Genomic DNA, 144,179 nt, shown 5'->3' with positions numbered 1-144,179 from the left:
GCACCGTGTTGATCTGAAGCCAGGAGCCAGGTACTTATCCTGGTCTCCCATGGGGTGCAGGGCCCAAGCACTTGGGCCATCCTCCACTGAACTCCCGGGCCATAGCAGAGAGCTGGCCTGGAAGAGGAGCAACTGGGACAGAATCTGGTGCCCCAACCAGGACTAGAACCTGGTGTGCCAGCGCTGCAGGCGGAGGATTAGCCTATTGAGCCGCAGCACCAGCCAAACAATGTAATTTTATGTCAAAGCAATTTAGGCCTAAGTCTGATCTGAATTATGTTCTATGTCTTAGATTTAATACAATTGCGTTTTTAACCACTCAAATTTGAAAGTTGTTCATTCACACTTCCTATTTAACCTGTGTCTGCCATTCCACTTTTTCATGTCAGGACTATTCTTCCATCAAGTTATACACACAGGAGTAAAATTCCTGTTATCAAGATCGTATACAATTTTTTCCATAAAGAAATTTCAATCTTGTTAGTAGACAAATGTTAACGTTTTAACTGGAGAAGTATTCGTTTTGTTTTAAGATTTATTTGTGCACTTGAAAGTCAGAGTTACAGAGATAAGGAGAAAGAGAGAGAGAGAGAGAAAACTTCCATTCACTGGTTCATTCCCCAAGTGACCTCAATGGCCGGGGCTGGGCTAGGCTGAAACCAGGAGCCTGGAACTCCATCTAGGTCTCCCACATGAGTACCAGGGGCTATCTTCTGCTGATTTCCTAGGCACATTAACAGGGAGCTGGATTGGAAGTGGAACAGCCAGGACTCTAACCGGTGCTCATATGGGATGCTAGCAGTGCAGGTGGCAGCTTAACCTACTGTGCCACAATGCTGGCCCCTGGATAAATCTTAATTTGTTAATATAAAGCTACTTCTAATAATCACCCTATTAAATAATGTGTTTATATAGTCGTTTCAAAGGAAATTGGAATGGTAAAAGGAACTGCCTTCTCTAGGATAGGAACATAGGCAAATATATGCATTTTAACATCAGAGTGTTAAAATGTTGCATTACTAATAATACTTAGAATTTAGAAAGCAACTTAATAATTTTTAGTAAGCATTACATTTTTCAATTTTCATGTACAATATATAATGCTGTAACTACTACCTGAATTATTTTCTGTATTGTTACTCCTTTCTACAAGCACTTACAAGATAGTTTTGTTCATATATTATTTATAGGAAATTCAACTAAAGTATTATAAGTGATTTTCCTAGTATTCTATAGTTTGATATGGGCACAGTGAATATCAAGTTTCATAATGGATTGAGTACTTCATTCTGCTTAGAAAATATCATAGTTATTTAGTTTCAGTAGTATTTTGTAATGCTCATTATTAAATCATACACTTTTAAAAAAATTTTTTTAAATGCAGTCTTACCTTTTTAATTCATTTATTTGCAAGGAAGAGTTACAGAGAAGTAGAGGCAGAGAGAGGATGTCTTCCAACCACTGGTTCACTCCCCAAATGGCTGCAACAGCCAGAGCTGAGCCTATCAGAAGCCAGGAGTCTGGAGATTCTTCCAGGTCCTCGATGAAGGTGCAGGGGCCCAAGCACTTGGGCCATCGTCTGCTGCTTTCCCAGGCCATAGCAGAGAGCTGGATGGGAAGTGGAGCAGCCAGGACTCGAACTGGCACCTATATGGGATGCCGGCACTGCAGGTGGTAGCTTTATGCCACAACAGCAGCCCCATAAACCACAATCATTATTAAGATATAGCTATATTTCATTTCACATTTCTAATTACTCTAGCCTCTACCAATCTGTAGAATGACATTCTCCATTTATTGCAAAGTCAGCCATCCCACTAACTCATTCTTCAGCAAATATCAAACTATTTTTAACTTCCCATAATATCATAGCTACTTTTAATATTTGAGTTGCTTTTATAAACCATATACACTTTTGTGATCTTGCTAGAGTGACTGGCTGTAAATACAAGTATTAATAATGAGAGTGGAAATGACAAAATTTCACTAAAATATTTGCCATTCACCTGTAGCCTCAACTTCACCAGACACATTTCCTTTTTAAAAACAACATTTTTGAGGATAATTAACAAATCAAAAGTTGTATATATTTGAATGTGCAACATGGTGTTCTGATGTAAGTATATCTTATGTAATGATTCCAACAACCAAGATCATTAATATCCATCACCTCACGTTGTGTTATTAGTTAGCCTTCTTTGCCTATAACAAATACTTAAGATGAGCTACTTTAAAAAAATGGATTTATTTTACCTCACAGTTGTGAAGGTTCACAGTCCAATATTAAGTGACCCCATTGTCCTGGCATCTAATGAACATGGAAGCTGGCAATGTAGAGTGTGTGCGAAGGCACAATCACATAGTGAATCAGGAAGCAGAGAGAGGTGGGAGACCAACTCTGCCTTTATAACCAAACTTCACCAGAACTACCTCCTGAAGGGCATGCCCCGAATTATCTAGAGACTTTCCAACCTCCCATTGGACCCATCTCCTTGACACCAGATTTAGATCAAGTCTCCACCCTTACTCCATTAACCATTAATATTAATCCATTAATCATTAACATAAATCAGTCTTTGGGGTTTATATGTTTGCAGTGGTTGGGGAGCTAAATTTTATTCAAACATAACACATTGTTACTATTTTTTGTAGTTGGAACACTTAAAATCTACTCAGCAATATAGTATACATTATATATACTATATAATACATCTATCTATATATATATTATGTAATGCATCCATATATATTTTGTAATACATCTTCCATTCACTGTTTCTTTTTTTCTTTTCTTAATTTAAGGTAAACAAATTCCATGTGTTTCATATACATGGATTTAGGAACATAGTGATACTTCCCACCTTACCTTCCCTCCAACCCTTCCTTCTCCTTCCTTTCTAATTCCCTCTTTTAATTTTTACAATGATCTACTTTCAGTTTACTTTATACTCATAAGATTAACCCTACACTAAGTAAAGAGTTCAACATATAGTAAGAAGGGGAAAAAAAAAAAAAAAACAACACTGTTCACTGTTTCACTCCCACAATGGCAGCAAATCCAGGGCTGGACCAGACTGAGGTCAGGATCCAGGAGCTCCATCCTGGTCTACCATTTGAGTGACAGGCTCCCAAGAACTTAGGCCGTCTGCTGCTGCTTCCCATGTGCATTAGCAGGAAGTTGGATCAGAAGTGGAGTAGCCAGAATTCAAACTCTACCTGGGATGCTGTAAGCAGTGGTTTCACATGCTGTGCCACAATGTTGGCCCCAGTCTGACTATTTTAGATCCACATATAAGTGATAACATATAATACTAATCTTTCTGTGTCTGATTATTTCATTTAGCATGAAGTCCTACAGATTTATTCATGTTGTCAGAAAAGATGAGATTTTCTTCATTTCTAAGACAGTATTTATCTATATAATATCTATAATCAATGAATTGTATATAAATATATAAGAATTTTATATATATATATAATTTCCTTATCCATTACTCTATCAATGGACATTTAGATTGTTTACATATCTTGGCTATCGTGAATAAAGCTGAAATGAAAATAAGAATGTAGACACATCTTAGACTGCTGATTTCATTTCCTTCAGCTATAGACTCTTGAGTGACATTGCTAAACATATTTTCTTAAAGAGGTTAGCTCATCATTAAAACTCTCAATTATACCTCTCTTCTCAAAACCAAAGTAGTTGCCAGAAATTTCCCATTTTTTGATGTATGAAACACCTAAGACTACAGTTTCCTTTGGGCAGAAAATAGTCATATAGACATTGTCTATGCTGTATGCATAAAAGTGGCTTTATTAAAGATTTAAATAGTATATTTTTTTTCTTTTTAAGTTTATTCATTTGAGAGAGAGAGAAAGAGAGAGAGAGAGAAAAGGAAGAATCTCCCTACCTGATGGTTCACTCTCCAAATACCCAGAGTAGCCATGTCTGGGCCAGGCCAAATCCAGGAGTCAGGAACTCTCTCTGAGTCTCCCACTGGGGTGGCAGGAAATCAAGTACATGGACCATCTTTTACTGCTTCCCAAGTGCATTGGCAGGAAGCTAAATCAGAAGTGGAGCAGGACTTGATCCCAGGCTCTCCAATATGAGATGCAGGTGTCTCCAGCAGCAATTTCACCTGCTGCAGCACAACACCACTCCTCAGTATTACTTGTTTCTTTTTATAGCAAAAATTCTTTCTCTGTGTGTGTGTGAATTCATCTTTCAGTCTTTAGTTCTTTCTTATTTAAGGTGCACTTTAACTTTCATCATTAGTCAAATGTCCTAACAAAGCCATATGTATGTATGTTCATGATCTTCATATTCTATGACATAAATGTGTTTTGATATTTAAATAGATGTAGTGGTTGAGAACAAAGCTAGTTATTTTTAAGTAGTTTTCAAAAGTTGAGATTATGAAGTTTTACAGGGTTACAATGATATTGACCCATGTATTATTGTTCCAGTTTGGTTAATTTCAATTTTAATTATTTCCTTCTATTCTTATTTTTACTGTCTCAAAGAGCTAAGAGATTGTGATTGAAAACTAAAATATCGGGGCCAGTGCTGTGGCACAATAGGTTAATCCTCTGCCCGTGGCGCTGGCATCCTATATGGGCGCCAGTTCTAGTCCCTGCTGCTCCTCTTCCAATCCAGCTCTCTGCTATGGCCTGGGAAAACAGTAGAAGATGGCCCAAGTCCTTGGGCCCCTGCAGCCATGTGGGAGACCCAGAGGAGGATCTTGGCTCCTGGCTTTGGATCGGCTCAGCTCTGGCCATTGCAGCTATTTGGGGAGTGAACCAGCAGATGGAAGAACTTTCTATCCCTCTCACTGTCTGTAACTCTGCCTCTCAAATAAGTAAATAAAATATTTTAAAAATAACTGAAATATCAACACCTATGAGCATGTTCTAACATTAATTCCAAATAGCCAGAATCCTTATAGATTGAAGCCTGCTGAGAGACAAATAAAAGCAAAAATAAAATTGGAGTATCTCATTATGCTACTGCTCATATCAATTTATAACATTTGAATAATCTGAAGTCTACTTTGCTCTTGATTTGCCAATGCATATCTAATGTTCTAAGCAATTTCTTCATGACACAGGCCATTATGGGCAAAAAAATGTCCCAGACTACAATTTCACACCATGGTTACATTTTTATCTGCAGATTGGTAATGCAATTTTTTGGGATTTATATCAATAATAATCACAAACTGCAATGCTACAGGAAACTTGAAGCTTTAATATTCTTTTAATGGCTGTTTCAAATTTAGACTGATCATCAGCACCACCAGTGTATAGACTGTTACCAAAACTTGTAAGATAGGGTTAATTTTGATTTCAGTTAATATTAGCTGTTAGTTTTGAGTCCTAAATGTCAGTGGAAGAATTTATTAGTAAACCAAGATCATATCAAAAGCTTCATGAGATATTTACAAGCAAAGTACATGCAGGGTGCCTGTGAACCTAGAGATGAGATTTGCTCTTTCTAATGAGCATTATGGTTTATGGACAGTTTACTGAGGCATATGCTTTAACCTAATCAACATGGATTTTGCACACTGTTATATGACCTAAAAATTGGAGGAAAAGGTAAGACTCTACACTGCTTGTATTAGCTTTATACTTCAAAACTTCAATTTAATAGGCTTTAAATTGCCTGGATTTCTGTCCAGGCAAGTAAGAACTTCAGAAGTTCCTACTGTAGCCTAAGAGCAAGTGAAAAGCTGGATAAACTGAAAAATCAACAATGCTTCTTAGAGAGAACTGTGGGTACAGAAAAAAACCACTGCACCAAAAACTGGAAAGACAGGCAGGCAAATAAAAAGCATCCCAATTTGCTAGAGCAGAAACCCACCAGTGGAAACATCCTGGGTAATTAGTGCCCAGATATAAAATCTGAACTGTAATTGATGAATTTCCAGGGACTCAATCTGGATAAGTCTGAGAGTTGAAAATTCCAAGAGGACCCGTTATTGGGAGATTCCCATGATTTTGCTGTTGTTGCTTTTAAAGACTAATATATAATGTTATAAATATAGAGGGAGAGACACAGAGAGATCTTCTGTCTGCTGCTTCACTCCCTAAATGGCCTTAATGGCCTGGGCTGAGCCAGGCCAAAGCCAGGAGCCTGGAATTCTGTCTGGTCTCCCACATGAGTGGCAGGCACTTGAGACAACTGCTGCTACTTCTCCAGGTGTATTTTCAGGAAGCAGGATTGGAAGTGGAGCAGCCAGGACTTAAAACAGTATTTATAAGGGATGCTGGCATCGTAAGTGGCAGCTTAACCCATTGCACCACAGTGCTAGCCCCCATTTTGTTGGTTTTACCTCCAAGAGCTCTACCACATCCTCATGGTGAATATCAAGAAAAAAAATCCTTCATGCTTCCAACAGGGAGAAGGGAAAAGGAATCATTAAAAAAAAAAAAAAAAACCAGAAAATTAGGCCAGCGCTGCAGCTCAATAGGCTAATCCTCCTCCTGCAGCGCCAGCACCCTGGGTTCTAGTCCCATTTGGGGTGCCAAATTCTGTCCCTGTTGCCCCTCTTCCAATCCAGCTCTCTGCTGTGGCCCAGGAGTGCAGTGGAGGATGGCCCAAGTCCTTGGGCCCTGCACCCACATGGGAGACTGGGGGAAGAACCTGGCTCTTGGCTTCGGATCAGCGCGGTGCACTGGCCTCAGCGCGCTGGCCGCAGTGGCCACTGGAGGGTGAACCACCAGAAAAGGAAGACCTTTCTCTCTGTCTCTCTGTCTCTTTCTCTCACTGTCCACTCTGCCTGTCAAAAAAAAAAAAAAAAGAAAAAAAGAAAATTATATCTTTCTTAATAAAACCTTCCATCCAGAGAACTTTTTTTCCAATCTATTTTGGTGGGATAATCAAGGCCTAATCTATTTAGAGGAAGGGAAATATCCAACCACAGCCCACTCTATTCTTCCGCAGGGAGAGGGGTAACCTAACTCCAGCCTCCTTTAGCTGCCCTGAAGGATTGAGAAGCACTGGCAAACTTTGTTGCCCAAGAACAGAGGCTTACCAAAAGGCTGAGACCTAATCACAGCACTCAAGGGATGCTTATCCTTCCCTGCACATCTTGCCGCTGGGTCATCAAAGTCCTTTCTACTGCAGTTCCTCTTACTCAGTACCTCATTTCTAGCGTTCAACAGAAAGTTACACTCATCCCAACAGACAAACAACACTTTGAAGTGTCTTACCAAACATCAGAATGAATCAGATATGGCAAAAACATCAGGATTTTTTAAAACTATGATTAATATGCTAAGTGTTATAATGGAAAAGATGAAGAAAATGCAAGACTAGGTGAATAGTAGAAGCAAAGAATTTCCAATTCTAAGAAAGAAATCAAGAAGTGACAGAGATTTAAAAAAATAACAAAAATAGGTAACACTTTTGAGAGTTTCATTAGACATGGCTGAAGAAAGGATCTCTGAGATGAGGATATGACAATAGAAATTTCCAAAACTGAAAAGCAAGACTACAAATATTGAAAAAAAGAAAATAGAATATCTAATAACTGTAGGCAACCACAAATGTTGTAAGCATATGTGTAAAGAGAATGTAAGAGGGAGAAAAAGAGACAGAAAGGAATAGAAGCACTATTTGAAGAAATAATTATGAATAATTTCTCATGAATTAATTTTAGAAGCCAATTCACTTATTCAAGAAGTTCAAGGGATACCAAGTAGGATAAATTTCAAAAAACTACGCTTAGGCATATACTCAAACTGCACAAGTCAAAAATAAAGAAAAAACATCCTGAAAAAAGCCAGAAGATAAAAATATTTTATCCACAGGGAAAAAAAGATAAGAATGATATCTAAGAGGGTTTGTTCTACTTAATACTTTTGGTTGAATACTGTAATCAATACACAATTCTTCTTAAGTGCTGAAATTTAACTGAAAAGTGATTGCTGTTAAATATAAGAGTGGGAACAAGAGAGGGAAGAGATGTGCAATTCGGGACATGCTCAAGCTGACTTACCTCAAACAGTAGTTAGAAACATACCAGGGGATTCGAATTCAATCCCATCGAGGTGGCATGCACCAATCCCATCTCACTAGTCCCAGTGATCAATTTCTGTTCACAATTGATTGTAATGATAGGACTAAGAACCAAAGGGATCACATAAACAAGAATAGTGTCTGCAAATATTAGCTGATAGAATCAAAAAGGGAGAGAACAATCCAACATGGGAAGTGAGATACACAGCAGACCCATAGAATGGCAGATGTCCTAAACAGCACTCTGGCCTCATAATCAGCCCTTAAGGCATGCGGATCCGGCTGAAATGCCCATGAGAGTATTTCAGGCATGGAAAGCAAAGACACTCTGGGGAAGAAAAAAAAAAAACCTAAATGAAAGATCTCTGTGAGTGAGATCCCACTGGAAAGAATGGGTCATCAAAGAAGGAGGTACCTTTCTCTGAAGGGAGGAGAGAACTTCCACTTTGACTATGGCCTTGTCTAAATATGATCAGAGTCAGTGAACTCAGGGGGCTTCCATAGCCTTGGCAGCACAGGACAAGAGCCTAGGGTGATTACTGATGCCATAAACAAGAGTGTCAATTTGTTAAGTCAACAACAGAAGTCACTGTGCACTTACTCCTCATGTAGGATCTCTTTCCTTAGTGTGCTGTACATTGAGATTTAATGCTATAACTAGTACTCAAACAGTATTTTTCACTTTCTGTTTCTGTGTGGGAGCAAACTGTTGAAATCTTTACTTAATGTATGCTAAACTGATCTTCTGTATATAAAGAGAACCGAAAATGAATCTTGATGTGAATGGAAGGGGAGAGGGAGCGGATAAGGGGAGGGTTGCGGGTTGGAGGGACGTTATTGGGGGGAAGTCATTGTAATAAATATTCTGTACTTTGGAAATTTATATTCATTAAATAAAAGTTAAAAAAGAAGAATCTGAAAAAAAAAAGGAATGATATCTAAATAATCTTTTTTTTTTTTTTTTGACAGGCAGAGTGGACAGTGAGAGAGAGAGAGAGACAGAGTGAAAGGTCTTCCTTTTTCCGTTGGTTCACCCTCCAATGGCCGCTGTGGCTGGTGCGCTGCGGCCAGCGCACCGCGCTGATCCGAAGCCAGGAGCCAGGTGCTTCCTCCTGGTCTCTCATGCAGGTGCAGGGACCAAGGACCTGGGCCATCCTCCACTGCACTCCTGGGCCACAGCAGAGAGCTGGAATGGAAGAGGGGCAACCGGGACAGAATCCAGTGCCCCGACTGGGACTAGAACCCGGGGTGCCAGTGCTGCAGGTGGAGGATTAGCCTATTGAGCTGAGGCAACAGCCCTAAATAATCTTTAGAAATTATGCAAGAAAAAAGTAGACCAAAATATTTAAGTATTGAGAGAAAACTTTCATGAAACTAAAATTCTGTACCCTATGAAATTATCCTGTAAAAGCAGAAGATAAATAAAGAATTTCTTGCTCAAACCAAAACTGAGGCAACTTACCGGCATTTAAAATTGCTTTGCATGAACTGTTAAAAGTTCTTCAGGGAGTGGGCATCTAGTCTAGCAGTTAAGATACCCAGAGTGTATGTGTGTGTTTATCTCTGCCTCTCTGCCTCTCAAATAAACTTTCAAATGAAAGATTCTTCATGAAACCTATACAGATTGGAAACTTAGAAATACCCAAAGAATTGGAGAATGAGTAAGAGAAAATTAAATAATTTATTTTTTCCTCATGTTTAATTGATTTGTCTATTCAAACTAATAATAGTAGCAATGTATTTGATTTTGTATGAATATATGGGCATATGTGTTTGTACATAACTGCAATGAATCAGATCAATAATACAAGGAATGGGAGAAGGGAATTAAGAATACTTGAACATATATGGTACTTAAACTATCTGTGAAATGATACAGTGTTAGTTGACAGTGGACTTGAAATAGTTGTGAATGTTTGTTGCAAACACCAGGGTAACCACTAAAAAGTGTGATTGATATGCTAAAAGAGGAGAGGAAATGGAATTATATAAAATGTTCAACTTAAAATACAAGCAGAAAACTAGAGAAAGACAAAAATAGAAACAACAAATAAAGCTAATGAATAAAAAATAGCAATAAATATGATACATATTATTCCAGCTATACTTTAACACCAGTGTTCTGAATATAAAAATGAAAAGACAAAGGTTGTCAGAGAAGATCCACACACAAGACCCGGAGGCAAGTGTTTGTTGCAGCAGTTAAGATGCTACTTGAAGGCCGGCGCCGTGGCTCAATAGGCTAATCCTCCACCTTGCGGCGCCGGCACACCGGGTTCTAGTCCCGGTCAGGACGCCGGATTCTGTCCCGGTTGCCCCTCTTCCAGGCCAGCTCTCTGCTATGGCCAGGGAGTGCAGTGGAGGATGGCCCAGGTGCTTGGGCCCTGCACCCCATGGGAGACCAGGAAAAGCACCTGGATCCTGGCTCCTGCCATCGGATCAGCGCGGTGCGCCGGCTGCAGCGGCGGCCATTGGAGGGTGAACCAACGGCAAAGGAAGACCTTTCTCTCTCTGTCTCTCTCTCACTGTCCACTCTGCCTGTCAAAAAAAAAAAAAAAAAAAAAAGATGCTGCTTGAAATACCCATATCCCATGTCAGATTAACTGGGTTCCAGTCCTGGCTTTGGTTCTGGATTCCAGCTTTCTGTTAATACATACCCTAGGAGGCAACCAATGATAGCTTATGTAGTCGTGTCCCTGCCACCTATGTGGAAGACCTGGATTGAAATCTGAGATCCTGGCTTGGATCTCATCCAGCCCTGGCTGTTGCAGGCATTTGGGGAGTGAACTAATGGATAGGATCCTCCCTCCTTGATAAAGGAGTCAATAGTCCAAGAAGAAATAACAACTTTTAATTTTTATGTGCCCACAACAAAGCATAAAAGTGCGTGAGTCAAAAGCTGATCACATTTCAAAGAGAAATGAGTAAATACAGTTCTGTGATTGGAGATTCTTAATACCCCTATATCAGAAGGGAACAGATCAAGCAGGCAGAAAATCAGTAAAGACATAGTTGAACCCAACAACATTATCAATTAATTGGATAATGGACATTTGTAGATTACTTTATTAGCATATCACACAGTCTTCTCAAGCTAACTTGGAACATTTATGTCCCAGATACTTATTGGGACATAAAACATACTGAAACAAATTTAAAAGAAGAGAAATTCTATCATGTTTACTCTTAGAACACAGTGAAATTAAATTAGAAATCAGTAACAGAAATGTAACTGGAAAATCCTAGAATTCATGAATATTGAGTAACAAACTTCTAAATAACACATGGATCAAAGAAGAAAGCCTTGGGGAAATAAAATATTATATTGAATTAAATAAAAATGATCTATATTTGTCTATTTTTGTCAGTCTGCCCTTGAGAGTATCTTTGTTTTGTTTGCATCTATATCTTTAGCACAGAAAGTATGCCTGATACATGGTAATCATTCAATAAATATTTGGTGAATGAATAAATGAATGGATGAGGATGATTTATGCTGTGGGTCCTCTTAAATGCATGGGAATAGAATAATATGGATTTTTTTTTCTTATTTGAATCATATTCGAGGTTGAGTCAATGAAAGACATTAGGTAAAAACAGTGACATGGTTATTAAATTGCCTCTGGTTAGAAAGATAACTTGTGTGTCATTTTTAATATAAAAATATTAAAAATCTAACCAAAATGACTCTGAAATAAGTTTTAATATTGTATGTTAAAGGCTAAGATTTAAAGGATTAAAAAGAAAGCATGATTTTGGAGAGGGAAAATAAAGGTTTACTAAATGAAGACATTGATGTAATTCTTAAAAAAGTTGATAAATGAAAATATTCACAAAGGAACAAAAAAACACATCTCAAGCTAATGAACAAGAAGCATATAAATGTATCCTTGATCTAGCAGTACTCCAAAAATCATTTCTTGTTAAACTGCAAAGAAATATTCACTTCAACAATTTATTGTTTTTCCCTTTTGTCTGGAAGGACTTTGAATTCACATGTATGTTTGGTACTATGAAAACTGCAAATATCAAGAGACCAATGTTCTTAAGAGGTTGTCAGTTAAACAAAATTGCTACTGAAGTTATGCTTTTTTCATCATGTCTAAATAATATTTTTCCAGTTTGTCCTCCATCTTCATATATGGAAGTGCATTAAAGCAAAATCAGGAACATTATGTAGGAAGGCAGAAATCTGGTGGGTTTCTAGGAAACAGAGCCTAATGTAGATTCCTCCCTTAGTATCCACAGATGCTCATTATATAAAATTTTGTAATGTACCCTCTTGAATAGTTTAAATCATCTCTAGATTCCTTAATTCAATATAAATACTATGTAAACTGCTGTTATATGGCATTGTTTAGAGAATAATGAGAAAGAAAATCTTATCAACTTAAAGCAATAATAATCCAACTAGAAAAATCAAAAATAAACACATGAAAAGTGTTTAAATAACAATAAAGATGATGCAAGATTCTATTAGTATAGTTGTTGGAAGTGTGATTATTCAAACATCTTTCAGGTCAGGCATTGTTGGCAGGCAACTTGCTCATCAAATACACAGAGTCATTACAGCTTTTATTCTGCCATTGCTTAGAATGTTATTGCCACATTCTAGAAGAAGAGAAAATATGCAGAAGTGACACTTCTGCTTCTTAAATGCCTTGATTTGGGGGTCGACATTGTGGTGTAAGGGGTTAAACCGCTGCCAGTAATGCCAGCATCCCATATGGGCACTGGTTTGAGTCTAAGCTACTCCACTTCCAATCCAGCTCCCAGCTAATGTGTTTAAATTTTAACTGAAAAGTGTTCCCTGTTAGGAATTTGGAAAACATTATGCTGAGTGAAATAAGCCAATCCCAAAGGGACAAATACCACTTGTTCTCCCTGATCGGTGACAACTAACTGAGCACCAAAAAGGAAACCTGTTGAAGTGAAATGAACACTCTGAGAAACGGTGACTTGATCAGCCCTCACCCTGACTGTTGATGAACAACTTAATATGTTATCCCTCTTAGTATTTTTTTTGTTTGTTCTACTTAATACTTTTGGTTGAATACTGTAATCAATACACAATTCTTCTTAAGTGCTGAAACTTAACTGAAAAGTGATCACTGTTAAATATAAGAGTGGGAATAAGAGAGGGAAGAGATGTGCAATTCGGGACATGCTCAAGCTGACTTACCTCAAACGGTAGAGTTAGAAACATACCAGGGGATTCCAATTGAATCCCATCAAGGTGCCATGTACCAATGCCATCCCACTAGTCCCAGTGATCAATTTCTGTTCACAATTGATCATAATGATAGGACTAAGAACCAAAGGGATCGCATAAACAAGAATAGTGTCTGCAAATACTAGCTGATAGAATCAAAAAGGGAGAGAATGATCCAACATGGGAAGTGAGATACACAGCAGACCCATAGAATGGCAGATGTCCTAAACAGCACTCTGGCCTCAGAATCAGCCCTTAAGGCATGCGGATCTGGCTGAAAAGCCCATGAGAGTATTTCAGGCATGGAAAGCCAAGACACTCTGGGGAAGAAAAAAAAAAACCTAAATGAAAGATCTCCACGAGTGAAATCCCAGTGGAAAGAACGGGTCATCAAAGAAGGAGGTACCTTTCTCTGAAGGGAGGAGAGAACTTCCACTTTGACCATGGCCTTGTCTAAATATGATCAGAGTCGGTGAACTCAGGGGGCTTCCATAGCCTTGGCAGCTCATGACAAGAGCCTAGGGTGATTACTGATGCCATAAACAAGAGTGTCAATTTGTTAAGTCAACAACAGGAGTCACTGTGCACTTACTCCTCATGTAGGATCTTTGTCCTTAGTGTGCTGTACATTGAGATTTAATGCTATAACTAGTACTCACACAGTAGTTTTCACTTTATGTTTCTGTGTGGGAGCAAACTGTTGAAATCTTTACTTAATGTATGCTAAACTGATCTTCTGTATATAAAGAGAATCGAAAATGAATCTTGATGTGAATGGAAGGGGAGAAGGATTGGGAAAGGGGAGGGTTGTGGGTGGGAGGGACGTTATTGGGGGGAAGCCATTGTAATCCATAAGCCGGACTTTGGAAATTTATATTCATTAAATAAAAGTTAAAACAAACAAACAAACAAAAAAAAGTATTGAGATTCCTCAGAAAACTAATAGATCTGCCATATGACCCAGCTGTCCTGCTCCTGGGCCTACATCTAAAGGAAATGAAAGGAGCACATGAAAGAGTTCCCAGCATTCCCATGTTTATTGCAGTTCAATTAACCATAGCTAAAATATGGAACCAACCTAGATATCCATCAACTGATGACTAGATTAAAAAAATACGGCACATACACACAATGAAATATTATTCAGTCATAAAAATGAATGAAATCATGACATTTGCAACAAAATGAATGCAACTGAAGATCATTATGGTAAGCGATACAAGGCAGTTCCAAAAAGAAATATATAACATATGTTTTCTTATTTGTGGTAGTGACTATATATAAATATGGTGCTATAGTTTTAGTAATATGTGATTATTTAAATTTATTGTATATGAAGGAAATAGACATCTTCCCATTTGATTTTTGTTTACAACCCTTGCCCACATGTCTGCTAAACTTGATCTTTTTACTTGTTACTTGTTGTACTCTTTATTTTGTGGAGTATTAAACTTTTGACTATAATATAAATTAAAACTGTTATCTCAAAAATTAAAAAAGAGAAGAAAGAGAAGGAGGGAGGGAAGAGAAGAAGGAGAAGGGAAATGTAATATTCTTAGAGTTGTATCTGTGAACTACACTGAGTCTGTTCTCTTTGTGCTAATATCACATTAACATGACAATTGATGAAAAAAAGAACAATGTAAGCAGTAGGAGCAATATTCATTAATTAAAGAAATATGTACTGAGCAGGCACATTAACTTCCAGACAATGAGACAGATACTAAGTAAACAGTAGTGAAAAAAAAAACAACAACAACAAAATCCTTGTCTTCTTCAGTGGAGTTAATAAATATTAAACAATCCCTAAAGTAAATATCTAATGGTTGACAAACAGTGTTAAATACTAAGAAAGAGAAGACAAAAGAGCTGTGAGAAGGAATATTGGAAGGCTAATTTACATTAAAAATGACAGGAAATGCCTCTCTTCTGAAGAAGTGTCATATAAATTGGTTCCTAAGAATGAATATGACTTAACTAAGTGAAGGGTAAAGGAAAGAATATTGCAGTCAGAAGGAACAGTATGTGCAAAAGTTTCAAAAGTAGAAAAGAGCTTAGCATGATTGAGGATTGAAAGTCAATGTGAGTGGTCCTTGGTGGTCTAGAGAAATGATGGTATCAGATAAAATTAGATAGGAAACCTGGCATCTAATTATGTCTGGGCCTATGAGTAGGTAGATGTACATGAACTTATTCAGTAACTCTTGATTTGTGCCCATTGTACCACCAGAGTTACTAATAACACATGCCCAAGGGATCCTGATTTATGGAATAATTTATATGATCACCCAATTTATAATCAATTTAACAATGTTATTAATGCAAAGGGTAATAGGATGTAGAGGGAATGTTTGAACTGATAATCACTTGCACCCACATTATGGTCTATATAACTCCCAAAAAGAAATCTGGGTTCCTTTGAGTAAAGGCTGGTTCCAAGTGTTGGGCAGGAAATTAAAGTATAAAAGAGCCTGGAATATCTTGTCATATCAGAAAGAAGAATATTATTCAAGACTTAATGATGAGTTAAAAGAAATCAAGAACCAACACAAAGCAAATTCCACTTGTAGAAGATGAAACAGCTTGAGCACTAATAAGACTAAAAACTGTAGTAGAGTAGAAATCATCATTTTAATTTAAATCCATTTGTTCATAATGATAGCAAAAACAAAATGCATCATGGCTAACATACAGAGTATACTAAAGAATAAACTCATTTTTAAAAACACAAGTTATAAAATTGAACAGAAAGAAGGAATTCAAGCATTTAATGTCTTACTTAAATGAACTGTACTTCAGGTAAATAAATTGTAAACGAAGAGCAGTGTCTCTTTATAGAAGTATTCAAACTAATAGATGAAGAATGAGCGAATTAGCTGGTAAACATTGTACACTTAATGAGTTAATGGATTAAGCAATGAAAAACAGTAGTTAGTAATACACACACACACACACATACACACACACTATAATATATAGTGTGTCAGATGTATGTCTCCTGGATACTATGAAGTATTCTTACCCAAAAGACAAAACTAAAAGCAATCAAACCTCTAGACCTAATTACTAAAATCTCAAGAATGATGTCAGCTGAAACCACAGAAATGAACTCAGAAAATCCAGAGTGTTAAACATGCCACAATAAAAAACTTTCTAGTTACTTCAGAAACTACATTGCAAGAATAAATAGAAACCCATAGACACAGGAGAAAATCTATGTATTAAAATAATTCTATAAGATATATAATTAAGCACAGTGCATGGGACTTATTTGGATAAAGATGTGTACAAGCTACAAAAAGTACTAAATAATCAAAGAATTTTATATATTAACCAAATAGAGATTTCATGAAATTACTGTTTGAAAACAGATTGGATATGTAAATATGTGAAGACATTAAAGTTTATTATGTGTGATCATGATATTTTGGTTATGGTTACAAATAAAATAATGTCATCATTCTGGTGTATGTGCAGAAAACATCATATAGTGGAAGAAACTAGCAGTAGGACTCTTGTTAGATTGGGACAAGAGATCATAGTAGCCTAGACAACAGTGATAACAGATATTGTGGCAAGTAAATATCTTCAAGATAATATTTTGAAGATAGAATCACTACAACTTGGTGATAAAATGAGGGTAGAAAATGAGAATAGTGTCAAAGATGACATCGATTATGGTTTGGGCAACTGTATAGATATAGGTCCCATTTCCTGAGACAGCAAAAAAGAAGGAAAAACAGATTTGGGGAATCAGAGCACTTGTTGCTGAAACAGCTCCATTGTGTAAAACATGTGAGTGGAAATGTCAAGGAGACATATGCTCTGAATGTCAAGAAAGAGTTTTTAGCTGGAGCTACAAATATAGGAGTAATGTTTATATAAATTGTATCTAAAGTGTTGAGTCTAGGGGATATCACCTTGGATGTGAGTGTCAACAAAAAATTGATGTAGAACCAAAAGAGCCCAGATGAATTCAAATACAAACATTTGGAGGTCAGAACAAGGATGATAAATTCAACTGAGAAGAAGTAGCCAGAGGGGAGGAGAAAATTATGAATGTGAATCATAAAAATCAATACAGCATTTCAAGAGAGCAAGGTTGATTAATTATGTTTAAAACAAAATTTGTGCTATATTGATGTATTGTTGTATAGAAAATTATCCAAAATTATTATTTCACACAGTTGCTGAAGGTCAAGTATCTGGGAGCAGCTTAGCTGGATCTTTCTGGCTCAGATCACAGTCAACTGTCCATTAGGCTATAATCATCTGAAGGCTTCACATGCTGGAGGATCTACTTCCCAGACTGCTTACTCACTCACATCGCTTGTCATCAGGAAGCCTCCGTTCTTTGGGCATTGTTGGCAGGAGGCCTCAGCTCCTCTCAAAGTGAATTTCCTCTTCAAACATGGAAGCTAAATAATTTGAGTGTGAAAGAAACTGTAATGCCTGTTGTCTGAAGACACATGCCATCACTTTTTTTTTTAAGAATTTACTTTATTTTTATTTTTTTAATTTTATATTTCTATTTAAGGAATACAGACTTCATGCCTTTGATATATACAAATTTAGGAACAGTGAGTCTTCCCACCCTACCTCTCTCCTTATTCTTTAGAAGGGAGTTACCAAGTCTAGAGCATATGTAAGGGAGGGGAATAGGAGTGTACCTCCTGAAGAAAGGCATATTAACATATTTTTGACATATTTTAGAACTACTAGAGTCTACCTCCTTCTTAAAAAACTATTGTTTCCTACATATGAAATATACTCACCACCTCTAAAGGCACTTACAAATTTCATAAGGGAGTAAGCTTCTAGTCCAGAATACTACTATCCAAATGATGTTTTATTGGAGATGAGGATTTTTAGGTATAGTTCTTTAAGTACTAAACCTCAAGTATATTTCCTCTCCATTTGAAGACATAGGAAAGAAAAAGATGTTATTTATCCACCATATTATGATGGGGCAGATATAATATAGGTGTTCTTAAAGACATTCCTGTTCTTAAAGACAAAAATTGGAGGCCCAATATTCATGGCAATTCTGAAATCCAGCCAGACAAATGATTAAAGCTGATTGATTAGGACTTGGTCCTACTCCTGCTCAGTAATAATTATCTGTGCTTCTTTGGGCTCCTGGCTCTACTTTTTAAAAAAGATTTATTTTATTTATTTGAAGGGCAAAGTTACACAGAGGGAGGGAGACACAGAGAAACAGACAAAGAGCGAGCCTCCATCCACTGGTTTGCTCCCCAAATGACTGCAATGGCTAGGGCTAGGCCAGACCAAAACCAGGAGTTTCTTCCAGGTCTTCAATGTGAGTGCAGGGGCTCAAGCAGCCAGTCATCTTTTACTGCTTTCCCAGGCACATTAGCAGGGAGGTGGTTTGGAAATGGAGCAGCAGGGACTCGAACCTGTGCCAATATGGGATGTAGGCATACAGGAAGCAGCTTTACCTGTTATGCCACAACATTGGCCCTTTGGGTCTACTATCTAAATCACCCTTCTTTCTCCATGAACGATATTATATGTTTGCAGCTCAGTAGCTTTCTCAGTGTACTTACCAGTAGAATTTAAGTTTTTTTTCCACTTTCTACCCATTTAAGTTAAAATTGGCAGTGTTTTTGCGACTATACTGCTTTTACAAATTTTGTGAGTCACTGTAAATCTTATTGGGGTTCACTCCTTTAGATTAAAGCCATACCAATACATTTTTTCAAGAAAAACCTTTATGTACTTTGGGCTTCTATGACTGAAGGACATACCATTGAGCCTATCCTAAACCCTATTACAGAGAATCTAAAGAGTGCCCTGTAAAACTCTTTTTATAAAAAAAAAAAAGATTTTATTTATTCATTCAATGGCAGAATTACAGACACAGAGAGGGAGAGACGGAAATGTCTTCCATCCACTGGTTCACTTCCCAAATGACCACAACAGCCAGAGCTGAGCAGATCCGAAGCCAGGAGCCAGGTCTCCCACGTGGGTGCAGGGGCCCAAGGACTTGGGCCATCTTCTTCCTACTGCTTTCCCAGGCCATAGCAGAGAGCTGGATTAGAAACAGAGCAGCCGGGACACAAACTGGTGCCTATATGGGATATTGGCACCGCAGGCAGAGGACTAGCATATGGTGCCATGGCGCAGGCCCCTGTTAAACTTTTTAGAGGGCGTTTTCTTCTAACTAAAATACATTCTGTAGTCTTACCTAACATTTTCTTTTAGGTCTTAACAACGAATTTTTCAGGCTTCCCCTTTGCTTCATCTTTTGATCATGTTTTCCTGATATTTTCTGGAATATATCCATTAGATTTGGCAACACAAAGGTAATTACTGATCTTAGGAAAATAAGTGCTGATGCAGCATTCAGAGAAGAGAAATTAAATTAAAATGCATATATGGGAGGTGAACTAGTATAGTAAATGTGTGTGTGTATTTAAAAAGAAAAAAAATCTTAGCTGTGATGAGGAACAGAGAAAAAGGGAAGTGATTGGAAGAGAATTTGGGATCCAGAAAGCCAAGCAAACGTGTAAAGACACAAATAAGTAAATCATTTCAAGGGACATTAAGATTTTCCTGGTTACAGTGACCAGAAAAATAGCGAGTGACTAGAGTCAGGAAGATGCCTGCCAAATGTGAAAGCTGTCACTGTAGCTCAGAGCTCCAGACCCACAGTGACAGTGCCACAATCAGGAAGCAGCCCTGATCAGGACACCACTGCAACGGGAAGTCTGCACAGGCATGAAGCCACTGCAAATTTTGTAAGCTCTTAAAATAGTACATGCATGCCGTAATACACAACTAGATAATGAAAGCCACAGACCCTGCTTGTCTCTGATAACCCAGAAGCAGGTAACTTGATACTTGAATCTATGCTAATGTTGCTGCTGAGACACAAAATAGTTTTGTCTTCACAAGTAAGTGCATCTGATGAACCAAATACCATCACTTCCTAAGCTCAAACAGCAAGCTAGTCTGAAAATTGCAATTTCATATTTATTACAGCAGTAAAATCAGCATCCCTTTATGAATAAGAAGCTACAGCTTATTCGAAAAAGAAGATGGTGTTGACTGAAATTGAATTCAGTAGAAGTAAAACAAGTAAACTTAAACATAGCATCTTGTTGAAAGTTATTTTTCCAAAACGGAAATCAGTTACGTTTTTTATCTTTTGGATTTAGAATTCTTAGTTTATCTTAATCTTCAAGATAAAATACATACAAAACCTTTTGAAGACACATTTCTCCAAGAAATCCTATTTAACAAACACTGCAATGCCTGGAAAAAACTGTTCTCAGAGTTTCCTACGTTCAGTAGATGGCAGCATTAGATAAACAATAGGTAACTAAAAAGTTTCAGATCACGTTGAGCAAAGTGAAGTAGCATTATTAATGGAAATTCCTTCCAGGTACATTTCAAAGCTGTTTTCTGTAACACATATATGAGATCCTTTGATTTTTCTCTTTATAAAATTATTTATTTGTTTGATTCATTTGCAAGAGGGAAAAAAAGAGAGGGAGGAAGGGGGGGAGAGAATGAATGAATATTCCAAGGTGCAGAAGGGAACTCAATTGAGCCATCACCTTCTGTCTCCTAGGGTGCACATTAGCAAAAAGTTGGAATTGGGATCAGAGCCATGACTTGAACCAATGCACTCTGAATGTGAACTTCTCAAGCAGCAACCTAACCATTTTGCCAAAGGCCTACTCCTGATTTTTCTTATTTCATCTAATTGGTCTCATTCTTTTCACTGAAATAGTTATTTTAATTTTTTTAAATGTATGTATTGTGAAGCAGTGGGTTAAGCTGCTGCTTATGATGCTGACATCCCATATGAGTGCCAGTTTGAATCCTGGGTGTTGCACATACGTTCCAGCTCTCTGCTAATACACCTGGGAAAGCAGCCAAAGATGTCCCAAGTGCTTGGACCCCTGCCATCTACGTAGGAGACTCAGATGGAATGCCCAGACTCGTGGCTTCTGCCCTGTCAGCCCTGGCCATTGTGGCTATCTGGGGAATGAATCACCAGATAGAAGATATCCTTGGCTGGCACTGTGGCATAGTAGGTTAAGCCTCCACTTGTAGCATCAGCATCCCATATGGGTGCCAGTTTGTGTCCTGGTTACTCCTTTTTTGATCCAGCTCCCTGCATAAGGTCTGGGAAAGCAGTGGAAGATGGCCCACGGGCTTGGGCCCCTGCATCCATGTGGGAGATCCAGAGGAAAATCCTGGCTCCTGACCTCAGATCGGCTCAGCTCCAGTTGTCGTGGTCATTTGGGGAGTAAACCAGTGGATAGAAGACCTCTCCCTCTGCCTCTCCCTTTCTGTCCATAACTGCCTCTCAAATAAATGCATAAATCTTAAAAAAGATCTCTCTCTCTCTCTCTCTCTCTCTCTCTGTTTTTCTCTCTGTCACTCTGCCTTTCAAGTAAATACCAAAAATTAAATGTATTTAATTTTATTTTATTTATTTTAAAAGTAGGGAGACAGAAAATGAAAGCTATCTCATCCACTGGTTCACTCCCCAAATGCCTAAAACAGCTGGGACTGGGCCAAACCAAAGCAAGGAGCCAGGACTCAATGCATGTCTTCTTCTTGGGCGTCAGAGAACCAATTACTTGAGCCATCCCCTGCTGCCTACCAGAATGTACATTAGCAGTAAGCTGGTTTGGAATTGGAGGAGCTGGAATTCAAACTCAATCACTTCAGTATGGGATGCAAGTGTACCACATGGCATCTTGACCACTATGCCAAATGCCAGTCCCTATTTTTAACTTTTTCAAGAGGGAATAAGTTTCAATATTTTATTTAAGAATATTTATTGAAATTTATCTCTCATAGTGCTTAGAATAGAACTTTTTATTCTACTGAAGGCTTAATGAAGAGTGAATCCATATCTTTTATTTAAATGTCAGAGAACAAACTCTTGGGAGGGCAAATGGCAGTGAGCTCAATATGTACTCAACATAGTACAACTAGTGAATATGGTCTGGATATATGTATCAGATTTTACTACTAGTTAGTTAATTTCTTTGAATCTTTGACATGACTTCCACTGGAGTACACATGAATATGAGTTGTTAAATAGTGCCAGTTTGTCCAAAATCGAAGTTGTTAATGTGATAAAAATATAAATATCTTGATGTTCCTAAGCCATGAGGGACTAAGTTGAACATACTCAAGTTAATATGCAAATTAAATTTTAAAATCTATTACAATATTATTAATAATCTGATATCAATTTGGTGTTGCAAGTCTAGAAGATAACTCTTGTAACAGTGATGTTAACTCCTGTTTTCACCTGAAAGTTATAAATGAAAAGACATATCCATAGCAGGTTGAAATTCTAACCCCTAGTACCTACCAAAGCGCCCTTATTTGGAAATAGGATTGTTGCAGATGTAATTAGTTATGATGAAACCACAAAGACTTAGGGTAAAAAGGAATAATAATAATTTTTTAAAAAAAGGAGTGGGCAACTTGACTCTCACTGGGATTAAACATGACAATAGGTCTGATCTGATTTCATCATCATTTTAATTTTATTTATTTATTTATTTATTTATTTTTATTTTTTGACAGGCAGAGTGGACAGTGAGAGAGAGACAGAGAGAGAAAGGTCTTCCTTTGCCGTTGGTTCACCCTCCAATGGCTGCCGCGGCTGGCGCGCTGCGGCCGGCGCACCGCGCTGATCCGATGGCAGGAGCCAGGAGCCAGGTGCTTTTTCCTGGTCTCCCATGGGGTGCAGGGCCCAAGCACCTGGGCCATCCTCCACTGCACTCCCTGGCCACAGCAGAGGGCTGGCCTGGAAGAGGGGCAACCGGGACAGAATCCGGCACCCCAACCGGGACTAGAACCCGGTGTGCCGGCGCCGCTAGGCGGAGGATTAGCCTAGTGAGCCGCGGCGCCGGCCTTCATCATCATTTTAAAAAAATCATCTATTATTTTTCACTTTATGTTTCTGTGTGGGAGCAAACTGTTGAAATCCTTACTTAATGTATACTAAGCTGATCTTCTGTATATTAAGATAATCGAAAATGAATCTAGATGTGAATGGAAGGGGAGAGGGAGTGGGAAAGGGGAGGGTCGCGGGTGGGAGGGACGGTATGGGGGGAAAGCCATTGTAATCCATAAATCGTACTTTGGAAATTTATATTCATTAAATAAAAGTTTAAAAAAAAAAAGGAGTGGGCTCCTATACAATATGACTGGTGTCCTAAATTGGACAAGTTGTAGGGGTAAGATAATGTGAAGAAACAAAGGGGTTGATGGCCGTCTATAAGCCAGAGAGAGAGAGATGTAACAGATTCTTCCTTCACAACTCTCAGAGGGAACCAATCATACCTATACTTTTTTTTTTTTTTTGGACTTCAAAACTCCAGTATTCTACAATAATAAATTTCTGTTGGATAAGCCACTCAATTTATGATATTTTGTTATAGAATCCCTATCAAACTAAAACAGAGTAATCAATAGCAATAATGTAGATCATATATATATATATGGCATAATTTGGTATTTTGACATCAAATTAAAATGAGAAATTGAAAAAAATTTAGATAACTAAATACTACAAATATTGAAAATGTAAAAAAGTTTATAGTTCAGTAGAAATATGCCAAATTATTCAATAGCAAGCTTAGGAATAATTTAATCAGAGTCCTCCACATGACATGAACCACCACCACATTTAGATTCACAAGATTCACTAGCTAAAGAGCTGAAACAAATGATGTCAAAGGAAGAATTACTATCTATCAGAATAACACAGAGACATCCAATTTGCAGGTATTTCATGAAGGATGAGTCCTAAAATGCAATCCGAAGGTAGGGTTGCATAAAGAAGCATGCTATGAACGAGAATATGCTTTACTCAAAATGCTTTTTGAGAGTTCATTTACCAGCAAACAGCACCAGGTGGAGTAACTAAGAAGTCCTCACAGCTCAAAGTGAATGAGCGCTTCACTTTTGCTTCCGGGGGAACAAAGGAACGTAGTGTAAAATCTCTAGACATATAGGCAGAATGAAGAGCTCTAAAAGTGAGAATGACTGAGTTGGATAGACTAGAGGCAAGTGGCAGCATGTAAGATAACTTTCATCCAAGTATATCTCTACCATAATCTATAATCAATGGATCAATTCCTAAGCCTGGACCTACATTCTGAATTATTTAATGCTCCACAGGTTTTCAAAACACTTAAGATTACATAATGTTCCTTCTTTGATTTTTACAGAAATCCTGAAAGGCAAGCAGATGTCATCATTTTATTTTACAGGTGAAATTTTAAAGAGATTAATAAATTACCCAAAGTCACTAAGATTTTGGTTTGGTCAGCAAACCAAATCTCAAAATTTTTAGATTTCAGTCCTTTTTAGTCACTACATTAACATTAAGTTACCTGAGTAGAAGACTGCACTAAGAATGTGAAAAAATTAAAGGATTTGTTAGTCTAAAATTTTTTAGAAGATTTATTTATTTATTTGAAAGTCAGAGTTAGAGAAAGAGAGAGGGAGAGACACAGAGAAAGACAGAGAGATCTTCCAACCTCTGGTTCACTCCCCAGGTGATTGCAGCAATTGGAGGGCCAGGCTGAAGCCAGGACCTTCTTTCATGTGGGTGCAGGGACCCAAGAACTTGGGTCATCTTCCACTGCTTTCCCAAGCATATTAGCAGGGAACTGGATTGGAAGTGGAGCAGCTAGGACATGAACCAGTGCCCATATGGGATACCTGCATTGCATGCATGCAGCAGCTATACCTGCTATGCCACAGCACCAGCCCCAAGCCTAAATTTTTACAAACACGTCCTGTGATCATTATAATCCTCCCTTCCACACATTTGAAGTGAACAAAGAGCAGTGGACACCTTAAGAAGTAGAGATACTGATTTTTTTTCCCTCTCTTCAACAGCAGGAGCAGAAAATCAAAATTCTTTAACCATCTATATTACCAGTAATTTTCACAGTGAGGTTTACTAGAGTGTAGTTTGCCTGATGGCAAGGTGCCAGTCATAATGCTTAGATATACCAACAGGCAGATACATAAATTCTGATTTGTAAAATGCCAGACAACATGGGTTTTACTCCAAAGTAAAAGAAGACACTGTATTATCTTAAAGAAGGAAATTACAAGGAAGAAATTCCTAATGGCTGGCCCTGTATAGAAATGAATGAAATAAGTAAAGATAGAATTTTCTTAAGAAGTATTTTAGTGCTTATTTTCACAGTAGTGAAAAGAAGATCAACTAAAAAAACGTGATTAATAAAGTTAATGAAGTGAAAAGTCAATCTTTTTATTTTTAATTTTTAATTGACATATAATATTTGTACATATTTATGATAGTATGATAATTTATTTTTTTATTTTCAATTATCTTTATATACAGAAGATCGATTTAGTATATATTACGTAAAGATTTCATCAGTTTGCACCCACACTGAAACACAAAGTGTAAAATACTGTTTCAGTACTAGGTATAGCATTACTTCACATTGGACAACACACTAAGGACAGATCCCACATGAGAAGTAAGTACACAGTGACTCCTGTTGTTGACTTAACAATTTGACACTCTTGTTTATGGCGTCAGTAATCTCCCTAGGCTCTAGTCATGAGTTGCCAAGGCTATGGAAGCCTTTTGAGTTCGCCAACTTCGATCTTATTCCGTCAGGGTCATAGTCAAAGTGGATAGTATGATAATTTAATACATGTATAACAGTAGCTCAGATTTTTTTACTGATTTGACTGGTTGCTTTTATTCTTGACCCATAAGATTATCCAACTGACTTGCACATATGGACTGCCTTAGTCCATTTTGTGATGCTGTACTAGATTATGTGAGACTAGGTAATTATTACAAATAAAATTTTGTTGGGGCTGGCTCTGTGGCGTAGCGGGTGAGGCCACTGCCTGCAGTGCCAGCATCCCATATGGGTACTGGTTTGAGTTCCAGCTGCTCCACTTCCGATCCAGCTCTCTGTTATGGTATGGGAGGGCAGTGGAAGATGGCCCAAGTCCTTGGGCCCCTGCACCCGTGTGGGAGACCCAGAGGAGGCTCCTGGCTCCTGGCATTGGATCAGCACAGCTCCAGCCGTTGTGGACAATTGGGGAGTGAATCAGCAGATGGAAGATCTCTTTCTTTCTCTCTGACTCTCCTTCTATCTCTGTGTAATTATGACTTTCAAACGAATGTATAAATCTTTTTTTTTTTTTGAGGTTTTTTTTTCTTTTTTTTTTTTTAACTTTTATTTAATGAATATACGTTTCCAAAGTACGAATAATGGATTACTATGGCTTCCCCCCCATACCGTCCCTCCCACCCACAACCCTCCCCTTTCCCACTCCCTCTCCCCTTCCATTCACATCAAGATTCATTTTCGATTATCTTAATATACAGAAGATCAGCTTAGTATACATTAAGTAAGGATTTCAACAGTTTGCTCCCACACAGAAACATAAAGTGAAAAATAATAGATGATTTTTTTTAATGATGATGAAATCAGATCAGACCTATTGTCATGTTTAATCCCAGTGAGAGTCAAGTTGGGAGTTGATAGTTTCTTTTCTTTTCTTTTCTTTTTTTTTTTTTTTTTTTTTTTTTTTACAGAGGATCAGTTTAGTATGCATTAAGTAAAGATTTCAACAGTTTGCACCCCCATAGAAACACAAAGTGAAATATATTATTTGAGTACTCGTTATAGCATTAAATCTCAATGCACAGCACATTAAGGACAGAGATCCTACATGAGGAGTAAGTGCACAGTGACTCCTGTTGTTGACTTTACCAATTGACACTCCTGTCTATGGCATCAGTAATCTCCCTATGCTCCAGTCATGAGTTTCCAAGGCTATGGAAGCCCCTTGAGTTCTCCGACTCTTATCTTGTTTAGACAAGGTCATAGTCAAAGTGGAGGTTCTCTCCTCCCTTCAGAGAAAGGTACCTCCTTCTTTGAAGACCTGTTCTTTCCACTGAGATCTCACTCACAGAGATCTTTTGCCAGAGTGTCTTGGCTTTCCATGCCTGAAATACTCTCATGGGCTTTTCAGCCAGATCTGAATGCCTTTAGGGCTGATTCTGAGGCCAGAGTGCTATTTAGGGCATCTGCCATTCTATGAGTCTGCTGAGTATCTCACTTCCCATGTTGGATCACTCTCCCCTTTATTTATTCTATCGGTTAGTGTTAGCAGGTACTAGACTTGCTTATGTGCTCCCTTTGACTCTTAGTCCTTTCATTATGATCAATTGCGAACTGAAATTGATCACTTGGACTAGTGAGATGGCATTGGTACATGCCACCTTGATGGGATTAAATTGGAGTCCCCTGGTATGTTTCTAACTCTACCATTTGGGGCAAGTCAGCTTGAGCATGTCCCAAATTATATATCTCTTCCCTCTCCTATTCCTACTCCTATGTTTAACAGGGATCACATTTCAGTTAAATTTCAACACTTAAGAATAACTGTGTATTAATTAATGTATAAATCTTTAAAATAAAATTTGTTGGTTCACAGCTCTGGAGATTGGGAAGCCCAATATCAAGGTGTCAGAATAAGGCAAGGGACTTCTTGCTGTGTCATTACATGGCAGAAGGTGAGAAGGTAAGAAAACAAAAGAGCAAGAGGGTGGCAAACTCTCCCTTTTATCTCTTTTATCTTTTTTTAAATGAATTTATTTTATTTATTTGAAATGCACAGTTACAGAGAGAGAGAGAGAGAGAGAGAGAGAGAGAATCTTCTGCTTGCTGGTTCACTCCCTATATGGCTGCAACCACCAGAACTTGGCCAGGCCAAAGCCAGCAGCCAGGAATGTCATCCATATCTCCCACCTGGGTGCAGGGATTAAAGAATATGGGGCATCCTCCATTGATTTCCCAAGTTCATTAGCAGGGAGCTGGATCAGAAATGGAGCATCTGGAACTTGAACCAGTGCCCATATTGGATGCCAGCATTGCAGGTGGCAGCTTAACCCATTACACAACCAGCTTAATCCATTGCATCACAACACTGGCCCCTAAATTCTCCACCCCCCCTTTTTAAAATTTAAAACATTTATCTTAAGCACCAACAATAAGAAAAACATAAAAACACATCTGTAGAAAACTTACATCTTTCAGGAGCTTGGTCAATGTGTTCTGGACAAAGAAGGAAGAAAAGATTGAAATCCTGAGAGGTGCCAGCTCCTGTAGCACGTGGATAATGGTACATCTGGGTGCATTCCTCTTCACAGCATTTGATAGTGGCTCCAAGATGCTTGCAAATGCACGTCGTTCTGTGCTCCCTGAGACAACAGCTTTGTCCACATTCACTAATGCTTTCTCCATCTGGCATACTCCCAGTGACCACTCCACACAAGAACCATGAGCCCAACAAGTGCCTGTAGGATCCAATGAGACTTGGATATCAATGGTGTCTGGAAGGCCAACCAGACTGAGTTCAGCTCATAAGTTACCAGCCTGGTCTTCTGAAGCTGTTTGGGTGCTTACACTTACACACGATTCTGTATTCTGTGGAAGAGATCGTTCTTTTCGCTGTCCTCTTTGATTTCGTGGTGCTGAGTTTGGTATTTTCTCACAGGCTCCATTGCTGTTGTCATCAATGTCCTTCTTGTTAGAAGGTTGGTTTTTCCACGGCAAGATAAATCCAGGTGTTACTTTGGTATTTTGCTTTTGAAAGATATTTTTTATTTATTCTATTTGAGAGTTGAGTTACAGACAATGAGAGGGAGAGAGAGAGAAAGGTCTTCCTTCTGTTGGTTCACTCCGCAAATGGCCGCAACAGCTGGAGCTGCGCCGATCTGAAGCCAGGAGCCAGGTGCTTCTTCCAGGTCTCCCACGTGGGTTCAGGGGCCCAGGGACTTGGGGACTTGGGCCATCTTCTACTGCTTTCCCAGGCCATAGCAGAGAGCTGGACTGGAAGAGGGGCAGCTGGGACTAGAACTGGCGCCCATATGGAATCTATATGGAATGCTGGCTCCGCAGACAGAGGAATAACCTACTGCACCACGGCACCAGCCCCCAGGTGTTACTTTGAATTGTTGTAAGTCTCCTTGTCCTAAGGAACTTTTTCTCCCACAAATAATAAAAAGAGCAGAGCTGTTCACTGATTTTGGCTTCTACACCAGCAGAGACCATGGAGTTTGCAGAAGCCTCGGACACAGTTTGCTGGAGAGCTGAGACTAGTTGTTCGCTGTTATCCATTCTGCTTCAGCATCCTCTTCTGTGGACTGTTCTTTGATTTCTGCTGTTTCCACAATATTTTATGTTTCTGTTGTCTCCAGCCCATCTGCACTGTCCTCATCTTCCACTGCAGTTTTTCCTCTTCTTCGAGGCTTCTTTCTGGCTTTCTGGAAAGGGGAAATGTCATCTTTTTGAGGCGGGCCCCGAGGTCTTTTGTCTGCGGGGCTCTGGGTTCCTCCTGGGGGTTGGGAGGGGTGGTGGGGTGGTAGTGGAGGCTGCAGTTGCTCCATGCTCTTGTCCTCCTCTGATGACTTTGGCGTTCACACTCCATATTCTTTCGTTTTAGTAAATTCTCCCTTTTATGAAGGCATTAACCCCACCCATGAAGGTAGTATCTTGGTGGCCTAATCACCGCTTAAATATCCCACTGCATAGTATCGTTACAATGGCAATTAAATTTCAAACTACCTTTTAGTGAAAACAAACATTCAAACCACAGTATAATACCAAAGGCACCCCAAATCTCATGTCCTTCTCACATATAAAATGCTAAAAATTCTGTCCTAATAGCCTCGAAAGCTTTACCTCACTCCAGGAGCAAGTAAGGGTGTGAAGTGAGTCTCCCCTAAATCAGACTGGGTAAGCCTCAAAGCATAATTCCCCTCCAGCTTCAAAACAAGTTATGTGCTTGTGAAATAAAATGGTAGGACAAGCACAGGAGAGACCTTCTCATTGCAAAATGGAGAGATGAGCAAGGTGACTGATCCCAAGTAAGCACAAAATCCAGCACACTGGACAACATTAGAATTTCAGAATCAAGAATACTCATCGCTGACTCTGTATCACATCTAGGCACAATCTGGTGGGGGAGTTAGGTCCCTAAGGCCTCAGAAAGCCCCACCTCTATGGCTTTGCTAGGCACAGTCCCCACTGCAGCTCTCACAGTCTGTTCTGGCACCTGCATTTTTCAACAAGCTGAAATTGAATTCTGGTGGCTTAATACTTCTAATGACTCAGGAGTGCCACTGCTTTGCTTGCCCCCTTCAGTGGTTCTGCCCTTGCAGCAAATCCCTATCTTGGCCTCTAGGCTATCTGTGATATCCTTTGAAATCTAGGCTGTAGACAAATGACTCCATAGATTTTGAGTTCTGTGGACTCTTGAATTAGCACCACACAGAGGCTGCAGAGACATATCTCTTGTGCATTCCAGAGTGGCAGATCTAGCTGCACAGCTAGGATAGCCAAAGAGCATGGCACTGGAATACAGACAGCGGAAACTTAGGGTGACATTCATTCAGTCAAACCATAGCACACACACAATGCTAGTGTAAAGAGGCACAGATGGTTGGGGCTGACATGGTGACATCGCAAGTGAAACCATTGCTTGTGCCACCAGCATCCTATATCTGAGTGCCAATTCGAGTTCTCGCTACTCCAGTTCTGACCCAGGTTCTGCTGATGTGTGTGGGAAGGTAGTCAATGATGGCCCAACTGCTTGGGTCCCTGTCACCCTTGTGGGAGATCCTGGTGGAGTTCATGGCTCCTGGCTTCAGCTTGCCCAGCCCTGGTTATTGCCCCCATTTGGGGAATGAACCAGTTGATGGAAGTTCTCTCTCTCTCTCTCTCTGCCTATTTACTGTAAGATTTTTGAGAACCTTAATATTATCAGAATTTTTAACATGCTCTTTGCATTGAAATTTCCCTTTTTTAAAAGATTTATTTAATAGGCCGGCCCATGGCTCACTAGGCTAATCCTCCGCCTGCAGCGCCGGCATCCCGGGTTCTAGTCCCGGTTGGGGCGCCTGATTCTGTCCCGGTTGCTCCTCTTCCAGTCCAGCTCTGTGCTGTGACCCGGGAAGGCAGTGGAGGATGGCCTGGGAAGGCAGTGGAGGATGGCCCAAGTGCTTGGGCCCTGCACCCGCGTGGGAGACCAATAGGAAACATCTGGCTCCTGGCTTCGGATCAGCGCAGCACGCTGGCCATAGTGGCCATTTGCGGAGTGAACCAATGGAAGGAAGACCTTTCTCTCTCTCTCTCTCTCTCTCACTGTCTAACTCTACCTGTCAAGAAAAAAAAGACACTAGCATGAAAAGATTTATTTATTTATTCAGAAGGCAGAGTTTTACACACACACACACACACACACAGAGAGAGAGAGAGAGAGAGAGAGAGATCTTCCATCTGCTCGTTCACTCCCCAAATGGTGGTAATAACCGGGACTGGGTCAGGCCAAAGCTAGAAGCCTGGAACTCAATCTAGGTTACCCACATGGATAGCAGGGGCTTAAGTACTTGGGCCATATTTTGCTTCCTTCAAAAACACATTAACAGGGTGGTGGATCAGAAGTGGAATAGTGGGGACTCAAATGTGTTGAAGCAGACCCTGGAGGGCAATAGTGATAACTCAAAGTATGGGTTCCTGAACTGAGTTTTTTTTTTTTTTAAAGATGCATTTATTTGAAAGTCAAGTTACACACAGAGAGAAGGAGAGGCAGAGAGAGAGAGAGAGAGAGAGAGAGAGAGATATCTTCCATCCTGCTGGTTCACTCTCCAACTGGTCACAACGGCTGGAGCTATGCCGATCCGAAGCCAGGAGCCAGGAGCTTCTTCTGGGTCTCCCACACGGGTGCAGGGACTCAAGGACTTGGGCGATCTTGTACTGCTTTCCCAGGCCATAGCAGAGAGCTGGATCGGAAGTGGAGCAGCCAGGACTCGAACCGGCGCCCATGTGAGATGTCAGCACCGCAGACATCAGCTTTACCTGCTATGTCACAGCGCTGGCCCCCTGAGTTTCTTTCTTTAAAAAGATTTATTTATTTATTTGAAAGGCAGAGTGACACACAGAGAAAGAACCTTTCATCCGCTGTTTTACTCCCCAAATGGACACAACAGTTAGAGCTGGGTCAGGCCGAAGCCTGGAACCAGGAGCTTCATTTGGTTCACATGGATGCAGGAGCCCAAGTATTTGCACATCCTTCGTTGTCTTTCCCAGATGCATTAGCAGGGAGCTGGTTTGGAAAATGAAGCAGCAGGACTGTAACCGGCACCCATATGGGATGCCAGCATTGCAGGTAGCAGTTTAACCTGCTATGCCACAATGCCAACTCCTGAACTTCATTGTCTCGATTGCCTATTATGTGTTATGAATGCGAAATCACAGGATCTAGGAAATAGTCAGAATTCAGGGAGAATATTACAAAATAAACTTAATGGAATTTAGTTTAATTCCAAATTCTCTCTCTGAATTCAACTCTATTTTCAGTAATTTATCACACTTCAGATTAACTGTAAAGTGTGCTCATTTCACTACTTGTTAGCAAATGCAATAAAGTATGAAAAGGAAAAAAAGAGAAACATACTAGACTTTTTTTCTATAATAAGTACATGCAAATTGGGATGGGGACTTAAATTTAGAATGCTTTAGGTTAGTTAAGATTTCATTTTTAATTTTTCTCTATTGTTGAAACTTATGAAATTATTTATTGGCCTAAATAACTGTAAGGAATAATTTGTTACTTAAGGACTAAACAAATAATTAGTAAGTAACTACTTTGTGTTGAAGTATTTCATGTCATTTAGTGAGGGATTTGATAAGGTGACAGAGATGTTGAAAATAAGAGGAAAATCATGTGTTATTCGACAAAGTTTATGTCTGTCATCAAAAGTATTGTGGTTGAAGTTAACAATGATAAAAAGGGAAAATATTTAAAAATCAAACCAAAGCCATCTTTAATTTTAAAGCTCAGACAACATGATTATGATTAACAGTGAGTTCTAAAAATGTAGGTGATGTTTATTTCTTATAATAATATGAGCTATTTTGTTTTTAAATTTGAGATACAAAGACACAGATAAAGAGCTCCAATCCTCTGGCTCACTACTCAAATGCCAGCAATGGACAGGGCTGAGCCAGAAGCTGGAAACTCAATCCAGGTCTTCCAAGTGGGTGGCAGAAACCCAATTACTTGAGCCTTCACTGCCTCTCAAGCTCTGCAAGTGGCAAGAAGTTCGAAAAGGGAGCCAGATCCACAAATTGAAACGAAGTGCCCATACTATTTTTTAAAATTTTTAAATAAATAAGATAATTAAGACCATTCTAAGTAAGACTAACAGTCTTATACACAAATACTACAGTTTACCACTTTATCTTGTGTAAATAATTGAAAACAAATCTTTGCTATTAAACGTTGCTACTTTCTGAGTTTCAGGTGCAATTACCACAATTACTATCTTGAATATATTCCCCACTACATTGCTACATTGCTCTTCTCACTTAGAAGAACCACAACCCTGATTTAATATAACACATAGTGCACACAATGCCTGTATGCAAGCAGCTGAATGAGGATGGAGAAAACAATAATACTAGTGGTCTCACTTTAAATTGATGACTATGGACTTCAAGTAGGCAGTAAATACTCATCAGCAATCACCTTGTACTCATATTTCCAAAGTCCTTCCACTCTCCCACTCTACTAGATAACTATTTCACACTTTTCCTGATCTCTGCAAACCTCCAACACCTCCTCTGCATCCTCATTGTCTTCCATTAAACTTGTTCTCTATTTCACAGAGAAAATTGAAACAATTAGAAAGAGAACTCCATAGGTTCTAAACCATCTACCAAACTACTACATCTGTGCCCATAGGACCCTCCAAGAACTTATCCTAGATGCCTCTTAATGTGACTACTCATGAATTGTGTCATATCTCTCTGTGTGTGTGTGTGTGTGTGTGTATGTATACATACATAGCTGTGATTTTATGCATAGCACTTGTCTCTTTTTTTGTGAGTTGTTCTGGCAAATTATCAAACCTGCAGATGGTGTGGGACCCCCAATTTCTAGCCAGTTGGGTCAGAGGACCCCTGAACTATGCAGTTATCTGAAGTGAGGACAGTTTTTTTAGGGATTGTGCCCTTAATTTGTGTGTCTCATGATTACTCCAGGTGGTTAGTGCTGGAACTGAATTGCAATATTTCCCCATCAATATACTGACAAGTCCCAAATTTATAATTCCATCTTAGACCTCACCTTTAAGACCACTTCATATGCTGAATAATGCACTAGAAATCTCACTATCTTATATGCAACTCAATTTTAAAATATTTATTTTATTAATTTGAAAGGCAGGCAGGGAGAGAGATTGAGAGAGAGAAGAGAGAGAGAGATCTTCTATCTGCTAGTTCCTCCAAATAACTGCAATGGTCAGGGCTGGACCAGGCTGAAGCCAGGAGCCAGGAGCTTCTTCTGGGTTCCCCATGTGGGTGGAGGGACCCAAGCACTTGGGCTACCTTCCACTGCTTTCCCAGGAATATTAGCAGGGAACTGGATCAGAAGTGGAGCAGTGGGGATTCGAACTGGCACTCATATGGGAGGCCGGTATCTTAGGTGGCAGCTTAACCTGTTATGCTACAATGCCAGTCCCTCAACTCAAATTTATTGAGTTTAAAACTGCATCACTTATCTATCTCCCAAAATTTGATCCACTGAAATTCTTCCCTATTTAATTTATTGGTGATTCCATTTATTTAGCTGTTCAGAATCAATACAAAACAAAACTTTGTAGTCATCTCTGAATTCCTTTTCATATTCCACATTTAATCCACCAACAATTTTTGACATTCTCATTGAAAGATATTCATAATCTGACTACATTTCACCACCTCCATTACTACAACTTCAATGTGTTCTACTATCATCTTTCACTTTAGATTGTTTCAATAGCTTTCTCGGTAGGATCTCTGCTTCTGCCTTTGCTCACCTATTTTCAATGCAAGGGACAGAGTAACTCTTTTAAAATCTCCTCAATATCATTTTAAAAGAACAACTCTCTCTGCTATGTTGAAAACAGACTCAAGAGAGACAAAGACAAATAGAAAGGCCATGTCATTAACTAATAAGATAGTGAGAACAAGTTAATGATAATGAGAACAAGTTAATTATTTTGCTCAAAGCCATGTAAAACTTTGTTGATTTGTACAAGTCTTAATTCTTGGAATCACCTTTTATGGGCCTCATTGATTGGTTCACATGCTGCCTCTGACCTCACATCCTGCTAATCTCACATTTTTGCTCAGATCATTCCAGAACTTGGACTTTCTTTCTATATCTTGAAAACCATGGTCATCATAGTATTTATGGGATATCTTTTCTCTCTAATCTTATTTCATATCCACATGATTTGTTCCTTTAATATCCTTCAAGACTTTACTTAAATATCATCAGTAGAGTTTCCTTGACTAGGAACTTGAAAACTTCACAACCAAAACTCTTGGTTACTCTTCCTTGCTTTATTTTTTCATGTCAAGTATCACATTCTAATTAATATTCTACATGTTTATTTTATTTTATTATTTCATATCTCTCTCTATTTGAATATAAGCTCCATCTTGATAGATATTTTTGTCTGTTTTGTCTGGAAAAGTAGTCAGAGCAGTATAGATATTTAATAAATATTAAACATATTTAAAAAGTATGTTTTGGATGAATGATTGAATCCTTAGAGTTTCTTGTTCCAAATAGATGAGGTAGTATTTGACAAACATGGTGGAGAATTTACTTAGTATAAAAAAGTAGCTTAAGTTGAATCTTAAAAATTTAAGTAGGATCTACAGGCTTGAAAAGTCAATCATGGTGATGCACTGTTTTTAATTATACTTAGATTAAGAGATATGTGGCAATGGCCTATTTTCTACTTAAAAAGTAATGTTCCTTTAACATCAAATATGAGGAATGGAGTAATTATGTCTGTATCTCTATATGACCAGATTCAAGTAAATTTTTTTATAATATAATAACAAATTATCATAGAATCATCCATAATGCTAAATGGCTAATGCTAATTGGTGATTAGAAATTCTAAATAACTTCATACTTAATAGCTAAGTACACTGATACACTTTGTCTTTTAGCAATAATCAGATGTTTTAGTGACACAGTACTAATAAAATTCTCTTAACATATTTCTATCCTTTTGTCACACTGTCAACTGGTATCCATTTTTGTGATAATGTGCTTTATAAATTATACTTAGAAACAATTAATATGTCTACTTATTATATATGGAAGCATGTATGTGTATGCATAATAAAGTTATTATAGTCTAATAATACAGTCTAAAAAGTCTTAAGAGTTTAAATTTATGAGAAATTATTTTCTAGCTTAATAACTATTTTGGTCACTCTAAATTCTATGATGGCCTCCTAAATTTAGAAGGAATACAAACAGTAACATGGAACTAAATTTAAGTTTCTTTCTCTTTCAATTGTGTATTTCTTCAATGTGGCATTTTCACATCTCAGTCAACAGGATTGTGACTGACATTAGTGGCAAGATTTGGGAAGAATTATAAAGCCAAATTAATGGAAGAGATGCATTTCACAATGTCCCTGTGCCAAATATCAATGAGTAAAGTGAATCTTTACTTGGCCAGCTACGCTTGGCTTATTATAATGTATATTTTGTGACTAAACTACAGAAATCCCAAAATGAAAATTTCTTAGAATTTTCAAGAAATTTGAACCAGGTAAGCTTCCTGCAGGATTTGACAAGTAGGGCTAAAACAAATGCTGAATACATCTTTTAGATTTCCAGTCTATCAGCCGTGAGCTGAAAATGAGTGTTCTACTTCTTCTTCAGGTAATTTGAAGTTACCAATTTGAATATGATTTGCACCCCTGAATGGACCTTTTATCTTATCCTAAGATAGCCATTGTCCTTTGTTTCTAGACTCTGCTTTTCATCATTTTATTGACAGGTCTTCTTTTTCCTTGATATATACATACAACACTCATTAGTCTTCCAATTATGGACATGCCTCTTTTTCTCATAATATGTTACAAGGACTACCAATGATGATCACTTGAATTATAGCCTTGTGGTACATTCCACTTTTCATTCATGAGCAACTAATATGATTCCTGTACTTTTAAATAGTTTTTAGTTACTTATTACCTTATATTCTATTTTGCTCTAATTAACTAACTGGTTCATTCAACTTAACTAATTGGAAACTTCTGATTTTTCAGGTACTATGAAAAATTGGATTTATGTATTGATAAATTCAAACACCTGTATCAGCAATATTTTCAATCCCTGCCAATCCTGAATGAAGTTGAATTTTCAGAAATGACTTATCACAGACTTTGAATTTTTTTTTACAGGCAGAGTGGACAGTGAGAGAGAGAGAGACAGAGAGAAAGGTCTTCCTTTTGCCATTGGTTCACCCTCCAATGGCCGCCGCAGCCAGTGCGCTGCGGCCAGCGCACCGCGCTGATCCGATGGCAGGAGCCAGGTGCTTCTCCTGGTCTCCCATGGGGTGCAGGGCCCAAGCACTTGGGCCATCCTCCACTGCACTCCCGGGCCATAGCAGAGAGCTGACCTGGAAGAGGGGCAACCGGGAAAGAATCCGGCGCCCCGACCGGGACTAGAACCTGGTGTGCTGGCGCTGCAGGCGGAGGATTAGCCTAGTGAGCTGCGGTGCCGGCCCAGACTTTGAATTTTTATCAGTAAAACTGGAATTATAAAATACTTCAAAAATTATCCTGAGGATTAATGTCATTTATTACATCAAAATGACTGGAACATTTATAAATGCTATCCACATGAAAGATTTTATTACTGAACTGCAAATAAAGGAGAATGACTTTTAATCACAAATGAATTTTTGTAGTCAAGTAAAGAAATAGCTGATTTTCCTAAAATAATATGTCATATCTGCTATTTGAGAGAAAGATGGATATTTCTGGTTTGTTCATTCACCAGTGTTTATATAGCAAGGCCCAAAGATGAATAGTTTCTGCAGAAATCCACATTATTCTTTAATAATGTCAATTCAAGTGTAATGGTCTTGTTATTCATTAATTAGACAAACATTTATAGAATATCATGTGTATAACACTTTTCTAGGAATTATAGAAGACTAAAAAATGATTGGTTGATTGAGTGACCATATTGACACAATTCTTACACAGGTTACGTATTATCATCTACTTGTCAAATCCAATTCACTATTTCAGTCTCTGTTTTCCTTGACCTCTCTCTTTGATATTTTTCACTATTGAGGTCCTACAGCTTCCTGAAATTTTCCCTTCCTTTGGCTTCTGAAAATAAATTTTCTCTTGATTATTATTCTCAGTGACTTTTGCCTCCTCTTATGAATATAAATGTTTCCTAGACTACGACATTGACCTCCAGTTCTATGTACCAGGTCTATGATCTTATTTATTCCCATGCCTTTGTTAATTCTATATTGATAACACTCCATTTTATAGCTATAGTTAGAATCTTCTAAATTTGAGTCTTTCATTTCTAATTGCTTAGTAGACATATCTTCCTCATTTTTTCATATAAACCTCAAATTCACCATAAACTTTCTCTATCCCTAAAATCTGCTTCTAATTCTCTATTCCTTATGCCAGTTTATGGCATCACTCTCAGTCCAGTCATGCTTGTCAGAAATGTCCTGCTTTCTTAATACTGTATACTGAGTACCAAGCACAGTGCCTGAGGTAGGATGAGCTTGACAAATATCTAATGAAAGAAAGAAAGAATGAATGAATGAATATTTGGATGAGTGAAATAAAGAAAGGATCATTAACTCTTCACTTTCTCTTTCAATATGTTCAAATGTTTACCAAGTCATATTTATCACATATTTGTAACAACTCTCGGGACCATCCTTACTTCTATATTTCCCCTGTAACTACTTCAGTTTATATGACCCAATAGTTTTAATTCAAATCCAAACTCAAATATATAGTAACTAGATATTGGACTATTTGTTCCTTATCTTTTTTTTTATTTTTATTTATTTATTTATTTTTTTTTTTTGACAGGCAGAGTGGACAGTGAGAGAGAGAGAGAGACAGAGAGAAAGGTTTTCCTTTAGCCGTTGGTTCACCCTCCAATGGCCGGCGCACCGCGCTGATCCGATGGCAGGAGCCAGGTGCTTCTCCTGGTCTCCTATGGGGTGCAGGGCCCAAGCACTTGGGCCATCCTCAACTGCACTCCCGGGCCACAGCAGAGAGCTGGCCTGGAAGAGGGGCAACCGGGACAGAATCCGGCACCCCGACCGGGACTAGAAGCCCGTGTGCCGGCGCTGCAAGGTGGAGGATTAGCCTAGTGAGCCGCGGCGCCGGCCTGTTCCTTATCTTTTGAACTAAGTTAACCCATCTATAAAATGTAAAGGTTGTCAACCTATTACAATAGTTTTAATGGAAAAATAGAAAGTACATAGTGGACATATACTAAATGTTATGACCTGGGACGGGCACTGTGGCATGAGTAAATCTGCCGCCTGCAGTGCCGGCATCCCATATGGGCGCTGGTTCTAGTCCTGGCTGCTTTACTTCCGATCCAGCTCTCTGCTATGGCCTGTGAAAGCAGCAGACGATGGCCCAAGTCCTTGGACCCCTGTGCCTGCGTGGGAGACCCAGAAGAAGCTTCTGGCTCCTGGCTCCTGGTTTCGGATCAGTGCAGCTCTGGCTATTGTCGCCATCTGGGGAATGAACCAGAGGATGGAAGACTTATCTCTGCCTCTGCCTCTCTGTGACTCTGCCTTAAAAATAAATAAATCCTTAAAAAAATAAGTAGATGTTATGACCTATTAACAAATATATCTTATCACCTTATCTCCTTTAATACATTCATCAGATTCTCTCACAGAAGAGAGAATCTTCTATTCAATCTCTCCCATTCAATCTGCACTCTCACAAACAATATGTTTGATCTAATTCCTTTCTTATGTAAAACTTCTCAATTGTTCTTTTTAACTATAGGATATAACTTTTTCTTTTCTTTCTTTTTTTTTTTTTTTTTTTGACAGGCAGAGTGGACAGTGAGAGAGAGAGAGAGACAGACAGAGAGAAAGGTCTTCCTTTTGCCGTTGGTTCACCCTCCAATGGCCACTGCGGCCGGCCTGCTACGGCCGGCGCACCGCGCTGATCCGAAGCCAGGAGCCAGGTGCTTCTCCTGGTCTCCCATGCAGGTGCAGGGCCCAAGCACTTGGGCCATCCTCCACTGCACTCGCTGGCCACAGCAGAGAGCTGGCCTGGAAGAGGGGCAACCGGGACAGAATCCGGTGCCCCGACTGGAGCTAGAACCCGGTGTGCCGGCGCCACAAGGCGGAGGATTAGCCTAGTGAGCCGCGGTGTCGGCCAGGATATAACTTTTTTTAAAAGGTACTTATTTATTTATTTATTTGAAAGGCAGAGTGACAGCGAGCCAGCAGAGAAAGAGAGAGCCAGACAGAGAAAGAGAGAGAGAGAGAGAGCCTTCTATCTGCTGGTTCATTTCCCAAATGGTGCCAATAGTCAGATCTGGGCCAGGTTGAAGCCAGGAGCAAGAAACTCCATCTTGGTCTCCCATATGGGTGGCAGGGACCCAAGCACTTGGGCCATCCTCTTCTGCCTTCCCAGGTACATTAGCAGGAAGCTGAATCAGAAGCAGAGAAGCTGGAACTCCAATTGGCTCTCCCACATGGGGATGCTGTCTTGCAAGCAGAAGCTTGACCCTCTGTGCTGCAACACAGACCCCTTATAGGATACATATAAATTTGACATATAAGGCTTTTCATAGTCTGACACTAATATATTTTTCCTAACTCTTCTTAAGTCATTCATTCCCATTCAATATGCACCCTAGCATCATTGTAATATTCAATATGCTTCATCTTCTGTTTAGGAAAATCCTCATTAGTCCTTCATGAACTGGTACAAATGCAAATGTTTGGGTACCTGGCACTCATCTGGGGACTTGGATTGACTTCCTGGCCCCCAGCTTTGTTCTGGGCTACCCTCCTCCCCATTCCTATTGTGAGCATTTGGGGAGTGAATGGATAGATGGGAACTCTGTCTATCTCTGTCTTTCAAATAAATGAGTAAATAAAATTCAAAATAGTTCTTATGTAGTGATATTAAGTAAGGCAAAATGCAATGTAAAGTGAAGCCTAACAGAAACTGAATATTAGAAATGGAACAAACCATTGAAATAAAATGTATATAACTGGAATATAGCCTCAAGATTTGTAAATAAAAATCTAAAGTAAAAGGAAGAACTGACTCACTCTAAATGAAAGTTGACTGAGCATAACTTAAGAAACATACTACATTGTTTCCATATCTTGGTTATTGCAATAATGCTGCAATGAACATTGATGTGTGATTTTTTAGAAGATGGTGATTTCATCTCTTTTGGGTACATAATTTGTTATGAATTTTGAGTATTAATATCTTAAATGTGGTTTGCAATCATTTTTTATAATTTTTTATATTTTATATAAGTTGTCTTTTCATTTTATTGTTTCCTTTTCTGTGCAGAAGTTTTTGGTGTGACATAGTCCCATTTTTTTATTTTTGCTTTTGTAATCTGAGCTTTTGGTGTGATATCCAAAAACCTGTTGCAAAAGCCAATGTCAAGGAGCATTTTCCCTAAGTGCTCTTCTAGAAGTTTTATGATTTTAAGTCTTTCTTTATTCCTTTTGAATTGATTCATGTATGATATAAGTAAGATTCTGATCTGACTACATGTTTAGTCATAGTCAATGTATGCGAAAATTCCCAACAGTTACTATAATTTTTCTGTTACTCTGACAATAAGAAAATCAAAAGAGAAATTCACTAAAAATAAAGCATGTCACAATTCCACATTATTTGGAAATTATAGGAACTCAACTCATGAGTTAAAAAAATGACAATGCACAAAATGAAATATCTAAAGCACAATGACAATATTTAAAATGGAGAAATGACACTGATACATTAAAACATGTGAAGTATTCTTAAAGTGATATTTACAAGACACTTATAGCCTTAATTACATTTATATATACAAGGAGTCTTCAAAAAAGTTCATGGAAATGTGTATTATAAAAATACTACATCTAGATTTCAAAATTGTTTGACATCAAAATAAACATCTTTAATTCCATTTTTTAAAAATCTTTTAAAGTACCATTGTATAAGGAGATCTTTTTTGTAAGGAATGACTTGGGTAATTATTTATGACTGTTGATAAGTCCAAAATATACAGATTCAATGATTTATTTTGAATCCACAAGTTGGTGTTCTACTGTAGAACAAGGAAGAGTCAATATCTTGTTCAGAGGCTATCAGGCAGGAGAATACTCTCTTAGTAGGTAGCAGTCAGCCTTTTGTTATATTCAGGTCTTCAAGTTATTGAAAGAGGCTAACCAACATAAATGGAAGTGATCTGATTTACTCACTCTACCGATGTTAATGTTAATCTTTTTCAAAAATGCTTTTGCAGAAATATCCAAAATAATGCTCAAATATCTTAACATCTCATAGCCCACTCATAAAATAAAATCAATCATCACAGTCCCTGAAGAGAAAGGACAATGAAATGAAAATGTAGTAAATTGAAGAGAAAGCCAAAAATAAAGCAAGTGATCAAGAAATCCAAGTAGTTTTTTTGAAAAAAATAATAAACATCAAAATTCTGGCAAATGAGAAATGGCAAATAAAACAAAATATTTATAATAAAACCATGATATTTGTGATGGAAAATTTTGTCTGTAAACTTGACTAAACTATAGTACTCAGATTTTTGGAAAAATACTCTTCTAGATGTTTAAGTATTTTGCACTATCAATCCATTTTTCTTTGATTGACATAGAATTAGAATTGATCTTCTGTTAAATCAATAAGGTTTCTGAAATACATAGATGTTAGTAAATATTTTTCTTAAATCTCTAATTTTGAAATGTTTAAAAACCACAGCATGTTTTAATATTTTTGTTTAATTGGTGACTTTCCAGTTTTCTAGCCAGCTCCAGTAAGCTCTCTTTTCTTCCCTACCTCTGACTCTGTTAAAATTGTTCTAATTTATTGGATAATTCCAACACTGATGCTACATTTAAGGTTTTATTTATGATTTTTGGATGACCAAAGAGACAGATTTTGTCTTCTATTGAAGTAATCTATTGTGTTCTCTACTGTCTCTGTTAAGTTCTGTTTAAGAACAGCTGAGTTTTAAGAGTTACGGTTTGTTTAAATATGTACTCATCCTAAAATATTTGAGTGATCATTTTATAACAATTATAAAATCTGGTCTATATTATGTCATGATGTTAGGGAATTCTATCGCAACCAGATATTTTAATCTTCTTGACAACTTCAATAGGCACTCAAAAAATCAAAGTGTTAAATTCTTCAGACTTTGATATTTCCAATTGGGCCCCTGGAAATGTCAAAGGATGTATCTCTCATCTTGTAAAGACACCAACTATTTAGGTGATTTGGATTATATCAAAGGTACTGCCAAGATGTGAAGTGGTGCTAAATTTTAAGTTACAATAATGTAAACACATTTCCAAAAGTTACAAAAGTCTAATGATCTTGTTGTGTTGTTTTCAGTCATGATGGTTATCTTAATGAAAAAGACCCAGAAGCCTAAAAGGGATAAATGTTTTGTAAGATCTTGCAGGTGGTTTAAAAATTACTGTGTGTAGGGGCCGGCACTGTGGCACAGTAGGTTAACGCCCTGGCCTGAAGCGCCAGCATCCCATATGGGCGCCCATTCGAGACCCAGCTGCTCTATTTCCAATCCAGCTCTCTGCTATGGCTTGGGAAAGCAGTAGAAGATGGCCCAAGTCCTTGGGCCCCTGAACCCACGTGAACCCAGAAGCAGCTCCTAGCTCCTGGCTTCAGATTAGCGCAGCTCCGGCTGTTGCAGCCAATTGAGGAGTGAACCCGCGGATGGAAGACCTCTCTCTCTGTGTCTGCCTCTCCTCTCTCTCTGTAACTCTGACTTTCAAATAAATAAATAAATCTTAAAAAAATACTGTGTATAGTAAGTAAGTGCCTCTTCTCACTGGTTAATGAGTTTTATAATTTTAACCATGGCTATTTAAAGTCTTTTGTCAGCCACAGTTTTGTATTCTCCTCCAAACAACTTACTGCTCATGGAAATTAAAAACATTGTTGGTTCTTCTGTGTTTAAATGTGTCCTCTTATATGTTCTGAAGGACTTTTCTCCTGACTTCTATTGTATTCAGTACTTTGGGACAGTTCTATAAACAGATAAAGCCAAAGTTTAACAATGGACTCAGTTTCCATCTGAGAAAAGTATGGTTAATTCAGGTAACTAAGAGCAAGAAGTAATTCTAGTCAACTTATGGTAGTTTTTAAAATAGCAGTTAAAGATTTTAAGAAGCTATTACTGAAGCTGCTTTCAGTCCTGTAATGGCTGTTATATGTTACACATGTGTACATATTATATGTCTACATAGGAAAATTTATTAAGAGCTCTGTTTTAATTGGCTTATAGATAAAAGATTGCTCATAAATTTAAACTGCTGAATTAACCCAAAATGCTTTTTTGGTTTATGTGACCTAAATAAAAGTCTGATAGATAGGTTGTTTTAAATTTGCTGGTAGAAAGAAATTAAATATTTTTTAAGTCACTGACATGTTTGTGCTTGGGTTTGCTGGTCAAGCAAGTTACACTTCTGTTAGATATTCAAGAAATATTTCCAACTACATGTACTTTTGTCTTAAAATTTACATAAGGTTTTGGGCCTTTTGGTAACCATTTTTTTATAAGTTGTTGATATTTGACAGTTAAAATTACTTTCTAATTTCTCATTTGATAAAAAGTTACCAAGAGTAAGCAATCTGGGAGGTCTGACTTGTTCCCTCATTTCTCCTCTATTCTCTTCAAGATGGAAAAACTGACTATTCTGAAGGATTCTCCATTTGGATGTGTAGTTTGAATCCCCAGACCTTATAAAAGTGATGACTAATCTTTTTAAGACCAAAGAATATAGCAAAAAATGAGAGCTTGCATTATGGTATGATTTTACAGCTAGATTTAATTTATCATGAGCACAGTAAACAGGCAAAATCTCCCTCTTCAAATCAAACTAACATAGAGATACAAAGTTTTACTAATGATTCCAAAACTTATAGACAGGTTGGATAAGGTGGTCATCATGTTTGATCTTAGAAGGGCATAGCTTTCCTCATGGGCATTGGTAGCTTTGGGATCCGCAAGGAGGGAAGGCCTACACTTCTGGGAATGGAGAGGCCTACTTCCGGGGAAGAAAGTCCTTGGCAAGGTCCCTGTGGGTGCCTAAAGGTCAACCAATGAGGATCAGACCCGCCTCAACCTTTAACCCCCATGCCCTGAATTTATAAAAGGAGCTCTCCCAATCTCTGGCGTGCGACTTCCCCGGCCCCCGCTCTGTTGCTCTGTTGGGACCGGAGAACCTCGCCCGGGAGCGGAACCCCAATAAAAACCTGTGAATTAATTGATTTGTCTGCCTGGGAAGATCTGTTATGCGCCGGACACCTTGCAGGCATCATCTTATATCACAGGAAAAACACTGTCAGAACACACCTGTGACTACAGATTTCTAGTTCAGGTCATCAAAGATTTGGGATGGAATTGAACACGCCCTTAGCTGACATCCTAAAGCCTTCCTCTGTTCTACTTTAGCAGACCAGGAGGAAGAAGAGTGAGCTAGGCAGCAGGAGCAAAGTAAGAATAGGTGGCAGGCCAATTAATAAAGCTTTACAGTGATCTGCCATCAAGGAGACCCAACACGGCCAGTTCACCCCAAATGGCATTGTTTTTCAATGTGGAAAGCCAGGGCTTTGGAAGGACACAGCAATCATGACAGAAGTTGGTTTCCAAAGACCCCTGTCAACTCTGTCAGCCAAGAGTCAAGGTCACTGGAAATGGAACTGCCCTGGAGTGTAAGGGATCCTAGGTCAGAGCTGCAGACCTTGTTGGCTCTAAGCTGAAAAAGCCCTTCACTCTGCCTGGCTTCCAAAGTAACCACCGCTATTAAGGGCATGGTCTAGCGTCAGTAATATTGCAGTCAGAACTGTACACTTCCTTGTAGAGATGCCACCTATTCAATAATAACCACCTATTCAGGCCAGCTTTTGTCCCAGGCCAGCTAGGTAATGGGTGTCAACAGGGTGTCTTTCCAAAAGGAAGCTCACATTTCCCTTGTGAGGCCTCTTGCATGTGAAGAGACAGTTAGGTCTGGGCCTCATACACCTGGCCAGGCCTTAATGCCCACCCGATTATTATCAAGCCCTTCCTGTCAGTTTCTATTTATCTCTCAATGGGAAAACTTCCTCCTTGTTTGGACAGCACCTTTCTTAGGTCCTCTAATGACTCTCTCCTTCGTTTTATACCCTGTATATTTAATCTGCTTGGTAGATTCATCTTCTCTAGACCTGAAGCAATGAAATTCTAGATGGCTATGCATATGAACTTTGAATGGAAGCAGTTTCTGCGAGGTGGCAAAGTGTCCTCCTCAAAAGACCACCTCCTGTTGGAACCCTGTCTTAACTGCCGCTCCCCATTCTGCCCCTACTCATCTTGAAGAAGCCAGAGCAGTCATAATCCCATACCCCTAACAGAAGTTAGGGTCCATTCTCCTGGGAGAGGGAATGTGAGGAGTCAGATGGGTTAATGGGCAGTTAGGCTGGTCCCAGTGGTAAGATTTGCTTGTTTCTTCCCCAAAGCTTCCTTTAGCAAGACAAAAGTACCTATTCCACTCTTTGGGAGCTTCCAGTTTTATCATGAGAAGAGCAAGGGAGTGGAGATTCCACCCTTCTGAGTTTCCAGTTTATTGTGGAAACAGGAGTTGCCAATCCCACCTGGTGACGGTTTTTTGGTCTTATCGTGAGCAAACTAGATAGGACAAAATTAGAAATCTGGGCCTTTTGATGGGTTTTGTCCCTGCCTTCTAACTGATAGCAGCTCTTTCATTTTTTTTTCTTCCAAAATTGTGCTTAACACGCAGACCCTCATAGTTCAGAGGGCCTGCCTCTCTTGGAGTTTCCATCCTGGCCACTGGGGCAGGAGGTTTCTGACTTAAATAAATCTTGCTTTTCTCTCTGTCTTGTCTGGATGGAAATTCTTTCACATGAGACAAAGAACCAAGGTAATCTTTCTCTGCCACGTTTCACACGTAACAAAATAAGAGCTTAAATTATGATACAATTTACAGCTAGATTTATTTTGCCATAAGTACAATAAACAGACAAAACCTCTTTACAAAGCCACAAAGGGGAGAGGAAAGAGCCTTTTCTAAGTTCAGGAAGGGAAGAGGCTTTTAGACAGACTGTCAAAACATGCCTGTGACTGCAGATTTCTAAATCAGGCCACTAAAGATTAGGGATGAGACTAAACACCACCTTGGCTAACATCCTAAGGGATGCCACTGTGGTCTACTTTAGCCAAGACAAGGAGGAAAAGGAGCGAGCAGGTAATAGGAGCAATGTAAAGATGGGTGGCAAGCCAACTAATAACTGCTTTACGTCGTGTTCTACCATCAAGGGGACCCAATGAGGCCAGTCTGCCTCAAATAGCACCTGTTTTTGATGTAAAAAGCCAGGAGACTGGGCAAACAGCCATTGTGACTTAGTGATAGAAGCCAGCCTCTACAAAATATTGTCAGTTTTGGCAAGAGCTGAATAAACAGAACTGCCCCGGGGCTGAGGGACTCCAGATCAAAACCACAGACCCTGTCAGCTCCAAGCTGAAAAGAACCTTTGCTCTGCTCAGCTTCCAAAGTAATCATGCTATTAAGGGTTTGGCCTAGGGTTCATAAATTACAGGCAATACTGTAAGTTTGCTTCTAGAGATGCCTATTATACACTAATCTCCTATTCAGGCCAGCTCTCCTCCCAGGCAAGCCTGGTAATAAAAGTCAATAGGGATGGCCGGCGCAGCGGCTCACATGGCTAGTCCTCTGCATGCGGCGCGCCCTGGGTTCTAGTCCCAGTTGGGTGCTGGATTCTGTCCTGGTTGCTCCTCTTCCAGGCCAGCTCTCTACTGTGGCCTGGGAGGGCAGTGGAGGATGGCCCAAGTGCTTGGGCCCTGCACCCGCATGGGAGATCAGGAAGAAGCTCCTGGCTCCTGGCCTCGGATCTGCACAGCAGTGCAGCTGCAGTGCGCTGGCCATAGCTGGCCATAGCGGCCATTTGGGGAGTGAACCAACGGAAGAAGACCTTTCTCTCTGTCTCTCTCTCTCACTATCTAACTCTGCCTGTCAAAAAAATAAATAAATAAAAAGTCAATAGAGTGTCTTTCCTAAAGAGATTCACACTCTATCCTTAATTACAGTACGTTTGTACTATGTTGCTATAACCTGTGCCAATGACCTCAACATAAATTCTGATTATTAAGTATTTTGTTTAAAATGTAAAAAAGGGGGGGGCACTAGATCGTAAACTTTCACAGCAGTCACATCTGTTTCTAGGCTTTGGTTGTTATTTCTAAATTTCCAGGTGCCTTGCTACCTGACAGCCCCCTGGAACTTTTGGAATTGTATCAAAGTTAGAGTTCCTCATCTCTAGAGTTACAAAAGAGCTGCATTTATTAATAGCCTGAGACTAGGGGTGCATCTTGGACCTGACAACACCAAGCAAGCTGACCATTTGGAACAGATGAGCCATGTCCTAAGGGGCCTCCAAGTTTGATTATTTCAAGGGAGTTCCCAAGAATGACAGCCCTGTTTCACTCTGAAAATTGATCCACACATGATAAAATGTTTACCAGATCCAGCAAGTAACAATGGATAATCAGAACTATATGGAAAAACATCATGCGGCAAGGAGGAGAGAGCAGTTGTGGGCTGTGGGGCTGGGCCAATCAGATGGCTAGTCCAGGGTGTGCATGGAGCCATGCATTGTAGACAGAGGTACAGCACCCGGCTACCTGTGATGTGTGCTGCCCTGGCCACTCATCAGGAAACCTGAGCTGCCTGCTGACCCTGCAGGGGGAGATCAGTAGCCTTAAAAGCTGCAGGTAATAGACATCTGGATCAAGGCTGTGTGAGGAGTCAGATGGGTTAATAAGCAGTTAGGTTGGTCCCAGTGGAAAATGAGGAAAGGAAAAGAGGTGCGAAGTGCTTGTTTCTCCCCAAAAGTTATCTTTAGCAAGACCAAAATGCTGAATCCCATTGCGTGTTTCTTCCCTGAAGCTGCCTTTAGCAAGACAAAAGTGTCATCCCACCCTTCTGAGCTTCTAGTTTTATGAAAATAGAAAGAAGTTACCTATCACACCCTTCAGATGGCTCTTTTGTCTAGAGCAAGCTAGACAGGGCAAATAAGATTACAAATCCAGCCTTTTGATGGGTTTTGTGTCCAGCTTCTAACTCACTGTGCTAGTTTTACCCCCAAATCGTGCTCACAAAAACCCAGCTTCCAGCTTCTTGGGGGTATCCCTCTCTTGCAGCCCCCCTGGCCCTCCAGGCCACTTCAGCAGGAGGTTTTTGACTTTAATAAGTCTTGCTTTTCTCTCTCTGCTTTGTCCACGAGGAAATTCTTCTTCCACATGAGACAAAGAACTAAGGTAGTCTTCTCCACCGCCATTTCGTCCCTAACAGCTGCAGCCCCACTCCAGAGTTCTGTCAAGTGGACAGTGACTGGATATTCTGCAAAACCCCTCAGAGTCACCCTCTGAGCCCACCACCTTGCTTTGGCCACATAGGAGGCTGGTCAAGCTATGCACTACTTTTGAGGAATCTACAGCCCTGCTCCAGTCACAAACTTGGGAGCTGACTGCTCAATGCACAGTGGAAGCTGGGATAAGTCAACAAGGAACACCTGGGGACTAGGGTTTCAATGTTACCCTATCCCATTGGAGCTAATGATAATATTAACATTGCTGTTGTTCATAGGTTTGGCTGAAGCAGCTCTAAAGAACTGGGGTAGCCACAAACAATTGCTCTAGTCATGTTCTATGTAGGGATAATGAGTCCATTGGGAGGAATATTTTGTTTCGTATAGTAGCCTATTATTTACCCAAAAAGCTCCTGAATACAATATCAAAGTGGGATAAGACAGATTAAAAAAAATTAGAAGATAGCCAGTGTGAACAGATGAGTACCCAGGTAAACTGGCTCCCTGCTATCCCAGCCAAGTGCCACCCCTGCTTGGCTTTGTTCTTCATATGTGCAACAAATGTCTGTGTATGTTTACCACATGGATGGAAAGGCATTTGCATCTTGGCTTTCCTCACTCCCCAAATATACCTTGTCACCAATAATCAAACTCTTCCTATAATGGTAGCTGAGCAGGTCTGAGTAAAGAGCTATCCAGCTCATACCCTAATTAGGCAGCCTTGGAGTGGAAGCTGGAGTGGGCACTGGGGTAGAAGGAATTGCTTCACCAACCACCTTTTACAACAAACTATCCAGAGACCTGCCAAATGATGTAGAACGAGTTGCAGTCATTAATGGCTCTCCAAGATCAATTAGGCTCCTTAGCAACAGCAGTCATGCAAAATAGGAGGGGACTCGATCTACTAATGGCAGAAAAAGAGGAAGTTCGCCTTTTCTTAAACAAACAGTGCCGTTTTTAGGTCAATGGATCAGGGGTAGTCAGAGACAAGGCCCAACAACTTAATGAGAGGGTCACAAAAAGGAGAAAAGAAATAGCTAAGTCTTGGGGCTTTTCGAGTAGTATCTGGAGCTAGGCATCCCGGCTCCTCTCACTGTCTGGACTTCTCAGGATTTTTCTAGCGCTCTTGTTTGGTCCCTGCCTCATTAATATGCTTACCCGACTTGTCTCTGCTCGCCAAGAAGCCATAAAGTTCCAAATGCTCCTCCAAAGCTACTAGCCAGTCAATTTACAATAAATAACAGAAAATGATGTCCCTTAGAATGATTAAGAGGGTCCCAAAGGAGGGAACTAAGAGGAAATAAGGCCATGACCAGAGACAAGGGAGAAAAATAAAACCCCTGAGGAGGGCAGATGTCCTAATCTCTGTTTACTGTAACCCCTGTTCCAGTTCCCTATAGGTGTTAACATATCTGGGCAGTTGTCCCAATCTCTGTTCCTCATAGGTGTTGATATGTCTGGGCAGATGTCCTAATCTCAGTTTTCTGCCACCCCCAATTCAAGTTCCCCAGTGTGGTCTCAAATTCCTCCTGGGTGGTCCTGAGTCACACAGGTTGTGACCAAGCCCACCAATGCTGCAGCTGTTAAGGCATGATGCTTGGAGTCAGCGCTGTGGCTCAGTAGGTTAATCCTCCACCTGTGGTGCCGGCATCCCATGTGGGCACAGGTTCTAGTCCCTGCTGCTCCTCTTCTGATCCAGCTCTCTCTTATGGCCTGGGAAAGCAGTGGAAGATGGCTCAAGTCCTTAGGCCCCTGCACCTGTGTAGGAGACCCAGAAGAAGCTCCTGGCTTTGAATTGGCAGAGCTGTGGCCATTGCATCCATCTGGGGAGTGAACCAGCAGATGGAAGACTTCTTTTTTTTTTTCTTAAAGATTTTACTTATTTATTCGACAGGTAGAGTTACAGACAATGAGAGAGAGAGACAGAGAAAGGTCTTCCTTCCGTTGGTTCACTCCCCCAATGGCCAGGAGCCAGGAGCCAGGAGCTTCCTCCAGGTCTCTCATGTGGGTGCAGGGGCCCAAGCACTTGAGCCATCCTCCATCGCTATCCCAGGCCACAGCAGAGAGCTGCTCCAGTATGGGAAGAGGAGCGGCCAGGACTAGAACCGGCACCCATGTGGGATGCCGGTGCTGCAGGCAGAGGATTAACCTAGTGTGCCACGGCCCCGGCCCGGGAAGACCTTTCTGTCTCTCACTCTCACTGTCTGTAACTCTCTCTCTCTCAAATAAATAAATAAAATCTTTAAAATAAATAAATAAAAGGCATGATGCTGATTAATCTATAAATATTGTAAGAAACCTGGATTGGGTGCTCAGTCTGGAGAAGTGATACACTGGACCTGTCGATGTTAATTTTAAAGTGATTCTGCCGATTCTTCACTCAGCTTCTGGTACCTGTTTGAACTAAGGGAACTTCCCCAATCCAGCTTTCTGTTAACAGTAACGTTGAAGGAAACATAATTTTCAATAAATGTCTATAAGTAACCATGTGCAACAGTTTATAAATGGCTGTTTACATGTACTGATCCCTTACTGCATACACAGCGGACAAAAGGTAGTAAGCCTTAAAAACACATCTTCCACCCTAAATGAAACACATAATACCTCTTAATGTTTTAAGTATTTTATTTGCTCTGTCACTGGAATTCACTTTTCCCCATTTTCCTTTAATAAATCGATAATTTGATATGGCTTTAAAACAAAAAGAATTTTAAGTTTACATCCACTTCAAATTTGCTATGTAAAAGACGTCCTGGTTCTATGAAGCTGCTTCTGCCACTAGTAGGGAAAATGAAGCTTCTGTAATGGGGGCAGGCCTTTAATGTGGGAATCGGACGTCCACCATGGCTGCTCCAGTACGGGGAATAGTGATGTTTACAGTGTGTCGTCGTAAGTGCTTAATCCACTCCTCCTGAATAGACATTGGTCCGCGAAAAGCTAGGTCACAAAACCTGCAGCGGAAAATGTAAATGTCTTCAGTTTCTTCAGTTAATGGTAGTGTTTTGTTCTTTCTTCCAAATCTTGGCTTTGATTTCTTTCCCTTACATTTTAAAGCTGAGCGGGCCTTCGTTTTCACTTTTTTTGGGCGATACTTTAATGTACTATCTTCACTTAGCGGAGGAACACATCTATGAACAAGACTCTTTCTTCCTGTTGTCTTTGGAACAGAAATAGCAGACTTTATTTCTTTTCGTATTCTTTTATTTTTAGGACATTTTATCGGTTCAAGAGATTGATTCCTTTTTCCACGGGGCAGTTCTGGTTTTGCTTCATCATATTCATTTAAGAAAATAGGTCCTTTTTCTTCCGGTGCAGACACTGATAGATATTTTAGACTATTAGAGTATGCTCCATGAGGTATAACATTTTGATATAGAAAGTCATCATTTGAGGGAAGTTTTTGTGCCACAAATGGTCTAGGAATAGGATGACTGGTGTTTGATGACTCTAAGGTTATTTCTTCTGTTTCTTCCTTTTGGATCATCTCATTCAGATCACAGATTGGAGATTTGTGAGCATCCCATTTGGTTTTTCCAAGTCTTCTCAAGTGTCCTCTAACATGATTTGACAGTCCAATTTTAGAATGAAACCAATCTCCACAGTGTAGACAGGTATGTGTGGAAGTGGATTCAGAGCTCAGTATAGCTTTTCTAACTCGTGTAACAGGTGGCCCTATTCTTTTAAAATGTGGCATCTTGTCACTATTGGATATTTGTTCTGGTGATGCAACAGGACGGTCTTTATAGCTTAACCCTACTTGATGAAGATGATCTTGGACATGACTTGACAACCCTATATCTTTTTCAAATGTCGCTGGACAATAAGGGCCGAATTCCTTCTTAAGAGACAAATCAGTCCAATGAGAAACAGAATTATGCTTTGATAATGAAGTTTCTGTATTTTTTAAATGCTGAAGGTCATAAATATTCTGAAAAAAGTTATTAGTTGCAGCAACTTCATAATGTTCACAATTAAAGTCATCATTTTGATCATAACTAAAGGCAGCATTTTCTTCAGGCTTTTGTTTTTCTACCTGAGGGAATAGTTTCACATCATCTTTATTAATCATATTATAGGTTTCATTTTTTATGGCCTTTCTAGTGTAGTTACCTAGCTCAACTTTGTCGTAGGAACTTTCATCTTCTGTTATAAAACTATCTTTCTTTTCAGAATTAAGGTTTTGCAAAGTAGCAACAGTCATCTTGTGCAAAAAACCTGAATGGTTATCCAAGTCTTTCCCTCCGATACAAGTCTCTTCCATACATACTTTAAGTACTCTTTTTACAGCTGCACTCCTATGGTCTTTGAAGCTTTCTGGCTTTTTGGTGTCAAGGTTAACAGGGTCTGTAATAAAACCACTGGTATGTGAATAATTGAATGATGAAAATAGATGTAGAGAATTAAAAGAACTAGTTTCTTTGTCGAAATGTAGAGGATATGATTCATCTGATATTTTTATCATTCCATAGTTTTCATATTTGTGTCTATACAAATAGTTGCTATCTGCCTTGGCATTTGATATGTCTTTTGCTGCCTGATGAAAATACTTAGGCTTTTGGTTAATGCTGGTTTTACTCATAGCAGTCTTGTGAGGAGAGTTGTTTTGATTGTACATATTGACAACTGACTGGGCAACACTTTTCTGAGATTTTTGTGTTCCCTGTGGATGCTTATGGAGTTTTGAAAAATCACTTGATTGTGAGCTTGATCCAAATGTTTGCTTCACATCTTGTTCTAGAGGAGAGTTCTTTGGAAATGTGGTTGACTGTTGTTGAACTAATGGTTTAGTACCATCAACATCTTTAGGTTCTTCAAGGATGTCATTTTTTTCTTTATCAAGTCCAAGAGAACTACCAAATGAATCAACACATGATGATGAATGTACGTATTCCATGTGCCTTTTTAAAACACTTGTGGCTGAAGTAGAGAAAGGCCACATCCTACCCATGTAGGAAGCTGACTTTTTGGATGATTCTATGATTGAGTCCTTTATAAAAGTCTTTTGTGGTGATTTTTTCTGCTCTTTATCAGAATTGACAGCAAGGCATTTTACCGCCACTCCATGGGCAATGCCTCGATGACATTCCAATTCGTCTTCTGTTACTGCCATGAAGTTACGTTGTTCACAGCAATAATGCCTTTTATCTTTTTCATGGATGTTAGCATTTTGAACACATGTATTAGGGCAATTGGTATCAAACACACACTGATGACACTGTAATTGTTCACTTCTTCCTTCATCCTGAAGTTCTTTGAATTTACGAACTTCCTCCATTTGTTTTTTTCTATTTCATATCATGCTGGAATTTGTAGGCAGAGTTATAAGAAAAGGAAACAAAAGGAGCATGAAGTTTTAAAGGATATGTTTTAGTGAAAGGAAAAGTTTACTTTTTTGTAGTATATATGTCTAAACAGAAAACTCAAGAGAACCTATATCTAATTTGAACTCTTAAGACAGATCACAGGTTTAGACACATTATCAATATGCAGAATTAGTACTTTTTCAATCAAAATTAATCAAGTAGATAGTACAACAGGAAAAAAATTTATACAATATCAACCTATAAATATACTAGAAAAATTGTGCCAGATCCCTAAATTAAAGACTATTATTGAATTGAAAGATAAAAGCTGATTAAATGTTTATGTATGGGGAATGAATATCATAAAACTAAATTAATTTAAATTTCAATGAAATTCTAAACATAAGCTAAAGAGATACTTGAGAATTGTATTCTAAAACTAATATGAGATCTATTTATTTTCTAAATTTCACTTCTTCGGGAAGGCTTTTGGCGTAGCAATTAAGACACTCCTTAGGACACCTGCATCCCATACTAGAGTGCCTGAGTTCAAGTTCATCTCCACTTCCAATTTTGGCTTCTCATTAATGAACACCTTGGAAGGCAGTAGATGATGGCTCAAGTACTTGGGCCCCTGCCTCCCACATGGGCCGTGCAGATGGAGCTCTTGGATCCTGGCTTCAGCCTGTCCTAGCCCCAGTGGTTGCTTGCACTTGGGAAGCAAACCAGAGAATGGAAGATCTTTCTCTTCCTGTCTCTGTCTTTGTTTGCCTCTCCGTTTTTAAAATAAAAATAAACAGGGAAAATTAGCAAAATTTCACTCCTTGAGAGTAATGAAGAGAAATGGAAGCATATACTCACAGAAAATTTATAAAAAATTTATTCAGAATAATCCAAATATGGAACAGCCTTAGTGTCTATTGAAAGAAGAAATGTGTAATGAGACCATTATATTAATACAATAAAATACAATTATTACAATTAATGCAATAGAATACAATTATTAATACAATAGAATATTTCTCAATAAAAAGAAATGACCTGGTAACACAACATGAATGAATCTCAAAAACAATACATTCCATGTTAGAAAACTTAAACAGAAGAGTAACGCTATATGATCTCATTTATATAAATTTCTAGAAAAGGCAAAACTAACACACTTTTTAAAATACATATTGCTCCTGGGAGGGATGGGAGTGGGCACTGACTGAGAAAAGGTATGAAGTAACATTTTTAATGCAATGGTAATGTTCTCTACTTTGATGGGATTAAAATTGCACAGGTGTATGTGTTAGCTAAAAGTTGGGATATGTGCACTTAAGATTTACAAATTTTATGGTTTGTAAATTTTATATCGAAAAATCAAGCTATAAGCAAATCTTAATTCTAATTAATGATATCTATGCTGAAGTATTTTGGAGAGGCACTAATGTCTTCAATTTACTTTAAAATGGTATACTTCTTCCCCCAATCAAGATGCATTCTTTTTAAAGATTTATTTATTTATTAGAAAGTCAGAGTTACACAGAGGAGAGGCACTCCCCAATTGGCCACAATGGTTGGAGCCAATCCGAAGCCAGGAGCCAGGAGCTTCTTTTGGGTCTCTTACATGGGTGCAGGGGTCCAAGGACTTGAGCCATCTTCTACTGCTTTCTCAGGCCGTAGCAGAGAGCTGGATTAGAAGTGGAGCATCCAGGTCTCGAACTGGCGCCCATATGGGATGCCGGCACTTCATGCCAGGGTGTTAACCCGCTGCGCCACAGAGCCGGCCCCCAAACAAGATATATTAATGACTAGTTAGAAGCACTGATATGAAGCAGATGCTTAGCCTACTGGTTAAGAGAACCACATCCCACATCAAATTACCTAGGTTTGAGTCCCAGCTTCATTTTCCTATTCTAACTTCCTGCCAATATACACCATAGGAGGAAGCAATCATGGCTTGAGAAATTAGATTCCTGCAACCCATATGAGAAACCTGGGTACATTCCCAGCTGCTGGCTTTGGCCTCAGCTTCTGTGGGCATTTGGGAGGTGAACCAGCGGAAGGGAGTTCTATCTGTCTTTTTTTCTCTCAAATAAATAACTTTTTAAAGGGAATGATTTTTAGATTCACAAATATGAGATAAAATATTATAGTGAAATGCAATTTATGTGACTACATGAAGGGTATATAATGATTCACTGTAAAATTTTTCCAAATGTTCTGCATCTTTGTAAAGGATTGATAAAATTTTGGAAATATTAATATGGATAACTAAATCGCTAAGAATATTGACAATTTACATAAAAGTAAAGCACTATGAATGGAGAATATTTAATAAACTAATTACCAATGCTTATTGAAGTATGGTATTTGAGCAAGTATAGACAGATTAATGAAAATCAGCAGAAAACACACATGAAAATTTAAAGATATATGGAAATTTGAAAGTGACAATTCTGATCAGTAGGAAATGACAGACAATCCAGTAAATGATGTTTTGGGCTAGCATTGTGGTACACTGGATTAAGCTGCCATTTTCAGCACCGGCATCTCATATCAGAGTGCTGGGTCAAGTCCTAGCTGCTCCACTTCTGCTCCAGCCTCCTACTAATGCACCTGAAAAAGCAGCAGAAGATTGTCCAAGTTTCTGTGCCCCTATTACCCATGTGGGAGATCAGGATGGAGTTCCTGGCTCCTGGATTCCACCTGGCCCAGACCTTGCTATTTAGAGAGTGAACCAGAACTCAACACACTCTCTCTCTCCCTCTCCCTCTCTCAAATAAATAAATAAATAAATCTTTAGAAGAAGAAATGATGTTTGAAAAATTGACTTTACTCATGGAGGAAAACAGAAGTATATTACTAATTCAGATCAGACACACAACATAAATTCTAGAGGGATCAGAAAACAAAAGGAATTAAAGAGGATTATGAAGGAAAAGCTCAAAACTATTGGGATAAAAGCATCACATATTGTCATTAGGATCTCTAGGTAGAACAAAAAATTTCTTTGTCAGACTACAAAAATTTCCATGTCCCAAGTCAGAGTGCCTGGGTTTGATACCCACCTTTGGCTTCTGACTCCATGTTGCTGTTTATGCAAAGCCCGAGAGGCAGCAAGTGATGGCTCAAAAGTAACTGGGTCCTTGCCACCCATATGGGGTACTTGGACTGAGTTCTCCACTCCTGGGTTTTGTCTCAGCCCTACCTTGGCTAATGCAGGCATTTGAGAAGTAAAACAGCAGAAGGGAGCTCTCTCTCTCTCTCTTCTTTCACTTTCTTTCTTTTATAGATTCATTAGAAAAACTACTTTGGGCCAGCGTGTTGGTGCAAACGGATTAAGCAGTCACTTACAACACAGGCATCCCATGTCAGAGCATTGGTTAGAATCTCGGCTGCCCTGCTCCCGATCCAGCTCCCTGCTAACGTGCTTGTGAAAGAAACAGAAGAAGGTCCAAGTACTTGGATCTCTGTACTCAAGTGGGAGACCTAGATAGAGTTCCTGGCTCCTGGCTTTGGCCTGACTCAGTCCCAACTGCTGTGAACCAATAAAAGGAAGATCTCTTCCTCTCTCACTCTACTTCCCTTTGTCACTCTGCCTTTCAAATAAATCAATAGTTCAAAACAAATACTTTGATTATACCAAATCATAAATTCTTCATAAAAAGAGACACTGAATAGTTTGTTCAAGGATTCAAAATATATTTTAAAGATATAATTACTGCATATATAAAAGAAAAATTAGACATATCTGTAATTTTAAAGGATTATGTAAAGACAAACAATATATTAGAAAAATAGACAAAAGACTAAATAAACAGAAAACTCCCAGAGAGAGAACCTGAATAGCCAGCAGTGGTAGGAAAATATATTAATCCTTCAAGAAATTAGATACATTGAAAACAATACAATAGTAAAATACTTTTTTTATTTATCTAATTGACAAAAATAAAATTAATTCTGAAAAAAATTGAGAAGAATGTGGGAAAAAATTGAGAAGGATGTGGGAAAAATTGAGGAGGATGTGGGAAAACATGAACTCATACTCAATTAATAGGAGAGCAAATTGGTATAACTGCTTATGGAGAGAAATTTGAAGATATCTATTATTAGAAATATTGTACTACATAAAATTGTTGGATTTTACCTATTATTTAAAAAAAAGAGATTTCTAAAGGCAACCCAGAGGAATCCTTAATCCAGTTCTTCATTAGAAGAGATGTGCAATTCGGGACATGCTCAAGCTGACTTACCTCAAACGGTAGAGTTAGAAACATACCAGGGGATTCGAATTCAATCCCATCAAGGTGGCATGTACCAAAGCCATCTCACTAGTCCCAGTGATCAATTTCTGTGCACAGTTGATCATAATGATAGGACTAAGAACCAAAGGGATCACATAAACAAGTCTAGTGCCTGCTAATACTAGCTGATAGAATCAAAAAGGGAGAGAATGATCCAACATGGGAAGTGAGATACACAGCAGACCCATAGAATGGCAGATGTCCTAAACAGCACTCTGGCCTCAGAATCAGCCCTTAAGGCATGCGGATCCGGCTGAAAAGCCCATGAGAGTATTTCAGGCATGGAAAGCCAAGACACTCTGGGGAAAAAAAAAAATGAAAGATCTCCACGAGTGAGATCCCAGTGGAAAGAACGGGTCATCAAAGAAGGAGGTACCTTTCTCTGAAGGGAGGAGAGAACTTCCACTTTGACCATGGCCTTGTCGAAATATTATCAGAGTCAGTGAACTCAGGGGGCTTCCATAGCCTTGGAAACTCATGACAAGAACCTAGGGTGATTACTGATGCCATAAACAAGAGTGTCAATTTGTTAAGTCAACAACAGGAGTCACTGTGCACTTACTCCTCATGTAGGATCTTTGTCCTTAGTGGGCTGTACATTGAGATTTAATGCTATAACTAGTACTCAAATAGTATTTTTCACTTTATGTTTCTGTGTGGGAGCAAACTGTTGAAATCTTTACTTAATGTATGCTAAACTGATCTTCTGTATATAAAGAGAATCGAAAATGAATCTTGATGTGAATGGAAGGGGAAAGGGAGTGGGAAAGGGGAGGGTTGCGGGTGGGAGGGACGTTATGGGGGGCAAGCCATTGTAATCCATAAGCTGTACTTTGGAAATTTATATTCATTAAATAAAAGTTTAAAAAAAAAAAAAAGAAATGAAAAGTGGCATTCCTTAAGCCCATAAATGTTTCTTGTAGTTATAAGGTCTAGGCAAACTGTTGCATTTGTGCACTAAGAAGTACGTAGATAGCACCATTGTTCTTAGTAACAAAGAACAACATTAACCTATGTATTCTTCAGCAGGGGAAAAGTAAATGAACTGTGAATATTTGTTCAATGACTAGTACATAGAAATTGGAAAGAAGAAATGCGAACAAGAGGCCTTCACCCCTCTTTGTCATGCACTAAAGGCTTATATAAAAATATCTGAGGCACAAAGAAAATGTGAACATGTATCAATTCTAGGACCATACTGCATGGATGCTTGTTACACTATTCTGCTATTTCCTGTTTTGTTTTTTTAAAATTGACCCCAAATAAGGAAATCAAAGAGGAAAATGGAACATTGTAAAGTCTTTTATGAAATGTTTTATCTCTTCCTCCTAGGCTATTTTTCCATCTGCTCTATTACTTACACTGCTCAATTCACTTCTCACTCAAACATTCTTAAATCATTTGTCAGATTATCTCAATGCCAAGTATTGTAGGGAGCTTTCTAAAGAAATTGAGCAAGACAAGAAAGAATATTAGGCACTGTGTTTGACATCTTTCCATTCTGCTAAGAACATTTATTCTTCAAATATTCAAGATTTAATAAAATGTAAAGAGAACTTTTAAAATGCAAGCTTTGTTAATAATGTAAACCTGGAAGGAAAAAAATAATGTATAAACAACATTTTTGTATATATTCTGGAAATATATATTTAGAAAAACATTTAAATCAGATTGACCTAAATACATAAATTATTATTTTAATTATGCAATACAGTGTTCTTATGCAAAACAATATAGTTAAGATTAAAGAAATTACTGTAATAAAGTACTTGGATCTATTTGGGGGGATGTTTTTAATTTTTTCTGAAATGTAGTTCCTCTAGATATATTTCTTTGTACTATTCTGAACACGTGTTACTAATAACAATTTAAAGATGATTCAAGGTTTCTCAGATGCAGTCATGCTTTCAAATATATTCTGAGTTATATTTGTCCTACTCTAGAAAGTATAAGAGAGTATAAGTAATGCTAGAACCTATACTTGAGTTTCACTAATCTCTTTAGGAGTATCTATGCCTTAGCAATAGCAAGAAAACTAAATTCGACTCCAAAAGACTGAAACAAAGCAGAAAATATTTCCCCACAGAAATACACCACGACATGTCAGCCCTAACAATGCTGTAGAGCTGGAAAACAAAATTTGTCCTCACATTTGAAGGATGATATATATCCTATCTATGACAACCTGGCTAATTTTTAAACGAGAAGACCAGCCAGGAAGCCTCCTTCTCTTGATATACAAAATTTCTCCAAATGTTGGTATAATAATAAATTAAATGGAAGACATATTCTCTCACCTCTTTAAATGAACTTGCATAATTTATATGAAAGAAGCATGTTAGCAATGTAACAATGTAGGAAGATGTAATATCATTGTGCTTCTTCCAAACAAACAAGCCTCACTCTAGGATATACCAGGGACACCAGCCAGACACCACAAGGCCAAAAATATATTTTGCTTATTGGGCATATGTGTGTGCTTAATAAGAAGTATGATGTATGCCTTTGACAGGCTTTACAATTCTCCCTACAGTAAATGTTCTTACTCTAAAATAAAGAATGAATAGGAGCTGATTAAGAGAATGGAAACTGAATACAAGGGAAGCTAGCCTCTCTTCCTGCTTTCACGCTTGAAAAGAAGTCCTGACAGAGACTTGAAGAATACTGACCTAGAGATTTCTCTAAGCACCATTAGCTCTTGACTTCCATCTGTGCTCTAGATTCCATTCTTTTCCATTACTCTCTCAGGCACCCTCAATGTCATATTTATTTTTCTCAGAATACATATGAGGGTATTTTAAAATGCTCATGGAAAAATGGAATTAAAAGATCAATTTACTTCAGTGCAAAACTTTTTTGATACACCTGTACAGTTTTTTCACAACATACATTTCCCATGAATGTGTTGAGACTCCTTGGATACATGAAAGTCAGTTCATTCATACAAAAATAAACTTTTTAATCCCATTTTCCACAAACTTTCTGAAGTACCCTTGTGTTTGCTTAAAGTCTTTTAGTAGAACACATTAAAAACAAGAACGAATTATTCCTTTAATCCTGTGTCGGCTACTAGATTGTCTTGTGTGCTCATTCTTTTTCCTTTCTTGGACAGCTGAGTTTTTTAAAAGCTTTTAAAATTTATTCATTTGAAAGGCAAAGAGACAAAGAGAGCTTCCATCTATTGGTTCACTTTCTAAGTGCCTACAATGACTAGGGCTAGGTAGAGGTTAAAGCAAGGAGCCAGGAGAAACCCAACTATATGGGCCATTACTGCTGCCTCCAAGGGTCTATATTATCAGAAAACTGGAGTCAGGATCCAGAGTTGGGAATCAATCTCAGTTGTTCCAAATTGGGATTTATGTGTCTTAATTGATAGGCTAAACACTCACTCTCAAGCTCTTTTTTTAAAAAAATTCACTTTATTTATTTCAATGGCAGAGATACAGCAAGTGAAAGAGATCTCTTTCACCCACTAATTCACTCCAGAAGTGTCCACAACAAACAGGGCTTGGCCAGCACAAACCAGGAGACAGAAATTATTCAGATTTCCCACATGGGTGGCAAGGGCCATCACTTGCTGCCTCCCAAGGTGGACATTTCGAAGGAAACTAGAATCAGGAGCAGAGCTGGGACTTACACCCAGGCATTCCGTATGAGACGTGGAAGTCCCTAGCAGGTCTTAATCAGTAAGCAAAATGCCTGCCCCCAAGTTGTTTTTTAATTGCATATATTGGCTATTTCAAATTCATGTCTTCTGCCTCCATACCTGTATTTAAAAAGGTCTGACATAGGCCGGTGCCGCGGCTCACTAGGCTAATCCTCTGCCTAGCGGCGCCGGCACACCGGGTTTTAGTCCTGGTCGGGGCGCCGGATTCTGTCCCGGTTGCCCCTCTTCCAGGCCAGCTCTCTGCTGTGGCCCGGGAGTGCAGTGGAGGATGGCCCAAGTGCTTGGGCCCTGCACCCCATGGGAGACCAGGAGAAGCACCTGGCTCCTGCCATGGGCTCAGCGCGGTGCGCCGGCCGCGGCGGCCATTGGAGGGTGAACCAAAGGCAAAAGGAAGACCTTTCTCTCTGTCTCTCTCTCTCACTGTCCACTATGCCTGTCAAAAAAAAAAAAAAAAGATTGAAGGGAAAGGAAAATCACCATTAGGATATCACAATAATTGCTATGGGCAAAAACCAAGGATGACTGCTATATTAGTGAGTCAGACAAGAAACTGAATATTTGCAGTGTCTCAAAGTATTTTCCCCCAAATATTTATTATTTACTGTGGTGGTTTTAGTATATATCAAAGAATTCTTTGGTGGAGTTTAATTCTCCTTGGCTGTGGGTTGAATTAATGACTTGTCTCTGATGATAGAGTATAGAAAAGAAAAAATGAATCAAATTATCAGAGTTAGCATCACCAATGACAATTTATGTTGCTATCTGGCCTATGGTACCAACGTAATATTAATAAAAACAACAACTAGCAATACTGGATGTTCATGAAATTCCAGGCATGATGCTAGTTGTTTCATGCATGCTAACTCATTGAATTTTTCTAGCATTATATAAAGGAGGTACTACATGGGCCCTGTTTTACAGAAAAGGGAGCTGAGGCAAAGTGTCATTAAGTAAACTGTATGGGTCACATACATATTGAGTGACAAGTAAAATTTTGGACTTAGGAAATATTGACCATTTTGCTATACTTCCTCCTCTGTATAGAACTATGGCAGGATTGGGATATAAATAGTCTAAGAATTCTGAGAATGGTGTTATTGGAATGTGTGTAGGCTGAAAGATGGTCCAACTAAGTGAGTTCCATCCCTATTTTCATTCTGTGTCACAAAAAGCTCTGCCTTCTCATTTTTATGGGTCTTAAGTATTTGTTATAAGGTATAAACAGGTACAAAGGGTCCCCTAAGAGTGCTCTATTTCCAAGTGACTAAAAATCTATTTAACAATCACAAAACAATTTCCATAGAGAATTAATTAGGTTCTACATTCATGTGCCATATTGAGAATTTCTTGTCTACCCTTCCTTCTAAAATGCATCTTCTATTTATTTATGTCTGTATCAAGTGATATACATCATCTTAAAAAGTTGTTTTTGTATATTTGATGTCACCTTTCAGAGTGATTAAAGTATAAGAAATCCACATTGTTAGTCCTGAAATACAATTCTTTAGAATCTGAAGAGACAATAATATCCCTTTTTTATTAAAATATAATTGAAAACATAAAGCATTCTTTAGCAGCCAATTTACATATAATAGCTAATGAAAATACCAACAAGGATTCTAGGCATAGACTAAAGGCAATGCAGGCAAATGTAATGTCATCACAGCATGGGGCTAATTACTCAATTTTTAAACTAATTTTAAGGTTATTTTAGTAAATGGTCGTTTTAATAGGCCTAATATGCTTCATTTTAATGTATTGCTGTGGTGTAGAAGACTGATTATTTGTAACAGAAAAACCAGTGCTGACAAATGTACTTAATGCTTTTGAAATACTTTATCAATTAGGTAATTTTTCAAATATGTTAATTTTCTTTTGTTGAGTAAGAACTTTTGTGCATTTAGAAGATACCTCTCTTTTGTGCATATAGAAGATACTTCTTATTTGCTCAAATTCCTTTGTCAGAGAACAGAAACAAAATTAACTTTAAAGCTATAATTTCTGACAACTACTTCCCCCAAATATATTGATAGAATTTTAACTATTATATACGATCAGCAAGAACACTGTTCAAGCAAACTGACTGTTTTTGTGAGTATCTTTTTTCTAAGAATATATCTCCAGCCTTACTACCCAGCTACTGCACATACAAATATCAGTGTATATGTTGAATAGAAAGCAAAGGACAAGAAAAGGAGATAATATTTGTTTTTCAAAACTACAACTTTTTTTTGGTTTGATCATTCAAAAAATATAGGTTACTTCCTTCTAACTCAAACATAATCTGCTGCATACAATGCATTTACAGAAATCACATGGGAAACTGTCTTTTCATTCTACTTGTATATGTTTTAACAATAGAGTTTGCTGAATCCAATTTAAGATGTGAAATAAATGTTTGGCTATATCAAACCAATAAGGAGTTCAACTGTGCTAAAGTTTCCTCTAGCATAGGAGTTCTCTTAGAAAAATCATTTCAAGTATGTAGAAGTCCTAACCCTAAGAACAACTTCCATTCTGAATCCCCTCTACTATGAGAATGGCAGAAGGTGAATTCCAGTTTTTACATAAAATTTATTTGAGCTTTAGGCTCTTAGAGGGTGATGTTTGAGTACTTCCTTCATAGCTGATATGAATCTACAGAGGGCTCTAGAATCCTAACAAATGATATGAGCTTCAGACATTCTCTTAACCTAGTTGTAGCTCAACAGTCCAAAACTGATTGGTCACTATGATGATAGAATTATGACCCTGCCTTCCCCAAAGATGTCCACACCCTAATCTGAAATCTGTGTCTATATTGCATTACATGTCAAAAGGACTTTGCAGATGTTATTATGGACCTTTATATAGGAAGTCTATTCTTGAATTATCTGAACAGACTCAGTGCAAACACATGAGCTTTTAAAAGTGGAAGAGAGGGACAGGCATGGTAGCACAGTGGGTTAAGCTGCCACTTGCAATGCCAGCATCCCATATGAGCACAGGTTTGAGTTCCAGCTAATGTACCTGGGAGGCAGCAGATGGGTCCCTGCCACCCATGTGGTAGACCTGGATGCAATTCTGGGCTCCTTGTTTTGGTCTGGCCCAGTCCTGGCTGTTGTGGACACTTGGGAAGCGAAGCAGGCGATGGAAGAACTCTCTCTCCCCCCTCCAGCCCCAGGCATGTCACTCTGCATTTCAAATAAAGACTCAAATAACCCTCTAAAAATTAAAAAAAAGTAAAAGAGATAGAGATAGAGATAGAGATAGAGATAGAGATAGAGATAGAGATAGAGATAGAGATAGATATAGAGATAGAGAATGGCAGAAGGAACAGGAGAAATTTGAAAATTTGAAGTAATATTGTTGTCTTTCAAAGAGTCATGCCCCTAGGATATAGGGGGCTTCTAGAAGGTAGTAATGTTTTTAGCTGACAACTCTCAAGGGAAGAAAAATTTCTGTTCTAGAAATGCAAGGAATTAGATTCTATCAATAATCCGCATATACAAGTTAAAGGAGTCGCCTGCAGAAGGGAAAACAGCCCTGCCTATACATTTATTTTAGCCTGGAATGTTCATGTCAGACTTTGACATGCAGATTTGTGAGATAACAAATGAGTGCTGTATAAACCTCTAAATTTGTAGTAATTTGCCATGACAGATATACAAAACCAATAGAGACCCAGTTGCTCTAATGGTTAGCCATTAGTCCAAATTGCTTGGTTAATGGCACAGGAATACATGGCAGTGTTCAAAAGCTTTCCACACTCCCTTTTCTTTCTCCAATAGTTATAAAAATATTTCCTCTCTGCCAAATTCACATAGTCTATTTTATACTTTCTCAAACATTAGCAATGACTCTTCTGAAGGGCAGAAAATCAGAAGAAACTGTTAAACAGGGAAAGAAGGATTCTGTATTACTATAGTTACACTGAAGTTCTACAACCAGTTGGGCATCGTTATGTATCAGTGTTGAACTGAAAACTATAAATTAAATAATATGAAATTCCTCTGGAGGAAAAGAATATAAAGTGAAAGAAAAGGAAGCTCAAATAGAGCTGAGTTTGACAGTTCAATAGTAATGCCACAGTCACTTCACTTTAATAGGTAAAGTTTTTTGTTCCAACTGGTAAAATATCTCCAAATATATACTACCCAATATTAAAGTTTACAACTAACTTGACTTCACACAGTGGTCTATTTAAATAAGTGAAAATCTCGCTTGAGAGTTTGGTTAAAATCATTAGAGTACATGGAGTTGACATCTGTCGAAAAAGGTAAGTGTATTTTTATTAAGGAAATGACATTCAGTCACAGTAAATGGTAACTGTCAAACAAGCAAATGTAAGAAATTGGAAAAAGCACAAATATAGATATTGTTTAGTTGTATGCCAGTAGTTTTAATCTTTCTGACTCAAAGGGAAAGGGATTTATGTCAATGACAAGAACTGTGAAAATAATTTCAGAAGGGAAAAAACACATTTCCATAGTCTTGATGCAAAGTTAAAGTTTTCATTCTACATTTTTTTTCAAGCTTCAACCTGTCACTTATTTGGTAAATAGATATTTTCATGAAAATATGAAGTCATGTAATTTCTCACTGGTAATATTTCTTTCTGTCTTTCATTTGAACAGAAGTTACTTTTATATAGCCTATGTCTCCAAGGCCACACCAGGCCAGAGGTAAAAATAATAAAACTTATACAACAAAATAAGTATTTCTCTGGCTCTCCCTCTTGTTCTGCCCTTTCTTTCTTTCTTTCTTTTTTTTAAGATTTATTTATTCATTTATTTGGATGTTAGATTTATAGACAGAGAGACAGAGACAAAGACAGAGAGAGGTCTACCATTCCTCAAATAGTCCCAACAGCCAGTGTTGGGCCAGGCCAAAGCCAGGAGCCAGGAGCTTCATCAGTGTCTCACACATGGGTGGCAGGGGCCCAAGCACTTGGGCCATCTTCTACTGCTTTCCCCAGGCCATTAGCAGGGAGCTGGATCAAAAGTGAAGCATCTGGGACTTGAACTGGCACCCATATGGGATGCCGGCACGGCAGGTGGCAACTTTACTCTCTATGCCACAATAGTGGCCCCTTGTCCTTTTTTCTTCATCCATGGGAACTCTAGCCCAGTATTCTAATAAAGCCAAAGTACCCCAGAGAATATCTCACATGCAAGTTGGTTTCCTGAGTCTCTTGTGATCTTCACCATTTTTCTTCTCTTACTCACCCTCCCTCTGAAGATATTTCTAGTCATTGATAGTAAAAATTAAAGGCCATTTATGTCATTAATTCTAATGAAGACATTATGGTTGCTGTTCTAAACTATGGGGGGGAGGTTACATAGGACTAGAATGGGGCCAGAAGAAAAGGACTATAGAGGCTACTGAAGAGCTGGCCTGAATCTAAGCCTTATCCTCCTGCTTCTCCAACTTTTACAGCGAAGTGTTCTTACAGATAGATTTTAAAAAAAGCATATACTCTAAGGCAGTTTCCCACAACGGTCTTTGAAGTCTTAGGGTTTTATTGTAACAATGTGCAAAAAATTTACACTTAAGTAAATCTTTGCTTCTTTTAACATAAACTAATGTTTCAAGTGCATTTCATTATGCAAGACAATAGGAGAACAACGAGAATAAAAAAGAGATAAAATTATCTTGTGCTTCAGATTTCTAAATTATCCAAATTCCAGAGTCAAAGGAAGGGAGGTGACAGGAAGGAAAGGCAACCGTCTTAGCCGAAAGAGTTCTCTTTGTCTTCTTCTTTTTGTTATCCTTTTAGATACTTGAGATTTCTGGAAAGATCTATTGGTGATGAGGAAATTAGAAACCTGTTGTTCTAACCTGAAATTAATTTATATAAGTATGAAGTCAAGGGAGACACAGTCCTCTACAACACTACCTTTACTCTTGTAACATTGACAGGTTTCCAAGATCACTCTCATGTTCAGTAATTCCCTAGAATGGTAGAGAATTCACTGAAATTTGTTATCCAGTACTTTACTACAGGGAAACTATGTAGGCTAAAATTAATCAGACATACAGGGAAGTGTCCAGGAGGGCTTCAAATGTGTATATTTCAGATACTCTTTCTCCATGGAGTCACAGATGGTATTACCTCTTCCTGGGCATGACGTGTAAGAATATGCACAGAGTACTAGGCATTAGGGAAGCTCTTTGATGTCCAGTTTTGATTGGGGCTTGCTCACATACTGCCAGTGTGGCTGAGCTTTTTTCTACAGTCCCTCTCAAAGGGTTAATGCAATTTTTAAAAGTTTATTTAAGTTATACAAGTTTCATGTATTTCATATATACAGATTTAGGAATATAGTGACATTTCCCCCCATAACCTCCCACCTGCTCATGCTTCAACCCTTCTTCCTCCCACTCACATTCTCATTCTTAATTTTTACAAAGATCTATTTTCAGTTTACTTAATGACTGTATAGTTAACCTTACACTAAGTAAGAGTTCAACAAATAGTATGGAGAAAAAAAAAACAAAAAAACGCTGTTCCTCAACTGAAGAGACAAGGGATGTAAACAATCATTGAATCCCAAAATGTGGGTTAATATCTTTAGTTATCATTTCTGGGGTGCTGTTGTGACATAGCGTATTAAGGCACTGCCTGGGACATCATCATCCCATATGGGCACCAGTTAGAGTCCCGGCTGCTACACTTCCAATCCAGCTCCCTGCTAATGCACCTGGGAAAGCAGTGGAAGATGATGGCTCAAGTGCTTAGGCCCCTGAGAGATCCAGATGAAGACCTAACTCCTGGTTTGAGCCTGACCCAGCCCTGGCTCTTTAAGCCATTTTGGGAGTGAACCTGTGGATTCTCTCTCTCTGTCTCTCCCTTTCTGTCTGTAACTCTGACTTTCAAAAAATGAATAAATCTTTTTAAAAAAGAGAAAGTTATCAATTCCTCCAAAGGTCTGAACTGAGACTGTGTCCAAAGCCCCCATCACAAATCAGAATGATATACTTTCGGTGGCCTCAGGCCCCTGGGAAACAAATCTTCCCCATTAAGTAGAACATTTCAGGGTCCTAGAGATTACTTTGTAGTAGCTAAGGGTAAAAACCAGTCCTCTCTGTGGATAAAGTTCATTCTTTTTTAAAAAAAAAATTTAGTGAATTTATTAATGAGTTTAATAAAATTTACAGTTAAATTTACAATTTTAACAGGGGTAAAGGGAAAAGGTAGCACACACACACAAATATAAAAAGCATATAATTCACAAAACTTTGAGTCGCATTCCTAGAGGAATGAGAAGATCTGGCACATAAATTGTTTTAAAAGATATATTTATTTTATTTGAAAGGCAGGGTTACAGAGAGTCAGAGGCAGAGAGAGCGAGAGAGAGCGAGAGAGAGCGAGAGAGCGAGAGAGAGAGAGAGAGAGAGAGAAAGAGTCTTCCATCTGCTGGTTCACTCCCCAAATGGTCGCAACAGCTGGAGCTACACGGATCTGAAGTCAGGAACCAGGAGCCAGGAGCCAGGAGTTTCTTCTGGATCTCCCATGCGGGGGCAGGGACCCAAGAACTTGGGCCATCTTCTACTGCTTTCCCAGGCCATAGCAGAGAGCTGGATTGGAAGTGGAGCAGCCGGGACTAGAACCGGCACCCATATGGGATGCTAGCACTGAAAGAGACAGAGATCTCCCATCTGCTGATTCGCTCCCCAAATGTCAAGTTGGCCATAGTGTTAAAGCCAGGGGGCAATAACTAAATCCAGGCCTCACAGATGGGTAGCAGGGACCCAGCTTCCTAAGTAATTACCTGTGGCCTCCCAGGATGCACATTACTAGGAAGCTGAAATGAGGAAGTGAGTTGAGACTTGAATCCAGGCACTCTAGATGTCCCACCCCAAAAAGTGACTTTTAAGTAGTTGATTTACCTGTCTGTCCATATTTTAAAGATTCGGCAGACTGCTACCCCCCTGATTTCCAGTTTTCTTTTTTTTTTCTTCAGCCTAGATAGCTGCTCAAATCCATGGCTGGTATGCTTTGGCTCATTGAGAATAAGAGACTCCCCTTTTCAGGAGCTTTTCAGATCTTCCCTTTTCCAGTATGTTCATTGGCTGTCATCTTACCAATGTCAACATATTTCCAGTCCACTTTGAACATCCAATAGAAACTGAAACTTATCCTCTATGCTTTTGAGGTACCCTTTACCAGACCCCAGTCTACTGTAGCTTGTAGTTCCTGTCCCTACTGTAATGTCTGCAAGTCATTTAGAGAATAACTCACTAAATTAAGAAGCACAGGGGATGGAGAGGAGCAGCCAGATTCAATTCTCACTTCTACAGTGAACAGCCTAAAGGTACACTATTTTGAGATGTTTCACAGGACTCTGTTATCACAGCACTAAATATACTCCAGCCTCCTACTGCTGACCAATCTAAGAAAGGCCATGAGCACTGGGCCAATCAGAGGACTTCACAATGCATTGCTCAACCCCACCTTGAATTAGTGGCCTTAATTCCTCAGGGAATATGGATGCATAGTAGCTGTCAAACTCCTTACTCTGCAAATTGCGAAATAAACTCCCACCACCTAAGTGTCAGTGATTGGCCTGCTGCACTTTGGCATTCCATAATTGAACTACTAGATTATTCATTATGGCATGGAGTATCTATTTTATTAAGCCAGATGCCATTTGTGGGATTGGGGTTAGGATTACTAGCAACTCTTTTCAAACTGGGACACTAATGTCCAAAGTCATATTACTGATCAACCATCCCAGGACCTTAAAAAACCATGTTTGAGTTAGTGGTTATAAACCTCACATCAGGGCAGAACTCTAGTCTATATTTGCCAGGCCTGAGTCAGACCTTGATATTACTGTACATAAGCTCTGGTTAAGGACTCACACAACAAATGCAGCCTTTCTTGTCCTGTTTTTGTATAGGCAAACAGGGCCAGGAACCTGCTCTTCTCCCACTCCATTAGTTCTCACTCCAGTAAGAACACTGATGACTTTTGAAACTAATCTTTAGGAACTCTAGGGGCTGACAACCTGAAGGTTTTGTAGGGCCAACCAACAGGATAGAAAGTTGATGCTGCAGAAGCCCAAATCCACCAGGTGGGCAACGAACCATGTGAGAAGAGGATGGCCAGGAAAATCCCAAATAAGTCTGTCAAACTGAAGCAATTTCCTCAAGTAGTATGGTTCATTCTTCACTATATATCATCTAACAGTTTTTTTTTTTACCATTTCAATAAACTGTGGCTAAAAATCACATTTCTCAAACATAACTACACAATAAAAGTCCTATAAATCATAGCTGTTCAATTCTCCAATATCAGTAATGAAAGGGACTTCAAATTCCTTTTTATAGAAGAGTCTCCAAAGAGCACTTAAAGAAAATCCTAAAATTGAAAGGGGTATATAAAATAAAACTTTACACTAGGGACTTTCAAAACACTAGTCAGCGCAGGCCATAAATCAGCCTTTCACTATTTACTGAAAATCCTAATATGCATGGTGGTATTTTGATTTTGATTAGTTTCTCAGGTAGCCTCCTCACCTTGTTCCTTTCTTGTTCTTCAAAAAATGTAAATTATTCATGAGAAAACAGACTTTAACCAAATGAGGAAAGAAGCAGAGAAGTAATGATAATAAAGCCATCTTGTGTAAAGTTTCAGGCAACAGTGTAGCAGAATCAAAGGTTTGTTTTGGGGATCATTGTTTGATTCAGACTGCTTCATCCTTATGTAAAGGTTTGTGTGCATATGCATGACCCTGTGATTTTAAATATTTTCTTCCTTAGCTGAGTTTATTTTCTGTTTTAATAATCCTTGGATCATACATAAAAATGTAAGGATTTTAAATGTGAGTATTGCTTCCCTTTATTCGTCCCTGCACAACTGCATGTAACTATTATTTACATAATGAGAAAATTTAGGATAAAGCTTAAAAAGTTATCCACAGATAACTGCTGGGCTATCTTTATTTATTATGGTAATTAGTCTTGTTTAGTGAGGCTGATGGCAGTTACTTTAGGGAGCCTATACCACCCCAGGCCTACAAGGAGTAGTTAACAGAATCCAAACCACTGTGTAGAAAAAGCCTCCTGGCTTAAGCCATGATATTGTTTGTTTTCTTTTTAAGAAGATTTATTTATTTATTTGAAAGGCAGAATTACAGAGAGAGAGGGAGAGACAGAGAGAGTGAGATAGAGATAGAGATAGAGAGAGATTGATCTTCCATCCACTGGTTTACTCTTCCAAAAGGCCATAACAGCCTGGAACGTCATTCTGATCTTTGCTACATGGGATGCAAGGGGCTTAAGCACATGGGCCATCTTCCGCTGCCTTCCCAGGAACATTAGCAGGTAGCTGGATTGAAAGTAGAATAACTGGGACTCAAATTAGTGCTTTTATGGGATGCCAGTGCTGCAGGTGATACCTTAACTCACTGCTCCACAATGTTGGAGCCAAGTAATGAAATTTAGTAGAGGGCCACAGCCAACCCAAAAGGACTTGATAGAAGAAAAAAGAATAACAAACATTCTTTCTTCCTTCTGGATAGATAGCCTACTATGGCATCAACTCTCCGAACCCAACTAGAACAAGAGGTTGAATGTAGACCAAACGGATAAGCCTCATGGGACGTAGGGTAAGATACGCAGAGAGTAAAGTTAGAAGGGCAAATACATAGGTCTGAGAACCAAGTCCTAGGGCAACCCAATATTTAGAAGTTGGGGAAACTAAAATGGACAGGCAAAGGAGACTGAGAAGAAATAGCCAGCAGATTCTTAAGAAAACCAAGGGAATGTGGCTCCCTAGAACCAAAAAAAGATTTTTTTTAACTTTTATTTAATGAATATAAATTTCCAAAGTACGACTTATGGATTACAATGGCTTCCCCCCCATACCGTCCCTCCCACCCACAACCCTCCCCTTTCTCACTCCCTCTCCCCTTCCATTCACATCAAGATTCATTTTCAATTATCTTAATATACAGAAGATCAGCTTAGTATACATTAAGTAAGGATTTCAACAGTTTGCTCCCACACAGAAACATAAAGTGAAAAATAATAGATGATTTTTTTAAAATGATGATGAAATCAGATCAGACCTATTGTCATGTTTAATCCCAGTGAGAGTCAAGTTGGGAGTTGTTAATTTCTTTTTTTTTTTTTTTTTTACAGAGGATCAGTTTAGTATGCATTAAGTAAAGATTTCAACAGTTTGCACCCCCATAGAAACACAAAGTGAAATATATTGTTTGAGTACTCGTTATAGCATTAAATCTCAATGCACAGCACATTAAGGACAGAGATCCTACATGAGGAGTAAGTGCACAGTGACTCCTGTTGTTGACTTTACCAATTGACACTCCTGTCTATGGCATCAGTAATCTCCCTATGCTCCAGTCATGAGTTTCCAAGGCTATGGAAGCCCTCTGAGTTCTCCGATTCTTATCTTGTTTAGACAAGGTCATAGTCAAAGTGGAGGTTCTCTCCTCCCTTCGGAGAAAGGTACCTCCTTCTTTGAAGACCTGTTCTTTCCACTGGGATCTCACTCACAGAGATCTTTTGCCAGAGTGTCTTGGCTTTCCATGCCTGAAATACTCTCATGGGCTTTTCAGCCAGATCCGAGTGCCTTTAGGGCTGATTCTGAGGCCAGAGTGCTATTTAGGACATCTGCCATTCTATGAGTCTGCTGAGTATCTCACTTCCCATGTTGGATCACTCTCCCCTTTATTTATTCTATCGGTTGGTGTTAGCAGGTACTAGACTTGTTTATTTCAGTTCACAATTGATCATAATGAAAGGACTAAGAGTCAAAGGGAGCACAAAAAAAGATATTTTAAAGAGCAAAAAAGTAAATTTTTAAACTATCCCATGATAAAGGGGCAAAAACATGAGGACTGAAAATGAACTGCTGAATTTGGGCACGAGGAAGTTCAAGGCAATCTAGTTGGAAGCAGAATGTCCTGTGTCATTGGCTTGACTACCATATGTGATGTTGTCTAGTTTACCTAAGTTAGAAGTCATGACAGAAATTATGGAAACTGGATGTTGTTGACCAAAGCCTGATCATTTTAAGCCAACTGACGAAAATGGTGTATGACTTCCTGGACTCATTACCACAGGGATGGTGTGTCATAATTCAATTCTTGTGTGTGAATTGGTCATTCCACATTCGTACAGCCAGTCTTTCAGGAGTTTCAGTGCAGCAGTGGAGGCAAACAGTGGTTTTGATTTGGTGTTGCACTCAGGGTACAACCAAGAAATAAAAACTAATTCTTCAGACTATGCAAATTTAATATAAGGAATTGATGTTAAATGAGCTAGGAAACCAAATGGGGATACTGAGGCAACCCAGAGATTACAAACAGGGTGAGTATATTCCTACATCTGAAACTGAAGAGTTAATGAAAAGCGTTATGAAGAAGTGTCACCAGGGCCCTGAAGACTGCTATTTGACAAGGGCTTAAAACCACTACAGGGGTTGCCAAATGGACCAAAGAAGGAAGGATATTTTTTAGGTGGTGTCTGGAGCCCTGGGGGAGGCACAGGTGGTATGAGAAAGGCAGCTGAGAAAGGAAAAGATGGAGGAAGATATAAGGTTTCCTCTTTTGTATCACCTTCCACTTTTCCACTAATGTCTGCCATTGGCTAAGCCCAGAAAGAAGCAAACTGACAAGGAGACTGAAAAATGCAGCCTATAGTTATCAACTCCCTTGCAACATGCATCAGAGTGTGAAAATGCTGATAAATAAGAGTGCAGTTAGGCATGTGACAGGCCTAAGCGGGTTCAAGAGAAAATGGGGCACATCCCCTACTGGAAATTAAAGGGAGGTTTACTGGGAACCATCCTTCTGTTGTAACAAATTAAAACTGCCAGATGAAATTTTTTTTCTTCAAAAAATATCTTCAAATAACAAAAGTAATAACAACATAGAAAGAAACAAGAAAATCTGGGCAAGAGCTGGAACCTAAAAAGAAAAGCAGAACGCAAGGAAATAAAGGAGCATTTGTTCCGAGGGCATTTGCTGAAACAAGAAACTTACGAGGCCTTGAAGGGCAAGTCGGACAAAAGTCAAGATTCAGCATCACTCAGGGCCTACAGAAGGGTTTCTGGGTTGTTTTCAGTTTTTGATTATACACATCTGGTTGTACAACTCTATAAATACACTAAAACTCATTGACATACACTTTAAATTGGTGGACTTTGTGGTAGGTCAATTATATCTGATAAAATTCTTTTAAAAATTAATAAAGATGAGGAAGCAAGATGGCGTACCAGAAGTGCCTGGCTCATCTTCCTCCATTAAAAAGGGCCCAAACAAGGAAATAACAATAGTTATTTTACGAGAGTGTTTGACTCAGTGTGTCAGAGTCAGTGCGATGTGGCAGAGATGTTGCAGAGCGTGGAGATACATGATGGCCTTATAAAATACGGAAGGAACTAAGGAAGCAGCATCTACCATCCTCTTTCTTGAGAATAACCCTGAACCAAGAACTTTGCTCAGTGAGGAAAGGGAAGCAAGATGCTGCTGACAATCCCTGCTTATGCCAGACATCTGAAACATTTGCTGCTGGGGAAATTTGTGGCCCTTAGAGTAGCTGAGCACAGACTGGGAACTTCTAGATTACCGCACTGCTACATTGGAGCAGAGCAAGAGCCTAGCCTGTGTTGTGCCCTCCCTCAAAGAGAATCCTAGCCATCTCGAGACCTCATTCACTCAGGGTCCTCTGAAACAGTTGGTCAGATGCTCCCAGTAGCTTCACCATCCAGTCCCGCAATCTAACCAGGTTACCCTGCCCTGCCTACTCTCCTTCATCCTCTGGAAGCATTCACGCAGCCCACCCTCAGCAACTCTGTCTGCAGAGGTTAGCAGGAAGTAATTGGGCAGCCTGGTCCACCAACTTTCAGCATCAGGACTTAGCAAGGTGGCCTGCCCACCCTTCCACTGTTCCAGCAGAGGAGAGGATCCCCACCCCCACCATGGGCCCATGGAAGCAGCTAGGTAGCCTATCCTGGGCAGCTCAGTTCACAGAGGCCGTGGGGAACCGATGGATACTCCACCCATCTTCTTGTGGCCCTCGAAAGCACTTGAGTAGTCCAGTTACTGAAACTCGACCAGCTGAGGCTTTGAGAAAGAGATGAGGGAGTACTACCCCCACCCCCATAGTCACCTATCTTGAGTAGTTGGTTCCTGGGGGTCCCACGGAATCACCCAGACAGCCCTTGAGTAATAAAAGGCTCCTGCTCTAGACCCACTAATGTGGTCCAGACCTCAGTGGGTCCAGAGATCATGCAGAACTCACACACTGGGCCAGCACTGTGGTGAAAGTTAAGCCTCCGCCTGCAGTGTTGGCATCCCATATGGGCCCTGGTTCGAATCCCAGCTGCTCCACTTCTGATCCAGCTCCTTGCTAATGCACCTGGGACAACAATGAAAGATAGCCCAAACACTTGGGTCCCTTCACCCACATGGGAGACCCAGAAGAAGCTTCTGGCTCCTGATTTTGGTCTGGACCAGCCTGGGCTGTTGTGGCCATTTGGGAAATGAACCAATGGGTGGAAGGTAATGCACACTCTCTCTCTCGCACTCTCGCTCTCGCTTTCTTGCTGTTTTCCCCCTTCTCTCTATATATCTCTGCCTTTCAAATAAAAAAAAAAGAAAGAACTCAGACACCGACAGGTGACCTGCCTGATGTGCTTTACACAACTAGCTACACAGTGAGTGCGCCAGCCCCCACATGAGCCATGTAAACTGACAGGTACTTCATACCCACAATCAAATACACCATGTCCAGAGCTACCAGTGAACCAGGACTAAACGAGGGCTCTGATATGTACTGCTGGATTTGATTGGCTGGTCTATGTATTTGTGGTGCAGTGGGTTAAGGTGCTGCATGTGATCCTGGCATCCCGCATGGGAATACAGTCTACTCATGTATGAAATCAGACAAATACTAGCAGTTATCCATCAGAAAATACTTAGCACATTGGGTATACATAGAGTAAATGGTAGTCTTATTGATCTTAAGGTCCTCCACTCATTCAAGATTTATTTACCACTGACTATGGGTTAGACAGTAAGTGAGACATAATGTTTACTCTCAAAGAGTTTATAATGAATCCATCAGGTTGTGGTCATGTAAACAATAATTTCATTGAGAGTTTACTATGTGACACCATATTCCAAATGTTTTACAAAAGTGAAATATGGCTGCAATTGAATTTACAGAGTTAAGTGCAAGGGCTAAGCCATTAATTTTTCACCAAATGTCCAGTTTAATACAGGTAATCCAAGTGACCACATAGTTTTTTTTTAAATTTCATTTGTTTTAAGGTCGATCATCCACTGTCTTATCAATTATTAACAGATTTCAAGACACAGCCAGAGTCCAAGATCTCAAAATATTCTATCTTTCCAATTAAATATCACATTCTCATGTATTCATTCAATATTTATTAACATCCATCATGTGTAAAGTCTTATGGCTGACACAAAGATACAAGTCAGCCCTTTCCATCAAAAGGAGCTTAATCAAATGGGAATACAGACATTTAAAAATAGATAATGCAATCTATTGTAGTAAATGTGTGAGGAAATATTCCAATAGTTTGGTAAAGGAGTACTTAGGAGGGAAGAACCATTATTCACTTCCTCAAGAGATCAGGCAGAGGCTTTCTGGAGAATCTGATATGTGAAATTAATTTTAATATAAGTGGAATAGAGATGAAAGTTAATTGGAAGAACAAAGATATTATGGGCAATATGGGAATCATATAGAAATATTGTATGAAGCAACATGGTATATTTTAGAATTTAGCATGCTTTGAAAGACATGGAGTCTAGTATGTAGTGGTTGAGCAGTGAGTAATGAATTTGGAAAGGAAAACTGAGGACGGAGAATGGAAATCCTTTTATGGTGAATTAAGATGTTTGGCTTTGATTCAGCAGATGATGAGGAATCACAGAACTAAAAGATCTTAAGGAGGAAAGAAAAATGGTCGTCCTACCTTGCCTCTAATCATTTGTTCCTTGTTTCTCCTTTCCACCGAATCTAAGCCTCTGCTTTCAATAAATAAAGCTGGATCATGTATCTAGCTTATTTTGAAATAATTGTTCCCTGTGGATAGGTATACCATTGGTCAAGCAGTTAGCTCTTCCCAAAACTCAACATCCATTGATGTCAGAATGCAGAGTTGTGAGCATTCAGCAAGAAGGGTGAAGTAGCCATTTGGGAGGTTTTGTGGAGTACATATAAATGGAATGGGCAGGACTGGAAGAGAAGCCACTCTGCATTTGTGGTTGCAGTCAAGGAAGACAGATTTTTAAAACTTTGTCTCCAGATATACCTAGCAAGGTGCAGTTTGTCCCAGTACCTCCCCTGTTTACTGACTAAATTAGGACAAATTGCCTGGCCTATAGAGAAGAAAATGACTGGAATGATTGTCCTAGACCTCAGAAATAAGTGAAATTAACCTTGTTGAGTGGAAATATTCTCACCCATCTCTCAGATCCTGAAGTCCAATAGAGTCATCTGTGACAGCAGCATATTTTTTAGCTCTTTGGAATAGCTTTCCCCTACTTTGTGCCTAGCAATAAAACATTTAGATGTTCAACTCCCAAATGCAGTTCAACAACTGAACTGAAGAATAAGGAGACCAGTGCCTTTAAGTTTTAAAGCACACTGCAAGGGCTGAAGCTATAATTCTCATATTCTCCAATGACAGTGAGTCAAGAATTATAAAGAATAACTGCAAACAATGAACCACTAGTATCAACAGAACAGTGTAGAAGCCAAGGGATTATACTTATAATTTTCAGGGAAGATTTTATATTGTGCTTTATCTGAAGTGAGCAAATACATGTGTACTATAGCATGAGCAGAAGCAGACAGATGGATGTGAGAGGAGCATGAGATGTCCTGGAAAGTCCCGAAGTCTTTCCTTATCTTAAGAACTCAAAAACCATTAGGTTGATGAATCTCCCAGAAAAGGCACCCTCACTGTCAGTCATAGCATCATTGCTGTTTCAGTTACAACCTTCCTGTGAAATCACAGTGGCAGATCTCAAAGGACCTTGTTAGAAAAGAAAATAGGTGATACTTCAATTCCAGGAAAACCCCACTTTACTTCTAGAACTCTTTTCCCTATTTCGTGAATATTCCATTCCCTCATTATAAGATCAGATAAAGGAAAAACCTTCCCAGACCCTTGGATAGATGCTCTTTCACCACCACCAACCCCCAGCCTCTTAAAGCGTACTTTTGCTTACAATGAACTGTGCTTGCTAGTGCAATTCAACCCTGACACATCCTAGAATTCTTGCTTGTGTCTCTGTCAAGATTCTGGGCACATTCTCTGGTAACAATAGGAGTCATGCTTGAGGAGAAAGTCAAAGACTGAGGAACACCTCTCTCTAGACTCTAACTTACTCACAGAGAGCACAGACATTGTTAGATAAATCGCATAAATACTGTAAAAGGAATCTAAAAACATAGTAAAAAATAAGAAAGGAAATCAGAACCTGATTACAGAAACTAGATAGTAATAACAAATTAATGAGGAAAAGAAAGAAACCTGTGTTTGTAGATCCATAGTTTTAAGTATGGAGCTGCTCACATACAGGCAATTTCAAATCTAGAGAGACAGTAGGAGCATCCTTTGTATACTGGTGATTGTGAGACGATTGGAAGGGATTCAAAATAAAAGTTAAATGGACAGATTCAAGGAATTTGACACCAGAAGATGGAGAGAAATGAGGAAGAAAAGTGCTATACAGAATATTTTTCTGACAACAGAAATTGAATAAGGATTTAAAAGTGAGATCTGAAGTACAAATTTATTTTCCATAATTTTTGGTGACTTGCTTCCCTCCTCATCTGTTTCCTCACCAACATTTAGTTATATTTTTGTCAAATGTTTGGCACAGTGGTTAGGATCCTGCTTGAGACATCTATATCCAATATTGAGTGCCTGAGTTCAAGACCTGGCTCTTTTTCTGATTCAGCTTTTTGTTAATGTGCATCTTGGGAGTCAGTAGAAAAAAATTAAAAAAAAAAAAAACAGAAAAAAAGTACCAGTGGCAGTGATCATCACTATCACCAAAAAACAAAGAAACAAAAACCCAATGAATGCATTTGATTGAGGATTTTCTTATACAAATTATTTCCAGACCCTTACTTATCTAATAGTTTTCCCCTGCTTCCTCCCTTAATGGTTGAACAAAATTGTTGCACTCTGTGAACTACTGCAGAACATCTGATTTTGAATCAGATAAGAGCTCTGCCCAATAGGAAAATATTTAGTTAATATTACTTCAAAAAATCAGTATCAAGAATGCTCTGTGATGCAAAGGATGTTCATATTGAATTCTTTTTCCAAGGAGAAATCATCCTTCTGTGAATATTTCGATGAGGGGTAAATTCCAAAAATTGGATTATTGTTTGCACTTTTTCTCATCTCTGAGCAATTTAGACTGCTTCTTTAAAGGGAGAATCACCATCTCTGAATACTAATGAACTCTCATTGTCTGGGTGACTCTCACCCCCTGAGAGTTCCTCACAAACTCCCCACCAGTTATGTCTAGGTTTAAGAGTGTAAACGGAAAGGTTTTAACTTAAAGTTGTGATGATCTACCTGGAGGTTTTAAAACTAGAGTTACAGGATAGAAGGCAAAGAAGATTGATAAAGCAGACCACACATTATCATTTATTCACTAAAACAACATCAGTAATTTCAATACTATCAGGCAATAATAACAGAATCTATTTCCTCTGTTGTGGTGATGGAATTTGGAGGATGTCATCCATATGGTGGAAATTCTGGAGATTATACTAAAATGTAACCAGGCTAAGAAGCACTGATCATGAAGTAGCAAAGAATTTTGGAGTAAATTTCCTCCCGTTGCTATGTAGTACTCAGTACTATTATGTGCAAACTGGCATGTGTTGGGGGTAGCAAGAACAATATGTCAATACTTTATTTATTTATTTTATTTCTTTTAATTTCATTTGAAATGGGGAGGAGGGAGACACACACACAGATATAGAGATAGAGATGAGAGAGAGAGATTGATATTTGCTGATTTACTACCTAAATGCCTGCAACAGCCAGGACCAAATCAGGCTGATATCAGGAGCCAGAAGTCAACCTGAGTCTCCAATATTGGTGGCAGAGATGCAGCTACATGAGCCATAACCTGCTAACTCCCAAGGTGCACATTAGCAGAAAGGTGAATCAAGCAGAGCCAGGACTTGAACCCACACACTCAATTTTGGATATGGATGTCCCAAACAGCATCTTAACCACTGTGCCAAAAACCTACCCCAACTACAGTCTTTTAGGTAAACTAAAAAAACAGTACAATAATATTCTATCCATGTGTTTTTTCATTCACTGAACCCCATGTATAAACTCTATCTCTAGTCAGAAATAATCTTAAAGGCCACTGATGCCTCTTTATCACTTTTTAGTAACAATATTAAGATGAACAAAATATTAACATACACATATTACCAATGTATTTTAAAGATGGTACTTTTATGTCATACTTCTACAAAATCAGAAGCGTATTATAGTACCAATTTATTTTTCAATTTCAAGCTTATCTATATATAATTAAACTCATCTCTGTCAATTCCTGATTCTCAAATCAGTGTTGCCAATTCTGAAGGCATTCAGCATGCTGTTTCTGCCTTGCTCAGTTCTTAAGACAGTACTTATCAAGTTTAGAATTGTATTATAAAAACATTCCATAAGTTCTACTGTTCTAAACTTTGTAGTATTCAGGGTATACAAGATTACTCCTTGGGTACTTCTGTGTCCACTAAATTGCTGCTCTTCAAAACAAACTTGTCCTGAATTCTAGTCAGTATGTCTTCTGGGCTCCTGGGTCCACTGTTTAGTTTTTGAAGGTTTATTTGTTTGCTTGTTTATTTATTTGAAAAGCAGAGCAACAGAGAAAGGAATAGGCAGGGAGAAAGATCTTCCAACTGCTGATTCACTCTCCAAATGGCTGCAATGGCTTCCCTTCCTCCTTCCCCTTCTCCCTTCTTCCCTCTCTCTGTAATTCTGTCTTTCAAATAAATCTTTTTTGAAAAATAGCAATTCTTCTCCCTCACTCTCTGGCTTCCTGTGTCACCACATGATCTATCTCAAAAGAACTTCCGCCATTGTGAAGCCACCTGCCATGAAGTTCTCACAAGAGCTGTGTATATACTCTTGAATCTCTAGAACTATGAGCAAAATAAACTTCTTTCCTTTAGAAATTACTCACTCAGCCTCAGGTATTTGTTATAAATGAAAGTGGACAAATACATTGCTCTTCAAGAGATACAGTTTAATTTTCCCCTGAATATGAGAAGAACTAGCGACTTAATGTTAATGAACTGAAATAAAGCAGAAAACACAGGATGTAATTTGGGACAAGATTTTAAAAGGCACTGTAACTTCTGGCTCTTTTTGGAGTCACTTACTCTGGGTTAATCCAGCTGCCATATCATGAAAAGAGGTCCATGAGGGAAAGAACTGAGTCCTCTAGCCGACAACCAAGTGAGTGAGCCATTTTGGATGTTGATAACCCAACCCTAGCCAAGACTTTAAATGATTGCCACTCAGGATATCATCTTTTCTTTTCTTTTCCTTTTTTTTTTAAAGATTTATTTATTTATTTATTTGAAAGAGAGAGAGAGAGAGAGAATCTTTCATCAGCTGGTTCACTCACTAGATGACCACAATGGCTGGGGCTGGGACAGGCCAAAGCCAGGATCTTCTTCCAGGTCTCCCACAAGGGTAGCAGGGGCCCAAGTACTCGGGCTATCTTCTGCTGCTTTCCCAGCCCATTAGCAGGGAGCTAGAGTGGAAGTAGAATGCCAGGACACAAACCAGTGACCATATGGGAAGCCAGCACCATAAGCGGCAGGTTTACCTGCTACACTACAACGCCAGCCCCCAGGATAACATATTAAACATGAGAAACATTAGGCCAGAAACAACCCAGTGCAGTTATTCCTGGATTCGTGACCCATATGAACATAATGTAATATAACAAATATTATTCTTTTTCTTAGGTGCTAAGTTATAGAGCTATTTATTACATATAAATAGGTAACTAATACAATTGGGATTCTGTTCCAAACAAAATGATGACTCAGATCCAAAATAGTGACACTTACAAGACTATAAGTGTCATTACCTACTTCATGTTATCCAACCTTATTTATCAGACTATATATTGTTTCAAATATAAATTCCGACAAAATCAAATTTAAATTCTCCAGACCTTCAGCAATTATTTGGAACACTGGCCATTCATAGGTCAACAGACTAATTATTCCACTTAATCCATTTATGTCTTGGCTTATTATTCTATGTCTTAAATTCAAGTCAAAATGAAGCACTATCTATGCTACTTATATGTTCATTTTTCAACAAACATTAGCAATTTATTAGGAGCTGGGAATCCCATCTGGGTCTCCATGTGGGTGGCAGGGATGTGAAGATGTGACCTACTCCATTGCCTTCCGGGGTTACACATTAGCATTGTTATAGATACTTCAGCCATGAACCTAGTGACGGATAAGGAAAAGATATTTTTCCTCTGCTACATAACATCTTATGAAGGCACAATGAAGAAAACAAATGACTTCTCACTTGGGTAAGGGTAAAAACCACAATATCAATACAATGAAAATTCGTGTGATTTTCTTAATATAGCATTAACAATTTTGTTGCATTTCTACTTGGCAGGTTAAAAAGTTAACTTATATTGTTAATATCACTACTCTAATCCTCTGGGGATTTTTGCAATGGTTTTATTGCTATATAATGGATCAAATATCAGACAGAATGCAGTATTTAGCACATTAGCATCTTTGTGTGTGTGGAAAAAGTCTAATTGCTAAAATAAGCTCATAAATCTTTTAGAGGTATGTTTTCTCTAGTATTGTTTCTTTTACTTTTTCTATTGATTGTAAAGGATTCACTGACTTATGCTAAGGTGTCTGTGAGTTCTAAGCCTTCATAGATTTCTATCTCTTCTAAACGATTTTAACACTTAAATAGGGATGTACGTTTCTGCTGGACCACAGGGACAGATATCTAATTGTGTAAATCTGCCAAGTATTATACTACTTTTAATTTTCTCAAGACCTAATTCAACTAGAGTTTACTAAAAATCTATTTTTATATGACATTGTGCAGGAGCAAAAGTTTAATATTCTGCTGAAGGAAATCTGTTACCTTTATAACACTTTGAGGATGAAATAAACTAGATGTAACCAATTAAATATTTAGAAAGAAGTCTGTACTGGGTATGTACAGGTGTTTTTCTTGCCATTTCATAAATAAATCAATATAACAGCTATTAACATACCATTAACATTCTTCAGGTTGCTTTACTATCTGGGGCTCACTGTGGTGCAGACCATATATCAATTAATTTTTTTTACATGTTTCATTTTAAGTAACAAATACATACAGGTCACTGAAGGAAAAAAAATCAGTGTTACTTGAGTGAATTTAAGTTTTTTAAAGAAAAGAAATAGCTAATTAAAAGTAAAAATCTAGAAATAAATCCCTAGTACAAAAAGCTGAGGGGCAAGTGTCCTGAAATTCCTAGTATAAGCATCTGAAAACCACAAGGCCAGAAAACAAATCAAGCAAGAAATTAATTCATACTCTAACACATACTATCTCCAACATTTTGAAGCATGTTAGAGAAATTTGGGGCAAGATAGAGTTGTTCTGCACTCACCTCCACCATAGTGTAGAATGAAGACAAAAATGGAATGACTGCATTTTGAAGAGAGTCTCTGAGGGAGAACTTGGACTTATCAAGGAAGAGCCAGCGACCTTAAACATCATGAAGACTCAGCATGGAAGCTCGGCCTTTTGGCTAAGATCAAGTGTAGCCTAGAGAGAGTCACTAATTGTCCTGTTATTGCAAACCCAGATGCCTGGCTGAGATGAACTGCACTTTGCTGGGAAAAGATAAGCATGGAAACTAACCCACTGACTCCCATAAAAACATAAATCATCCTGTGATACAAAACACCAGAACTCTTTAAGTTTACCATACTGCGTTTTGATACTCATTATCCATGGAATAAATATTATGTTTCTATACAAAAGAATGAAATCCTGACAGTTTCAAGCAATTGCTTTTTGACAACGGTGCCCACAACATACACTGGAGAAAGGATACTTACTTTCTTCAGTAAGTGGTACTGGGAAAACTGAAGAGGCATAACCAGTAGAATGAAACTCCATCCCTTCCTATCACTACCTACAAAAATCAACTAAAAATGGATAAAGGACCAAAATGTAAGACATGAAACTATGAAACTTTTAGAAGAAAACATAGGAGAACCACTTAAGGCATTGGAACAAAGAAAGCTTGCTTGGATAAGACCTCAAAAACAGTGGCCACAAAAGCAAAACCAGAAAAATGAGATTATATCAAACTAAGAAATTTCTGTACAAGAAAGAAAACAATCATCTGAGTGAAGAGCAAAGCAGAAGAATGGGAGACAATATTTGAAACTATTCATTTCCTGAGTGTTTAATACATAAGAAACTGAAGAAATTCATCAGCAAAAACAAACTGACTTAAAAGTAGGCAAATGATCTAATAGAAAGTTCACAAAAGAAAGATGTACAAATATTAGTATGTATATGAAAAATGTTGAAAATTATTAATCATTGGGAAAATGCAAATCCAAAGCACAATGAGATGTCATCTCAGTCCAGTTAGAATGACAATTAAAAAAAGATGAAAAATAACAAATTCTGGAAATAATGTGGAGTAAGGGGAAATCTTTTGAACTCCTGCTACAAATGAAAATTAGTAAAACTATTATGGAGAACAGTATGGAATTTCCTCAATACACTAAAAATTGATCTACCATATGACCCAGCTAACTCACTTCTGCGAATATATCTAAAGGAAAGGAAATTATATCAAAGAGATACCGACATTCCCACATTTACTATTCACAATAGTTAAGGTAAGAATCAACCAAAATGTTTACTGATGAATGAATGGATAAAGAATATGATATATAATATGCAATGGAATAATATTCAGCGAAAAAGGGGGAAATCTTGTCGTATATACCAACATTGGAAGTCACTATAAATGAAATAGGCCAGGCACAGAAAGACTAGTATAACATTTTCACTCATTTTTGGAATCTAAGAATGTTGATTACATAGAGAGTAGAATAGAGGTTACAAATGGCTAGGAAGGGGAGGGAAAGAAGGATAGTGAAGGGTGGCATAAAGAACAGCAGAACACAGTTAGAGGGAACAAAGTAGTTCTAATGTGATATAGTATCATAGCTGTAGTCCACAATTTTTTTTTTTTTGACAGGCAGAGTGGACAGTGAGAGAGAGAGACAGAGAGAAAGGTCTTCCTTTGCCGTTGGTTCACCCTCCAATGGCCGCCATGGCTGGCACGCTGCGGCCTGCGCACCGCGCTGATCTGATGGCAGGAGCCAAGTACTTATCCTGGTCTCCCATGGGGTGCAGGTTCCAAGGACTTGGGCCATCCTCCACTGCACTCCTGGGCCACAGCAGAGAGCTGGCCTGGAAGAGGGGCAACCGGGACAGAATCCGGCGCCCCGACCGGGACTAGAACCCGGTGTGCCGGTGCCGCAAGGCGGAGGATTAGTCTAGTGAGCCGCGGCGCCGGCTGTAGTCTACAATTAATTATACATTGCAGCCGGCCTGATTAGATTGGAAAATCAATGAATCGATTAGTTGACCAAAATTAATCAATTATTCGAAATTAATCAATTAATCACAATTAATGTCAAAGTAACATATCTTTAAGGTTTCTCCCTCATCCCTGTAATAATGAGGCCTTGACTGGAAATATCTGAAGATCTTAGCAAAACACCCCAGATAAAGAAAGCCAAGGGCAATCAAGTTTGGCCTAGGAATGCAAATATATGTGAGAGTATGTCCCCGGCAAAGGGCTTAATCCCTGACTAAAACGCCCTTCAGATTGCACTGATTGTGCACCACGTCTGTCATGCAGAGGAGAGCTTTCCCTGGTGAGGTTTGTCGCTTAAAGACTGCATTTACCTATTGTTGGGCGTTAAAAAAAAAATCACACAAATATTTAATCAAAAGGTGGAATCTTCAGACTTTACTGAAAGAATTCAGAGAATCACTAAACGATTTAAGTAACAAATAAAAAGAATACACTGTAGAGTGGAAGTATCTAATAACCAGAGTATTATGATACAGTCCCTAAAATGTTTAGTTTCCAACAACAAGAAAAAACACAAGACATGTAAAGGAACAAAAATGTTATTGCCTACTAAAAAGGGGTGAAGGGGGCCTAGTGCTATAGTGTAGTAGGTTAAGCCTCCGCCTGTGATGCCAGCATCCCATATAAACACCAGTTCAAGTCCCAGCTGCTCCACTTCCGATCCAGCTCTCTGCCATGGCCTGGGAAAGCAGTAGAGGATGGCCCAAGCCCTTGCGCCCCTGCACTCACGTGGGAGACCCGGAAGAAGCTCCTGGCTCCTGACTTCGTATCAGCCCTGCTCCAGCCATTGCGGCTATTTGTCAGTAACTCTGCCTCTCAGATGCATAAATAAATCTTTAAAAAAATTTTAAAAAGGGTGAAGGATATAATCAGAAACAACTGCCTATAAATTATGATAGACAGATGTCAGATTTAATACAAATCCTGGGGCCGGTGCCGTGGCTTACTTGGTTAATCCTCTCCCCGTGGCACCGGCATCCCATATGGGCGCCGGGTTCTAGTCCTGATTGCTCCTCTTCCAGGCCAGCTCTCTGCTGTGGCCAGGGAGTGCAGTGGAGGATGGCCCAAGTGCTTGGGCCCTGCGCCCGCATGCGAGACCAGGAGGAAGCACCTGGGTCCTGGCTTCGGATCAGCGCAGTGCGCCAGCTGTAGCAGCCATTTGGGGGGTGAACCAACGGAAGGAAGACCTTTCTCTCTGTGTCTCTCTCTCTCTTTCTAACTCTGACTGTCAAAAGAATTTATACATTGCAAAATAACTACAGGAACTGCAAAATAACTACAAGAAAATATTTCAAATGCTTGCAATGAAAGAAATGATAATATAATATCTGAGGAGGTGGAAATCTTAATTAACCTCATTTGGTCATTATACACTAAATATATGTATTGAGTTAGAATACTACATCCCATGAATAAGTACAAATTATATATATATATATATAAAATGCATATAACACAATCTTTTTATCCATTCAAATTTCAGTAGACATTTAAGTTGCATCCACTTTTTTATTATTGTGAATATTGCTGCAATTGACATGGCTGTGAAAAATATCATTTTGAGATCCCAGCTTCAATCTTTTTTGGATAGATTCCTACAACTTGGATTTGTGAATACTATGCATTAGTAATTCTGTTTTTAAATAGATGGTAGGTTTTGGGATACAGATTTCTCACTGTAGGAATGGAAGTTTTAGACAAGCAGGGGGAAGAGGCTATAAAAATCCATTGGATAATGGATTAGAATTGGGGATACCACTATGAATCCAAGTTTATCTTAATATATACACAGATATATAAATATTTATACACATATGTATACACATGAGGTAGTATACACATATATATTTTCTTGTTTTGTCAGATGAGAAGTCTGGAAGCAAGGATACTTCAGTAGCAATGGGTATACCTAGTGCCCAGATTGTGTCTTTTTTTTTTTTTTTTTTTTTTTGACAGGCAGAGTGGACAGTGAGAGAGAGAGACAGAGAGAAAGGTCTTCCTTTGCCGTTGGTTCACCCTCCAATGGACGCCGCGGCCGGCGCGCTTTAGCCAGTGTACCATGCTGATCCGAAGCCAGGAGCCAGGTGCTTCCTCCTGGTCTCCCATGCGGGTGCAGGGCCCAAGCACTTGGGCCATCCTCCACTGCCTTCCTGGGCCACAGCAGAGAGCTGGACTGGAAGAGGGGCAACTGGGACAGAATCCGGAGCCCCGACCGGGACTAGAACCTGGTGTGCCTGCACCGCAGGCGGAGGATTAGCCTAGTGAGCTGTGGTGTCGGCCCAGAATGTGGTTTCTAATACTCCATTCTCCAGTGAAAAGAACCAGGGCTCTTTGGAGAAATGACTACACATTGGTGACTCTGAATCATCTTGTAGTTCCAGAAAGTAAATAAGTGCTTCAGAAAAATAAAAACATACATGTTGATAAATATGTCAGAGAGTCAGAGGAGCCAACTATAAGAACTCCAAGTGGCTTGAACAGTTTGAACAAAAGAATAAATAAAGTTATATTGGATTGGTGGTCAAGGATAGTATCATCAGTGAGAATTCAGGAGAAAGGTATTGTGGCATACTGGGTAAAGTTGCCATCTGTGACACTGGCATCTCATATGGGCCCTGGTTCATGTCCCAGCTGTTCCGCTTCCAATTCAGAAGAGAGCCCAAGTGCTTGAGTCCCTGCCACACATGTGGGAGACCTCAATGAGGCTCCTGGTTCCTGGCCTAGCCCTGGCCGTTGTGACCATCTAGGGAGTGAACCAATGGATGGAAGTGCTCTCTCTCTCTCTCTCTTTCTTTCTCTCTCTCTCTTTCTGTCTCTCCCTCCCTCTCTGTAACTTTGTCTTTCAAATAAATAAATAAATCTTAAAAAGAATGACTAGAAGTGGAGTCTAGACACCTCAAGCCAAGTGTCAATGATGTCACAGCAAAGCTAAGTGCTGGTGATGCATATCATCAAATGTTTACTATTTTATAAAAGAGACAAATCATATTGATATCATGCACCCTGGATATGATGTAATGAAATGTCACACTATCTCTGTGATAACTCATCCAAAACTCATGAAAAAAAAATCTTATCCTAACTGAGGAATATTCTGCAAAATACCTGACTGATACTCCTCAAAACTGCCAAGATAATAAAAAGCAAGTAAAAGCAATGAAAGTGACAAAGAATATAGTGACATGGCAACTAATAATTTAGTGTCTTGAATGGGATTCCACAACAGAAAAAGTCATTAGTTAAAAGCCATGGAGATCTTACTAAAGGGTGAACTTTAGTTAATAATATTGTATCTATATTGGTTCACTAATTGAAAAAACTGCATTAACTAATGTTAAATACTAACAATAGAGAAAATTTGGTTTGGGATGGGACAAATATTATGTGTGTTATTTTTTTGGAAGTTTAAAACTTCTCAGAAAAAGTATTTAAAGCAGTGAATTGGAGTTAGAGTTCATTTTAGGCACTGTGGCATAAAATAGTAGAATTCAAGAACCATAGAGTAATGGTGGGTCCTAGGGTACATGTGCAGGAATGGTGGGATGTGAAACTGAGGAAGAGCTACAACATGGAGTCCTTACTAAGGAGTCTTTAGTTTTAACTGCAGATAAGGAAAGCAAGACAGCACCTGTAATATAATAGTTCAGGGTTAACTTTTAGAATCAGACTATTTGACTTTAAACCTTTGCTCTAATTTGAATTATATGAATGTGGGCAAATTAATCTCTTTGTGCTCAAATTTCTTTCTTTCTTTCTTTCTTTCTTTTTTTTTTTTTTTTGACAGGCAGTGTGTATAGTGAGAGAGAGAGAGAGAGAGAGAGAGAGAGAAAGGTCTTCCTTTTTGCCGCTGGTTCACCCTCCAATGTTCACGCTGATCCGAAGCCAGGAGCCAGGTGTTTCTCCTGTTCTCCCATGCGGGTGCAGGGCCCAAGTACTTGGGCCATCCTCCACTGCACTCCCGGGCCACAGCAGAGAGCTGGCCTGGAAGAGGGGCAACCAGGACAGAATCCGGAGCCCCGACCGGGACTAGAACCTGGTGTGCCTGCGCCGCAGGCGGAGGATTAGCCTAGTGAGCCACAGCGCCGGCCCTCAAATTTCTTTGTTAAATGAGAATGATAGTGATACTTCACAGTCCTATGAGGAAAAATCACTTAGAAGAGTGGTTGATATATGAAGAGTTAAAAGATAGCTTTAAGTTATAAAGCAACTAGGAAAGGCTTCATATGCATATGAGTTTGTAGATGTGAAGGAAGAAAGCTGAGGAGTTGATAGCTAATAATCTCTTTTGAAAGTTAAAGATAACTTAGTTGTCTTCAGAGAAAGTGAAGAAACATTATGCTAAAGTGTTTTGAGAAAAGTGGTCAAGATTCAATTAATGAGGAAAAGGGAATTTGAAAAGGAGACATCATTATATACTGAGCACCTTGCAGAGTGTCCAGGTACCCAGTGAATCTTTTTTGAATGAATCCGTGAAAAGTAATAAACCACAATGTCAGTTTCTTCATTGACAGTGAGAAATGTAACTGCTAAGCTGGTCATAATTCAGGTGAGCGGGTAGAACATTTTCTCCTGGGGTCATAACAAATAGGAAACATGGACAGAAGTTTCCTCACTCATATTCTAACAGCCAAACTTAATCAAACTATGACACCTGATGCGTCTGTCTCTACTGTAGAAAGAGTATGGGCTGATCAGGACCAGGACACTCTTCCCAGGACAATGCTAGATTAACCCTGGTCAGCTTTGTTTCTCTGGTGTCATTTTATTAAATTTGCATGATCTATTTATCATTCATTCATTTACTTATTCATTTTTTCACCATTTCATTTTTTAAAAACATGTTTATTGGATGCCTCCTTTTTTAATGTAATTTTTATTTTTTTATTTGAAAGGCAGAAAGACATAGGCAGAGAGAGAGAGAGAGAGAGAGAGAGAGATCTCCCATATGCTGTTTCAATATCCAAATGCTCACAACTGTCGAGATGCCCAGGCCAAATCCCAGAGCTGAGAACTCCATCTGGATATCCCACGTGGATGGCAGTGACCAACCATTTCCTGTTTCTTCCTAGAGTGTGAGTTAGATGGAAACTGGAATGGAAGAGTGACTCAAACCCAGACACTCTGATATAGGATGCAGTCCTCCCAAGCACTCTTAACCAATATGCCAAATGCCTTCCCAGAATACCAGATATTAAAAAAAATGGAATTTAAGACACTGTGCTTAGCACTGTTGATACAGCAATGAACAAAACACAAAGAGTAGTATAAGAATTGTTTTTCTTTTCTCAATATTTATTCGTTTAGCTCTGCATATTTGTTGTCAAGAGCTAGTACTATCAATGAGGCCTCAAAAAATTCCATTCTGAGATTTGGCCTGGGTGAGAAATATTTAAGTGAATATCTATTCCAATCTAATAGGATTCTTTTTTGCTGAATTTAGCAGCTGTGGTAGTGTTTATGTAGTAAAGAATTCACTTTGTCCAAAGAGAAGTCTAGTTGTTGCCCTCAGCTACTGAGAGATGAACTCTAGGCCTTGGAATGTCCTGTCTGTGTGTCTTTGCCTGGGGGCTTTCACCATCAGACAATTTATCAATGGGATTTATGACATATGGGGTAAATGGAATAAGTTGGGACACACTGTATAAATTCTAACTTCTGAAGGAACTAATTAGTCAAACCTTTGGAAGGGCTGTGGACAAAATGTTAGTCTCATGGACAGTAGGGCCTCACTATCCAATGAAAATCTCAACACCAAAGACTCAGGTAAACTTCTCTGGTTGGCAATATTCTGTGTATGTTGTTATACATTGGTAAAGGAGGCAATAATACTGTCTATTACTCCACAGAGAGAAGATGACCAGAAGTTCATTTGACCCTTTCTGGACTCTGCTTTATGCATCTCTACCCTTGGTTGATTTTATTTTGTAACATTTCTCTGTTAATACACCATAGTAATGAGTACAACAGCTTTCAGTGCATTATTTTAGTGAGTTATCAAATATGAGAATGGTTTTGAGAACTCTGAATTAGCATTTGGTGTCACATGTAGAATAGTTTTACGTGGGAAGATTCCCCTCTAACTTTATAGTTGGCTGACTCTTATCAATGGCCTATAAGCTATTAAATGCCATACTTTCCCCCTACATATCACATACTTGGCACATGCATATTTGGATTCATTTCATAATATGAGATCAAATGTGAGTGTTAAGAATAAGAAGTTAAGAATGTGCCTAAATATTCTCAAGAAATATGCAGCTAAACTTAATCTAGTCCATTAACCCCTTGAAATTACACCTAAAACTGTGTGAATGAAAATTTGTCTTCTTAGTCATTCAATAACTTTCATCAGTCTCTCAAAGAGATTTGAGAATCAGGAAAAGTTAAGAAACACTGCTTTAATGGACTTTACACTCCTCTGAATTTGGTGTATCATTTATATTATTAAATATTACTAAATTTGTTTGCTATATACATTTCTGAGGCCTTGGGGTATTGAGTAGTTGGTAGTATAGATATAATATTTTTTAAGACAAGGGACTACATTTTTTCCTCTTTCCTGCTTTCATTCAATTTGTAAGTAACTGCCTGTAGAATATTTCCTTTTCATAAAAAGTATTTTATCCATCCCATGAGTTGTTATAAATTGCTTTCTAGTTTATTAAGGACTACAGTCTTTGTTTCCAAATTGAAAATCATAAAAAGATTATTCAGCATTAGCATTTGAAATTAATATTCTGAGGCATGGAAGTTTTCGTTTCTCACTACTGAAAAGAAAGCAACTGCTACTTCAGTTTCTGTGTAGAGGTATAGCATAATTTAGCTGCTCTAAGTTATAATGAAAGCAAAATGAGGACATTAATATGTGGTAGCAGTCACTCTGCTATGTGAAGGGCATCATTATGAAGTATTCAGGAAATTTAATTACTTAACACAATTTTAAATATAGTTGAAAAAGTTGTCCAAAATATTATATATTGCATCAAGACTTTGAAAAGATATTAGATGTTAATAATGGAAGGTTAATTCTAATCCAGCTGGCCTATGTAGTAATTACAGACTAAGACTTCAATCAAGCAACCTCTACTAGAGTGCATTAAAGAAAATTTCAGGAAAGACATTAATCTTTTAGCAAAGAATTTGATAGGACTGAAAAAAGGTACTGTTGTCTATTAGATTCCATTATCTTATGTTTGTTCTTACAGCAGACATCATGGTAGAAGAAAGAAGCAAAAAATTTTTTTTTTACTCTGAATTCTGCTACCACTGTTCTTTCTTTCTGGAGTTATACTTCAGGAGAAGTTGTTTCAAAGTATAACTTGACTTGTTTGCAGAGGCATTCATTATGTATAATTTTATTGAAGTTTGAGGGGATATAGGTCTTTTTTCTCCTAACACAATGTAACAAAAAGAAAAACTATCATCCTCCACACACAAGGATATGGATACAATATCCATACAATACAATGAATTCATCATCATTTTATGTTGGTAGTCACCATTAATATACATACATTAAGTATTGATGGTCAGGGGAACCTGAACATGGCTGTCCAACCACCAAAAGTACATGAGTATTAGCATAACAGAACGAAATGACTGAATTCTTAGGTCTCTCACAAAATTGAAACCTTAGGTTTCTCTTCTCGTATACTCATAAGCCACCAAAATGTGAAAGGAAAATGGTGTCAAGCTTTGGTGGTTATTACCTCTGATATTTTTACCATTAACATCAAAGCATATCTGTTAAACTCTTAGTCCCAAGCAGTTAGGGAAGGAATAAGGTCAACTGTATTATGATTCATTATTCTTGCGACATTAGGATTAAGCTACCAGTAGCAAAGAGATTGTAATCTTAGTTACTCATGTTCAAAGCAAAAAGGAAGTAAACAGAAGAATTCATGTCAGTAAGCCAAGGTTAAAACATAAAATTTGATGAAAAGGTTAAGAAAGCACGATTTTTCATTCTTACTGCTTAAGTGAGAGGGAGGCCTAAGGGGTAGGTTCTCAGCAAATGCAGACTTATGAGGACTAGGTATACATAACTGGTGACTTAGTATTTTCACAGATACTGATTTTCTTTAATGTATGCTGGACTAGTTTACCTGATTTTATGGAAAGATCTTATTTTACAGGGATTTTTTCATATCTAGATTAAACTATAATTCCCCTAGCTATGAATAATTGAAGTTATGTATACACTTTTTCCTCTGAATAACTATATCTTAACTTTCTGAACATATGAACCAATTTTCCTTCTTCCTTGTGATCACTTAAGATTTCATCAATTAAGTCTATGGATAAAGCATTTTGTACATTTTCATTAAATCAATCCCTTAGGAAAAATATTTTTTGTGGTGCATTTCAGTCAAGCTAAAAATACACAATAAATTATCTTTGTAAAAACTTCAATATATAGTCAATATTCAGAAAAGTATCTGCATACTAAGTCATAGCACTTCTGAAAAGAATAACTCAGAGGAGGTGGACACTAGTGGGATGCCTGCATCCCCTATCGAAGTGCTGGTTTGAGTCCCAGCTATTCTGCTTCCAACCCAGGTTCCTGTTAATGTATTCTGGGAGGGAATCCACTTATTGCTCAAGTGCTTGGGCTCCTGCCACCCACGTGGGAGACCCGAATGGAGTTCTGGTTTCCTGTTTTTAGCATGGCCCAGCCCTGTTGTGGGCATTTGGGGAGTAAATCACTGGATGAGATCTCTGTGTGTGTGTGTGTGTGTGTGTGTATACATCCCTCTTTCATTCTATCTATCCATATTTCAAATAAAATAAATATTTTTAAAAAATGTCTTTTACTGATACCTCTGAGACAAAATATTTTGGAAAATATTTTTCACTTGTGAAAAGTAATTCATTAATTCACATATGGTTGCCAGTAAACACGTTTCATTGTTTTAACTTGTTTTCATTATCATAAAAAATTAGCACTTTCAAGACTTATGTTAAAACAGCAATTACCAATGTGTGTTCTGAGGAACACTAATTTCATGGGCTATTAGTAGATATTACACCATGAACCGAGGAGGGTTTGTGATCAAGTATAAAGTTTATGAAATTGTGTGTTGAACAAAGTTAGAGATTATTTTATTGTGTGAATTCTCAAAGTTTTAATATGCAAATGTTCACTATGAATTTCTAAAATGGGAATATATGAGGCTAACTCTTTAGGATTATAGAAAACTGTAACAAAAAGATAAAACTATAAAATACAAAATTATTCAAAATAAACTTCATTCAATGCAAAGTCCTTTTCTAAGTGATGACACCAACCAGTTAGTTCTTCCCTAAAGAAGTGAGGTTTCTTGGGATGTAACTATGTCAATGCAGGCTTTACTTTAACATTTTTAAAAGGTTTATTTGTTTATTTGAAAGGCAGAGTTATGAACAGAGAGGGAGAGACAGAAAGGTCTTCCATGCACTGGTTCATCTACCAAATGGCTGCAATGGCCAGGGCTATGTCAAGTCAAAGCCAGGAGCTTCATCCAGTCTCTTGCGTGAATGCACAGGCCCAAATACTTGAGCCATTTTCTGCTACTTCCCAGGTGCATTAGCACAGAACTGCATTGGAAGTGGAGCAACCAAGACTCGAACTGGAGTGCTTATGGGATGCCAGTTGCATAGGTGGTGGCTTAACACACTGTGCCATAACACCAGCTCCCCCAGCACATTTTTTTATATTATTAACTGAAGAAAAATGAGTGTTGTTTACAGAATTTTAAGATTTGGAGACCAAAAATAAATCAGATGTCAAATAATGACTGTGAAGTATATCCTTAATGGTTTTCCATTGAATCTCTTGCAAAATTGTTTTTGTCTGATGAGAAAAGAGGGCAGGTGTATTGTCATGGTGAAGAGGGACTTTGGTACTGCTTTTCTGGGTGTTTTCCTGCTAATGCTTTTTGCTGTAGATTCTAACCATCATGCAAGATGCTGCCTCTCTGGTCCATTCTTGGGGGTCTGGAATTCATTTCTTGGAAAGACTCACAAGCTACAGAGAAGGCACTGAGGGGATGCACTCACATAGTCTTGCTTTGGGATGGAGATCATTAGTCGCGCAGTCATGCAGGGAAATGTGCTACAGTGCTTCCGAATTATCAAGTCAATCTATTAAGAATACTTTTTAAAGAGATTTATTTACTTATTTGAAAGGCAGAGTAACAGAGAGAGAAACAGACACAGAGAGAAAGGGGAGTGAGGGGGCCACATGCGCCCGCACGAGAGAGAAAGAGACAGACAGACAGAGAGAGAGAGAGAAAGAGATTGATTTTCACCTGCTGGTTTATACCCCAAATGACCACAAAGCCTGGCGTAGCCAGGCTGAAGCAGGAGCCTCAACTCCATCTAATTGACAGGGGCCCAAGCACTCAGGCCATCTTCAGCTGCTTTCCCAGGTTCCATTATTAGGAAGCTGGATTGAACCAGTGCCCATATGGAATGCTGGCATCACAGGCAGCGGCTTTGCCCTCTATGGCACAATATTGTGCACCGTTCCTCCCTGCCCCAAACACTTTTAAAGTATATATTTTTAAGGCACTGCTCTATATCTGAAATATACAAATCTGTACACTCATCCTTTTCAGGGAGCATGCAATGATGTTCTCATAAGGACAAAAGGAGTTTATATACTGGAGACGTATTAGTTCTTGGCCACAAATGAACTGATTATACAAGCGTACATTATATGGAAATAATCAGACATCCAAATAGATTTACTTAACCTGTAATTTTTTAAAAAATACCCTTAACATTCACAATTTACATCTATTATTTATTACATTAATAGCCCTTCACATTCTTTATCAAATATTCACATTTTTTATTTAATTATTGATAATACTGAAGAATTATAAGGATATAAAATATGTTCACTGACAGTATATAATTTAAATATTTCTGTTGTAGATAAAATGTCCCTGAGAAAAAAACAATTTTTCCCTTATGAGATGTTTCCATACTTTTGTTCATTTTTTGCCACATTATTTGATGGAAGGAGATAATTGGATTTCTGTAATTCATTATCCAGCATTTTGTACTTAATTTCAACAAAGAACTATTAAGTATTTAAAACATACCTAAATGGAGGCATATAAAAGTAACAGGAAACAAAAGATTTGCTTAGAGACTACAGTTTAATTAAAACAACTTACTTGGGAGGACAAGACATATATATGAGACTGAGAAAAAATGCATTTTGTGATACAATTAAGTGTAAAATTTTAGAGATAAATATAGCAGATCATGATAGTTAAAATAATTTTGTGACTTTAGAAAATCAGTGATTTTCTAAAAGGAGGTGATGATTTCTAAGCTAGGATTTTAGGGATGATCAGATTGTACATATCTAGTATAGATGCAATTTTTCTCCAATTTTTGCAAATAAATTATTTTCTTCCATTTTATTTGAATGGCAGAGAGGCAGGGAGAGTGACAGATACAGAGAGATCTTCTATCAGGTGATTCATTCCTTTAATGCCAAAAATAGCTAGGGTTGGGCTAGTCTAAAGCCAGGAGTATGTAATACAATCTGAGACTGCTGTGTGGGTAGCAAGGATTCAAGTATTTGAGCTATCATCTGCTGCCTCCTAGGTTGTATATTAACAGGAAACTAGATCTGAAGTGGAGTAGCTGGAACTTGAACCAGGTACTAAGATATGGGATGTGTGTGTTGTCAGTGATGACTTAAGATGCTGCACCAAATGCCTGCCTCAATGATTAGGATTCTAAATTTGAGAGTAGAGGAAGACCATGGTAGGTAGAAAAACTGATACAAAGGAAGATGTGAATAAATGTTTTATGTTTGAAGGATTATGGAGATCTTGACTTAACTGAAGTGAAATCTCATGCAAAAAAATAGATTTCACAAGCTTAGTACTAGCTGACAATGGTTAAAAATTTTAACAAACCTGATTTTACAAAAATGTAAACGTTTTCCTGAGAAAACGCAATCTTAATATAGATGAAACTCTCCTTTTAAATGTCATTGTAACTATTAGACATTTAGTCCCCCTCCCTTTTTTGTTTTCTGTGCCATGAAGAGATGAAACTTTACAAAATGCATTAGTATTCACAATGTGCCTTTCAATAGCAGGAATAAAACGGCTTTTCCATCAAGCAGATGTGGATTTGATTCCTAGTTAGACTATCTATTAGTTTTGGTTATTCAAGTAGAAGCAACATTTCCAGACTTCACATTCATTATTATAATAAATGAAACCAATAAACCTTAATCTATATAGTGATTGCATTAAATGCAGTGTTTTCAAGATACTTTTATACAGTAGTTAATCCTTTGACACTCAATTTATGTTAAGATAGCTTCTCTTCCTCTCATCAGTCATCATCTGAATGGCTACTACCTTTGTCATATCTCTTTAACTGAGATAACAATGCCCCTTCTCTCAGTTGTAAACATCAGCTCATCTCAACTATTTACCCCAGGATTTCTGAGTAGAAGCTCTTGAAAATGCAAAATCATATTTATAATGTAAGGTACTCCAAAGGTAGAGGTGAAACTTGCAATAGAAACCATATGGCCCAGAAAACCTACAACACCTACTATCTTACCCTTTTTAGAAAGTTTGCTAGCACCTGACCTACCATATAGGAAACAGCTTATGTGGGTTAAAATGTATGGTCATCAATTACAATTTAAAACTTTTTCTGACAAAGGCTTTGTCTTAGTATAGTGAGAAAGTACCACTTCAACAACTTCTCAGATTCTTTTAATGGAATGTCAGATATGGGAAACAATCATATTAAAATATTTCTATTGTGTTACTGCTTCAACTTAATTAATGCATTGTGTATAAGAATGTTAATGATTAGCTTAAGACAGATTTCAGAGTTCTCAATAAGTCTCATGAATTTTTTTTTTTTTTTTTGGACAGGCAGAGTGGACAGTGAGAGAGAGAGACAAAGAGAAAGGTCTTCATTTTTTTTCCGATGGTTCACCCCTCAATGGCCGCTGTGGCCGGCACGCTGCAGCCAGCGCACCATGCTGATCCAAAGCCAGGAGCCAGGTGCAGGGCCCAAGCACTTGGGCCATCCTCCACTGCACTCCCGGGCCACAGCAGAGAGCTAGACTGGAAGAGGGGCAACTGGGACAGAAGTAAATGAGAATGGTAAATTATTCCCTTTTATAGGCATAGAAATATTGCACCAGGAGGCAATGATTAAATATTAGGGAGAAAGAGAAGGAAGGCCTGTGTTTTATACAGTTGCATTTACCCTTTTGAGCTCCCCACAGCACAGGGTACACAACAGCTAACTACAGTTTATATATGTATATATAGGTTTTATAATTACTGAATAGAAATCTTCTGGGGCTGGCATTGTGTCACAGTGAGTTAAGCCATACCACCTGCAATGCCTACATCCCATATGTGGGCTGGTTCGAGTTCTGGCTGCTCCACATCAAATCTAGCTCACTGCTAATGTGCCCGGGAAAGCAACAGAAGATGGCCCAAGTACTTGGGGTATTGTCAACCACATGGGAGATCCAAATAGAGTTGAAGTCACTGGCTTCAGCCTTGCCCAGCCAGGCCATTGTGGCCATTTGGGAGTGAACCAGTGACTGGATATCTCTGTCTCTTCTCCTCTTTCTCTGTAACTCTGCCTTTCAAATAGGTAAGTGGTTTTTAAAAGAAATCTTCTAACAAAAATGTTACAGAGCAATTATTAAAAATCAAAGATAGGCCGGCGCCGCGGCTCACTAGGCTAATCCTCCGCCTAGCGGAGCCGGCACACCGGGTTCTAGTCCCGGTCAGGGCACCGGATTCTGTCCTGGTTGCCCCTCTTCCAGGCCAGCTCTCTGCTGTGGCCAGGGAGTACAGTGGAGGATGGCCCAGGAGCTTGGGCCCTGCACCCCATGGGAGACCAGGAAAAGCACCTGGCTCCTGGCTCCTGGCTCCTGCCTTCGGATCAGCGTGGTGTGCTGGCCGCGGCGGCCATTGGAGGGTGAACCAACGGCAAAAGGAAGACCTTTCTCTCTGTCTCTCTCTCTCTCACTGTCCACTCTGCCTGTCAAAAAAAAAAAATCAAAGATATTTATGGAGGTTAGAATAGTATTTTCTCTCAATACAGCTGAGAAACATCAACGGACTGTGCCTATCATCATAAAGAAATAACCTAAAATAAAAATAATCCCATCTGAACATTATACTTCTATTTTTTATGTCTTTTATAGGCTCATTTTCTAATTATCTAAACTATGTGTCTTGCTTTTGTATAATATTTGATTTTTATTAGCAGTAAGAAATGTTTTGTAATCTAGAATCACAAAACAGACTCAACCACAACAGGTATGTTCTCTGTGGATTTGTAAAGGAGGAAGTTTTCCTTTACAAAGAGGGATATTTAGGAAGCTATAAATCATTCCTATCACTCAAGAATAAAATTAGGAATTTAAAATTTAATTTTCAAAAAGCTCTATCACTTTATAAAATAAGAAAAATCAACTTAGTAGTAATATAAATTCTTACTTCAAAAGTGCTGGTGTTCACTTTTAGAAAGGACTTTTGGAAAGTTCGATATAGTAAGTCTTAATAGAAAATGTAATGCCATGGAAAAACAGATTACAATTCATGAAGTAAAGTTTTAAACATCAGTCTGGGAAAGCAGTAGGATGGCCAAAGTCCTTGTGACCCTGCACCCACCCGGGAGACCTGGAAGAAGCTACTGGCTCCTGGCTTCGGGTTGACACAGCTCCAGCTATTGCAACTATTTGGGGAGTGAACCCATGGATAAGACCTCGCTCTCTTTCTCTGCCTCTGCCTCTCTGTAACTCTGCCTTTCAAATAAATAAATAATTAAAAATATTTTAAACATCAGGTAAATTGAAGTCATTTCCATAAAATTGAAAACCAACACCTTTCTGATATCCCAATTCTGATTCATTGGTCTATATGTTTTTTTTTTTATTCCAATACTATGCTGTTTTGGATACAATAGCTCTGTAGCAAGTCTTGAAACCTGGTAGTGTGCTGCCTCCAGGTTTGTATGTTTTGTTCATGATTAGTTTTGTTGTTCTTCAATATCTTTCATTAACATTTTATAATTTTCATTGTACAGGTCTTTCATGTCCTTGATTAAATATATCCTAGGGTATTTTTGTAGCTATTTTGAATGGAATTACTCCTAAAATTTACTTTCTCATCAAGCTTATCTCTGGCATATAATAACTGGCTTTTGTGTGATCTTCTTTTCTATAATGTTAATACATTAATTTATCACTTTTGATAGCCTCTTGCTGGAGCCTTCACATTTAACAATATATAGAATCATGCCATCTGTAAACAAGAATAGTTTCATGTCCTCATTTCTTATTTGTATGCTTTACTTTTGTCTAATTGCTAGAACTTTCAGCACCATATTGAATTAATGTTGGCAAATCCACACATCTACAGCCACTTGAGTTTTGATAAATATGCCAAAAACCTGAACTGAAGAAAGGAAAGTCACTTCAATAAATGGTGCTGGGAAAACTGGGTATCTATATGCAGAGGATTTAAACTTGGCCCCTACTTCTCACCCTGTACAAAAATGAACTCAAAATGAATCAAACATCTAAATGTGAGCTCTCAAATTATGAAACTATCAGAAGGGGACATTTCAAAACATTGGTGTAGTTAACAATATTCTGGATAAGATCCCAAAAGTACAGATAATAAAAGCAAAAATAAACAATGAGATCGTATCAAACTAGAAGCTTTTGCACAGTGGAGGAAACAATCAAGATTGAAGAGTCAATCAACAGAATGGGATCAAATATTTTCAAACTATTAATCTGTCAAAGGATCAATATCCCGAATATATAAGGAATTCAAAAAACTCAACCACAAAACACTTCACTGAAGAAATTGGCAAAGGGTCTGAGTAGAGATCGTTCAAAGGAAGAAATACACATGGCCTGTAAATATATGGAAACATGCTGAATGTCTCTAGCTATTAGGGAAATACAAATCAAAACCACAATAAGATAGCACCTCTCTCCTATTAGGATGCCTTTTATCAAACAGGAGGTAACAAATGCTGGTGAGGATGTGGAGAAAGGGGAACTCTAATACAATGTTGGTGGGAATGCAAATGAGTGCAAGCATTAAGGAGAATAATATGAAAGTTCCTCAACAAACTAAAAATAGACCTACCATAAGATACAGATATCCTACTACTAGATACATATCCAAAGGAAATTAAATAAGCATTTGAAAGAGATACTTCCACTCCCATGCTTGTTGCAACACTATTTACAATAGCCAAGATAATAAATAAACCTAGATATTTGTGGATGGATGAATGGATGAAGGAAAGAGCATTCATATACAAAAAGTATATTATTTAGCCATAAAAAAGCATGAACTTCTGATATTCACAGCTAAAAGAATGGAACTGGAGATCATTATGTTAAATGAAATAAGTCAGACACAGAAAGGCAAATACTGGGTGTCCCCTCTCAAGTGTGGAATTTAAAAACTAGTATATCTGAATTGAGAAAACTGATTACTCAAAGCTGGGAAGGGTTGGACAATGGGTATTAACACACAGTCAGATAGCAGTCACTAGTTTTAATATTTCACAGCACAGTGGAGTGACTGTATCCACAATAATGTATTATATACTGTATACAGAGCTGGAAGGGAGTAGCTGGCAAACTCCAAACAGAAAGACAGGATAAGGAAATGAAGGACTAGTGGCTTTGCTTGATCAATTTTTGCCAAGTATATATTGTAATATTGCACTGTACCCCATAAAAATGTGTAAGAATTACATGCTAATCAAAAACTTAAGACAAAACTCGAAACTAAACAGTTTCTCAACAGCAACACTATCAACATTTAAAGGTGGATTTTTTTCTAATTGAGGGAGGAGGACTATCCTGTCCTTTGGTATATTTAGCAGCACCCTGGCCTCTACTCACCAGATGCCAGCTGCATCATTCTATCCCAGTTCCGACAAATAAAAATGCCTCCAAACTTTACCGGATGTTCCTTAGCAGGAAAGTCATTTCCATTAAGAACTACTGCTAAGCTAATTTTTACAAACTCTATAAACAATTTCATACTTTACATTCAATTGTATACTATCTATATTTGTTCAAACCTTCATTCTTTTACTTATTTCACTGTTCTTTTTCTCTATTTAGTAGTTGTACAGAACAAAGTCTGTTATCTACAAGATCAAATTTTGAGGAGGTATGATTTGGATTGACTAGACAGTACTAGTACACCTTAGTTCAAAAGAAGACAAAAAACGAAAGACATAAAAACAGTATGTAAGAATCTGGGGAGGGACCAGCATTGTGGCACAGTGAGTTAAGTCACCACTTGGGATGCCAGCATCCCATATCACAGTGCCAGTTCGACTCCTAGCTCTTCAGTTTCTGATCCAGCTTCCTGCTAGTGCAAATCCTGGGAGGCAACAGATTGTGGCTCAAGTACCTGGGTCCCTGCCACCACCGTGGGGGACTTGAATGGAGTTCCTGGCCCCTGGCTTCAGCCTGGCCCAGTCTTAGCTGTTGCAGTCATTTGGGGAGTGAACAATCAGATGAATCTCCCTCCCTCCCTCCCTCTCTCTCTCTCTCTCTCTCTCTCTGCCTTTCAAATAAATAAGAAATAAACTTTTATAAAAGAATTTAGAGAATATATGTATTGGTGGTAGCAGCAGAATTTCCACACCATCCTCATACTTTGTAGATACCTAAGTAGTAAACAATTCCTAAGGTAAACAGGAATTTGCATAATAATTTAGAACCATTTTAAATGCCTTATGGTCCACAAAATTAAACCATTTACATTCCATAAAGATGTTAAAAATTAAGACTTAATTAAATTTATTCTCAACCTTCAACCTTAGAACTCTCAATCTAACAATGTCAGATGTATGTTCAAAATGTTGCCTAACAGAATCTTTATTATTCCTTGTTTTAATGTCTTCAGAGGGATATAAAAAATGCCTTAAACTAGATAGCTTATAAATGATAGAAATTTGCTTTTCACATCTTTGGAAGCTAGAAAATTCAAAACCAAGTGAGTGGAAGATTTGATGTCTGAAGGCCTGCTTTCTGGCTTATAAATAGTACCTTCTAGCTGTGTCCACACATAGTAGAATGGGTATAATTGCTTACCTGAGAATTAATTGGATACTTGGGAACTCTAGTGACCTAATCATCCCCCAGAGGCCCGCACCTCCCAATACCGTCATGTTGGTGACTAGCCTTTTAACATATGAATTTTGGTGGAACACATTCACATCATAGCCTTCCCAGATCAACCATGTGCTGAGAAATAAGAAAGCAGTCATTTTGTCAGCTTATACATACATTTCAGTTATACAAATTTAAGAACATTATGTATAAGGTCAAATTTTCGGTGGGACAGTGAGGTGAGAGACATAACATTTTATGAGATTGCCATTTCAAATTTAGTGACAACCCAGTTGATGTAAAAAGAAACTCCATTTTTTTTGATAGGCAGAGTTAGAGAGAGAGAGACAAAGGTCTTCCTTTACGTTTGTTCACCCCCCAAAATGGCCGCTATGGCTGGCACACTGCGGCCAGCACGCTGCACCGATCCGAAGCCAGGAGCCAGGTGCTTCTCCTGGTTTCCCATGCGGGTGCAGGGCCCAAGCACTTGGGCCATCTGCCACTGCCTTCCCAGGCCACAGCAGAGAGCTGGACTGGAAGAGGAGCAACCGGGACAGAATCCGGTGCCCCGACCGGGACTAGAACCTGGTGTTCTGGCACCACAGGCGGAGGTTTAGAAAAGAGAAAATAGAGCCATATTTTTTCACATAAACCATATGAATATCATTTTGGGGTTGTTCAGAAATACTGATCTCATATTTAAGAAACATGTATTAAGTTTATCTATGAAATAAGGAAAATCGTACTGATTGGTGGTATAGTGCCATTAAGCTGTAATGTTATTTATATTAATTATCAGAATGTTAAAAGATTCATTAGGGAATACCTTTCTCAATAATCTCTTTCAATTAGATGTTAAAAATGAAAGAACCAGATTGACCAATACCACTTTGTTGTTTTTATTATCTAAATAGTTGCATATTATTGATCTTTCAACAGTTCAATCAATTCTTTGTTTTCTTTGCTGCCAGCTGAGCCTGTAATTGATCTGAATAACAGACAAAAAAAAAAACTTTCCTTCTTCTCTGTCTTGCAAGTTAAAATTCATTCTAGTGTGAAGCTAAGATGCCTTTTATTTTGATAAAAATATTGTATACTCTTAGAGGGAAAATATTAACTACTTACAACACTAGGAAGATCTGAATTTGATTAATTTATGGGATTTCATTGGCAGTTAAGGGAGAGTAGCCCTGAGGCAGTAAACAAATCTAGTAAATTGTAATTAAAATGGAGAAAACAACTAGAGATAGGAAGGGATCCAATGAACATTTCAAATGAGAAGTTCTGAAGGAGTTCAGAGCACTCTCAAATGGATGGGTAGAATACTGTAGATGAAGTTTATTTATAGTGTGATTTTCTGAAGTCAGCTCAATAACCTGACTAGAGGGCCTCATAGTTGTGCAACTGAGCAGGTGTTGAAATTTTTATTATATTTATACATATGAAACAAAGAGTGTTCTGTTGGGGCTCTTCAGTGTAGCACACACTCCCCTTTAAATAGTACAAATATTTATATGTGTGTGAACAGACAAGGATTTACTATTTATGTATTTATATATTAATTTGTCCACTGTTCATTTGTTGATCCATCTATCTATTCAACTAATTTATCCAACCCAATGAATATGCTTGTAGAAATTAAAGTCATTTGGCTCAGTGGAAGGAAGAGTTCACATGCCTGTGTGGGATATGCTGATAATAATGAATGTACCCACATAAAGGAATTTATTTCCTAAGGTCATGCTATGGATTGAATTTTGTTTCCTTAAAATTAGTATGTTGAAGTTCTAATCCTCAATGTGACTGTATTGGGAGATAAGGATTTTATGAGGCAATTAAGGTTAAATGAGGACATGAATATGGGGTCCTAATCTGATAGGATTAGTGGATTTATACAATCTCTTTCTTATTATCTCTCTCCAGTGCAAGCCAGGAAGAATGACCACATCAGATGCCAGTCATGCTGCTTTCAGGATCTCTGACTTCCAGCCTGAAGAACCGTGAGCAAATTAAGTTCTATTGTTTAAGCCACCTAGTCTGTCCAAAGTGACTAATACAGATCAGGACTCGAGTGATCATTCTTCTAGAGCTAGTTTCCTCAACCTGAGCTTTTCTCTGCTTGAAGTTGCAATGTATGGGGCCACATAACCCATTTCTCTTTACACTCCACTGGTTTCCCCTATGCAGTAGTGGAGATGAAGTTATCCAGTCTTTTCTTTTGCATAACATATTTTTTCAAGCATTCCCCTCTGCTTTACATTAAAAGACTGATGCTGAGGAAGGGTAACTAATCCGAATTTTGACTGCTCCCTGAATTAAATTATGCATGACAAGTTGCGCAACTCCCACTTTTTGTGTATTTATGAATGAGAGAAAATAAGATTTATAGTAGAGATTCTGACAGATATTTAACTATGTAACCATGAATTCTGATGCTCTAATTATAGGTAAGAATGTACTAAAGTAAACAACTCATTTATGAAGTGTCAAGCAACAAGCTGCCTGAATCAGATTTTGTTTATACCCTTTCCTGGCAATCAGTTCTACTGACAAGAAAGCTGAATGACATTAAGCTTCTTAGTCTGAGGTCAAACATGACAACAGGCTTTTCTTTAGGAAATGAGATATATGCTATCTCTCTTTTATCCCTTGTATCCGCTGTCCGAGAGATTAAAAGGACAGTGTGCAATAAGACTTGTCTGATTAGTCAGTTAACTCTTGGTTTTGATTTGATGAGAAAGAGAAATTAATGTATGCAGATGTCTATCTCTGTAGAATTGTTTATAGTGTACATTAAAACAGTAATAATGTAAAATAGGCATTTCTCTAGATGAATAAGCCCAGACTACAAAAACCTGGATTCAAATCCAAGCTCTCTCATTTAGGAGCAGTATGAAAATAGACAAGTGAAAAACTTCTTCGTACCTCAGCTTTTTTATTGTGAAATAAGGATATTATCTACCTCATAGAGATGTAAGAATTAAATATGAGAAAAACATGATAGACATACAGCAATGCCTCAATGTTGATCTTGTTTTCAGTCTATGCCTGATCATCTTATGTATTTATATCCTGATGTGAAGTCAGTCCTATGTCAACTGTGCTATGAGATATTTGAAGCCTATTCTTCAAGACCTACCATTCAGGGGCTGGTGTTGTGGTGTAGTGGGTAAAGCCCCTGCTTATAGTGTCAGCATCCCTTTTGGGTGCCAGCTCAAGTCTGCTATGGCCTGGGAAAGCAGTAGAAGATGGTTCAAGTCCTTGGGCCCCTGCACCCGCATGGGAAACCTAGAAGAAGCTCCTGGATCCTGGCTCAGATCAGCACAGGCCCAGCTGCTGTGGCCAATTGGGGAATGAACCAGCAGATGGAAGACCTCTCTCTCTCTCTCTCTCTCTCTCTCTCTCTCTCTCCCCCCTCTCTGCCTTTCTGTAACTTTGCCTTTCAAACAAATAAAAATAAATCTTTAAAAGGAAAAAAAGACCCACCATTCAAACTGAATGAGACAGTGCCTTGCTGAATGGGATAGTGCCTTGGGACGGAGCCCCAGATATTACCATGTCTGAGAAGCACTGGCAGGATGGTCATAGTGCTATAAGCACGGCCTATGCTCCATGAGAAATCTGAATGTCTTAGCCCCCACATAAGTCTTGGCAAAGAACAATGAGTGGGTAGATTGGTAAAGGAAATAGGTGCAAAGGTGACTTTTACACACACATACACACACACACATGTGAAAAGCAGTGAGACAGAGACAAACAGAGTTCCCATCTGCTGGTTCATTCCACAAATGATCATACAATGAGAGCATAAACTACTGGCTTATTACAACCTGAATAAAGTACCTCATAAGAATGTAATGGAATGGCTTCCTAGTGATAGTTATTATCTTTAAACCATTAAATAATAATTTCTGCTTGCCTTTAACTTCATACAATCTCTTGAAAGAATAGAAATTCCCCTTAAGTGACACAGTTAGAAGGAGGAAACTTTTAACTGGATGTTATCACTGTCAACCACTTTGGTATAAAACCACTCACTTCAACAGAGAGAAGTAATAGTATATTTGGTCTCATCCACTGTAATTAACTGTGGACCACACTCTTTTTCACTGCTCTTCCTGAAACTAGTAATGTTGTCTTGAATCTCTGTTTGGAACTTCAAAACAACTTGTGATTATTAATTTATGGCTCAGTGTGGTTAAACCCTGGCACACAGATATTTGATCTAACACCAGTATAAATATTGCTGCGAAAGCATTTTAGCTTTAGATAAGAGTAACATTTAAATTAGTAGATTTTGAATAAAGTAAATAATGTGCATGATGTGTTAGACCTCATCCAATAAGTTCTAGGCCTTAATAGAACAATCCAGAGGTCCTCCAAGGAAAAAAAGAATTTGGCCTCCAGACTGCCTTCGACTCCTGCAATGTCAACACGGCTCTGCATCACCAGTCTGTTCATCTACCCTGCATAATTTTGACCTTCTAGACCTGAACAAATGTAGAAAAATGACATAATTCCTTAAAATCAATCTTTCTGTCTCTATCTTGACATACACACACTCACATCCAGTGTTTCTTTGGAATACACTGACTAATATAAGGTTCAACAGTTAAATGGATAAACTTTACAATTTAAGGGTCAAGAAATCCATCCAGATAGTATAAGTTTGCTTCAAAAAGCTTTTGAGAAAATGGAATTAAAGATAATTTTCAGTGCAAATATTTTCTTCATTTTTTGAACTTAATTTATTTACTTATTTGAGAGAGAGAGAGAGAGAGAGAGAGAGAGACTAAGACAGAAATAAGATAAGAGACAGACAGGCAGAGCTTCCATCTGCTGGTTCACTCCTCAAATGCCCACAAAGACCACGATTTAGCCAGGCCACAGCTGGGAGAAACTGAATACAGGTCTTGTGAGTGGCAGGGATCCAACTATTTCACCATTGTTTACTACCTTATGGGGCTCACATTATCAGGAAGCTGAAATTGGAAGCAGAGTGCGGACTTGGACCCAGGCTCTCCGATATGAGATGTGGGCATCTTAGCAAACATCATATCCTCTAAGCCAAACAACTGCTTCCGTTAACAGAGTTTTCATAAGAGGCATTTCTCACAAATCCTTTGAAGATACCTTGTATGTGATTGTTTCTTCACTGATATGATTTGAATATGTTTTGTCCTCCAAAGGTGGTACCTAGTAGAAGGTCTTTAGGTCATTGGGAGTGCTGCCCTCAGATCGCATGAATGTTGGTCTTGCAGAGTACGGTTATTCCTATGAAGGTGGTTGTTATAAAAAAGCTAGACTACTCTATCCCCAGTGCCTGGCTTCCCTTCCTGCCATGTGATCTCTCACTCTTGCATGCACTTCTGCCATGCAAGATGCCATGACACCATCCGCTAGATATTGCAGGCAAGGGCTTCTTCACCATATGTCAAACCAATGAGGCTGCCCAACCTTGCACTTTTAGCTTCCAAAACTGTGAGATAATTAACTTATTTTCTTTGCAAGTACCCAGCTTGAGCTTTTTTAAATTTATTTTTTAACTTTTATTTAATGAATATAAATTTCCAAAGTACAGCTTATGGATTACAATGGCTTCCCCCACCCCCCATAACGTCCCTCCCACCTGCAACAATCCCCTTTCCCACTCCCTCTCCCCTTCCATTCATATCAAGATTCATTTTCGATTCTCTTTATATACAGAAGATCAGTTTAGCATACATTAAGTAAAGATTTCAACAGTTTGCTCCCACACAGAAACATAAAGTGAAAACTACTGTGTGAGTACTAGTTATAGCATTAAATCTCAATGTACAGCACACTAAGGACAGAGATCCTACATGAGGAGTAAGTGCACAGTGACTCCTGTTGTTGACTTAACAAATTGACACTCTTGTTTATGGCATCAGTAATCACCCTAGGCTCTTGTCATGAGCTGCCAAGGCTATGGAAGCCCCCTGAGTTCACTGACTCTGATCATATTTAGACAACGCCATGGTCAAAGTGGAAGTTCTCTCCTCCCTTCAGAGAAAGGTACCTCCTTCTTTGATGACCCGTTCTTTCCACTGGGATCTCACTCGTGGAGATCTTTCATTTAGGTTTTTTTTTTCCCCAGAGTGTCTTGGCTTTCCATGCCTGAAATACTCTCATGGGCTTTTCAGCCAGATCCACATGCCTTAAGGGCTGATTCTGAAGCCAGAGTGCTGTTTAGGACATCTGCCATTCTATGGGTCTGCTGTGTATCTCACTTCCCATGTTGGATCGTTCTCTCCCTTTTTGATTCTATCAGCTAGTATTTGCAGACACTAGTCTTGTTTATGTGATCCCTTTGGTTCTTAGTCCTATCATTATGATCAATTGTGAACAGAAATTGATCACTGGGACTAGTGAGATGGCATTGGTACATGCCACCTTGATGGGATTGAATTCGAATTCCCTGGTATGTTTCTAACTCCACCGTTTGGGGCAAGTCAGCTTGAGCATGTCCCGAATTGCACATCTCTTCCCTCTCTTATTCCCACTCTTATATTTAACAGCGATCACTTTTCAGTTAAGTTTCAGCACTTAAGAAGAATTGTGTATTGATTACAGTATTCAACCAAAAGTATTAAGTAGAACAAATAAAAAAAATACTAAGAGGGATAACATATTAAGTTGTTCATCAACATTCAGGGCAAGGAACAACTTAATATGTTATCCCTCTTAGTATTTTTTTTTGTTTGTTCTACTTAATTTAAATTTATTTTTTAAAAAAATTTATTTGAGAGGTAGAATTACAGACAGAGGGAGAGACAGAGTGAAAGGTCTTCCATACGTTGGTTTACTCCCCCAGTGGCCACAATTGCTGGAGTTATGCCAATCCAAAGCCAGGAACCAGAAGCTTCCCTTTGGTCTCCCATGTGGGTGCAGAGGCCCAAGTGCTTGGACCATCTTCTACTGCTTTCCCAGTCCATAGTAAAGAGCTGGATCAGAAAAGAAGCAACCGGGACACGAACTGGCACCCCGACGGCGGCACCCATATGGTGGAGGTTTAGCCTACTGTGCCACAGTGCCAGTCCTTACTTGGGCTTCTTTGTAAGAGAAAGAAAAAATAAACCAATGCATTCATTTTACCTTCTGTAGAAAGTGGAGGGACTTTACTGAAATGTTTTCCAGACTGATATGTGCCTTGGTTGTGAACACTTCACTCACTGACTCCAGAATTGGGGAATCTCCTAATTTTGTCCCAAAATTAGAATTAGAAATTGTCATATGACAGCTATTAATGTTAGTATCTCAACTTGTTCTATCAAATAACCTTCATCTGAAAAACAGTATTATTTCTAAAGTAACATAAAAGGTGTCACCATTTAGCTATAATAAGCTTGACAATATGTCAGCATTCTCATTCATTCTAACAATTTCATTACAGTAGACACAAAGAGGATACGAGATTATCTCTGCAAGCCAGAGAAGAAGAAAATTATGCTTCTGGTATCCAACCCAGTTGACCTGACTACTTCTCAGGAAAAATCTTATCTAATTCAGTGGTGCTCTATCATAATCTGAATTTGAAGCAGATCTTTATATCCCTAAAAATGCTGTATTTGATTCTATAGCTTTAGACAAAAATGTGGAATGAAAACGTACAAATGAATCTTAGCAATCTTTTTTAAATTAAGTATTAACCGGTGCTTCTTTATATGAAGATTTGAGTTTGTATTCAATCATTTTCTCCACTTTGGAACTTAACAAGCATTAGGACTGGGAAGTGATTCATTTCAATCCTTTTATAGTGATTTATTTGCATTATATACAATTTAGTGGCAAAAGCACAGAGCAGTCCAGGAAGAAATTATAAAAACTAAAAAAAAATAATACAAAAAAGAGGTATTTCCCATCAGACTTTGTTTTAAATTTGGCATATTAAAAATGTATAGGTTGGCCGGCGCCGCGGCTCACTAGGCTAATCCTCCGCCTTGTGGCGCCGGCACACCGGATTCTAGTCCCGGTCGGGGTGCCGGATTCTGTCCCAGTTGCCCCTCTTCCAGGCCAGCTCTCTGCTGTGGCCAGGGAGTGCAGTGGAGGATGGCCCAAATGCTTGGGCCCTGCACCCCATGGGAGACCAGGATAAGTACCTGGCTCCTGCCATCGGATCAGCGCGGTGCGCCGGCCGCAGCACGCTGGCCACGGCGGCCACTGGAGGGTGAACCAACGGCAAAGGAAGACCTTTCTCTCTCTATGTCTCTCTTTCTCACTGTCTACTCTGGCTGTCAAAAAATTTTAAAAAAATGTATAGGTCAAAAAGCTTGATATCATTAATACTATTTTCCAAGTTTGTTTTAGAAAAGAGAAGGAAGAACTAAAGCAAGTATATATAAATTTCAACTATTATAAAAACAATTTTATCAACCTGAAATTATGGTCTTGCCCTTTTGACTTTAAAGGTCCACTGTAGTTTTCTAGAAAGAATGTCCTGAAGACATTCCATCTTTGTAAGCCAAGATGAATGTGTTTCGATTAAAAGCAGCTTAAAGAAGAGAAGCTGTTAATGTGTTTTATACAGTCACTGATCGGTTACTGACATGTCATATTTCATTTTCTTTAGGACATTAAGAGATGTTGTATACCTAAAAACAATAGCTTGTGTTATAGTAGATCTATCATTACATGCACCATAAAAGCGAGAAGGACATAAATTCGTTTCTGCCAGTTAAAATCTAATTATTTGTAAAATTATTACTTGGCACTTTAACAAATTGACACAATGAAATTAATGATCCTCAACGTATTAAAGTTTTTGCTTCCTGGATTCCTAAACTTCAGTCAAGGCTTAGTGATATGGATGATATCATATGGAAGACACTAGCTTACATTTCTCTGTGAAATGTCAGTAGTGCCACTGCTATTATTCATAGCATAAACTCATACAACTCAACAAAAATTGAAGCACTACTGCTAGGCCAATGTTCATTTTTCATAACATTGCTAAACCTGATGATAATAGAGCTTCATGGACAATGACAATATAAACTCTAAATTAGGATGTTCTGTTGTTACAGAAAGTGATAAAGTATGGGAGTTCATTGCGGAATGTTATAAAAGTGATACTGGTGTTTTTTTTTTTTTTTAAAGATTTATTTTATTTATTTGAAAGACAGAGTTACAGATAGAGGCAGAGACAGAGAAAGAGGTCTTCCATCCGCTGGTTCACTCCCCAAATGGCCGCAACCGCGGGAGTTGTGCCGATCTGAAGCCAGGAGCCAGGAGCTTCCTCTGTGTCTCCCACATGGATGCAGGGGCCCAAGGACTTGGGCCATCTTCTACTGCTTTTCCAGGCCACAGCAAAGAGCTGGATAGGAAGAGGAGCAGCCAGGTCTCAAACCGGCGCCCATATGGGATGCTGGCACTTCAGGCCAGGGCTTTGACCTGTTGCACCACAGCCCCGGCCGGATAACAGTGTTGTGGTGCAACAGTTTAACCCTTCATTTGCAACACCAGCATCCCATATCAGAGCATGAACGTGGGCTGCTCCAGTTCTGATCCAGATCCCTACTAATGTGCCTGGAAAAACAGCAGAAGATGACCCATTCCTGCCACCCATGTGGGAGACTGGGATAGAGTTCCTGGATCATGGCTTCAGCCTTGCCCAGTCCTGGATCTTGTGGTCATTTGGGGAGTAATACAGGGGATCAAATATCTTTCTCTCTCTCTCCCCACCCCCCATCCCTGTCCTCTCCTTCGGTCACTCTGACTTTCAAATAAATTAAATAAATCAATAAAATGTAAAGTGACTGTACATATTTGGTTTAAATGCGTAAGATACAGGATCTTGGCATAAGGATTTAATGATTGGGAGTTTTGAAAACTCTTTCAAAGCTTAACAGCTATATAATCAATCAGTCAAAAGCCATCTGATCAGAACAAATGTCCTAGTTCGAAAGTGTGAATGAGATATATTTCAAGGTAATTCCCAAGTTTTAGACAGTCCCAAGTACATTAGTTGTGTTCATGAACAATAGATCATCACAAAACTTTATATTTCATTTGATATCTGAAATGGTATGGTATCTAGGTTGAATTGGAATTATCTATAATTATAGAGAAAAATGCAAAACATTTCCTTATTTTAGGAAGACAATGTGGAATATTAACAAAGTATAAGTGCTACAGCCAAACTGCCTGGGTTCACTTGCTAGTGCTGTGCAATCCTGGTCAACTTATTCACCATTCTTGTATAGCAATTTTTTTATAAGTAAAATGACAGTGAAAATATTTACTTAATAAAGTTATTGTATTGCATCCCCATGGGAAGTCCTGGCTACTTCACTTCTGATCCAGCTCCCTGCTAATGATCTGGGAAAGCAGTGGAAGACGATCCAAGTGTTTGGGCCCCTGTGCCCACGTGGGAGACCCAGGAGTTCCTGGCTCCTGGCTTCAGATTGGCCCAGCTCTGGCCATTGCAATCATTTGGAGAGTGAACCAGCAGATGGAAGACCTCTCTCTGTCTCTCCCCATTTCCCTCTCTCTGTAACTCTGCTTCTCAAATAAATAAATCTTTAAAAAAAAGTACATCTACAAATTTCCATCAGTCAGTTCTAGAAATATCAGCAATAAGGTATTGCTTCAGTTTGTTTTAAAGGTGGTATTTTCTTACTGATATTTCAATTCTCAAAAATTTTATTATCTCCCAAAGTTATTCAACCTCAGACTTGTGAAAAGCCCCGAGGTTTAAGCTGCTGGCATTTATTTGAAAGTAAAATTTTAATACAAAAGATAAGCAGTGGCATACCTCAAAAATTTTGACACTTCTTAAGAAATAGTGAACTCTGTTCCATTTGATTATAGTTGAACACACTGACTTTAAATTAATAATAATAAAAAGGGACTAAAACATAAGCTTCTCTAAGCTGTTAGAGCAATGATTCCATACATCTGGAGTTGTGATTTTTGTTTTGTTTTGTTCTTTATTATTAGCTCTTCATCTCCCTGCCAATCTTCCCAAACAAGGCTTAATGAGAAAAACAGGAGCACTGGGGAGAAGAGGACGGGAAAGAGGAAGGACAAGAGAAAGGGACTAGGGAATGGGGAATGAGGGAGGGCGTTATGGCAGGGGAACACGGAGAGAAAAGGAAAAAATAAGGTAAGTCATGAAAGGAAAAGACCATCCAAGACTTGCATTTCATGCCTCCAAGCAGCCTAAGGCACCTAAGGCAGCCAAACCACAGGACTTCTTGCTGTAGCAGCAGGAAGAGGTGCACCATCAAAGGCTACCCGCATGCCTCCCTCCCGTGGGTGCCATGTACCTACAAACCAGGACATGAAACAATAAATTATGTCACTATCTGCTGAACTGGGATTCAGCAGGGCAATGTTCATGAATCTTGGCACTCCCCAGGGCAACAGTCTCAGCTTTGGCTGCTCTCTGGCTGTGCTACCTCTGTGACACTATTCACAGCCTGGCAATGCACTCCTGACATCCATTACCCATTGACTACCTCTTTCCCTCAGTGAGAGAGATTCAGTCCTGATGCCTGATTGTTATCTCATGCTGGAGCTTGATTAAGACCTAGTTTAACATGAATGTTTTGTTTCTTTGAAATTTCCTCAGTTTACATGGGGGATCTGTACCTCAAAGTGAACAAGGCAATGCTATATGAGAAATTCAGTATTCCTAGGTCTGTTCTGCCCTCTTGGGTCAGATGTGACTGATAATTTGTCTCTCTCTTGTGTATGCCTGTGCAAACTTATTGCTTCAGGCTGAGTGTGAATTTTGGACACTACCCTCTTTGGTACTAATGGCAGGCCACTGTGTATTAGGCGTTCTTAGAATACACAAACCGTCAATCTATTAGAGTGGGGTGGGGCAATCACCAAAAATCTTGCAAATTCTATTGATAGCAAGTCCTTTGATCATACATTTTCTGTCTTTGAAACATTCTTTCTTGCAAAAATAGTATGACTCAATGGCTTTCAGGTTTTGGCATTTTGAGGAATTAGAAGCCACTAGAAGAGTCACTGCAAAGATGATTGAGATTCTATTGAAAGATAGTTTTTTCTTGAGAATTTTAAATTTTCCAAAGATACAAAAACATACCTCCAAACAAAAGCAAAGATGTTTAAAAATATTTACCTCAAGAATTCTGGAGATGATGTGCTGATGAATGTATTAGAGAGCTGTTTTTCTGAGTTAGGTCTGTCTTAAGTGTGAGAGATGTGGCTGACAAAAGTAGAAGATTCAGACATTTTGAATTTCAAAGTTTTAAGAATGCTGAAGATGCCCAAAAAGCCATAGAAGGGCTAAATGGAAAATTTTTTAATGAAAATCAACTTCATGTTGGTGGAAAAAGAGGCAGAGTCTGAATGAAAGCACATATTTGAGCAAATGAAACCGTAAACACACAAGGTATAAGCAAACTTATCTCTATGTAAAAAATCTTAAAGATGTTGATGGTAAATGACTGAGAAGTGAATTCTCACTCTGGCACAATCACTAGTGCCTTGGTCATGATGGAGCCTGGGTTTAGTGAAGGCTTTGGCTTCACAGGTTTTACATTTCCCAAGGAAGGTAGTGAAGTCATCAAAGCAATGAATGGAAGAAGTGTGATGACCAAATCATTGTATGTATTGATTTCACTAAGCAAGTAGTGTCAGGCTTGCCCCACCAAGAACTATGTGCAGAGGACAGCAGCTACAGAGCTAGAGGTATTCCTAGACTCAGTATCATTAAGGAAGCATCATCATCAAGTAACTGCTTGCCAGATCTTCCTCAATCTCAACGTGGCAGTATGCAGTTGCTAGTCAGAGCCAAGCCTCCTCTGTTTCTGAATATAGCTTTTACTATGCATCCAGCTTCAGTCCCCGAGCCATTATTTAGCAATTCAAACTATCACAGCTTCCACCGGTCCAGTCCGCCTGTTGAATTGTTAAACAACACAGACCACAGCTATTCACATTAACATGCTTGAAGATCATGTCCAAATTAATGATATAGAAAAGTTTCAGGTTCTGAAGGTTTCTGCAGCACTCAAAAATTTGAAGTATGACAATCAGCATTCTTTCAGAAGCCTACTGGTATCAGCTACTCCACAGAAGAACATCCAGGGTAAAAATATGGTCCCTATGGTTCAATACATTCACCCAACTTTGGCTGGAAAATCTCTAGCATATTGAAAATTGGTAACAGGCCGGCGCTGTGGCTCACTTGGCTAATCCTCCGCCTGCGGCGCCGGCACCCCGAGTTCTAGTCCCGGTTGGGGTGCTGGATTCTGTCCCGGTTGCTCCTCTTCCAGTCTAGCTCTCTGCTGTGGCCTGGGAAGGCAGTGGAGGATGGCCCAAGTGCTTGGGCCCTGCATCCGCATGGGAGACCAGGAGGAAGCATCTGGCTCCTGATCGCGCAGCGCACCGGCCGAAGCAACCATTTGGGGGGTGAACCAATGGAAAAGGAAAACCTTTCTCTCTGTCTCTCTCGCTCTTTCTAACTCTGCATGTCAAAAAAAAAATTTATAACAAAGATATTCTCTATATGCTCAAATATTCTGAGTCTTTCCATGTCAAAGCTAATGCAGCCATTCTTATTCTGCAAGCCAAACAAGCTCAAGACACCACTCTGAAAGCTGCTAACAGCATTCTTCCATTCTGTTTACAGAAATGAAAGTTTCAAAACAATGAGGATAAGAATTTTTTAAAAGAAAAGGAAATTTTTACTTTATAAGTATGTCAAGTTCCACTGCTGATATTTGATTATTGTTTAAAAATAATGAATATAACAATAGAAAATAATTTGACAAAAACCAAAAGCAAAATGTAGTATTTTTGAAGGATGGGAGTAATGCAAATTTATATACAGAAAATGATTTAAATCATTTTTATCTTTGATATTTTTCTTCACTGTAAATGGTATAAACTTTCACCAGTGTTTTACATTCCCAAACTGAAAATTTACCAAGGAAAAGTAATTTGGATTTTAAAATTCTTATTTAGAAAAAATTAACAGAAGGCAAACATATGAATAATCCCAATAGCTACAAATATAAAATTATTTTAAGAACAGTTTCACAAACTATTATAATGAAAAACACAAAGTGCCAAAGTGAAATTAAGAAAATATAGATATTTTGCATTAAACTAAAATGAAGCAGTTTTTCCTTTTATTTTAGGAAAGCGACAAGATAAATAATGAGATTAAAAACAGAGACTATATGTGCAAATTTTTTTAAAAGAGAAAAACTTCCACCTTTTCTGTTATTGTCTTCTTATACTAAACCCAAACTGCTGATCAAAGAAAAAAAACCAAGATAATGTCCTTGGTAAAGATGTATCTTTTTATTTTTAAAGTATTCAATGAATGATTTTCAGGGATGGAGAACAGTTTCAATTTTCATACTGACAGATGGTAGTGAAAATTCTCTGTTCCATATAAAAAGATATTTTAGAATTTTCATAAGGAATATATATGGAAAAACTTAAGAAATAACAAAATATTTAATAGCTTAGATGTGTAAGTAACTTGTAACTTTGACTCCCTGCTAAAGTGCCTGGGAAGGCAGTGGAAGATGGCCCAAGTACTTGGGCTCCAGCCACCCATATCAGAGACCTTGATGAAGTTCCCTGCTCCTGAATTCAGCCTGGACAGCCTGGGCCATTGCAACCATTTGGGGAGTAAACCAGTGGATGGAAGATCTCTCTATCCCTCACTCCGTTTCTCTTTGTAGCTCTGCCTTTGAAATAAAAAAAAGTAAAGCTTTATAGTTAAAATAAAATGAAATAGTTCTACCAAAAATTGTGTGACTACCAAGGCTATTAAAATAGTTTTCTAATTCATAGGAAACAAGATGGTGTAATAGAAAAGGAAGGTTCTTTTTATAATTAGTAATTAGTTTGATTTCTGTCTCTACCACTCAGCTCTCTAGCTCTCAGGCAATATAATTAAACTTCCTCTTTGATTCGTTGTTTTCCTATCTTTGAAATAATATTTAAGAGAATTGTGAGCATTGAACAATGTGTGATTAAATATAAAATTTTACTGTTATTGGCACTCAATAAATTCCAGCCTTCTCATACCTCATGTACTTCCCCACTACTAATAACCAGATTCTCCTTGTATAAATCATTTGTTTTTCCCTAGACTAATATTTATGTGAAGGTTTTACTTCCCATAAATTGGAGAGACAGGTACAAATCAGCAGGAGTATAGGCAACAAAACAGTAAATTCATTGTGAAGCCATATCTTTTAATTCCTTTAAAATAAGACAATACAGACATACCAGTAGCACCCCTGAAACCCTCGTATGTGTATATACTACTCTTCCTCAACTTACTACCAAACATATGGTGATGGAACAAACATTTTGTATACAATTCTGTGCTAGATAATATTCTCAAAAAACTTCCAAACTGGGACAAAACAGAAATACACATCGAATAATTAAAGAATAAGTTGTGATGCTTGTTAAGTTTCATTGGAAGACAGAGAATTAAGCTCAACATGTAATAGTTGGAAAATACTTCTGGAGGTTTTAGTACTTGGCTGGGATTGGAAAGAAAGGGCATAATTTAGGGAGACAGTGAGGAGGGGTAAAGCATTAAGGGTTGGAAAAAAAACCATGAGCAAAGGCAAACATCTAGAATGCATACATGGCATATAGAATATTGGCATAATGTGGCAGACTGCCTATAAAATGTCCCCCAACAATGCTTGCCACATGATATTCTCTAGTGGGCTGGACCTATTGACTTGCTTCTAACAAATACAATATGGGTGAAAAAATGATGGGATGTTATTTCAGAGATTAGGTTACATAAACATTACAGTTTCTGTTTTGCCCTCTCTCTGGCTCTTCTTGCTTTCTAATGAAGCAAGTTGCCATTTTATTTTATTTTATTTTTTATTTTATTTATTTGAAAGACAGAGTTACAGAGAGAGGCAGAGACAGAGAGAGGTCTGCCACCTGCTGGTTCACTCCCCAGATAGTGCAACCACTGGGGCTGCACGGATCCAAACTCAGGAGCCAGGAGCTTCTTCCAGGTCTTCCCACGTGGGTGCAGGGGCCCAAGTACTTGGACCATCCTCCACTGCTATCCCAAGCCATAGCAAAGAGCTGGATTGGAAGAGGAGCAGCTGGGACTAGAACCGGCACCCATATGGGATGCTGGCACTTCAGGTCAGGGCTTTAACTGGCTGCGCCACAGCACTGGCACTGCAAGTAGCCATTTTATAACCTGCCTTGTGGAAAGGCCCCTATGACAAGCAAGTGAGGGAAAATTCTGGCCAATGTATAGAAAAGAACTTATGTTCTATGTCTAAGAACCCAAGGGAGCAAATCCTTGTATCAACCAAATGAGTGGGCTTGGAAGTTGATCTTTCCTCAGCTAAGCCTTTAGATGATTCTGTAGCTCCAACCAACAATCTCATTTCAACCTTGTAAGATATCTTAAGTTAGCAACATATAGCTATATTTAATCCAGGGATTTTTGATTCACATAAACTGAGAGACAATAAATGTTTGTTATCTCAAGCCAACTAGATTTGAGGTAATTTGTTACACAGTAGTAATCTACTAACATGAGTATGGTATAGAAACATACCCATCTGAAACAAAGGGTATGTGTTTTTCAATGACTAGATATAAAGATAAGCTTTTCTTAGGAGACCATAATTAAGTTATACCCAACAAAAGTAAAGTTCAGTTGATTTTAAGACAAACACTGTTACTATAGTTAGTTTCTTCAAGGTAAGAGGTGACAAGATCAGAGCCAATGGGTTTGAACCACTTATATATAATCACAGGTGAGCAAAATCAGGACATCTTATGGACAATGGAAGGTTGTCAAGACCTTTAATTAATTTCTGAAAATTAATCAGAAGGAATTTACAGAATGTTAATTAAAACATAAGCTATTTTGGTAGATTAGTGATTTAAAAAGCAGAGGACAGGCGGAGCCAAGATGGCGGAATAGTGAGGATGCGCACCAATAGTCTGGGAAAATTTAGTTTAATAAAAGTGGAGTTACGGTAGCCTCAGAAAAAGGATCAGGAAAAAATTGCAGAGGAAACTCTTCTGGATCTAGTGGCTGTGACTCGGAGGACCTACTGGGAGAACAAGGTCGCCCACTGCGCAGAAGCCGAGCCGCGGGAGCCGCAGGGTCTGCGCGCCAGTGCAGGAAGGGGAGTGGATGTCACACAGACACCAGCGGGGAGAGTTGGGACGCCCAAGGCTCCGACTCCACACATCGGCGCTGGAAGGGGAGGTGAGCTCAGTAACCCAAGACATTGGCGGGGAAATGGCGGTCACAATCTAGAGGGGAGCAGGAAAGTTCAACAGACTGACTAGAGGAGAGAAGGAAAAAAGGTGGGGGGTTTCTCTCTCTGCCAACCTTGCAAAGGTTGCAAGGTTGCAAGGTTTGCAAGAGTTTGCAAGAGTTTGCAAGCTTTGCAAGAGACAAAGAGCAGGCCCCCACTCTGGATTTACATAACAACAGGGGAGAGCTAAGGAACTGAGTCACTACAATTCAGTAGCCTAGTCAACCCAGTGGGAGTCCAGAGGAGAAACGGAGCCTGCACAGACTCTTTGGGTAGAAGCCAGAGATCGGAAGCTAAATACCATCAATTCTGCACAGCCGTGTGGTGCGGTATTACTTACCTCCTGAATAAATAAATAAAATAAAATAAAATAAAAAAATAAATAAAAAGAGAGAGATTTACCACGCATAACCTGAGGGTGTCACCTTTGCACACCCGTAACCTGGAAGAACCAAGCAGAGCTCTCAGGCCACACCCATCTCAAGCCTCCAAGGCTCCTCCAACAGCAGGCAGTCCACTTAACACAGACATAGTATAAAATAAAAACAAAACAAAACAAAAAAAAATGCACAGTGACGAAAGAAGAATTAACTATGCCAAGCAACAACAAACACAGAAATCGAGGGAACAAGATCAACGATGACACTATGATGCCTCCAAATAAACAAAACATCCCAAGCCAAGATTATGAAGATGATGAGACAGAAGAAATGCAAGATACGGATTTCAAAAAATTTATGATAAGAACATTTAGCAGTTTTCAAAAGCAAATCCTTGAACTACAGAAATCCTTATTGGACAGGATTGAAAATCTCTCTCATGCAAATGAAATTTTAAGGAAGAATCAAAATGAAACACAGAAACTAGTAGAACAGGAAAGTGTGATAGTGAAGAGAAATCAAAATGAAATGAAGAGCTCAATAGATCAAATGACAAACACATTAGAAAGCCTTAAAAACAGAATGGGTGGAGCAGAAGAGAGAATATCGGACTTAGAAGACAGAGCACAGGAAAACATACAGTCAAACCAAAGAAAAGAAGAGGAAATTAGAAATCTAAAAAATATTGTTGGGAATCTACAGGATACTATTAAAAAACCAACATTCAAGTTCTAGGAGTTCCTGAAGGCATGGAGAGAGAGAAAGGATTAGAAGGCCTTTTTAGTGAGATACTAGCAGAGAACTTTCCAGGTTTGGAGAAGGACAGAGACATCCTAGTACAGGAAGCTCATAGAACCCCCAATAAACATGACCAAAAGAGATCCTCACCACGACACGTGGTAATTAAACTTACCACAGTGAAACATAAAGAAAAGATCCTAAGATGTGCAAGAGAGAAACGTCAGATTACTCTCAGAGGATCTCCAATTAGACTCACAGCAGACTTCTCATCAGAAACACTACAGGCTAGGAGGGAATGGCGAGACATAGTACAGGTGCTAAGAGAGAAAAATTGCCAGCCCAGAATATTATATCCTGCCAAGCTCTCATTTGTGAATGAAGGTGAAATAAAGACCTTTCATAGCAAACAGAAATTGAAAGACTTTGTGGCCCCTCGTCCGGCCCTGCAAAAGATACTTAAAGATGTGCTACACTCAGAAACACAGAAACACGGCCATCAATATGAAAGAAGGGAAAGGAAGAAAAACCACCAGTAAAAGAGCATGGGAAGCTCAAAGCATATACTAGAAAATATCTCCGGGAAAATGGCAGGGCAAAGTCACTACGTATCAATAGTCACATTAAACATTAATGGTCTTAACTCTTCAGTTAAAAGACACCGATTGGCTGATTGGCTCAAGGAACACAACCCAACTATTTGTTGCCTACAAGAAAAACATCGCTCTAACAAAGATGCATGCAGACTGAAAGTGAAAGGTTGGAAAAAGAAATTCCATGCCAACAGAAACCAAAAAAAAGCAGGTGTAGCCATATTAATATCAGACAAAATAAACTTTAATACAAAAGCTGTTAAGAGAGACAAAGAGGGACACTATATAATGATTAAGGGTTCAATTCAACAGGAAGATGTAACTATTATAAATGTATATGCACCTAATTATAGGGCACCGGTCTATTTAAAAGATATGTTAAGGGACTTAAAGGGAGATTTGGATTCCAATACAATAGTACTGGGGGACTTCAATACTCCGCTCTAAGAAATAGATCATCCGGACAGAAGATCAACAAAGAAACAGCAGATTTAATTGGCACTATTGCCCAAATGGATCTAACAGATATCTACAGAACTTTCAATCCTACATCTACAGACTTCACATTCTTCTCAGCAGTGTGTGGAACCTTCTCTAGGATTGATCACATACTAGGCCATAAAGCAAGTCTCAGCAAATTCAAAAGAATTAGAATCATACCATGCAGCTTCTCAGACCACAGCGGAATGAAGCTGGAAATTAGCAACTCAGGAAACCCTAGGAAGTATGCAAACACATGGAGACTGAACAACATGCTCCTGAATGAACACTGGGTCATTCAAGAAATCAAAAGACAAATAAAAAACTTTCTGGAAATAAATGAGGATAACAACACAACATATCAAAACTTATGGGATACAGCAAAAGCAGTATTGAGAGGCAAGTTTATAGCAATAGTTGCCTATATCAAGACATTGGAAAGGTACCAAATAAATGAGCTTTCAGCGCATCTCAAGGACCTAGAAAAACTGCAGCAAACCAAACCCAAATCTAGTAGGAGAAGAGAAATAATTAAAATCAGAGAAGAAATCAACAGGATTGAATCCAAAAGAAAAAATTACAAAAAATCAGCCAAGTGAGAAGCTGGTTTTTTGAAAAAATAAACAAAATTGACACCCCATTGGCCCAACTAACTAAAAAAAGAAGAGAAAAGACCCAAATCAACAAAATCAGAGATGAAAAAGGAAACATAACAGCAGACACCACCGAAATAAAAAGAATCATCAGAAATTACTACAAGGACTTGTATGCCAGCAAACAGGAAAATCTATCAGAAATGGATAGATTCCTGGACACATACAATGTACCTAAATTGAACTATGAAGACATAGAAAACCTAAATAGACCCATAACTGAAACAGAAATTGAAACAGTAATAAAGGCCCTCCCAACAAAGAAAAGCCCAGGACCAGATGGATTCACTGCTGAATTCTACCAGACATTTAAAGAAGAACTAATCCCATTTCTTCTCAAACTATTCAGAACAATCAAAAAAGAGGGAATCCTCCCAAATTCTTTCTATGAAGCCGACATCACCTTAATCCCTAAGCCAGAGAAAGATGCAGCACTGAAAGAAAATTATAGACCAATATCCCTGAAGAACATAGACACAAAAATCCTCAATAAAATTTTCGCCAATAGAATACAACAACACATCAGAAAAATCATCCACCCAGACCAAGTGGGATTTATCCCTGGTATGCAGGGATGGTTCAACATTTGCAAATCAATCAATGTGATTCACCACATTAACAGACTGCAAAAGAAAAACCATATGATTATCTCAATTGATGCAGAGAAAGCATTTGATAAAATTCAACACACTTTCATGATGAAAACTCTAAGCAAATTGGGTATAGAAAGAACATTCCTCAATATAATCAAAGCAATTTATCAAAAACCCACGGCAGGCATCCTATTGAATGGGGAAAAATTGGAAGCATTTCCACTGAGATCTGGCACCAGACAGGGATGCCCACTCTCACCACTGCTATTTAACATAGTTCTGGAAGTTTTAGCCAGAGCCATCAGACAAGAAAAAGAAATTAAAGGAATACAAATTGAGAAGGAAGAAGTCAGACTATCCCTCTTTGCAGATGATATGATTCTTTACTTAGAGGATCCAAAGAACTCTACTAAGAGACTATTGGAACTCATAGAGGAGTTTGGCAAAGTGGCAGGATATAAAATCAATGCACAAAAAATCAATAGCCTTTGTATACACAGGTAATGCCACGGCTGAGAAAGAACTGCTAAGATCAATTCCATTCACAATAGCTACAAAAACAATCAAATACCTTGGAATAAACTTAACCAAGGACGTTAAAGACCTCTACCATGAGAATTACAAAATCTTAAAGAAATAGAAGAGGATGCCAAAAAATGGAAAAATCTTCCATGCTCATGGATCGGAAGAATCAACCTCATCAAAATGTCCATTCTCCCAAAAGCAATTTATAGATTTAATGCAATTCCAATCAGGATACCAAAGACATTCTTCTCAGATCTAGAAAAAATGATGCTGAAATTCATATGGAGGCAAAAGAGACCTCGAATAGCTAAAGCAATCTTGTACAACAAAAACAAAGCCGGAGGCATCACAATACCAGATTTCAGGACATACTACAGGGCAGTTGTAATCAAAACAGCATGGTACTGGTACAGAAACAGATGGATAAACCAATGGAACAGAATTGAAATACCAGAAATCAACCCAAACATCTACAGCCAACTTATATTTGATCAAGGATCTGAAACCAATTCCTGGAGCAAGGACAGCCTATTCAATAAATGGTGCTGGGAAAACTGGATTTCCACGTGCAGAAGCATGAAGCAAGACCCCTACCTTACACCTTACACAAAAATCCACTCAACATGGATTAAAGACCTAAATCTATGACCTGACACCATCAAGTTATTAGAGAACATTGGAGAAACCCTTCAAGATATTGGCACAGGCAAAGAGTTTCTCGAAAAGACCCGGGAGGCACAGGCAGTCAAAGCCAAAATCAACTATTGGGATTGCATCAAACTGAGAAGTTTCTGTACTGCAAAAGAAACAGTCAGGAGACTGAAGAGGCAACTGAAAGAATGGGAAAAAATATTTGCAAACTATGCAACAGATAAAGGGTTAATAACCAGAATGTACAAAGAGATCAAGAAACTCCACAACAACAAAACAAACAACCCACTTAAGAGATGGGCCAAGGACCTCAATAGACATTTTTCAAAAGAGGAAATCCAAATGGCCAACAGGCACATGAAAAAATGTTCAAGATCACTAGCAATCAGGGAAATGCAAATCAAAACCACAATGAGGTTTCACCTCACCCCGGTTAGAATGGCTCACATGCAGAAATCTACCAACAACAGATGCTGGCGAGGATGTGGGGAAAAAGGGACACTAACCCACTGTTGGTGGGAATGCAAACTGGTCAAGCCACTATGGAAGTCAGTCTGGAGATTCCTCAGAAACCTGAAGATAACCCTACCGTTCGACCCAGCCACCCCACTCCTTGGAATTTACCCAAAGGAATTTAAATTGGGAAACAAAAAAGCGGTCTGCACCCTAATATTTATTGCAGCACAATTCACAATAGCCAAGACCTGGAACTAACCTAAATGCCCATCAACGGTAGACTGGATAAAGAAATTATGGGATATGTACTCTTTAGAATACTATACCACAGTAAGAAACAACGAAATCCAGTCATTTGCAACAAAATGGAGGAATCTGGAACACATCATGCTGAGTGAAATAAGCCAGTCCCAAAGGGACAAATACCATATGTTCGCCCTGATCGGTGACAACTGACTGAACACCAAAAAGGAAACCTGTTGAAGTGAAATGGACACTATGAGAAACGGTGACTTGATCAGCATAGCCCTGACTGTTAATGAAAAACTTAATACATTATCCCTCTTAGTAGTTTCTTTGTCTGTTCTACTTAATATGACTGGTTTAATTCTGTAATTAATTCACAGTTATTCTAAAGTGTTGAAATTTAACTGAAATGTGATCCCTGTTAAACATAAGAGTGGGAATAAGAGAGGAAAGAGATGTACAATTTGGGACATGTTCAAGTTGACTTGCCCCAAATGGTAGAGTTAGATACATACCAGGGGACTCCAACTCAATCCCATCAAGGTGGCATGTACCAATGCCATCTCACTAGTCCAAGTGATCAATTTCAGTTCACAATTGATCATAATGAAAGGACTAAGAGTCAAAGGGAGCACATAAAGAAGTCTAGTGCCCGCTAATGCTAACCAATAGAATAAATAAAGGGGAGAGTGATCCAACATGGGAAGCGAGATACTCAGCAGACTCATAGAATGGCAGATGTCCTAAACAGCACTCTGCCTCAGAATCAGCCCTTAAGGCATGTGGATCTGGCTGAAAAGCCCATGAGAGTATTTCAGGCATGGAAAGCCAAGACACCCTGGCAAAAAAAAAAAAAAAAAAAAAAAAAAAAAAAAAAAAAAAAAAAAAAAAAAAAAAAACCTAAATGAAAGATCTCTGTGAGTGAGATCCCAGTGGAAATAACAGGTCTTCAAAGAAGGAGGTACCTTTCTCTGAAGGGAGGAGAGAGTCTTCACTTTGACTATGACCTTGTCTAAACAAGATAAGATTAGGAGAACTCAAAAGGCTTCCATGGCCTTGGAAACTCATGACTGGACCATAGGGAGATTACTGATGCCATAAACAGGAGTGTCAATTGGTAAAGTCAACAACAGGAGTCACTGTGCACTTACTCCTCATGTAGGATCTCTATACTTAATGTGCTGTACATTGAGATTTGATGCTATGACGAGTACTCAAAGTGTATTTCACTTTGTGTTTCTATGGGGGTGCAAACTGTTGAAATCTTTACTTAATGTATACTAAACTGATCTTCTGTTAAAATAAAAAAAGAAGAAATTATCAATTCCCAACTTGACTCTCACTGGGATTAAACATGACAATAGGTCTGATCTGATTTCATCATCATTTAAAAAATCATCTATTATTTTTCACTTTATGTTTCTTTGTGGTAGCAAACTGTTGAAATCTTTACTTAATGTATGCTAAACTGATCTTCTGTATATAAAGAGAATCGAAAATGAATCTTGATGTGAATGGAAGGAGAGAGGGAGTGGGAAAGGGGAGGGTTGCGGGTGGGAGGAATGTTGTGGGGGGGAAACCATTGTAATCCATAGGCCGTACTTTGGAAATTTATATTCATTAAATAAAAGTTAAAAAAAATTAGAATAGAAAAAAAAAACAGAGGAAAAATTTCACTTGTGAATTCAGCATATACCGTTCAACAATCTATGGAGATGGAGTTACGTTAGTCCTATATATTCTCCTTGTGATGGCTCGAAAGATATTCTACTAAAGGACAAGGCCTACTTTTAGAAAATGGATTGACCTATCACATCCAGCTACCATAGGCAAAGATATATGAGGTCAATGCTAGCATTATCTCTGGCTTCTTAAACTAAAACTAGATGACCAGAGATTGAATGAAATTAATTATTAGGCTGAGAAAGCTTAAATTCACTTTCTTTGATTTTATCATCTGTTCTGGTAGTTCTTGCTCTGTGACGAAATGTAACACCCTGCTAGTGAGAATTGTGAGTAATTTCAAGGAGGAAGAAAATATGCATTCATCTTCAGCATCCTCATTACCAAATTATCCATGGTAACTCAGAGTTAAATATACTTCAAAAATCTTATTCACATATTACAAATAAAAATCTATATATCTAGTTTTTCCTTTTTTATAGAGATATAATTCACCATTTTAAAATGTACAATTCAACCAATGGTACTAGAACAAAAAAAAATACTAAAATGGATAAAGTATTACATTGTATATCAACCGTCAGGACAAGAGCTGATCAAGTCACTGTTTCTCACAGTGTCCATTTCACTTCAACAAGTTTCCCCTTTGGTGCTCAGTTATTGGTTGAACTCTGTAATTAACACACAATTGTTCTTAGGTGTTTAAATTTTAACTGAAAAGTGATCCCTGTTAGGAATTTGGAAAACATTATGTTGAGTGAAATAAGCCAATCCCAAAGGGACAAATACCACTTGTTCTCCTAACTGAGCACCAAAAAGGAAACCTGTTAAAGTGAAATGAACACTATGAGAAACGGTGACTTGATCATCCCTCACCCTGATTGTTGATGAGCAGCTTAATATGTTATCCCTCTTAGTATTTTTTTTGTTTGTTCTAGTTAATACTTTTGGTTGAATACTGTAATCAATACACAATTCTTCTTAAGTGCTGAAACTTAACTGAAAAGTGATCACTGTTAAATATAAGAGTGGGAATAAGAGAGGGAAGAGATGTGCAATTCGGGACATGCTCAAGCTGAGTTGCCCCAAACGGTGGAGTTAGAAACATACCAGGGGATTCGAATTCAATCCCATCAAGGTGGCATGTACCAATGCCATCTCACTAGTCCCAGTGATCAATTTCTGTTCACAATTGATCATAATGATAGGACTAAGAACCAAAGGGATCACATAAACAAGAATAGTGTCTGCAAATACTAGCTGATAGAATCAAAAAGGGAGAGAATAATCCAACATGGGAAGTGAGATACACAGCAGACCCATAGAATGGCAGATGTCCTAAACAGCACTCTGGCCTCAATCAGTCCTTAAGGCATGCAGATCTGGCTGAAATGCCCATGAGAGTATTTCAGGCATGGAAAGCCAAGACACTCTGGGGGAAAAAAAAAAAAACCTAAATGAAAGATCTCACGAGTGAGATCCCAGTGGAAAGAATGGGTCATCAAAGAAGGAGGTACCTTTCTCTGAAGGGAGAAGAGAACTTCCACTTTGACCATGGCCTTGTCTAAATATGATCAGAGTCGGTGAACTCAGGGGGCTTCCATAGCCTTGGCAGCTCATGACAAGAGCCTAGGGTGATTACTGATGCCTTAAACAAGAGTGTCAATTTGTTAAGTCAACAACAGGAGTCACTGTGCACTTACTCCTCATGTAGGATCTTTGTCCTTAGTGTGCTGTATATTGAGATTTAATGCTATAACTAGTACTCAGATAGTATTTTTCATTTTGTGTTTCTATGTGGGAGCAAACTGTTTAAATCTTTACTTAATGTATGCTAAACTGATCTTCTGTATATAAAGAGAATCGAAAATGAATCTTGATGTGAATGGAAGGGGAGAGGGAGTGGGAAATGGGAGGGTTGCATGTGGGAGGGACGTTATGGGGGGGGAAGCCATTGTAATCCATAAGCTGTACTTTGGAAATTTATATTCATTAAATAAATTTTTAAAGAAAGTGAAAAAAATGTACAATTCAGTGGTATTTAGTTTATTCACAGAGTTGTGCAACCATCACCACTATCTAATTCCAGAACCTTTCATCACCCCACAAAGAAACTCAGCACCGGTTAGCAGCCACTCCCTATTCTGTTTCCCTCCCCAGTCTTCTTTTCTCATCACTTTTTCAGTTTGCATTTTAGTCTTTTCAAAATTGTGACTTTTTAAATCTTGTGTTACAAATTTAGAAGGACATTGCATCAAGAACAAAATGCTTAACACAAGGCGTTTACAGCATTTTATAATATTTCAAGCAAGAGCCACTGCCTAGTATCAAGAGACCCTGAGCTCTGAGTAACTTAGCGACATCTGCCTAGTAAAGATGCATTAGCAAAAAGATGAATGAGAGCATCTGCTACCTTCAAAGTAGCTAACACTTACAACTGAGACAAAAAATGCAGCATTTGAGGTTTGTATTAAAGCACATTGCTTCTCTTGATATTCATGCTAATATGTAACTGCTTCATAAATATCAAGAAGAAAAGCACAACGTTGGTAAATCAACAAAACTTTCTCCGTCTCAGCACTCTTCTTATTTATGCCATGACTATTATTTTTTTTTCATCTATTTCAAGGCTAAATACAGAGCCATCTATAGGTTTCTTATAAGCCTTAAAAATTCTTCATTATCTAAGGTGCATAATACCTTAGAATAGATATTGGATAATAATTATCATCCTCTCTCAGTACTATAGATGCCTTTTATTGTCCTCACTAAAAATTAATGCATACATTCTGTAGTATCTACTTTATGGCTAATGACTAAACCAAATCAATAACAGCCAAAGTTATTGATTAATGTCCAAAATATATTTCTTAATTTAATAATCTCATGTTTATTATATAGTTGTCAACAATTCATGCTTCACTTATAATGAAATGCCCAAAATTATTTTCTTTATTATCACATTTCTTGTTTAGTTTGGGTCATATGACCATTTATAACTCCTGATTTATATAGACGTATAGATATTAGTAAAAAATCATTTCTCACATGCTAAACCTGCTACAATCATCAGAATATCATCTTGTACTAGTTTTCTTCAGCTGTATAACAAATTACTACATACTTAATGGCTTGAAACAACAGCCATTTGTTATCTAGAGTTCTCTAAGTCAGAAATTCAGGAAGGTTGGGATTAGGTTCTCTCTGTAGGATCTCATAAGAGAAAATTAGAGTGTCAGCCAGGCTGGGCTCTTACTTGAAGACCCAGAGGAATACTGTACTTCCAAGGTCATTTAGGTTGTTGGCAGAATTCAATTCTTTTCAGTTGTAGAACTGAATTCTCTGTTTCCTTGCCTGTTGTCAACCTGGGAACTGCTGTCAACTCCATAAGGTCACTCACATGTTTTTTTCTGCTGTGGTGGCCTCCACCTTAAAAACTAGCAATGATATATCAATTTTATCTCACATTTTAGATATCTCTTGACTTCCTCTTCTGATCAGTTAGAGAAAACTCTGATTTTAGAAAGATCATATAATGAAGACTAAGTCTACCTGAATAATCAATCTGCTTTTTGCCACATAAATAACACAATTATGAAAGTGATAAGATTTTCACAGTTTTCATCCACACTCAAAGAGAAAGGAATGATACAAGGATGAGGAACACTATGACTCATTCATAGAATCTGGCCTTACATAATATCTTTTCTAAAACTTAGAGGCCTTTAACATAACATTATATTTTATTTTCTATACATAAATTTAAATATATTTTGAACAATATATTGTAAATATATTGTTATATAAATATATTGTAATATACTTTTAAAAATATAATAAACAACATACCTGGCTTATTTCACACCTTCTCCTTGATTTATGTTACTATTTAAAAAAGAAAAATAAAAGGAAGAAAGAAAAAGAAAAAAAAGGCAATCCAGTAGGGCAAATGTGAACTATGTAAGTACCTGAAAAAATAATGAATTATCCATTATTTCTTATTTCAGAATTCACTATAAGAGAAATTGTATGAGGGGCCAGTGTTGTGGTGTAGCAGGTAAAGCCCCTGCCTTCGACTGCATCCTATATGGGTGCCAGTTTGTGTCCTTGCTGCTCTACTTCCTGTCCATTTCTCTGCTAGTGGCCTGGGAAAAATGATGGAGAATGAATGGCTCAAGTACTTGGGCCCCTGCCACCAACAGGAGAGACTCGGATGAATCTCATGGATCCTGGCTCCTGGCTCCTGGCTTCTGGCTTTGGGATGGCCCAGTCCTGGCAATTGTGGCCACCTGGGGAGTGAACCAGTGGATGGAAGATTCTCTCTCTGTCTCTCTTATTCCTCTTTCTCTCTCTCCTTCTCTGGAATTCTGAATTTCAAAAAAATAAATAAACAGATATTTATAAAAAGAGAAACCATATGAATTATTGAGAGATGTTTGTGATTTTATATAGAGTTTAGAGTTAAGGGAGAGCATTATGGCACAGCAAGTTAAGTCTGCATCACACATCTGAGTGTCTGAGACCGAGTTTCACCTCTGCTTCTGACCCAGGTTCCTACTAAAGCACCTTGAAGGTAGCAGGTGATGACCCAAGTACTTGGGTCCTGTCACACACAAGGGATACTGGAATTGACTTCCTGGCTCCCAGCTTTGGCTTGATGCTCTTGCTGGCATTTGGGGAGTGAACCAACAGATGGAAGATCTCCTTCTCACTCTGTCTCTCTGCCTATCAAATAAGCAAATCTTTCAAAAAAATAAAAAGAAGAGGAAGAAGAAGAGGAAGAGGAAGAAGAAGAAGAAGAAGAAGAAGAAGAAGAAGAAGTCGTCCTTGCAAGCATCAGAACAACTATTTGTTCCATATTTTCTAAAACCAACATTGCCTAAACCACTGGACCCAAAGTTAAAAAATAAGACAGTCAGAATGTAAAATCCCATTTAGTCATAAAATAGATATTAAAATATTTTTCTGTATCAGGCGCCGCTGTGTGATTGAGATATGATACTGAAAAATACATACATGATCCCTGCTTGCATATAACTCTGTCTGGTGGGAGAGATGACAAAAAGTAAGGAAGAAAAAAAACAGAAACTGTGACAAGTGTTGAAATAAAAAAGGATGCTGAAACAGAGAATGACAGAGGAGGTTTACTTTACTGTGGTTGAGGGAAAACTTTCTGAGGATGTGACAGTACAATTGAGACCGAAAGGATAAGAACTGAAAGGAAACCTGACTGAGAATCCAGAAATGTTGACATTACCCAGCCAAACTCTGCCACTTTGTGTGAAATCCAATTTCAGTTCTGTCATCTTTACTATTTTATGATTTCACTGTATATTTTGAAGTATTCAACATGATGAGATATACATGGATAGTAAATGGTTACTATAGTGAGGAAAATGAACATTTATTATCTTACATAATTATTCTTTCTTGTGGTAAGAGCAGGTGAAATCTACTCATTTACAAAATGGGAATAATAGCATGAAATATATTCTTGCAGATAAAATGCCCAAGGAAATTCTAGATATTATAAAGAATGACACTGTAAATCAAATGAAATTATTGCCATTATTTTGTTTATAATTTATTAATCAACAAAAAGTATATAAATATTCTATTGTCTCTACATCAGAAATTTATATTGATAAGTTGGAATAATAAGCTAATGGTGCTTAAAACTGTATATACATTGTGGAATGGCTAATTTGAGCTAATTAACATATGAATTATATCACATATAACTCTTAGTCATATTTTGTAGCCAGAATATTTAAAATCTACTCTCAAAGCAATTTTTGCTAATACATTGATATGTATCATAATCACCATGTTGTACAATAGATCTCTTATTCCTTCTAACCAAAATTTTACATGCTTTGATCAACTTTTTCCCCAGTCTCCTATTCCTGTCCTTGGTAGTAGTCAGGTAATTTAGATAACATACCTTAGTTTGAGATTATCCTTGGTAGTGGTTCCTGAATATCATACAAAACCATCTGTAAAACATGCCCAAGTTTTCTCTTTTACAGTCAAATTATCACAGGAATTTCCCCATTAAGCCATAAGTGCAAGCTGAGAGAGAGAAGGCAGTGCATCAAGAGTAGGAATCCTGGCATTTGGGTGATTTAATGGAACTGGCATGTGCCTTCAGTCCTGCTCCAGCCTAATATCATCTATATCACATTCTTTTAATGATACAGAGCTGCTATAGACACTCAACTTTATATACTGTTGGATCAGAGAATACTCAGTTCCAATGAGCATCTCAGGCTATGTGGTAGTTAATACCTCATGGGTAAGCTTTCAGTCCCTTCTAAAGTCAACAAGTCCAAAGCTCTTGTTCAAAAGGAGAGGATGGCAGGGTTTTGCTCCAAAACCCTGAGGTCCTACACTGTGTTCATATAAAATGGACTACCAAAGGTCAACAAATCCTCCTTATCTGCAATTGACACTTCAAACACTATTGAATGTGTTGGATCACATGCTTCAAGTAACAGAACAATTTGCAATTAGTCTGGACCTATTGAAGAGCTGTAACTTATTCTGGGCCTTACTAAAATTCATTAGGTTTTGGAGTCATGTTATAAATGGCCCAAAGTCGTAGACACAAATGGAGACTGCTTCCTTCAATATTCAAAGAGGCCTACTCGTTATTTTACTTCTGAGGCTAGTAGTTGGGTCTAGGTATGATAGCATCCTTCACCTTAGAAAAGTCCCTTGACATGCCCCACATCAATAGATTACTAATAATTTCACTGAGGTAGTAAACCACTGACTTTTTGTTGGATTCATATCCTATCATTTAACAAACAAGCATCTTATAAATAAGTCTAGAGTAGTTGTTACTTCTTTCTCCCTAGGTTCAATTACTATAATGTCATCAAGGTACTTGGTCAATGTAATGTCTAAAGGATGGGAAAGTAAAAAAAAATCCTGTAAAGTAAATTGTGATATAGCACTGTAGAGTTGATATTCCTCTGAGGTAGATCAGAGAAGGTGTATTTCCAGTGTTTCCAAATGAAAGCAATTGCTTCTAGTAGTCTTTACTAATAGTCATAAAGCAAAAAGTATTTTCCACCTCAATAGCTGTGTACCATGCTTTATGCTAATTTGTTCAAGTAATGAAACCACATCTGGTACAGTAGCTGTAATTTGAGTCAACACCTGGTTAAGCTTATGATAATCCACTGTAATTTTGTAAATCCATCTGTTTTCAGCAGGTCCTAATAGATGAGTTAAATGGCAATGTGGTATGACTCATCATCCCTGCAACCTTCAAGTTTTTGATGATGACACTAATCTCTGCAATCTCTCCAGAAAATGTTACTGTTTTTGATCTACTATTTTCTAGTTAGAGACGATTATATTGTTTCCCACTTGGCTATTCTCAACGTAACAGCCCTCATTTCACAGGCCAGGGAACCAATGTGGGGACTCTTGGTTGCTTGATACACCTATTCAAATTGTACATTTTGTGATAAAGGTTCTGGGAAAATAATCAGAAGTTGAATTTGGGAACACATTGGACCTACGGTAAGATGGAACTGAGCTAAAATTCTACGGATCACCGGATGTCTGTAAGCCCCTATGTTGACTGGTTGACCATAGTGATGTTTTGGGTCTTCTGGAATTAGTATCAGTTCAGAACCCAGGTTCAATAATTCCTGAAAGGTTTAATCATTTCCTTTTCCCATAGACTGAATAGTATTTCCCAAAATTTTTATGTTGAAGTGCTAATTCCTCTGTACATCAGAATGTGACTGCATATGGAGACAGAGTATTTAAAAAGACAATTAAGGTTAAGTGATGTCATTAGGTTGAGCCATAATCTAATATGACTGATGTTTGTATAAGAGGAGATTAGAACACAGACACAGAGACGACAGCAATGTCATGTAAAACAGAGGGCAAAGAAAGCCATCTCCAAGGAAGCACCTGGCTCCTAGCTTCGGATCGGCGTAGCTCCGGCCGTGGCGGCCATTTGGGGAGGGGGGAGTGAGCCAACGGAAGGAAGACCTTTCTCTCTGTCTCTCCCTCTCACTGTCTAACTCTTCCTGTCAAATAAATAAATAATCTTAAAAAAAAGAGAAAGCCATCTCCAAATAAAGGAGGAAGACTACAGATGAAACCAACCCTGTTAACATCTTGATCTTGGATTTCTAGCTTCCAAAACTGTAAGGAAATAAATTTATGTTACTCAAATTAGCTTGTCTGTGGCACTTTGCTTTTGTAACCCTAGTGAAATAATATATACTGTGTGATGTTTAATTTTGTATGTCAATTTGGTTAGGCCACAGTAACCAGATATGTGGTCAATACCAGCACAGATATTGCTGTAATAATATTTTTATATGAAATTAACATTCAAATCAGTGAACTTTGTGTAAATAGATTACCTTGCATAATCTTGTTGGGTCTTCTCCTACCAGTGGAAGACCTTAAGACAAAAAACAGTGGCTTTCCCCAAAGGGGTGTGAATTCTGCTCCATTTGAACTCCTGTTGCCAACTCTTCCCTCATTCTCCACCTGGCCAGCTTACATTGCAGTTCTGAACTTGCTAGCCTTCAAAATTACATGAGCCAATTCCTTAAAAATGAATGCATTTCTTTCTGTTTCTCTCTCTCTCTCTCTCACACACACACCCACACATACATACACACACACACACACACACACACACACCATTTTGCTTCCATTTCTCTGGAGCACCCTGAAAAATACAGAATTTTATACATGGAGTGGTTCTAAGTAACATAATCTTAAGGATGAGTATTCTGTAATTGTTCTGGGAGTTTTGGAATTGGTAGTATGATCAATGATTTATTGTAAAATATCACAATTGGATACTCCTAATCAAATACTTAAGGAGGAAAGATTCTACATAACCAAGTATATTGTTCTTTTGAGCTCAAGGATTTGAATTCTCAGTTCAAGTACAGTATAAAACCTGACATCCTCTACATCTGCCCTCAAAGAGATCTTAATCTTCTGTAACCACAACACTAGTATTGCTGAAAAACATAGCACCATTTCATGTTTCTATGTGCTAAATTACAATGCAAATTGAATTTCCTACTCACAGGTTTCTAATATTAAAGAGAAGGCATTGATTTACAAGAGATAAAATTCAGAATGTTGAAATCCGGATGTGTGGGAAGATTTTGCTGAAACTGAGAACACTGAGCTCCTAAATTCTGATGAGTCTTCTTTATTGGAGAAGCAGCCTCTCCATCCCTAAGCAAGGAGAATAACCTTGCTTTGCTCAAGGAAACTGTAATGCTCTTCCCTGAGGTAGTTGGTTGCAAGTCTCTGCTGATACTCTTTAAGATCCATCCAGTCACCCCTCTTTGCAACTAAACCTTTAACTAGACTCAGATTCCATCAGGACCTGAAAAGTAAGGCGTTACATTATACTGCAAAAGAATTGCATAGTTTTCCAATTTATACAAATGGAAATCAGAGTAATATGTGTAGGAACGGAAATTAAAGCCATAAGATAATGGTGGAAGGAATATATAGTTGGACCAAGGTGAATTTAGTGATATAGGCCTGTTAGGAGTTCAACTGAGCTGGGTAAGAAAGAAAATTGAGTAGCTAGGGGTAGAAATACTGAGTGAGTGTGGAGTCACAGTGGGGAAAAGTATCATCAAGGTTTCCTCCTCCCCTTTCTATAAAGAGGTTTCTTCAGAAGCACCATAAGAGAGGCCCAGGCTTCACATGAAGAGACACAGGCAGAAATGTACCAGGGCTAGGAATATAAATACATCAAGAGGATGACCAGCCAGAGAGCCTAAAACCTTTACTGCCACTGCCTTTGGAGACTGATGCACTGACTGTGCCCTAAGTCTGGTGTGAGGCAAGCAGCATTCCCTATGAGGTCTGGCCAGGTAAAACCTTTCAAATTGCTATGATTGGGCCTAAAAATTACCAAATAGAATTTTCACCAGGAACCAGACTCCTCAATTTCACCCCATGATTTTTCAGAACCTCAGAAACAAACATGGGCTTCTGCATCATGGACCTGAATATGTTACACTTTGAGGGCCTGCAGCAATTAGCAATTGTAATTAAGCAATCAACCTGAGGCAAGAAAGTAACAAAGGCCACTCCAAGACCACTCCAAGACCACTCCAAGACCACTCCAAGACCACTCCAAGCAGGCCTTCCAGGAGGACTGAAATTAACCGAGTTTCAATAATTACTAAACTATAAAAACATGTCCCATCACACTTCAGAGTCTATTTTAAACAATATAAGGCTTTTTTAAAAAGTTTTTGTATGAATCATCATTTTACCTGGCCTGGGGTATCAATTTAGTCCCAGCACAAGTTTAGCCAGTAAGCTGAAGCTAACTTGAAGGTCTCCCAGTGCCAAGGCAATATCATGGTATACAGGGCACAAACATAAAAAGTACAATTCTAAAGGACATGTGCAGCCTGCTTGGAAATAAAGAGTTTATAGTGTTAGGTAACTCTAAATTGGACACGAATTAGTCAGGCAGTAATTTTAAGATGGGTATGATTTCCCAACATGGCATCTACTTCCCTGGGGTTTCCAAGTCCAGCCTGAATAGCTGAGATATTGGTTTAAGACAGACTGCCCGCGACAGTTTTAAAGACTATTATTTATATATGACATAAGTCTATTGGCCTCACAAGTGTGAACAACATGCGAAGGAGACCTGCATGGGAAGTATCGAAGCTGCTGTGTCACTAGTTAGCCTGGACAGGTGTGGTTGCAGGCTAAGCAGTCATAACCCAAAGTACTCAGAGTAGCTTAGAGAGGCAGAGTGGGAAGTCTGGTTTGGTTTGGTTTGATTTAGAAATAAGGGAAGCTGTCACAAGCAGTTATGAAATATGAAGGTTTCTGATGTCTTCTCATTTTCCCGACACCTCCCCAAATGTCAGAATTATAATTTGTTGTTGTTAACAGTGCATCTAATATAGTAATTAAAATTTTACATTTTAAAATCTCCTTAATTTTATCTAGACATTTTGTTTAGAAGGACTGCATATAAGACGATATTTTTACAGAAAAAAATTTTCTTTTTCTTTACCAACCTAACCAGAAGGACGCATCAGGTTTAAGAATTAGGACAAAATCCTAGATTTTCAATTATGTCACCTCTATTCTCTTCCTGTTTAATGTCCATCTTAATTTCTTCTTTACTTTCGTCTGTGGAAAGGGACTGAAGGGGATAGAAGGCCCTTGCAGGATCGATCTTTCATGAAGATCAATGTGTTGATAACCATAAAAGAAAGGTATATCACTGAATGAAGGTAGCAGGTAGTGTGGTCAAATATGTGGCAGAAGTGAAAAGTGCCCTTTCGAGAACGGTTGCGCTGAAACCGCAGTCTGCTTGCTTAAGCTGTATAGTCCAGACCAGGGTAAATTTTTCCTCTTCCATAAATCACTTAAGTCTGCACTTTAATTGTCCATTAAAACGCTCAACCACCTGTTTTGCTGTTTGGAGGTAATATGGAGATGGGAAGTGTGTCATGTGCCTGGTGACAGAGTCCATTGATGTGTAGCATGAGTCACAAATCCAGGGCTGTCATCAGAAGGAATGTGCTCAAATTAACTCAAACAGGAAATGGATGTGGACTTGAGGGTCTGGAATACATGCCCTGGATGAGTGGAAAGCATGGGAATGGCAAAGCCAAACTCAGAAACACTATCAGCTGCAGTCAGGATGTAAATAACCCTAAAGGTGGGATGAGAGGCCCAGTGTAATCTACCTTCCAGGAACATTTTGGCTCAGGAATTTATTTTTGAGCAATATTTTAAGCCTTGGCCAAGGTCTTGCAGCCAGAAAAAGTTTTTCTTCCTGTTTTGGTGACTTGTAAAGGTATTGGCAGTCCATACCTCAGGCCCAGTTTAATATGGTGTCTGATTTTCTGTGAACCAGTCTCTCATGAATCCAGGAAGTGGTCTGTTCCCTGTGGGGTGGAGGACAGTTTAGTTTCCAAGGTTAGGTGTCAAGCTCAGTTTGCTTGTTAATTATGGTCCATTTGTGAACATGGTGGCTTCTTTAGTGAGCATCCATAATGGATGAATATAGTAATGAATATAATGAAAAGTTTATTAGAAGAAGAACTGATTTTTATCCTAATGACTCATATCCACAGGAGGAAGATTTATGTCAGTCCAAGGCTGTCAAGGGGCCCTGACAAATATCTATATTTTTGACTATAGCCCATGACTCAGGTAAGTTTACATCCTGTTGTATGTCACTTTATAATGGCCCTAAATGCAACAATTCCCATCAGAGTTTGGAGGCAAAGGCTAACAAAGATGCAATATAGACAATATATTGATATCAATAATAGATTTTGTAATTGAGCTCATACTAGCGGAGATCTGTAGGGACTTGAAGGGGCCTACTCACAGTTGGACTTGGGCAAAGAACCTGGTGGTGGTGACTTCTGACACAAAAGCAGAGAGAGCAGTTTTAGTTTATTCTTTATTTTTGTGCCAGGTATATCAGGAATTACAATCACCTGCATGCCAGTGTGATAGTATTTGACTTTTTATTGCACTCTAATTTTGGCATAGGACCTACAGCTCCTCTTGGTGACTCAAGAACACCATCCTAACTCCCAGTCTTGCTTATTTTTGGAAGATGAGAGGTTTGCATAGAAGGAAGTGGGGCTCATTGACCCATCTCCAGGCCCACAGAGAGAAGCAAAAAGGAAAAGAGCCCTTGTCAGTCACAAGGGCTAACCATCAGGACTTGCTCACATTTTTTCTGGGGCTGGGGAGAGGGTGAAGAGGCTGGTAGAGTAGTCAGCCAGAAGGAACATTTTCGACTGAGATGCCCCAGAGGGCTGTATAGAGCAGGCCAGTTTCAGTGGAGCTGGGGCTCCTCGAAGAAGGGTCGCGCCCAGAAGGCTGTGGCTGCTACTACTGCTGCTGCTGCTTGCACTCAATTATCCTGGCAGAAGCTCCTGGCAGGGAACTCTCAAGAGGAGTTGTAGTAATATGTTTCACCTTGCACCAATCTTCCATTCTATTTTTAGCAAGATTACCTTCAGAAGGGATCTAAATAAAAGCCCTAAGGCATTCTCTGGGCCTCTGGACAAAGCAATCCCAAAGATCTCTACTTTTTTTTTTTTTTTTAAGTTCCCAGAACTTGCTGCACCAAGTTGTTTATCAGTGCCACTGCATATTGTGTCCAGTCCCACTGTTGAAGAGTCACAAGTACTGGCTTGGGACAACTGCTTTTGAAACTCTTTTTCTGAGTCTCTCCAATCTGACATACTGAACAAATGCAGACAGGGAGGCAGGAGTTTAAAAGGACCAAAGCATCCTTCAGATCTGAAAAGATGATATAAGCAATCAACCAGCGTCCTCCAATAATGACCCATGGCTTCTGTTAGCACTCCTCCAGACCTATTAGCAGGGTTAAAGAACGCCACAGGATCTGCTAGCACTTTCCAGGACTCAGTGGCAGGGTGCTGCAGAGAACTCTCGCACTCTTGCGATCTGTTAGCACTGCTTTCAAATGTTTTATGGACTATGCTAGTATCTCGCAAGGTGTCCCATGAGCTCTTCGACTTTTAGGTCTTCCAAAATGACATCCGGCTTAATTAACTATCCTGTGCATGGTATCAAAGCAAGAACTCAGCTGAAATGGTACACGGAAAGTGAGGGAGGGAGGGAGGTTAGGTTGGGAAGTATCATTATGCTCTTAAATCTGTGTGTATGAAATACATGAAATTTGTTCTCCTTATATACATTTTAAAAATTAATATAAATCAGTGAGTGAATACATAAATACACAGACAAGGAAGAAACAGAGATGAGGTTGCATGCATCTAACTAGCTGATTAAAGCAGCAAGCCAAAAATGAAACTTGAAGATTTTAATCAATTACTCCCATAGTAAAGAAAAGTCAAAAACCTCAGAAAGAACTCCCTAGATTTTTCTCCATGAAATAGCATACACATTA

General features: G+C 38.6%; 1 pseudogene; it reads right to left on the bottom strand.

Annotated features, from left to right (window-relative positions):
- Positions 1–52,556: 52,556 nt before the first annotated feature.
- LOC149119663 (zinc finger protein 644 pseudogene) lies at positions 52,557–106,004 on the bottom strand (annotated as a pseudogene).
- Positions 106,005–144,179: the final 38,175 nt, after the last annotated feature.

The sequence above is a fragment of the Oryctolagus cuniculus genome, chromosome X (assembly GCF_051225735.1).
Source record: "Oryctolagus cuniculus isolate XC-2025 breed Fujian yellow rabbit chromosome X, ASM5122573v1, whole genome shotgun sequence".
Taxonomy (NCBI): domain Eukaryota; kingdom Metazoa; phylum Chordata; class Mammalia; order Lagomorpha; family Leporidae; genus Oryctolagus; species Oryctolagus cuniculus.
Note: the sequence above shows the minus strand (reverse complement) of the source record. Positions and strands in the feature narration are given on the sequence as shown.